The sequence below is a fragment of the Zingiber officinale genome, chromosome 10A, assembly GCF_018446385.1.
Source record: "Zingiber officinale cultivar Zhangliang chromosome 10A, Zo_v1.1, whole genome shotgun sequence".
Classification (NCBI taxonomy): domain Eukaryota; kingdom Viridiplantae; phylum Streptophyta; class Magnoliopsida; order Zingiberales; family Zingiberaceae; genus Zingiber; species Zingiber officinale.
Window position 1 is genome coordinate 92,463,124 of NC_056004.1, and position 144,179 is coordinate 92,607,302.

A 144,179-nucleotide genomic window follows, 5' to 3' on the forward strand; every position below is an offset into this window, starting at 1 on the left:
TATACACTCCAACAATCTCCCACTTATACTAAAAGTCTAAGCTGCCATATCTGTTGTCATACATCTGATTCTCATCCCCTCCACATGCAGATAAAAAGCTTTCGCCGGAAGGGCCTTAGTGAAAGGATCTGCCAGGTTATCTGCTGATGCTACCTTGGCGACGACAACTTCTCCTCGCTTGACGATGTCTCGTATCAGGTGGTACTTGCGCTTTATATGTTTACTTGCCTTATGGGCTCGTGGTTCCTTCGAGTTTGCAACTGCACCGCTATTATCACAATAAATTGTGATGATTTTGGGCAAACCAGGAATCACATCTAAGTCCATTAGAAAGTTCCTGAGCCATACTGCTTCTTTAGCCGCCTCAGAGGCTGCTACATACTCAGCTTCCATGGTTGAGTCTGAAATGCATTTCTACTTAACACTCCTCCATGCAATGGCTCCACCTCCTAAAGTAAACACATAGCCTGATGTAGACTTACTGTTGTCCCTATCTGATTGGAAATCTGAATCCGTGTAACCCACAGGGAGCAAATCGTCTGCTTGGTAAACTAGCATATAATCTCTAGTCCTTCTCAGGTACTTTAATATATGCTTTACCGTAGTCCAATGTCCTTGTCCAGGGTTACTCTGATATCTTCTAACCATGCCCACAGCAAAACAGATATCAGGTCTCGTACATAGCATTGCATACATTAGTCTTCCTACAGCTTAAGCATAAGGAACTGCTTTCATGTCCTCTATCTCCTTTGATGTCTTCGGAGACATCTCTTTAGATAGAGCTACTCCATGCCTAAAAGGTAAGAAACCTTTCTTGGAATCCTGCATGCTAAAACGAGCAAGGATTGTATCTGTATATGAAGTTTGGGACAGACACAACATTCTTTTCTTGCGATCTCTTATAACTTTGATCCCAAGGATGTGTGCACATTCTCCTAAGTCCTTCATATCAAATTGTTTGGACAACCATACCCTTACGTCCGATAATACCTTGACATTGTTGCCAATTAACAAAGTATCATCTACATATAGTACAAGAAATACCACCACGTTTCCGTTACACTTCTTGTATACACAAGACTCATCCGGACACTAAATAAATCCATATGACTGGATTACTTCATTAAACCGGATGTTCCAAGACCTTGAAGCTTGCTTCAGTCCATAAATGGACCGATTGAGCTTGCACACTAGATGCTCTTTGCCTTTTTCAATGAACCCTTCTGGTTGCTTCATATGGATGTTCTCTTCAAGACTTCCATTAAGGAAAGCTGTCTTGACATCCATTTGTCAAATCTCATAATCCATATGAGTAGCAATGGATAAGAGTATCCGGATAGACTTAAGCATGGCTACCGGTGAAAAGGTCTCCTCATAATCGATTCCCTCTTTCTGAGTGTACCTTTTCGCAACAAGCCTAGCTTTTAAGGTTTCTACCTTCCCGTCTGTCCCTCTTTTCCTTTTGTAGATCCACTTGCATCCAACGGCTTTTACACCATCGGGTGGTTCTACAAGCTCCCAAACCTTATTAGAGTACATAGACTCTATTTCAGAATTCATTGCCTTTTACCAAGATGCTGCATCTATATCTTGGAGTGTTTCGTCATATGTTCGGGGATCAGGTTCATGTTTACTCGGGATCAAGTCCGAAGACTCTCCCAAAAACATGAATCTATCAGGCTGCCTTACAACCCTCCCACTATGACGAGGCACTGTCTGTGGTTGTGTATCATGTGTGACACGTGTTGCAGTATCTTGTGGTACTTCATCTTGTACTGTTGGTATTGAAGTAGACGTGTCCTCTCTAAGTTCTTCTAGAACAATTTTACTACTGGGCTTGTGATCCATTATATAGTCTTCTTCTAAAAACTGGGCATTGGTGCTAACAATGACCTTCTGGTCTTTAGGATTATAAAATAAACCGTCTTTCGTTCCTCTGGGATACCCCACAAACATACGAACTTCTGTACGAGATTCTAACTTATCAGCATCTTGTTTCAGCACATGTGTTGGACTACCCCAAATCCTAATATGTCTTAGACTGGGCTTCCGCCCATTCCATAATTCTGTGGGAGTAGAAGATACTGATTTAGAAGGTACTATGTTCAGAATGTACACTGCCGTTTCCAGAGCGTATCCCCAAAACGAATTTGGTAATTCTGAATAACTCATCATCGATCTAACCATTTCCATAAGAGTCATATTCCTTCGTTCTGCCACACCATTCTGTTGGGGTGTACCAGGTGCAGACAGTTGGGATTGAATCCCAGCCTCTGATAAGTAATTCCTAAACTCTCCTAAGAGGTATTCGCCACCATGATCAGACCGTAGTGTCTTGATACTTTTACCTAGTCGTTTCTCCATATCAGCCTTGTACTCTTTGAACTTATCAAATCACTCAGACTTGCGGCGCATTAGGTAAATGTATCCGTATCTTGAATAATCGTCTATAAAAGAGACAAATATTCAAAACCACCTCTTGCCTGGACAGACATAGGATCACACAAATCAGAATGAACCAATTCTAACACTTCTTTGGCTCTATACCCCTTGGCCTTAAAAGGCCTCTTAGTCATTTTACCTTCCAAGCAAGATTCACAAGTTGGAAAATTTTCCAACTCTAATGAACCCAAGAGTCCATCGTCTATAAGCCTCTGAATCCTACTTAAGTTAATATGACCAAGCCTTAGATGCCAAAGATATGCTTGGTTCATTTTCGAAGGTTCTTTTATCTTATTTGAGTTAGAAGATGTGTTATTAATTTCCATATTATGCTTTGTGGGAGAAATTGGATTTAAAGTATACAAATTGCCAACTAATGCACCAGAACAGATAATGACTTTATTTCTCTTAATAACTACATCGTTACTAAAGGAAACTGAATATCCATCCAAAAACAGTTTAGAAACTGAAATTAAATTCTTTCTAAAACTAGGTACATAAAGATAATTTCTTAAAACCAAATTTCTATTCCTATTAAAAGATAAGTAGACATCTCCCACTGCAACAGCCACCACCTTAGTAGCATTGCCCATGTAGATGGTAATCTCTCCTTCAGATAGTCATCGGGTTTCTTGGAACCCCTGCAAAGAATTGCAGACATGATCAGTGGCTCCCGTATTTATACACCAGGTGCTGGTAGATAACAACGCTAAATATATTTCAACAACTAGAGTATGAGATATACCTTTATTGTTCTGTTTCCTATGAGGACAGTCCGCCTTCCAATGTCCAGTCTGCTTGCAAATAAAGCACTTGCCCTTCGGCTTCTTTATTCCAGCTTTTTATCCTGCACCTTGAGGTTTATTCACCTTCTTTGCTGAGCCATTTTATTTCTTCTTCTTCTTGCCTTTCGGCTTAGAAGTAGAACCATTTTCAGCATAGTGAATTTGAGAATGTTGACGAAACAACCCTTCGGCTGCCTGAAGTTCTATCAGAAGTTCCGCCAATGAATACATCCTTTTATTCATATTATAGTTCAGGCGAAAATGCTCAAAACTTCTGGGCAGCGTTTGGAGGATGATATCGACCTGGGTTTCCCCATCAATTTCCCCTCCAAGAACTTGTATTTCGTTTAAGTAAGCCATCATCTTGAGAATATGATCCCTTACGGGAGTCTCCTCAGTCATGGTGGCTGTCATCAGTTTTCTCATTGCCTCTTGCCTAGCAGCCCGATTCTGATGTCTAAAGAGTTCCTTGAGATTGTTCATTATATCATAGGCTGTTGGTAAGTCCTGATGCTGATGTTGCAATACATTTGACATCGAAGCCAAGATGTAACACCGCGCCATCTCATCAGCTTTTACCCATTTACTATGATACTGAATCTCCTCTGTGGTAGAATCATTGCTAGGTGTTTCTGGGCATTCCTCTGACAGTACAAACTTATAGCCCTCAGCAGTAAGAACAATGTCCAAGTTCCTTTTCCAATCTATGTAGTTAGGGCCAGTAAGTCTGTTCTCTTTTAGTATAATGGCCAGTGGGTTGAAAGTCATCCTAAGAATCACAAATAACTTTTGGTCAGAACTCTAAATTTAGAATAATATTGATTCCTCAAACAATACTATTTTAAATTAACCAACACCTCAAAACACCGTGAATTTTGTATGCCACGATAGTGTGGACGTATACAAATTCAACATTTGTAAAAAGAGGATTTTACCCATTAATTTTATTATCTTGTCAACCTAACTTTTTGACAAATAAAATTAATAGTTGGTTTACTTTGGTCACACGAATAATAGCAGTGACTCCGATGGGGAGGATACTATTAGACGTGCCTAAGTGTGTACCATTACTTGACACTAAGTCCATTAATAAGATTGTGCCCCTTCCGATGGGGAAGATCACACGCTCTTAATTAACTTCCTATAGTCATCCTAAGAATGGAAATTTAATCTAGTGATCCACAAACAAGCTCATCCGATATGGAGGAAGGCACTCAGAGCCAACGCGCAAGCTTGTTGCATCACTTATAAACCAGTAATGGAGATCGTGGAATTTATTTAAAAATAAATCTCTCTCCCACTTAGTTATTTAAAGTGAGGAATTTTGACTATGCTAGCCTACTAAACATGCATACTAACAAGCACACACAGTCACAGCATAAAGAGCAATAAATAGAAAAACTAATTTTCAACTATTATGGCTTTTATCTATTGCTGTCCTCCGTGTGTCGCCAACCCTAGCTGCTGCCACCGGGTCTAGTTGTCGCATCCATCTTGCCCCTTGTTCCGCTGCGTCTCTGGTCCTCAAAAAGGTTCCACGCCTTGCAAGATTCGATCCGCGACATAAATAGAATTTTACATTTTTCGATCCTATATTCCTCGAAGGAATGTACATGTGAACTAGATCGAATATAAAATAAAAATTTACATCCATCGATCCTATATTCCATAAACGGAATGTACATGTAACTAGATCAAAAAATAAAATCCAAATAAAACTAAATACAGCTCCTGCTGTATTTTATAATACAATCATGCACACATAATAAATGCCCTTGACATGTCCAAGGGTCCAATCACACACATAATAACTATAAGCCAAAATAGTTGGATCCTGCATCCACAAAGTTAGCACATCCTACTATTAACCTGCCTAAATTATGTATGACATGTGCATAATTAAACTAATACCAAATACACAGAAGCAAAACCTCGCTCTGATACCACTTGTTGGTCGCTACTCGGAAAACCCAAAGGCTCCACTGTACAAAAATTTTGTACGTGATCTGAACCTTTCCTAGCTACCATGTGTTCTTTTAAGCTAAACATGTATCTCCTGCGGAACTTAACACGTTTGATTCCAGGTTTAACTTATATGTTCTTTTAGGTTTAGATTTGGATCTCCTGCGGAACTTAACACGTTTGATCCAAATCACCTAGGTTATAAATTCAATTAAATATTAGTTTCCAAAATTGGCTTCCAGTACTGCATGGCGAGGCACTTGACCTTCTTGGATATGGGAGCAACCACCACCGACTAGACAAAGCCTTTTAAGAAAAGTTAATATTTAATTTCCTTATATAACTCTAGGTTAACCAAAAGGAACAATCAAATCACAAGGAAAAAAGAAAAAGAACACAACATCGAAATTAAATTCAAAAAACAAGAATTGAATGCCTCTTGTATTTGGTATTTATATAAAGAAAAATTAACTAGTATGATGCGGAAATTAAATACTAGTTATACCTCTTCCTTGTATGCTAAAAACCTCGAGATCTTCTGTCGTATCCCTCGCCTCCTCTTGGACGTCATGTGGGCGACGATCCTCCAAGACGAACACCACCCGGAAAGCTTCTCCTCCTGCTCTAGAATTTGGCCACCACCACCACAAAGGAGCAAAATAGAGCAAAGAGAAGAGAGGGAGAGGGGTCGGCCACTTGATGGTCTCCAACAACACAATATCAATTGTTATATTTTTCAAGGCCTCCGCTTCCCCCCTTTTTATATTAGTTTCCCAACGGAAAATTATGGAAAGAGTTTTATAAAAAATTAGACTCATTCCTATTTCCTTTTTTTTTTCTTTTTTCTTTCCTTTTAATTAATCAATCCTAGATTGATTTATTAATTAAACAACTATTTATTGATGTTTAATTATTTGACCGGCCCCTTGCTTGGGCACCAAGCAAGGTGGCCGACCACTTATTAAAAGGGAAAGAAAGAAAAAAAATTTATAAAATTTTAAAAGAAGAAAACTTCTAATAAAATTTTACAAACTCTCTCTTTTTTTCTAATGTAGATATTAAAAGGAAAGTTTTAAAATTTAAAACCAAGTTTTAAAATTTAAAACATCTCTAATAATATTTATTTTTAAAAGAAAGTTTTATAAATTTTACAACTCTCTTTTAAAACCTTGTGGCCTAATTTAAATTAGGAAAATTTAATAAATTTTTAAAATCTCTCTTTTACAAATTGTAAATATCTGAGGAAATTTAAAAATTCAAAAACAACATTCGTAATTTAAATATTGCGGCCGGGCCCCTTGCCCAAGGCATGGGCCGACCATTTCTAGAGAATATGTGGTCGGCCATTGCTTGGCCACCAAGCAATGAACCGGCCCCTTCTTGGACACCAAGATAGGCTTTTCTTTGGATGGACTTGAGGCTTTATTGAGGCTACAACAGGGACCTAGAGGAGAAATTGATTTTGGCCTTCCGATGAGCTTGAGTATCCCGTGCTCGCCCCGAACACACAACTCAAGTTCATCGATAATAACTCATTCCACTAGAGAGTTATTACCGCACTACCGCACCAATCCTAAATTACATTATGGGCTCCTTCTTATCATGAGTGTGTTAGTCTCCCTGTGTTTAAGATTACGAATGTCCACTAATTAAGTGAGTTACTGACAACTCATTTAATTAATATCTAGCTCCAAGAGTAGTACCACTCAACTTTATTGTCATGTTGGAGTAGGTCCACCTGCAGGGTTTAACATGACAATCCTTATGAGCTCCTCTTGGGGACATTCTCAACCTAGATAACTAGGACACAGATTCCTTCTATAATCAACAACACATACTATAAGTAATATCATTTCCCAACTTATCAGACATATTGATTTATCGAGCTAAACCTCACCCTTTGATAAGTCAAAGAAATAAATATTAAATATACATGCTTGTTATTATATTAGGATTAAGAGCACACACTTCCACAATAACTAAGGTCTAGTTCTTTTACTAAGTCAGTACAAAAAGAACTTACCTAAACGATCCTACTCAATACACTTAAAGTGTATCAGTGTAATTTATTAGTCAAGATAAACTAATACTTAATTACACTACGTCTATTCTGATGGTTTGTTCCTTTCCATCTTAGTCGTGAGCAACTGTTTATAATTTATAGAGAACCGACAACATGATCTTCTAAGTGTGACTCCACACTCCATGTTATCTACTATATAAATTAATTGAACAATTACATTTAATAAATAAATGTAAATATTTGACCAATGTGATTCTTTATTTCAAAATAAATGTGTACAAAAGCTAAACTTTTAAGTATACACTCCAACAGCTATGACTTCATCATCCCAGCCAGCTCTGGCTTCCGTTCTTGATCCAAAACTCCCAATTATTTCTCTAGAAGTCCGAACCGTAGCTGATCGAGGGAAGGCCCCGGCCGTTAAAGAGGATACCGATCCGAAGAGGCAATCTACATTGACCGCCCCAGTCAGGCCTTCTCCCCCTCGACCACCTACTTCCTCTCATCCTAGCCCTTCCACTCATCCTGGTCCTATCTCATCTCAGCCTGGCCCCTCTACTTAATCTGGGCCTACATCCCCTCAACATGGCCCTAGCGGGACCACTCCTGACTCATCCCGATCTCGTTATCCCTGTTTCTGTGCTACTCTGCCTTCACAATAGGGATTGCATCACTAGCCTACTGCCCCTACTCTTCTTGTTCTACTACGAGGCCAACTAGCTACTCATTGGGAGGCAACTATAGAGCGAATGCTTACCATCCCACTACCGGCTCAGTTGGACCAATTCTCCGAAGGTGCCACAGCAATAAGTCTTTGCTTTCTTATTGTTCCTTTCTTCTTATCCTGACTTCTTGTTTATATAAATAGGCTTTTTCCCAGTCAATGCTATTGAGTTAGACCTTCTCGTATATATAGCGCCAAAATAAAATCTTAAAGGATCGTGTATCCGATCTAGAGTCTCAACTTTCTGACCTCTCTTCAGTCATTTCCCAACTAAAGAAGAGGTGGAGACCTTGAGAAAGGTAAACGCATCCCAGGCACAGACCCTAGGCCAAGCGCAACTAGAGACTGACCGGCTCTGGGATGACGAGAAGAGACTAGAAGTGTTCCACCAGTCCTCTGAAGCTAAGTACTAAGAGGAGCTGGCTCTCTGTGAGAAGGCACAGTCAGAGCTGGCTCAGCAAATTGCAGCCTTAGAGGACTTCAAGCTCATGCATAAACAAGAGATGAGTTGTCTGACCAAGGAACTTAACTCTAAGGACATGCTCCTCATAGACCATAGAAGGGATCTGGAATCTCAAACTCAGAGCTGGACTCATTATGAGTAGAGTTGTCTCAAACCCGATCGGCATTGTCTCAGTCAGCCTAGGCCTTGGAGACTTACACGGTGAGAGAGAACGAGCGTCGTTTGACTGATCGGGCAGAATACCTGCACTGTCTAGAGTTTGGCTCTCAAGTGGGAGATCGTTTTCTCTGATCGCTGGACTATGGAGCGATAGGAGTAGTCCAACAACTTCAAGAGGGAGGGTACCTGTCATCTGATCCTCCCGATGATTTCTTGGACCATCATCGGATCATTAGAGAAATGTCGGATGATGTTTTTTCTGAATTTCAATGACCTCCTCATCTAGCACCTATATTATCTTGTTTCCTGCTTATGAAGGCTTGCTTTATGGCTCCTTAGTACTTTTCCTAGGGGTTTTCCTATTTTTCTTGGATTAGTTTCACATGTGTAAGTGAGGTATAGTGTGTTAGGTCACCAACCCTAGAACTGTATGTGATAAATCTTTTCGAATCTTTGCCCACCCTGGCTGAGATGACCAACCAGGGCTGATGAGCTTGGTCTGAGGCTTGTAGTAGGATCTATCTAAGCTCTACGTTCGTAACTCGAGGGCTTCCCATGAGGACTTTCGAAACACCTGACTGAAAGCTTAACTTGGGTCGGGTTTAACCAGCCAAGGTTTTGCTCATATGCCAGTAGCTCTCATCTCTGGGCATGAGATCTTTTTAGCAAACAACCACTGTTACAAAGAATCATACTCTCATACATAATAAGGTTGGAGGTAATTAGCACTTCAAGGACGCTCCAAACCTCTACCTTGAGCATCCTCTAGATAATAAGCACAGGACACAAGCTTCTTAATGACCTTATAAGGGTTGTCCCACTGAGGTGTTAACTTATTTACCTCTCCGACCGATCTGATCCTTTTCCATACTAAATCTCCTTCTCCAAAGAAGCAGGGAATCACCTTCTTGTCATAGGTTTGTCGTATCCTTTGCTGGTATGCGTTTAACTGGGCAACCATCCTTTTCCGAGTTTCACTGATTCGATCCAACTCTAGAAGTCACCGCTCAACATTCTCAGGGTCATACAATAACCGCCGATCGAACAAGACTCCAACCTCGACAGGCACGACTGCTTCGTTGTCATAGATGAGATGGAAAGATGTGAGTCTCGTACTTTCTCGCAGGGTTGTACAGTATGCCCAAAGAATGCTCGGGAGATCTTCAACCCAATCGCCACCCACATGATCCAACTTGACCTTTAATTCTCGGATTATCTCCCTGTTGGTGACCTTAGTCTGTCCATTACTTTGTGGGTACACCACGGATGTGAAAGCCTGAGTCATGCCAAATCCTCGGCACCATTCTTGAATCTTGCATCCTTAGAACTGTCGATCATTGTCTGAGACTAACTTGTATGGGATTCTGAATCGGTGCAAGATGTTCTTCCACAAAAACTGGATGACAACTTCCTCCGTTATCCTGGCCATGGCCTCTGCCTTCACGCATTTGGAAAAGTAATCCACCACCGCGAGTAGAAAGTGTTTCCTATCGGAAGCTATAGGAAAAGGTCCTACAATGTTCATACCCTATTAATCGAAGGGGAAAGAGACTATGGAAGTTCTCAAAGTATCTGTCGGCCGATGGGTTAGGTTTTGATGCTTTTGTCAAGAGAGGCAGGTGGTTACGAACTACTGAGCATCCCTTTGCAAGGTAGGCCAAAAATACCAGTCCAGGAGTACTTTGCGAGCTAATGTCCTTCCATCTACATGGTTACCGCAGCGCCCTTGATGCACCTCTTGCAGAACATATTCCTCCTCGTCCAAGCCTAAACATCTAAGTAGGGGTCAGGAGAAGGTCTTCTTGTACAATTGATCCCCTATCAGTGTATACGCATGCGCTCTTTTTATGATAGATCTGGCTTCTTCCGCCTTGGGTAGGTAAGATGCCTTATTGAAGATAGATGATCATTGGCGCTCTCCAGTCAATTGACTCATCCATATTGTTTTGTAGATCGATCTGGACTATCAAGAAGCTCTGGGCTATTGACCTATTCAATACCCAAGTGACCAAAGAGTTGGCCATTTTAGCTAGTTCATCAGTCCTTCCGTTATCTACTCAGGGAATCTTAGTCACTGTGACTTCCTTGAAGCCCTCCTTCATTTTCTCATATGCTTCCTTGTATAATTGTAGTCTCTCACTGTTAACCTCAAAGTTGCTGACTATTTGCTGAGCTACCAGCTGAGAATCTGAGTAAATGACCACCCGAGTGGCTCCGATGTACCGAGCTGCCTGCAATCCTGCTAATAGCGCCTCATACTCTGCCTCATTATTGGCGGCTCTGAAATTTATCCTAACGGCTAATTGCATGATATCTTCCTGAGGGGATATCAGGAGTATCCCTACTCCACTTCCCTGCTGAGTGGATAACCCATCTACATAAACCTTCCAGGTTTCTTCAGAGTCAGGCTGATGGACCTCCGTCAGAAAATCTGCCAGGGCTTGTACCTTAATCGAAATTCTGGGCTAATATTGTATGTCGTATTCTCCTAGCTCGGTAGCCCATTTGAAGTCGACCAGCTACCTCCATGTTAGTAAGAGCTTTCCCCATGGTGTTGTTGGTCAGAACAATGATTGGGTGTGCCAAGAAGTAAGGTCTTAAGCAGCGAGCCATGAGGATCAATCCATAAACCAACTTTTCCAGGGTCGTGTATCGGGACTCGACCCCTTTCAATAAGTGACTGAAGAAATACACTGGCCACTGTACATCATCCTGCTCCTTTATCAACACTGCCCCCATGGCCTAAGAGGTAGCTGACAGATATACCCAGAGCGGCTCTCCAGCAATAGGCTTAAATAGGAAGGGTAAGGTCTCCAGATGTTGTTTTAATTCCTCCAAAGTTTTGCTGCACTCTTTATCCCACTGAAACTTGGTAGCCCGTCTGAGTACCTTGAAGAAAGAGAGCACTCGATCTGTAGATCGAGATATGAATCGAGAGAGCGTCGTAATCCTTCCTACCAGCTTCTGTGCTTCTCTTAGATTCCTGGGTGTCTGCATGTCACGGAAAGCCTGAACCTTCTCCGAGTTGGCTTCGATTCCTCGCTCAATAACGAGATACACCAGGAATTTTCCCCCTCGGGCCCCGAATAAACACTTCAGTGGATTTAACTTTAAGTCATATTGTCGCAGGGTATGACAAGTTTCTTCCACATCAGCTATAAGGCTAGTGGTTGTGGTGGACTTGTTGAGGATGTCATCTACGTAAACTTGCACGTTCCGCCCGATCTGCTTCCGAAAGTTCTTGTCAGTCATTCATTGATACGTAGCTCCTGCGTTGCGTAGACCGAACGACATAACCGTATAGCAGAAAGTGCCATCAGTTGTGATGAAGCTAATCTTCTCTTGATCTTCCAAAGCGAGAGAGATCTGATGATACCCTTGATAGGCATCGAGCATACAGATCCTCTCACAACCCAAAGTAAAATAGTAATGGGTAGCAGTCTTTGGGGCTGGCTCGGTTGAGGTCTCGGAAGTAGATGCAGACCCTCCACTTATTATTAGGTTTGGACACCAGGACAACGTTAGAGAGCCAGGATGGGAACTGTACTTCTTTAACGTGCCCTTCTTTTAAGAGCTGGTCTACTTCAGCTCGGATAATCTTATTTTGTTCGGCCGAGAAGTTTCACTTCTTCAACTTGATTGGTCGAGCATCAGGCAGAAGATGTAGCTTGTGCTCAGCTACCTCGGGCTTGACTCCCGGCAACTCCTCAGGGGACCAAGTGAAGACGTCCCTATTGCATGTCAAGCATTTGACCAGATCTGTTTTGATCTCGATTGGCAGATTGCCTGATATTCTGGTGATGCTTTCTGGTCACTTTGGGTAGAGCTGGACTTCTTCCTAAGGGATGAGCTCCTCTGCTATAGGTAGGGGCTCCTCTTGGATGACGTGGATTCCTCCATCTTGGGTTCTTTAGGCCTTGCGGGCCTCCACTCTTACCATGTCAATGTAACACCTGCGAGAGACCAATTGCTCGCCTCTGACTTCCCTAACCTGGTCTCCTACAGGGAATTTAATCTTTTAATGAAAAGTGGAGACTGTCACTCGGAACTCGTGTAGTGTCGGTCTTCCCAGCATAACATTGTACGAGGATGGTGAATCCACCACTATGAAAGTGCTTCTCCACGTTCTCACTAGGGGCTCGCTACCCAGAGATATGGCTAGCTTAATTTGGCTCATTGGTCTTACCTCATTGTCGGTACCCGTAAAATGAAGTGGACACTGGCTGGAGCTCACTAGCGTCGATTTGCATGTTGTTGAAAGCATTCTTGAACAGAACATTGACAGAGCTCCCGGTATCAACGAAAACTATGGCCACGTGGCTGTTGGCTATGACTACTTTGATTATTAAAGCATCAACATGCAGGAGCTCCAACCCTTCCAAGTGTTACAGTCCAAAATGTAACGCCCGCCCTCCCACTGCTTAAGGAGGAGAGGGGTTACTTACTTACATACGTGCATACATATAAAATCATGACAGCGAAAACAGTTATTTAATTTTTTTTCTCTACACTAATCATCATGCTTATCATACTGAACATTTACTAGTATTCATACATACAACTTAATTAATACCAACTACTTGAAACGTAATTCATGATATCATAAGCATACTAGCATGAACATGAAGAACATAAGTGCATAACTATCCATACTAGTTAAAGTACTATCAAAGCATAAAGATAACATATGGTTCATATGCAAACTTAGAACTTAAAAACATATAGCAGTTTTCTTCCACCGTGCCACTGCCACACACACTCTTGCCCTTCCTGCTGCTCCTCTTAGTTTAGTCATTCCTTTCCTTTTTCTGCAGTACAAGGAAACATAAAAACTATAAGCCCATAGGCTTAGTAAGTCCCTTTCCTACTCACAAAAACCATGATTCATGCATGAACATAAAGTGATAACATGTTCATTTGGTAAATCATAATATAACATGTGAGAGCATAACATAAAGTCATATCATATCATGTGAGAGCATAAACGTAAAGTCATATCATATCATGTGAGAGCGTAAACATAAAGTAGTAACATGATCATATAAGCATCATAGACATATTTCAAGAGCATCTTTAAGAAGCATAAAGAAAAACATATAACATGAACTTGTAGATGCAAGATGTCCTTTTGAAAACATGTATCATGAAATGAGTATATGCAAGATGTCCTTTTGAAAACATATATCATATACATACTTAAACATAATCTTAACATGAGGGCCCAACTTGTACCACATACATACATAAATGTGCGCATCCTTAATAGATCCAAGGTAGCAAATCTTGAACCTACTAGGAACTAGGCCCGTTTCATAGACCATCGACCTAGGGGCACTTAGGAGCCCATTCCTTTTACTAGGCCCGTTTCATAGACCATCGACCTAGGGGCGCTTGTGGAGCCCACCCTAGGTACAAGCCATACAAAGTAAAATAGCATGTCATATCTTATCATATCATAACATATAATGTTCTTGTCATATCATAACATTTCATGTTCTTGTCATATCATGAAGAGTGATCTTGATCCCAACTTAAGGGAAGCATACCTCTGGGTAATTGCATACAACTCTGACATCTTCCATCTTTAGTTCCTCTGCTTGACTTGTATCAACCACATGTGCTAGAAACCCAATGCATCCATTGTCCAACATCTTCCGTGCCTTTAAGGCTGATAAGAATTTTTTAATTTCTTTCCTTGTCTCTCTGATAAATTTGAACGTCGGTTCTGCTTCTGGCCGGAAGACCACTTTTCTCTTACGACACTCTATCGAAGCACCGTACTTGCTTAGGAAATCCGTGCCCAATATAATATCATAATCCTGCATGTCAAGCACTATCAGATCACAGTAGAGTTCTCTGTCTACGATTCTGATGGGCGCGGCTCGTAACATATGAGTAGATGTCATTACTTCTCCCGAAGGCAGGGTCGTTAAGAATTTGCAATCTAAGGCTTGGGGTGGCATGTCTATCTTTCTTGTGAACAGGGTAGAGACGAACGAGTGCGTTGCCCCAGTATCAAATAATACAGTAGCATGCTGACTAAAAATAAATATCTGACCTGTGACAACGGTAGAAGCATTCGCCACATCTTCCTTGGTGAGGGAGAAATTTATGGCATTCGTCGTAACTGGCGGGGCCTCCAATCGCCCTTGACTTATCTGAGGACCTTCTATCGCAGCCTGCATCAGGTGTAGCTGTGGGGGAGCACCTCTGTTCTGGACGTACTGCTGAGGAGGTGTCTGACTCTGGGTAGGACAGTTTCTGGCCATATATTCTTCCAATCCACAGTTGTAGCACTTATTCGTGCCCATACGACATTTTCCCGGATGCTTCTTCCCACATGTGGTACACTGAGGGAACGTAGGTTGCTTGCTTGCTGGACCACCATTAGAGTCATTCCATTGCTTTCTCTTGCCACTGTGGTTTCCTTTCCAGTCAGCTTTGGTGTTTTGAGATTTCTGTCCTCCTGGCAGGGCTTGACTTTTGCCCTCGTTCAGCGCCTTCAAGTAGTGTTCAGTGATCAGGGCACTGCTGATTAACTCTTCAGCAGTCTGCGGTCTATTAACTCCACCGGCCACATTCAGAGCTATCTCGGGTCTGAGCATCTTCAGCATAAGTCTAACCCTTTCTCTTTCTATGCTGACCAACTCTGGGCATAGGCGCGCTAGACGGTTGAATCTCTTCACAGCTTCATTAACTAAGAGGTCACCTTGTCGGAACTCGGTGAACTCGTCGTAGTGCTTGTTCGTCACACGCATGTGGAAGAATTCCTCGAAGAATTCAGTCTCGAATTCCGTTCATCTCATTTGATTTACTTGTCTCTTTGCTTTAACTCGGTCCCACCACATTTTGGCATCGCCCGTAAGACAGAACGATACACACTTGACTTTCTCGTATTCTGGCCAGTCCAATAGCTCCACTATGCTCTCCACAGTCTTAAACCAGGCTTGGGCGTCCCATGGCTCATAGTTACCGGAGAAAGCTTCCGACTTCAGTCTCTGCCACTGAATCAGATACGCCTCCTGACGAACCACTGGAGCTGGGCCTACCGGTGGTACAGGTGCCGGTGGCACTGGTGCAGCCGCAGGTATGACTGGCATCGTATTCTGATTCCCTGGTGGGGTAGCAGGGTTCCCTTACTAATTCATTAGAGTATTTATTATTTGCTGCTGTTCTGTGACCTGACGCTGGAGTTCAGTGACTACATCCATCAGATCAGGTGGAGGTACTGTCTCATCGGTTCTAGTATTGTGTCTTCTAGCCATGCTTATCTTCATGAATGACAACAAGGCTATCATAAGTTATTATTATTCCTAATCAACCATCATGCAAACTTAAACTAAAACTGTAACTTATCATAAATAAAAAAAAATGGAGTAGACATGCATACTTAAATTAAAGCATTCTTTATCATACATAAAAAAAAATAGCGTAGGCATAGAAATTCTTACTTGGAGCGGCAGGATGTAGGCTTGATGTGTGTGTGTAGTGGAAAGGCATACCTGCTCTGATACCAAACTGTAACGCCCGCCCTCCCACTGTTTAAGGAGGTACGGGGTTACTTACTTATATACGTGCATACATATAAAATCATAGCAGCAGAAACAGTTATTTAATTTTTTTCTCTACACTAATCATCATGCTTATCATACTGAACATGTAGACTTACTAGTATTCATGCATACAACTTAATTAATACCAACTACTTGAAACGTAATTCATGATATCATAAGCATACTAGCATGAACATGAAGAACATAAATGCATAACTATCCATACTAGTTAAAGTACTATCAAAGCATAAAGATAACATATGGTTCATATGCAAACTTAGAACTTAAAAACATATAGCAGTTTTCTTCCACCGTGCCACTACCACACACACTCTTGCCCTTCCTGCTGCTCCTCTTAGTTTAGCCATTCCTTTCCTTTTTCTGCAGTACAAGGAAACATAAAAACTATAAGCCCATAGGCTTAGTAAGTCCCTTTCCTACTCACAAAAACCATGATTCATGCATGAACATAAAGTGATAACATGTTCATTTGGTAAATCATAACATAACATGTGAGAGCATAACATAAAGTCATATCATATCATGTGAGAGCATAAACGTAAAGTCATATCATATCATGTGAGAGCGTAAACATAAAGTAGTAACATGATCATATAAGCATCATAAACATATTTCAAGAGCATCTTTAAGAAGCATAAAGAAAAACATATAACATGAACTTGTAGATGCAAGATGTTCTTTTGAAAACATGTATCATGAAATGAGTATATGCAAGATGTCCTTTTGAAAACATATATCATATACATACTTAAACATAATCTCAACATGAGGGCCCGACTTGTACCACATACATACATAAATGCGCGCATCCTAAATAGATCTAAGGTAGCAAATCTTGAACCTACTAGGAACTAGGCCCGTTTCATAGACCATCGACCTAGGGGTACTTAGGAGCTCATCCCTTTTACTAGGCCCGTTTCATAGACCATCGACCTAGGGGCTCTTGTGGAGCCCACCCTTGGTACAAGCCATACAAAGTAAAATAGCATGTCATATCTTGTCATATCATAACATATCATGTTCTTGTCATATCATAACATTTCATGTTCTTGTCATATCATGAAGAGTGATCTTGATCCCAACTTAAGGGAAGCATCTCTTAGGCTTTTTCATCTTACATAAGCCTTGCATAAACATAGCATGATGGCACCAAGTGCACATAACATATAGTATATCATAAAAACATAACATGATAACATGAAGTTTACATTATATAGCATCTCATAAAAACATAACATGATAACATGAAGTGCACATATCAATTAACATGGTGACATAAAAATTCATATCATATCATAAGAGTCAATATCATACATGATTAAGGTTTTTGAAACTTCTTACAAGCCCTAAATCATTATTGGCCGAAACATATAAACATACATCATAGATTTTCAATCAACATGGATACATGAAATCAACTACCTAAGTCTTCATAATCATTAATCATAGCATGTAAGACCTTAGGAACCCTAGGTAGCTTCTTAACCTCATTCTTCTTATCTTGGCCGAAACATGAAGGCATGTTTTAAATTTTCCTTTAATCAATTTAAAGCATGAAACTTTTGCAACCTACATAGCATAGCAAATGAGTCCTTTGGTAACCATAAGTGAGGTTCTAACTCTAATATTCAACCTTGGCTGAAACCTCAAGGTGGTGTTTCTAGGTTTTTCATGCAACATAAGCCATGAAAATTTAACCTAACATTGCATAGGAAATCATACATCATGAGGAAGCATAAAGCAAGTATAGTTTAGGTCTACAACTCTCTCTAAGCCTCTAATTCAACCTTGGCCGAAACCTAAAGGTAAGGTTTCTAGGTTTTCATGCAACATAAGACATGGAAATTCAATCTAACATTGTATAGAAAATCATACATCATGAGGAAGCGTAAAACAAGCATGGTTAGATTTCAAAACCTTGCCCTAGACCTTGTGTTCATCCTTGACCGAAACCTAAGGTAAGACTCTAGGTTTTGTTTATACATCATGTAACATGAAAACTTAACTAACAACATGTAATAGAACATGTATCATGAAGGAGCATAAACAAGCATGTTTAGGTTTCAATACTTTGCTCTAAACCTTATGTTCCATCTTGGCCGAAACCTAAGGTAAGGTTCTAGGTTTTGTTTATACAACAAGTAGCATGAAAACTTAACTAACAACATGTAATAAATCATGTATCATGAAGGAGCATAAACAAGCATGTTTAGGTTTCAACACTTTGTTCTAAACCTTATGTTCCATCTTGGCCGAAACCTAAGGTAAGATTTTAGGTTTTGTTTACACAACATGTAGCATGAAAACTTAACTAACAACATGTAATAAATCATGTATCATGAAGGAGCATAAACAAGCATGTTTAGGTTTCAATACTTTGTTCTAAACCTTATGTTCCATCTTGGCCGAAACTTAAGGTAAGGTTCTAGGTTTTGTTTACACAACATGTAGCCTGAAAACTTAACTAACAACATGTAATAAATCGTGTATCATGAAGGAGCATAAACAAGCATGTTTAGGTTTCCACACTTTGATCTAAACCTTATGTTCCATTTTGGCCGAAACCTCAAGAGTGAGGTTCTAGACTTTTTGTTACAACATGAAGCATAAATTGTAAACTTGACAACCATAAGTGACCACAACTCCTTATCTTAGCCGAAACTTGCAAGGAAATCCCTAAGTTTTTTTTTTTCAACAACCTTTAAACATAAAGCGTACTAAAACTATTGTACTGCAGGTGAGGGGATACTTACATCTCTCGCTTAATTCTCTAAGAGAAGTAACCTTGGTTGTGAAGCTTTTCCTATAGAAAAACTCCTTTTCTTGGTTCGGCAATGGTGAGGAAGAAGGGGCTTGGGTTTCGGTGGAGAGGAGGAGGGAGGAGGAAGAGAAGAAAATGATATTTTCTCTTTCCTTTTCTCCTTTTATTCCAATTGAAAGGAAGAAGGAAAAATGAACTTTTCCTTCCCTTTTCTTTTACTCATCCTAAATGAAGGGAGGAAGTAAAACTCTCTTTTCATTGTAAGAAGAGGAAGGAAACTTGGACTTCTCCTCCTTAGTGAAGAGAGCATTCACTTTCCTTACCTTTAACCATAATTTCCCTCTTTTCATATCAGCACACCCCTGCTGGGGCTACTGGTTATAACATTGAACCACTCACTAAGAGGTCCAAGGTTCAATCCTTGGTCATGCCTCTTTTTGTTTCCTTTTATTATATATATTTTTTTTAAAGAAGAATCCACATGAAACATATTTAATCATGCATAAATTCATGTAAAATTTCTAGGAATCCTATAGGTGTTACAGTCCCCCATACCTCATAAATGTTCATCCTCGAACTTAAAAATAGCTCCGGGTAACTAAGGTGGCCTAGGACTTCCTGCTGAGTGTGTCAGCCACTTTGTTCGTCTTTCCCGGATGGTAGAAGATCTCACAGTCATAGTCCTTGACTAGCTCAAGACATCTACGTTGTCTCATGTTTAGGTCCTTCTGTGTGAAGAAATATTTTAGACTCTGGTGATCTGTATAAATCTTACACTGTGCTCCATATAGATAATGTCTCCATATCTTGAGAGCAAAGACTACGGCTGCTAGCTCTAAATCATGAGTGGGGTAATTTCTTTCATGTTCTTTGAGTTGCCTAGAGGCATAGGCAATGACCTTGCCGTTCTGCATGAGTACGACTCCGAGTCCTAATCTGGAAGCGTCGCTATACATATCGAACCCTTCGTTACCTTCCGGAAGAGTGAGAATTGGAGCACTGGTCAGTCTCCTTTTCAATTCTGTGAAACTCTTCTCGCAATCGTCTGTCCATTCGTACTTCTTATTCTTCCGGGTGAGAGCTGTCATAGGGGCTGCAATTCTAGAGAAACCCTCTACGAACTTCCGGTAATAGCCTGCTAGCCTGAGAAAGCTTCTGATCTCACTGACATTCTTTGGCCTGTTCCAGTTGCTCACAGCTTCAATTTTGATTGGGTCTACCATTACTCCATCTTTAGAGATAACATGACCCAAAAATGATACTCGATCGAGCCAGAGCTCACATTTGGAAAATTTCGCATATAGCTGCTTCTCCTGAAGAATTCGCAAAACTATGTTTAGGTGTTCGGCATGCTCCGCTTGATTTCTCGAATAGATGAGGATATCATCGATGAAGATGATCACAAATTTGTCGAGAAATGCTGAGAATACCCGATTCATCAGGTCCATAAACAAGACAAGAGCATTTGTCACTCCTAAGGGCATAACTACAAACTCAGAGTGTATGTATCTTGTTCGGAAAGTCGTCTTTGGTATATCATCCCTTTCACTTTTACTTGATGATAGCCAGACCTCAGGTTAATCTTAGAGAAGACGGTGGCACCCTTTAACTGGTCAAACAGGTCGTTAATCCGTGGTAGAGGGTACTGGTTCTCGATCGTCACTTTATTTAGCGCTCGGTAGTCTATGCACATTCGCATAGACCCATCATTCTTCTTCACAAACAGTACTGGAGCTCCCCATGGGGAGTGACTAGGGCGGATAAGTCCCTTGTCAAGTAACTCTCGTAGCTATTCCTGAAGTTCCTTCAATTTAGCCGGCGCCATACGGTAAGGTGCTTTAGAGATCGGTTTAGTACCCGGAATCAATTCGATCTCAAATTCGATCTCTCTATCTGGGGCTAACCCTGGTAGTTTGTCGGAAAATACCTCTAGGTAATTGCATACAACTCTGACATCTTCCAGCTTCAGTTCCTCTGCTTGACTTGTATCAACCACATGTGCTAGAAACCCAGTGCATCCATTGTCCAACATCTTTCGTGCCTTTAAGGCTGATAAGAATTTCTTAATTTCTTTCCTTGTCTCTCCGATAAATTTGAACGTCGGTTCTGCTTCTGGCCGGAAGACTACTTTTCTCTTACGGCACTCTATCGAAGCACCGTACTTGCTTAGGAAATCCGTGCCCAATATAATATCATAATCCTGCATGTCAAGCACTATCAGATCACAGTAGAGTTCTCTGTCTGCGATTCTAATGGGCGCGGCTCGCAACATATGAGTAGATGTCATTACTTCTCCCGAAGGCAGGGTCGTTAAGAATTTGCAATCTAAGGCTTGGGGTGGCATGTCTATCTTTCTTGTGAACAGGGTAGAGACGAACGAGTGCGTTGCCCCAGTATCAAATAATACAGTAGCATGTTGACTAAAAATAAATATCTGACCTATGACAACGGTAGAAGCATTCTCCACATCTTCCTTGGTGAGGGAGAAAATTCTGGCATTCGTCGTAATTGGCGGGGCCTCCAATCGCCCTTGACTTATCTGAGGACCTTCTATCGCAGCCTGCATCAGGTGTAGCTGTGGGGGAGCACCTCTGTTCTGGACATACTGCTGAGGAGGTGTATGACTCTGGGTAGGACAGTTTCTGGCCATATGTCCTTCCAATCCACAGTTGTAGCACTTATTCGTGCCCATACGACATTTTCACGGATGCTTCTTCCCACATGTGGTACACTGAGGGAACGTAGGTTGCTTGCTTGCTGGACCACCCTTAGAGTCGTTCAATTGCTTTCTCTTGCCACTGTGGTTTCCTTTCCAGTTGGCTTTGGTGTTTTGAGATTTCTGTCCTCTCGGCTAGGCTTGACTTTTGCCCTCGTTCAGCGCCTTCAAGTAGTGTTCGGTGATCAGGGCACTGCTGATTAACTCTTCGGTAGTCTGCGGTCTATTAACTCTGCCGGCCACATTAAGAGCTATCTCGGGTCTGAGCATCTTTAGCATAAGTCTGACCCTTTCTCTTTCTATGCTGACCAACTCTGGGCATAGGCGCGCTAGACGGTTGAATCTCTTCACAGCTTCATTAACTAAGAGGTCACTTTGTCGGAACTCGGTGAACTCGTCGTAGTGCTTGTTCGTCACACGCATGTGGAAGAATTCCTCGAAGAATTCAGTCTCGAAGTCTATCCATCTCATTTGATTTACTTGTCTCTTTGCTTTAACTCGATCCCACCACATTCTGGCATCGCCCGTAAGACAGAACGATACACACTTGACTTTCTCGTGTTCAGGCCAGTCCAATAGCTCCACTATGCTCTCCACAGTCTTGAACCAGGCTTGGGCATCCCATGGCTCACAGTTACCGGAGAAAGCTTCCGGCTTCAGTCTCTGCCACTGGTGTAGCCGCAGGATGACTGGCATCATATTCTGATTCCCTGGTGGGGTAGCAGGGTTCCCTTGCTGATTCATCAGAGTATTTATTATTTGCTGCTGTTCTGTGACCTGACGCTGGAGTTCAGTGACTACATGCATCAGATCAGGTGGAGGTACTATCTCATCGGTTCTAGTATTGCATCTTCTAGCATGCTTATCTTCATGAATGACAACAAGGCTAGCATAAGTTATTATTATTCCTAATCTACCATCATGCATACTTAAACTAAAATTCTAACTTATCATAAATAAAAAAAATGGAGTAGACATGCATACTTAAATTAAAGCATTCCTTATCATATATATAAAAAATAGCGTAGACATAGAAATTCTTACTTGGAGCGGTAGGATGTAAGCTTGATGTGTGTGTAGTGGAAAGGCAGACCTGCTCTGATACCAAACTGTAACGCCCGCCCTCCCACTGCTTAAGGAGGGACGGGGTTACTTACTTACATACGTGCATACATATAAAATCATGGCAGCGGAAACAGTTATTTAATTTTTTTCTCTACACTAATCATCATGCTTATCATACTGAACATGTAGACTTACTAGTATTCATGCATACAACTTAATTAATACCAACTACTTGAAACGTAATTCATGATATCATAAGCATACTAGCATGAACATGAAGAACATAAGTGCATAACTATCATACTAGTTAAAGTACTATCAAAGCATAAAGATAACATATGGTTCATATGCAAACTTAGAACTTAAAAACATATAGCAGTTTTCTTCCACCGTGCCACTGCCACACACACTCTTGCCCTTCCTGCTGCTCCTCTTAGTTTAGCCATTCCTTTCCTTTTTCTGCAGTACAAGGAAACATAAAAACTATAAGCCCATAGGCTTAGTAAGTCCCTTTCCTACTCACAAAAATCATGATTCATGCATGAACATAAAGTGATAACACGTTCATTTGGTAAATCATAACATAACATGTGAGAGCATAACATAAAGTCATATCATATCATGTGAGAGCATAAACGTAAAGTCATATCATATCATGTGAGAGCGTAAACATAAAGTAGTAACATGATCATATAAGCATCATAGACATATTTCAAGAGCATCTTTAAGAAGCATAAAGAAAAACATATAACATGAACTTGTAGATGCAAGATGTTCTTTTGAAAACATGTATTATGAAATGAGTATATGTAAGATGTTCTTTTGAAAACATATATCATATACATACTTAAACATAATTTCAACATGAGGGTCCGGCTTGTACCACATACATACATAAATGTGCGCATCCTAAATAGATCCAAGGTAGCAAATCTTGAACCTACTAGGAACTAGGCCCGTTTCATAGACCATCGACCTAGGGGCACTTAGGAGCTCATCCCTTTTACTAGGCCCGTTTCATAGACAATCGACCTAGGGGCGCTTGTGGAGCCCACCCTTGGTACAAGCCATACAAAGTAAAATAGCATGTCATATCTTGTCATATCATAACATATCATGTTCTTGTCATATCATAACATTTCATGTTCTTGTCATATCATGAAGAGTGATCTTGATCCCAACTTAAGGGAAGCATCTCTTAGGCTTTGTCATCTTACATAAGCCTTGCATAAACATAGCATGATGGCACCAAGTGCACATAACATATAGTATATCATAAAAACATAACATGATAACATGAAGTGCACATTATATAGCATCTCATAAAAATATAACATGATAACATGAAGTGCACATATCAATTAACATAGTGACATAAAAATTCATATCATATCATAAGAGTCAACATCATACATGATTAAGGTTTTTGAAACTTCTTACAAGCCCTAAATCATGCTTGGCCGAAACATATAAACATACATCATAGATTTTCAATCAACATGGATACATGAAATCAACTACCTAAGTCTTCATAATCATTAATCATAGCATGTAAGACCTTAGGAACCCTAGGTAGCTTCTTAACCTCATTCTTCTTATCTTGGCCGAAATATGAAGGCAAGTTTTAAATTTTCCTTTAATCAATTTAAAGCATGAAACTTTTGCAACCTACATAGCATAGAAAATGAGTCCTTTGGTAACCATAAGTGAGGTTCTAACTCTAATATTCAACCTTGGCCGAAACCTCAAGGTGGTGTTTCTAGGTTTTTCATGCAACATAAGCCATGGAAATTTAACCTAACATTGCATAGGAAATCATACATCATGAGGAAGCATAAAGCAAGTATAGTTTAGGTCTACAACTCTCTCTAAGCCTCTAATTCAACCTTGGCCGAAACCTAAAGGTAAGGTTTCTAGGTTTTCCATGCAACTTAAGACATGGAAATTCAATCTAACATTGTATAGAAAATCATACATCATGAGGAAGCGTAAAACAAGCATGGTTAGATTTCAAAACCTTGCCCTAGACCTTGTGTTCATCCTTGACCGAAACCTAAGGTAAGACTCTAGGTTTTGTTTATACATCATGTAACATGAAAACTTAACTAACAACATGTAATAGATCATGTATCATGAAGGAGCATAAACAAGAATGTTTAGGTTTCAATACTTTGCTCTAAACCTTATGTTCCATCTTGGCCGAGACCTAAGGTATGGTTCTAGGTTTTATTTATACAACATTGATATGGGTTTGGCTTTGTGGGTCTTCAGAGGAGGAAAGAAAAGGAAGAAAAAGTCAAAGAAGGTAGGCCAGTATCGGTCGATACATGCCTGCCGAATGAAAGTAGACCAATATCGGTCGATACATGCCTGCCGAACGAAAATAGGCCAATATTGGTCGATACATGCCTGCCGAACGAAGGTAGGCCAATATCGGTCGATACATGCCTGCCGAACGAAAGTAGGCCAATATCGGTCGATACATGCTTGCCGTATCAAGGTAAGTTAATAACAACCGATGCAAAATCCAAAGCAAAGATAGACCAATATCGGTCAATACATGCCTGCCGAACGAAGGTAGGCCAATATCTGTCGGTACATGCCTATCGAACGAAGGTAGGCCAATATCGATCGATACATGCTTGCCGTATCAAGGTAAGTTAATAACAAACCGATGCACAATCCAAAGCAAAGATTGACCAATATCGGTCGATACATGCCTGCCGAACGAAGGTAGGCCAATATCGGTCAGTACATGCCTGCCGAACGAAGGTAGGCCAATATCGGTCGATACATGCTTGCCGTATCAAGGTAGGCCAATATCGGTCGATACATGCTTGCCGTATCAAGGTAGGCCAATATCGGTCGATACATGCTTGCCATATAAAGGGAAATTAATAATGACCGATGCATACTCTAGAGCAGAGATAGACCAATATCGGCCAAATGGGTTAATGAATACCTCAGAAACATGCTGGATAAAATATTATTTTTTGATACGACAAAGATACAAACAGAAGGCACATGAAGAAGAACCATACGTGAATATATCGAATAGAATAATTCATGATAGAAGATATATATTTTGGCGGGAAATATGCTTTTAGATTGTCTTGCAGGCGCTAAACGACAAAGAAGGTACATCTAGGGTACAAAAAAAATTCCTTAAAAATCATCTTCCCCAAGTACGCAGCTGATGTCATAACGAACTCTAACAAACCGGGGTCCACTTCATGACTACGGAGGTTATATGAAGTGGTATAAAAGGGGGAATCCTCTCCGTTGGCCAGGTAAGTTCACAAGTTCACAAGTTCGCATCCCTAATTTTCTGGCTACTGTTCATCTTCTTCTTCCTTCTTCCACACCGAGAGAGATCACTGACTTGAGCGTCGGAGGGCCTAGCCAAGGATTCCCACCCCGGTCTTAGGTCACTGACGATATTCTTGGTTGGTCTCTTGTGCGCAGGAAACTTTGGAAGCTCCGGATCTGGGTTTTCTTCTGTTGGATTTTCTTCTCGCCATTAGAACTTTGCACCAGGAAGGTATTCTGTGATTCTGTTCTCCCCAATCCGCTTTGGGTTTCTCGGATTGGCATTCAGGCAGGTATTATTCTTCATCGAGGCAGTAGGTTTTTTCCTTCTAGCTCTCCATTTTGTCAAGCTTCTCAGACAGGATCAAATTTGGCGCCGTCTGTGGGAACTTCACCTGATTCTGAGACTATGTGATGGAAGAAGCTGGGAAGTCGAACCTACTTACTATCAGTCGCGAGGATTTGGATCTCCTCATTAATTCTCATGTTCAGAAAGCCCTACAACAACAGCAACAACAACTGCAAACTCATACTGGGGCCACTCTGCCGACGGCCCATCATCCGGCGATATCAACTACTGAGCATCGAAAAGGAAAGGAGGTGGAAGAAGAAGAACCTTTGTATTTTCCTCCAGCTACTATTTCTCCAACCAGGCGTCCACGAGCCTTCCTTCGTACTCCCTTGGATCCAGGGGGTAAGAAGCCTGTGTTCCAAGAGTCCTCTGGTGAGGCGCCGGACAGAGAGAAGCGTAAGATTAAAATGATAACCAGTGATAGTTCACCAGAAAAGGTCATCTCCCCATTCTCACAAAGTGTATTAGATGACCCACTTCCTAAGCGATATCAGAATCTGCAAATTGGAGAATATACCGGAACCTCAGATCCGGAAGATCACTTGTTGAAATTTGAGAATGTAGCTTTGTTGCAACAATTCTCCGAGGGGTGAAATGTCGGATGTTTCTCACTACTCTTGGGGGAGCAGCACAGCGCTGGTTCAAAAGATTACCTGAAAAGTCTATTCGAAAATTTAAAGATTTCAAGAAAGTCTTTCTGCATCATTTCTCCAGTAACAAAAGGTATCATAAAAACCCATGGAGCCTATTTTCAATTAAGCAGGCGTCTAAAGAATCCATCCGGGCATATATTAAAAGGTTCAATCAGGTAGCTATAGATGTACCTAATGCTACTACTGAAATATTAGTAAGTGCCTTCTCTCAGGGTTTAAATTATAATGATTTCTTTAAAGATTTGGTAAGAAATCCTCCTGTTAATTTTGATTCCCTGATTGAACGTGCCACTGAGTTCATTAACGTAGAGGAAGCCCAAGCTGCTCGTCTTCTCCTACTCATGCGAAGGAGAAGGCTCCGACCCCGGTACCTCCACCAAGAGGACCTAGAACCACTCATCCACCTCATCGGCAACCAGATTATCGTCCACAAGCTGTACAGCATGTAGAGATGCAGCCGGAGGTACCAAGGAGATGGTGTACTTATCATAAAACTAGCAGTCATCACTCTGATGACTGTTTTGTTTTAAGAAATAGACGAGCCAATAAAGAGCGCTATCAGAGGCAGAACTATTACCGGCAACAGTACCCCAGGCAGCAAAGTCCGCTCAAACCAGAATATCACCCGGATAGAACCCGGCAAGAAGCAATACCGGTCCCAGCTGGTACTAGCCAAGTATCAGATAAAGCACCTTCTGAAACCACAATGACTCGTCAGGAAGAGAATAGAAACAATGCTGCTCGGGGTAATATTAACATGATTACGGGCGGACCCACTGATGGGGATTCTAACAGAGCCAGAAAAGCACATGCCCGAAGATTGGAGATTCATGCAGTAGGATGCAGCATGGAATGAGCAGCCGGTCCTGAAATAAGTTTTGGGCCCAAAGATCTAGAGGGGGTAGAAATACCTCACGACGACGCATTGATCATCAAAGCTGTGATAGCCAATTATGCCATCACTCGTACCTTCATAGACACTGGCAGCTCAGTTAACATTATATTCAAAAAGGCTTTTGATCAGCTACAAATTGACCCCAATGAACTTCAACCGATTGCAACTCCTCTGTATGGATTCACAGGCAATGAAGTGCAACCTTTGGGTCAAATAAAATTGGCCATTTCTCTAGGAGAGGAACCCCTGATGAGGACTAGGAGATCCTGTTTTATGGTAGTAGATGCTCCATCTTCTTATAATGTGATATTGGGTCGGCCTGCCTTGAATGAGTTCAGGGCGGTTGTTTCTACTTTCTGTCAAAAGATTAAGTTTCCTGTGGAGGATCAGGTTGGAGAAGTACGAGGCGATCAAAAAACAACCCGGAAATGTTACGTAGAAATCATTTGAACTGAGGCCAACACCGCCCGGAAGATTCAAAGAATGGAAGTTAATGTCATTCACGAAAAGCAGCCCGTCCTGGTTTATGAAGAAAAGGAAGAAGTTCAAATCCAGACTGGGCGGCCAGAAGCTACCACCTACGTTGCAGCCGATCTTGATCCTGATCTTAAAGCTGAGTTGGTGCAATGTTTGAAGAAAAATAATGATGTATTTGCCTGGACTCCCAAAGAAGTTTCGGGCATTTCTCCTGCTGTCATGGAACATTCCTTGCATGTCTTTCCGGATGCCCGCCCGGTCATGCAAAGGAAGAGGAGTTTTAGTATGGAGCAAAACCAGATTATCAAGGAAGAAATAACCAAGCTTATGGAGGCTGGATATATTAGAGAAGTGCAATTCCCTAGCTGGTTGGCCAATGTGGTATTAGTCTCTAAACCCGGAAATAAATGGCGAGTGTGCATTGACTTTCGGGATCTCAACAAAGCTTGCCCAAAGGACTATTATCCACTAGCCAGAATCGACCAGCTGGTTGACTCCACTGCCGGATGCGAATATATCTCTATGTTGGATGCGTATCAAGGTTATCATCAAGTCCCCTTGGCCAAAGAAGATCAAGAAAAGGTTAGTTTTATAACTCCTGAAGGCACTTATTGTTATAATGTTATGCCCTTTGGACTAAAAAATACAGGAGCAACCTATCAGAGGCTTATGAATAAGGTCTTTCAGAAGCAGATTGGTAGGAATATGGAAGTGTATGTTGATGATATCTTAATTAAGTCTCTTCAAGCTGATGATCTGTGCAGGGATGTGGAAGAAACTTGCAAGACTTTAAGACAGTATGGGCTCAAATTAAATCCAAGCAAATGCTTGTTTGGCGCGAAAGGAGGAAAATTCCTAGGATATATGGTGTCCGAGAGGGGGATAGAAGCCAACCCGAGCAAAGTCAAGGCACTGCAGAACATGGAGCCACCTCGCAACATGAGGGAAGCGCAGAGATTGACAGGCCGAATCACAGCCTTATCTAGATTTATTTCTAGATCAGCCGATCGTAGTTTCCATTTCTTTAAAATACTCAGAAAGGCTAATAAGTTTCAATGGAATGAAGAATGTGATAAGGCTTTCCAAGAATTGAAAGATTATTTGGCTACCCTCCCTGTATTGGCTAAACCTATAGCAGGAGAAACTCTGTGGGTGTATTTGTCGGCTAATGAAAACGCCGTGGGTTCTGTATTAGTCAGGCAGGAAGGAAAAGAGCAACAACCTGTATATTTTTCTAGTCATTTATTAAAAGGAGTAGAGTGTAGATACACTACACTAGAAAAACTGGCTTATGCTCTAATATTGACTGCTCGGAGGCTGCGCCCATATTTCTTAGCACATGAGATTATTGTCTTAACCAATAGCACTCTCGGACGGGTGTTGCTCAACCCAGAGGCATCAGGACGGTTAGTCAAATGGACAACCGAGCTTGGGGAATATGACATCCAATATCAACCCCGCTCGGCCATCAAGGCACAAGCTCTAGCAGATTTCATCATAGAGGTTCAAGGCCCAGAAGAAGAAGATACCTGGAAAGTTTATGTGGATGGCTCTGCAACTAGACAAGGCAGTGGAATCGGTATTCTTCTTGTATCCCCAAGAGAAGACAGACTTCAACTCTCCATTAGATTAAATTACAGAGCTACCAACAATGAGGCTGAATATGAAGCTCTAATAGCCGGCCTACAAGCTGCTCGGCATGTAGGAGCAGCTCAAGTCCTTATATATTCTGATTCTCAGCTAGCAGCCCAACAATTATCAGGTAATTTTGAAATCAATAATGACAGGCTTAAGTTATATGCCGAGGCATTCGATAAGTTGAAGGCTCAATTTCAAGATGTGAGCATACAAAAAATTCCTCGATCGGAGAATCAAGTGGCAAATGAATTAGCTAAACTAGCCTCTGCTGTAGTGCCATGGAGTCTTGATCGACCAGTGGAACAGACCCTGTTAATTTCCTGTATTGAGAGACAGACTGATATAGAAATTCAGGGTGATTGGCGAGCTCAAATTATATTATATTTACAGCAAGGTCTTCTTCCGAGAGATACAGAACAAGCCAGGGTATTTAAGAAACGAGCTGCTCAATATACTATGGTGGGGGAGCAATTATATAAAAGGGCTTTTTCCAGACCTTTGCTCAAGTGTGTAGGCACAGAAGACACACAATTTATTTTACAGGAGGTGCATCAGGGTTCTTGTGGTAGTCATATAGGAGGGAGATCTTTGGCTCGTAAAATCCTCTTAGCGGGATATTTCTGGCCCACTCTACATGAAGATGCCGCCAAACTGGTAAGAACTTGTATTTCTTGTCAAAAGCATCAGAATATATTACATCACCCTACCCAGTTATTAAGAACCTCTATAGTCTCGTGTCCCTTTGATCAATGGGGTATGGACATAGTAGGTCCATTTCCTATGGCTGCTGCACAGAGGAGGTTCTTGTTGGTAGCTGTGGATTATTTCTCTAAATGGGTGGAAGCAGAACCACTTGCTAGAATTACAGAAGACGCGGTCATTAAATTCTTATGGAAAAATATAATCTACCGGTTTGGCATTCCTCATAAGTTGGTCTCTGATAATGGAAGGCAATTTCAAGGCAATAGAATCCTAGACTGGTGTCAGAGTTATGGGATTACCCAGGCCTTCACCTCTGTAGCTTACCCGCAAAGCAATGGTCAAGCAGAAGTAACTAATAGGGAGATTATTAGAGGACTGAAAACTAAGCTAGATCATGTCGGAGGTAGCTGGGTAGACGAGTTACCCAGTGTTCTCTGGGCATATCGTACTACGCCTCGTGAAGCTACAGGAATCACTCCTTTCCAGTTAGTCTATGGAGGAGAAGCAGTAATCCCCATTGAGGTAGGAGTAGAGTCTGACAGAAGGCAATTGTATGATGAGGATAATAGAGACCGACGACTTATGGAGCTGGACTTGATCGAGGAAATAAGGGATAAAGCTGCTACTCGTCTTATATCATATCGACAGAGGATGAGACAGAATTACAACAAAAGGGTCATTCCCAGATTCTTCCAAGTAGGTGATTTGGTATGGAAACGAGTTAAGCCTGTGGGAGATGTCAGCAAGTTGGCACCGCAATGGGGAGGGCCTTATAAAGTGATAGAAAAGCTCGCGTCAGGCTCATATTATCTCCAGGATGCCGAAGGAAGAATGTTGGAACGCCCTTGGAGCGTTAATCATTTGCAACCCTATCGAGCCTGATTGGATCATATTACTTTAAATATGTTCACAGTTATTGGAATTCCCAGGCGAATTGAGATACTTGCAGTTTATGTACTTTGTTTTTTTGATGAAAGTCAAGCAAGATAAATGTTGACATAGGAAATAAATATGGTTCATGCGAATTGATAAGTATCAGGGGAAGCCTCCTTTCTATTTTTCAAGCAGTAAAATAAGGGGAAATCCTAAAGGCCTATTCAGCTCCCCTCAGGGAATTACAAGCCTACACGAGGTTAGCCCAAGTACTATACTTTCGTATTAAACCAAAGTCGATCGGGAAGATTCTATGAAGTAATCCGGCGGGCCTTCATAGAAAAAACTGGAGACTATAAACCAAGACAGATCAAAGTCGATCGGGAAAATCCTATGAAACAACCCGGATGGGACTTCATAGGAAGACTCGGAGACTATAAACCAAAGTCGATCGGGAAGATTCTATGAAGTAACCCGGCAGGCCTTCATAGAAAAAACCGGAGACTATAAACCAAGACAGATCAAAGTCGATCGGGAAAATCCTATGAAACAACCCGGACGGGACTTCATAGGAAGACTCGGAGACTATAAACCAAAGTCAATCGGGAAGATTCTATGAAGTAACCCGGCGGGCCTTCATAGAAAAAACCGGAGACTATAAACCAAGACAGATCAAAGTCGATCGAGAAAATCTTATGAAGTAACCCGGTCGGACCTTCATAGGAAGACTCGGAGACTATAAACCAAAGTCGATCGGGAAGATTCTATGAAGTAACCCGGCGGGCCTTCATAGAAAAAACCGGAGACTATAAACCAAGACAGATCAAAGTCGATCGGGAAAATCCTATGAAACAACCCGGACGGGACTTCATAGGAAGACTCGGAGACTATAAACCAAAGTCGATCGGGAAGATTCTATGAAGTAACCCGGAGGGCCTTCATAGAAAAAACCGGAGACTATAAACCAAGACAGATCAAAGTCAATCGGGAAAATCCTATGAAACAACCCGGACGGGACTTCATAGGAAGACTCGGATACTATAAACCAAAGTCGATCGGGAAGATTCTATGAAGTAACCCGGCGGGCCTTCATAGAAAAAACCGGAGACTATAAACCAAGACAGATCAAAGTCGATCGGGAAAATCCTATGAAACAACCCGGACGGGACTTCATAGGAAGACTCGGAGACTATAAACCAAAGTCGATCGGGAAGATTCTATGAAGTAACCCGGCGGGCCTTCATAGAAAAAACCGGAGACTATAAACCAAGACAGATCAAAGTCGATCGGGAAAATCCTATGAAACAACCCGGACGGGACTTCATAGGAAGACTCGGAGACTATAAACCAAAGTCGATCGGGAAGATTCTATGAAGTAACCCAGCGGGCCTTCATAGAAAAAACTGGAGACTATAAACCAAGACAGATCAAAGTCGATCGAGAAAATCTTATGAAGTAACCCGGTCGGACCTTCATAGGAAGACTCGGAGACTATAAACCAAAGTCGATCGGGAAGATTCTATGAAGTAACCCAGCGGGCCTTCATAGAAAAAACCGGAGACTATAAACCAAGACAGATCAAAGTCGATCGGGAAAATCCTATGAAGCAACCCGGACGGGACTTCATAGGAAGACTCGGAGACTATAAACCAAAGTCGATCGGGAAAATCCTATGAAGCAACCCGGACGGGACTTCATAGGAAGACTCGGAGACTATAAACCAAAGTCGATCGGGAAAATCCTATGGAGCAACCCGGACGGGCCTTCATAGGAGAAACCGGAGACTATAAACCAATATGAAGCAGAACCATCGGGAAATTATATGAAATATATCAGATGAGTCTTCACAAAAGAGATCAAAGATTCTAAACTAGTGCAAGACATAAATAATCGGAGAATCTCCTGGCCTCGAAGCCTAAGTTCGAGAAGGGATTCCATAGAGGAGCCCAGATATGCGAAAGTGAAAGTCTTTACTCAAAAGTCATCCGGGATATTATATTCAGCCTGAAGATCAATAATTTTATAACGATTCAGTATCTAGTCTCAACTAAGATCATTCATCCTCGGGGAGATACAAAGCATACCGGATGTTACTTAAAGAAGAATCCATCAAGACAAGGCTTAACTTTGAAAGATGAACAAGGGACTTTTTAATAAAATTTATATCCAGCAAGCAATAGCATTCCAAAAGGGGTATTCTCAAACTAGCATGAAGAGGAAGCAAGTAAGTGTTAAAATTTCCTTATATCTTGCAAACACTTAGTTACTCAGTACCAACTGCACCTTTTTTTCTCATTGTCAATTCTTACTTTACAAGTTTTTATGAATACATTCTTTAAACATTCGGGAAAGGGCCTTTCAAATCTGAGGGTAGTTCTTCATTAAGCCTGCGGCGATTTATGAAAGAAAGGGGAGGTTCCCTGGGTAGATATCCACCCTCTTTTAGCTGTTGAAGAACCCCCGACATGGAATGATTTAGCGCACCCACTATCCTGCGAACAAATTCCCGGGCAAATGCTGGCGACTTTAAGTAAGCTTGCCGCCACTCTTCCCATCGGCTCTTTTCCTGCTCCTTATAACGCTGGAAATCAGCTTGCAGTTTTGAGTTTTGTTCTTTTAAAACATCCTTCTCCGATCTTAGCTATTCCAATTCCTTCTGGAGCAGTGATAATTCATTATCTTGAGCTTTCCTCAGCTCTTGTTCCTGTAGAATAGTGAAATCATGAGAAGCCAGGTCCTGAGCTTGGTCAGAAAGACAGGCATTATGAAGCTTCTCTACTTTCTCTAAGATAAGACTTTTCTGAGAAGCATCTAAGAGAGCTTTCTCTTTTAAAGTGATCTCCAATCGAAGACCTGAATGCAGTCTCTCCACCTGTAATTCTAACGTCTTCCTAGCAAGCTCTTTGTCTTTCAACAGTTGTTGACATTCCTCCAATTCTTGCTTCAGGGTTCCCAATTGTTGATTTTGCAAGACCACCTGCTCTTGCAACTGAGCCCTATCACTACTAGAAGATGGCGAGGCAGCCTTCAATGTCTCTAGTTGAGCTTTCAACTTAGTGTTATCATGATCTTTAGCTGTGAGCAGCTGATCGATATGCAGACTTGTAGCTAGAAACTAAATAAAAGGACAATGTAGGTTAAAGATACAGTTACAAAGCTAATAAACACATAACTAGGAATACTTACAGCCACTGCTTGACGACTATGGCGATCCGCTCGATGTGGGAGACTAAGGCCTCACAATTGTTCATAACCTTGTGACCAAGATTCAGCCAATAAACCTTGCAGTTGCAAAGTGCCATAGCCAGGAGGACTAGACGGTTGTCCCAATTGAGAAGGTAAGCCCGCAGCCACTCTAAATAAAGGAGGGGGATGAGAGGAAGCCGGAGATGGAGAAGAAGAGGAGGCAATGTGAGGAAAAGGGACAGTAGAAGCAGGAGGAGCAGAGTGGGAACTAGAGGGAATAGAAGGTAGTAGTGTAGGAGGGGTTGTTACAATTGTGGAAACAATAACGGCTGAAGGGCTGACAATGGGAGAAGATCTCCGGCAAGGTGTTCGTTTTGCTCGAGGCCTATAAGCCAAGGGAGGCAAGGCCAATGTCAAGGATGTAGAAGGAACAAGAGAGATAGCGGCCATCTCAGAGGCAGGAGCAGGAGAAGCTGAAACAATAGAAGAAGAAGAGATAAGCAGACCAGGCCTCATCATTCGAAGAGCAGGATTGGAGATGATATTGGTGGGAGTCATCGGTGCCTTACCTCTTTCAAAAGAAATAGGCGCCGGAACAAGAGGAGTTTGTACAAAAGTACCAAAGAAATCACCAAAGGGAGAATCCTTGGTAAGATTTGGCTTTTTAACTAAAGTAACAAAAGGCTTTTCTTCTTCCTCTTCCATGAGTGCGACACCCTCTGCTTGTCGTTCTTCTTCGGAAAGCAAGCCCAAGGTAGAGGGATTGGGATCAGATTGGCGAGCTAGTAACCATTGTTCTCCAAGATTATTGATAAAGGACTTGGTCATAGCAAAATTCCTGTACATAAAAGTCGGAAGAATAGCATCGGCTGAAAAACAAAGTATAAACATCATTGTTATAGAGATATACTAGTCAGCAAAGGCGAAGTAAAATAATTATACTCACCAAAGAAACTATCCAAAGGAGTGTTAATGTTGCCTATCCCGAAGGGAAACATTAAGCCCTCTTCAATTAGATGTGGCAAACTGAATTTCGCTCCCCGCAGTTTAGGTAAGGCAGAGGCCACAGAGGGATCATTGAGGAGACCTTGAGTGTCAGGAAGCGAGGGCAGATCATGTATCCATTGAATAGGAAACGGAGGTGGAGGGGCGATAGCGGCCAGAAATTCGGCCTCCTTGGCTCGAAGCAATTCTTCTTCCACGCGTATTTCTTCATCAATCAAAGCATCATAGAAACTCTCCACTGTATAGAACAGAGAAATAATTTAGGCAGTTATAAGCAAAAAGAAAGGAACAAGACGTTACCTAAGGAAATGTGAGTATCGGGTTTGACGGGGCTTAAACCAAATAGGTATAGAAGCTCGACCTTCAACCATCGCGGGATCGATAGCCGGTGACCTAATAACTTCTCACAATAAATAGGAAAAGTAGGAAGGAGATGAAACTCTCTAACATCGGGTAAGGGAGGCAAGAAAGATTTCCAAGCATGAGACCAAGGAATAGGTCCCGGAAACTTTAAAAAGAAAAAACGAGATTTCCAGCCTTTAAGAGACGATGGCATATTTCAAAGAGGACCATTTTAGTTCTCGACTGGAATAAGAAGACACCGGGTTCCGAGAGCTTGGGGTAGGAAAACATGAAGAAATTTTGAGGAATGGGAGGAATATCTCGTAGACGAAACAACATATAAGTACCGCATAGATAACGAAATGCATTAGGAGCAAATTGTTGCAAAGGAATATCAAAATATCGACTTATTTCAATTAAGAAAGTGGGAATGGGGAACCTTAAGCCCCCTATCAACTGGTCCCTGAAAAAAGTCACGCAGTTATCAGGGGGATGATGAGGTCGATCATTCGGTGTTGGGAGTATGATTTTATATTCCTTAGGAATTTCATATTGGCGACGGATGGATACTCTAGCATTCTTATCAAAGATAGAAGACATATGGACATACCAAGGAGCAATTGCTTCTTCAGCCATGGGCAAAGGTATGGGCTAGAGCAATAATGGATTACTTACTGAAGACAAGAAAGGGGATCGTCGTGAAACGGTGAGCGCGAGGACTACAGCAACAGGAAGAGAGCTCTAGAGAAGGAAAAAGGAAGGACGAGGTTTAAAGAGGAGACGAAAGGTTTAGGGTTTGAAAAAACGCAAGACGGTCGTCAGATTAGGACGTTGGTAGCTCAGCAGACGCTGAGGATCGCAATAGAAAGGCAAAAGGCCTATGTGACGTGGCGGCCAGCAAAGGTAAGTGTCAGAACATCATAAAAAGAAGAGTAGGTACATCGGATGGGACAAATCGGATCGCGAGGGGATTGGTAATGCTTCGAACATTCTCTCACCCGAGGGAAAGCCAATCACCGATTAGAAAATTTTGAAAGAAGACGTGATCAGCTGGGCCTAATAAAATAGAAAGGACAGAACTTTTTGACCATACCCAGGCTAAAGACAAGAATATTTTAAGAGTAAAAGGTTTAGAAGAGTGATAAATGTTAAGCTATCCGGGCAGAATATAACTTGGTATTTATTGAAAATATTTTTATTAATGAGGGCAATTATGGTTATGTTAGATAAATATTGTGGTTATAATATCAAACTATACTAATAGTTAAGATAACCTTAGCTATGATAAATGATACATAGAATACATGAAGAAATGATGAACACAACACCACATTGTAAATGATAGAGGGATTCAATAAAAGCCTTTGATTAGATACAAAATTTTGTCTTTACACTTAGAATCTGATCAAATACATAGCGTCACATTTCCTCAGGAACAGCAGACCTCAAATAGATAACAAATATTACAAGCATAAGCTCTTAGGGCACTCAAAAAATTTTAGTCCCACTGGATTCAAACTTACCATGGAGCAGAGATAGAAATAGCCCACTTCGTCCGAGCTTGTCAAGGCTCATAAGAGGCAATATTTTGCCCGGGACGAAGAAAGCAACAAAAAACAAAAGCTCAAGGGCAACGAGACTGGGAAACATTGATTCATTCCATCAAGGAAAAGTAAGTGTAGAAACCACTTCCCCTCTCAAGCCGTATGAGCTCAGCTAGTGAAGCAACCAATTTTAGCCCAAGGGTAACATGTGTTGTGCCCTTCACACACCACCCTTGGGTCATTTGGCTGCCCCCCTATAAGTAGTAAAAATTTCGCTGAAGTCTCTTGAGTCCTTCAGGGCACCAGCATCTTTGGATACAAGATATGAACCGCGAAACTTCATCTCTTAAGACGATCCTTTGAACCCCTGAAGTAGCCGGAGAAAAAATCCCAATAAACTCATATATAGATCTCACCTGGTCCAACAAAAGTTGCCACCAAAAAGGAGGATCCACGACCATGGCCTTAGCAACAAAAAGTGGCAAGGAGGAAAAAGAACTGAGAGGGGTTGTGGGTGAAGAGAAGGTTGTAGCCCTATTTAAAGGAGAAAAAGGCTTACAGTATGGCCACACTTAATTTATTAAGATAGTGGTACACAAAATCTGTGAGGTCATTTCAAAATCTGGAGCAGAGTCACGGGTAGGAAAAAACAAGATCATACTTATGTCTAGTCAGTCGTCTACACCTCCTTCGACTAGACTTGAAGGGAAGGCTAGTGATATGGGTTAGGTTTTGTGGGTCTTCAGAGGAGGAAAGAAAAGGAAGAAAAAGTCAAAGAAGGTAGGCCAGTATCGGTCGATACATGCCTGCCGAACGAAAGTAGACTAATATCGGTTGATACATGCCTGCCGAACGAAAGTAGGCCAATATCGGTCGATACATGCCTGCCGAACAAAGGTAGGCCAATATCGGTCGATACATGTCTGCCGAACGAAAGTAGGCCAATATCGGTCGATACATGCTTGCCGTATCAAGGTAAGTTAATAACAACCGATGCACAATCCAAAGCAAAGATAGACCAATATCGGTCAATACATGCCTGCCGAACGAAGGTAGGCCAATATCGGTCGGTACATGCCTGCCGAACGAAGGTAGGCCAATATCGGTCGATACATGCTTGTCGTATCAAGGTAAGTTAATAACAAACCGATGCACAATCCAAAGCAAAGATAGACCAATATCGGTCGATACATGCCTGCCGAACGAAGGTAGGCCAATATCGGTCAGTACATGCCTGCCGAACGAAGGTAGGCCAATATCGGTCGATACATGCTTGCCGTATCAAGGTAGGCCAATATCGGTCGATACATGCTTGCCGTATCAAGGTAGGCCAATATCGGTCGATACATGCTTGCCATATGAAGGGAAATTAATAATGACCGATGCATACTCCAGAGCAGAGATAGACCAATATCGGCCAAAAGGGTTAATGAATACCTCAGAAACATGCTGGATAAAATATTATTTTTTGATACGACAAAGATACAAACAGAAGGCGCATGAAGAAGAACCATACGTGAATATATCGAATAGAATAATTCATGATAGAAGATATATATTTTGGCGGGAAATATGCTTTTAGATTGTCTTGTAGGCGCTAAACGACAAAGAAGGTACATCTGGGGTACACAAAAGATTCCTTAAAAATCATCTTCCCCAAGTACGCAGCTGATGTCATAACGAACTCTAACAAACCAGGGTCCACTTCATGACTACGGAGGTTATATGAAGTGGTATAAAAGGGGGAATCCTCTCCGTTGGCCAGGTAAGTTCACAAGTTCGCATCCCTAATTTTCTGGCTACTGTTCATCTTCTTCTTCCTTCTTCCACACCGAGAGAGATCACTGACTTGAGCATCGGAGGGCCTAGCCAGGGATTCCCACCCCGGTCTTAGGTCACTGACGATATTGTTGGTTGGTCTCTTGTGCGCAGGAAACTTGGGAAGCTCCAGATCTGGGTTTTCTTCTGTTGGATTTTCTTCTCGCCATTAGAACTTTGCACCAAGAAGGTATTCTGTGATTCTGTTCTCCCCAATCCGCTTTGGGTTTCTCGGATTGGTATTCAGGCAGGTATTATTCTTCATCGAGGCAGTAGGTTTTTTCCTTCTAGCTCTCCATTTTGTCAAGCTTCTCAGACAGGATCAAATGATCAAACATGTAGCATGAAAACTTAACTAACAACATGTAATAAATCATGTATCATGAAGGAGCATAAACAAGCATGTTTAGGTTTCAACACTTTGTTCTAAACCTTATGTTCCATCTTGGCCGAAACCTAAGGTAAGGTTCTAGGTTTTATTTACACAACATGTAGCATGAAAACTTAACTAACAACATGTAATAAATCATGTATCATGAAGGAACATAAACAAGCATGTTTAGGTTTCAACACTTTGTTCTAAACCTTATGTTCCATCTTGGTCGAAACCTAAGGTAAGGTTCTAGGTTTTGTTTACACAACATGTAGCATGAAAACTTAACTAACAACATGTAATAAATCATGTATCATGAAGGAGCATAAACAAGCATGTTTAGGTTTCAACACTTTGTTCTAAACCTTATGTTCCATCTTGGCCGAAACCTAAGGTAAGGTTCTAGGTTTTGTTTACACAACATGTAGCATGAAAACTTAACTAACAACATGTAATAAATCATGTATCATGAAGGAGCATAAACAAGCATGTTTAGGTTTCAACACTTTGTTCTAAACCTTATGTTCCATCTTGGCCGAAACCTAAGGTAAGGTTCTAGGTTTTGTTTACACAACATGTAGCATGAAAACTTAACTAACAACATGTAATAAATCATGTATCATGAAGGAGCATAAATAAGCATGTTTAGGTTTCAACACTTTGATCTAAACCTTATGTTCCATTTTGGCTGAAACCTCAAGAGTGAGGTTCTAGACTTTTTGTTACAACATGAAGCATAAATTGTAAACTTGACAACCGTAAGTGACCACAACTCCTTATCTTGGCTGAAACTTGCAAGGAAACCCCTATGTTTTTTTTTCAACAACCTTTAAACATAAAGCATACGAAAACTATTGTACTTCAGGTGAGGGGATACTTACATCTCTCGCTTAATTCTCTAAGAGAAATAACCTTGGTTGTGAAGCTTTTCCTAGAGAGAAACTCCTTTGCTTGGTTCGGCAATCGTGAGGAAGAAGGGGCTTGGGTTTCGGTGGAGAGGAGGAGGGAGGAGGAAGAGAAGAAAATGAAATTTTCTCTTTCCTTTTCTCCTTTTATTCCAAATGAAAGGAAGAAGGAAAAATGAACTTTTCCTTCCCTTTTCTTTTACTCATCCTAAATGAAGGGAGGAAGTAAAACTCTTTTTTCATTGTAAGAAGAGGAAGGAAACTTGGACTTCTCCTCTTTAGTGAAGAGAGGCTTCACTTTTCTTACCTTTAACCATAATTTCCCTCTTTTCATATCAGCACACCCCTGTTGGGGCTATTGGTTATAGCATGGAACCACTCACTAAGAGGTCCAAGGTTCAATCCTTGGTCATGCCTCTTTTTGGTTCTTTTTATTATATATATATATTTTTAAAGAAGAATCCACTTGAAACCTATTTAATCATGCATAAATTCATGTAAAATTTCTAGGGATCCTATGGGTGTTACACGAAACTGATTATGGGTCCAATAACTTGCTCCCGACAACATCTTACAGCATGTATCTCTAGACGACGCTCATGAGATTTCCGAGCCCTAGCGGAATCTCCATCTGTGGGCCCTCCGGAGATCATGCCGATCTCTCGGATGGCCGCATTTTCCCTGTTCTCCTCCTCCGGGGATTCCCCTGGCTCCTTGCTCTAACCTGGCTGTTGGCTTTCCTGACCTGTATTTTCGGGCAAGGATTTACCTAACTGACCTACCACGGTAGGCTGGCTAGCCAGCAACCTCTGAAGCTTAAGCGTAATCTCAGGAGGAGGAAGGCCTAGTTCAGCTGCGCCCTGAGTGTCACGAGTGAACAGGACGCTATCCCTAGTGGCATGGGTGTGGACCGATGGTAAGTGCAATAGTGAGGTCCCCACTGACTGAGTCTTGGAGCTTGGACAGATTCTACTCGTTGAGCCGACCTGGAGTCCTGACCGGGCAGGAATCCTGGTCATGCATCCTTGGAGCAAGGAAAAGGCTGAGTTGGAGGTTGGAGTGGTCTTTTCTCCGACTTGTTGGCAGGAGTAGGCGCCTTGTCTGCTTTCCGCCGAGCCGTCTGGGCCTCTTCTACATTGATGTAGCTGGCGGCCCTCTCCAGCATCTCATCAAAGTTTCTTACTGGCTCCCGAATAAGAGCCTGGAAGAACTCCCCCTCCACCGAGCCGTGGGAGAAGGCACTCATCAATATCTCCGAGGTAGCGGATGGTACGTCCTAGGCTACCTAGTTAAAGCGTTTGATATAACTCCTAAACGGTTCCGCGGATCCCTATTTGAGGGCAAAGAGATAGTGGTCTGTCTTCTGATACTTCCTACTACTAGCAAAATGATGTAAGAAAATGGTATTGAAGTCTTGAAAGCAGGTGATGGACCCATTCGATAGCCCATTGAACCATTTTTGTGCCGAGCTGAACAGAGTGTTTAAGAACACCCAACATTTGATGGCGTCATTGTATTGATGTAGCAGCGTAGCATTACAAAACTTTCGGAGGTGATCCTACGAGTCCTCGCTACCATCATATTCTCCAATAGCTGGGGGCTTGTACCCCTTCGGTATCTTTTCTTCGAGTACCCTTAGAGAGAAAGACACTTACTCTTCAAGTACCTTCCTGGGCTCCTCCCGGAGAACTATGACTTTCCCCTTCTATGAATCTCTAGGCAAGGAGCTCTTGGCCATGGAGGCTTGTGGCTGCTCTTTCTTATTATAACAGTTCGAGCCCTTGTTGTAATAGTCCGGGCATGGCTCCCGATAGAAGGCTTGAGGGAAATTCTCGGGTTGTCTTCTTTTAGATCCCCTATCTGAGACGCGGGTCGGGTCCTTGGAAATTGCAGACATCTTGTGTTAGTGTAAAGTGGTGGTCTGTTTTTCAGAAATCACTCGCCTCTTGGCCTCCTTAAACAGTTCATATTCTCCTATTGTCATGGCGACGTTGATTCTTCCAATATCCTCCATCTTCACGTTCCAGAATAGGCGAAGGAAGTTCCCACAAATGGTACTAAATTAATCCTATCCGAAATCTGAGTCAGACAAAGGTCGGATGAGCTGTTACTGGTGTTGACAGAGAGGCAACTAAGACACCCTTATCATATGTGCCCAAGAGAACAAACCCCCATGTGGCACTGACAGACGGTGGTAACTAAGTCAACGGTACTTGAGATCTGCGTACACTCAAACAAGCACATGAAATGTTAGAGGCCTGAAACCAGGGAAAAAGTCCCCGGAGTAGGCCCTCCGATGCTCAAGTCAGGTACTTTTTTCCCAGAAGAAAGGTGTACGAAGGAAAAAGAACTGTAGAGGACAAATGCAAAAGTGCACACGTACTTGCTTAAGGGAGAGGATCTCCATTTTTATATGACCGTGTGTACCTCTGGCGCCTGACTGATATCAGAAAATGTCGAGTGACAAGACCTGTTGGGTGATGGAATACGCGTGGCACACTCCCATAGATTGGAAGAAGGTTCCAGTCGTAGATGACCGCAGACCATTGGAATATTCCCTGGCATACAACGGTTATTCTCTGATAGACGGTTATGATTCCTTAAACTTGTTGTCACCTAGTGCCTTCTATCCCACCCGGGTTTGACTAGGGGTAGCCCGAGATGATATTTCGGGTATAACACCTGGTTCGAGTCTTGATGAGAAGGACAAGCTGTGACAAGAGCCTCATCTTCCTATTTGGATTGCTAAAGATCCGACCCAGAGTTGGCCTACTGAGAGCATCAGGACTAGATATATAGACCGAACTGAGAAAATCTGACCAGTTGGAGCAGGTCAAGCATTACCTCGGTTGCACATCATGTCTCAGATCTGGGATCCCGATCTGTAAGCACCCGACTGGGAATCCTATGGCTAATGACGTCAGGTGGCCCCACTTCTTCTTTCCCTAACTACTAACTGTCACGTCCCCTTGACTTCTAACTATCACGTCCCCTTAACTTTTGACTGTCACGTCCCCTTAACTTTTGACTGTCACGTCCCCTTAACTTTTGACTGCCACGTCCCCTTGACTTCTAACTGTCACGTCCCCTTGACTTTTGACTGTCACGTTCCCTTGACTTCTGAGTTCCTGACCTTATCAGACCCTCTCATTATATACTGTATCAATACTAAAGATAAATTTAAACTATCAATTCCTACAAAAATCATAATTCTACATTGTTAGAAATCACTATTCATTTTTTTATTTCAAAAATAATTATTTTTATCTAATCCATTATAAATACATATTTTGAATATGAATTTGGCCATCCTACAAGCAATTGTAGGGTCAGGCTATCCATTGAGCTAATGATCAATGGACTAGTTGAATGGTCTTCACGGATATAGTTGAGTTGGTACTTAAATAATATATTGTCATATAGTTGGGTTGAACGAATTGTATTATATAAATTGATGAATCAATTAGATGAATTCACAACTTGATAATTGAGGTAGTGTTTGGTTTAGAGGTTTAGGAATGAGGGAATGGATTCCTTCCCAAACTTTATATTAAGTTGATGGGAATTGAATTAAAATTTTAGAATGAAACCCAAAAACTTAGATATTGATGAAACTCACCTCCTCCCTTAGGTTTTGATGAGAATGAGAATTAAGTTTTGGATGAAAATTCCCTTAATATATTTATTCAATTTTTCTTTCATATCACTTTCTCTCTCCTTGTTCTCTCTCATCATACTTTCTCTCTCCTCATTCTATCATCACGCTTTCTCTCTCATCATATTTTATCTCTCCTCAATCTCTCCCAACATACACTCTCTTTTCTCTTTTTTTCTCATCATACTTTCTCTCTCTTCATTATCCTTGTTAATCATTTTTTTTTATGTTTCTCTCCCATCACACTCTCTTTTCTTATTTTTTGTCATCACACTTTCTTTCTTATCATATATTCTCTCTCATCATACTTTCTCTCCTCATTTTCTCTTATCACACTTTCTCTCTCTTCATTCTCTTCCATCACATTTATCTCTTATCACATTTTCTCTCTCCTCATCTTCTCTCCCATCATGCTCCCTCCCATCATACTCTCTTTGCTCATTTTCTCTCATCACACTTTTCCTCGCTTCATTCTTTCCCATCATATTTTCTCTCTCATCACACTTTTTCTCTCATCATTTTTTCTCATCATATTTTTCTCTCACATTCAACTTTCTCTCACATATGATTTTTTCTCTTATTTTCCTCTAAGGATAAAAAAGAAAATTTTAGTTTATTCCGATAGAAAATATTCAACTAATCAAACATTATTTTTAAGATTGATATCCATGCTCATACTCATTCTCATTCCACAATACTATGATTTTTATTCCCATTCCAATTCCTAGGAAAAAACCAAACACCACTTGAGTGTTTTAAGTGAAAGGAATGAGATTTATTTTATAGGGATGAAAGGCTACTCCTAAGAGGTGATAGGTTTCTTCCAAGAGGTGAAAAGATATGGGATGTGTCTTTTCCCTTAAACTTTTTCATTATGATTAATTAATTTAATTGATTAATATGATTAACTATTTATTTAATCTATTATAAATATTAATTAATCAATTAATTAATATCATAATGATTAATCTTTTAATTAATCAATAAAATTAATTATAATTTCATACCCTCAATGGTTCCACATACTCGAGTTAGCGTTCATCCATAAATCCAACTCGTATGCAAATTTCTGTCCGATCATATTGGACCAACCCTTCATTAGACATTAATTTCTCATTCACTCGAAAAATTGATTTACGATGGTCTACTCGTGAAATAGTCGTCTTATCCCTACTAGTCACCAAACTAATTTTTCAACAATCCCCAACATGAATGAAAATTATTGATAAGTTTCAAGTCTCAAACAAGAGTTTTATCGGAAAACTATTACATCAGGAGAGGTAGCTTGTGACTTTGAGCCTTCCGTAGTATAATACGATCGGATTTACTTAGCTGCCCAATGAACTACGTCTTAAATTGTTCAATCATTGGTGTAAACCAAGACAAACATATCCACATAATAACCCCCTAGGATAAACCCAAAACTTATCAACATAACTTTTATTATCTCCTCAATGTTTAAGCCATTATTATTGAATTGAGGTGAATGTGATATAGTCAATTATTGGAATGTTGTTCTTCCTTGAAAAACATTCCTTGAGCAATATCCTACATTCTCTCCCTCGATCACCATAGATGATCTTGTTTAGTTGATTTTTCCAACCATATTTCTAATGTTTTATAAAACACTTCAAGGGCTTTAATTTTTCTTAAAAGCAAGTCTCCATAACTCCAATCTTCTGTTTCACCGAATTAAAACTGCGGTTGTCTAATCAGGATGATGATCACGATTGCACTTGTTGTAAAAAAGCGAGCTCAATCTAAAAAGTATGCATCACTTGGTCTTCCAATTTCACTCAACTAGAGCTATGATCATCTAATTGAAGTGTTGACCAGAATTGTATTACTCTTAGAGAGATACTTGACTCAAGAAGCATGCATCCTTTGATCTTCCAATCTCATCGAGCCAAAGCTGCGATTGTTTAATTGGAGTGCTGACCAAGATTGTATTACTCTTCAAGAGATACTCGACTCAAGAAGTATGCATCCCTTGGAGTGCTGACCAAGATTGTATTACTCTTCAAGAGATACTCAACTCAAGAATATGCATCCCTTGGTCTTCCAATATTATCGAGCCAAAGTTGTGGTTGTCTGATTGTAGTGTTAACCAAGATTGTATTACTCTTCGAGAGATACACTACTCAAGAAATATATATCCCTTAGTCTTCCAATCTTATTGAGTCATAGTTGTAGTCATTTGATTGGAGTGCTGACCATGATTGCATTTATTCTTTGTGAGACACTTGACTCAATTCTTAGTCACTTGTAACACATGTAATGCAATCCTTCTAACTCATCTATTTTGACCTCCACTTAGGTCTTATTGAGTTAGACTCAAGTCTAGCTTTTTACTAAGTGGACTTGATCTTCTATCTGAAGACCTTTATTAGCCCTCTTTTTGGATAGTTTAAACTGACTATCCTCAACTTTGTGACTTTAGTCAAATGGCTCCTACAAAGCCTTAACCATCATTATACCCATGGTATAATTTTGTTGTCCATCTTTTTAAGGCATGGTTCTCACATAGAAAAATTATATTCTTCCTTACGAGTAACTCTCACATTACTTGAGGTTCACTTTTAGATGCGTTAGGACATCTTTTTATAGTAACCTTAAAAGATACATTTTCTTCAAGTAATACAATGTCTTTTATTGTCATCGCTTAAAGATGATTATGGAGAATTTCTCCAATTTCTATCTAGTAGGAGTGGGACCCATGGTCGTCATAATTGTCAAAATCGTCTTAAGATTGTTGGATATTTTTCTCAACATGTATATGGATCTATGGTGTTGAGATCCAACAGTTGGGCCTGGTTAGTCATCTCGACAATGAGTTGATGGCTCTAACGGAGCTCGGTATGATGATATGGATCTTGTCTCATTTAGATTCTCGACATCCCCTTTCGGTTATCGAAGTACACCTTCGGGTAAGAGACATACCCTTCTTGGTATCATCGCTACCGACCTAATCTCGTCGGTCGTCAAGTTATCCCTTCGAATATGAACATAACCTCTTTGGGTAAACTTATTCCTAAAGATAAGAGTGTTAAGGTCGAGGTGAAGACTAACCCTTCTTTCCTTAAGACGATATTACCTCGCCGAGGTGCTTACGGTTTATTGGCAATCGTCTCCCAAGATACAATGACTTGCGTCTCGAAATAGAAGCACTTCAAATTTCGAGCATTGTCGAACTTTCGAAGCCTTGAAACTCTTAAGAGAGGAGAGAGATAAGAGAACCTAAAAGGAGAATTCACAACTTGAGAATTGAATATTTTGAGTGAAAGGAATAAGATTTGTTTTATAGGGATGAAGGATTACTCCCAAGAGGTGAAGGTTTTTTCCAAGAGATGAAAATATATGAGATGTATCTTTTCTCTTGAACCTTTTCATTATGAATTAATTAATTTAATTAATTACTATGATTAACTATTTACTTCCTCCATTATAAATATTAATTAATCAATTAATTAATATCATAATGATTAATCTTTTAATCAATCAATAAAATTAATTATAAACTCATACCCCTCAATGGTTCTACATATTCAAATTATCGTTTATCTATGAATCTAATTCATATGTGAATTAAATTTTTGTCCGATCATATCGAACTAATTCTTTATTAGATATTAATTTTTTATTCACTCAAAGAAATTAATTTACGAAGGTCTACTCATAAAATAACCTGTCTTATCCCAAACAAATTTTTCAATGAACTGTTTGACTCACGTGTTTCAAAACTTGGATCACCGACAGCTTATTGCTTGCCGACAAGAATGCTAACCAGCTTTGGAGAAGCTAATCCGCGGCATCCTCCTTCACTTAGTCCGACTCAAGAGAAGTTTTGGATCGACTAGAATGTCGGTAGGCTCAAACTTATTCAGATTTACAAGTTTCTTTCAGAATACTTTTCTGGTAAAAGGAAAAAAGTTTCTAAATAGATCAAGTTGCATAAATGATTTGAAACTTCGATTGAAAAAATGGACCCAACTAAACAGCAACTTAGTCAAATTTGTAAATCATGCCGATCCATAAATAATAATTAGAGAATGATGATGAACAAGAAGAGCTCTCAGAGGTTCCTTTCAGGGATCCAACAGCACCAGACACTAAAAGCTTATTCCACTGTACATCTGGATAATATTACAAGGGTGTTGCACATGAAATGTGGCCTACAACTTTCACCACACCGACACCGACAACAAAGCCAGCGAAATATAGCCAGTGTGTTTTTGCTTCCTCTGGTAACTTATGATTCACAGGGTTGTGATATGAAGCTGCGTGTCGAATGCCTTGTGTATCAAAGGAATTGATGAAAATGGATACGAATTTGTCAAAAGTTCACGGTTTCTACAAAATAGCATAAAAAATAGAAGTTTATTACTAATAACCAATCACTGTAATATCAAAGTTGATCAGCGCCATGGGACGAAGATGTTAGGCATATAATGACACTTGAGAAGAACAGTGTTAGTAGTTGAGAGACACGAAACTCACTTTGTCAGCTAATCAACCATCACCAAATGATACTTCTTCGATTTGAGCCTTTGATATAATCACTTTCTTGTAATTCTTTTAAAATCTCCAAATGTCGAACAAAATGACCAGAAAACTTTAGTGAAAAATGCAGTAGAGACTAGATCATACTACTATCAGATGCTCCAGGCTCATCCACTCTGGCAATTATTGGTCCATGGAGACCTGAGGGCCTGCAAACTTGAGAATAGCAAATGCGACAGCCTTTTCAGATGACAGAAACTAATCCCACGATGTCACGGATAATGCAACCCGGAGATCATTGGATGTCCCACCTATGTACATGCGATGCGTCTGGATTTCTTCCATGTTGGATGTAGGAACACCACTAGCATACTGACTGTCTTGTATGTGATCATTAATGGAGAAAATTATTTCTCTTAAGATAGGTTCGTGCCCATTTAGAAGATTCCCCATGCTCAATACTTTTCTCCATGATTGAGTGGCAGTGGCGGGAGGAAACAAACTTGCTACAGCATCTCTTTCATCCATCATTATCAGCTGCTTGGTTTTGAACTCCTAAAACAAGTAAAAGAAAGTCCAAAAATTAGACAATACTCAAAAACAACTCTCTTGCAAAAGAACTTGCTAGGAACGGTAAAAGATGAATTTCATAGTTATGCCTATAGCTATTGACTTCTTTGTCGGCAAGAATCTACAAAAAAAAGATACATTTATCTTAGCCTTTTATCGTCTTCGTGAAGTTGACAGGTTTCACTTACTCCTCCATACTCTACTCACTTCTGGAAAATAGCCTACAGACATTAAAAAATATCTTTTTCTTGCCTCCTAGACTTTTGAGATTCTCCTCGATTTACTTGTCATGCAAGGTTTTGTTAGAGCCTGACCATCTATGGTCAAGCCATGTGACCACCACATGGCAGCGATCTGGAGATCAGTAGTGTGAGGAAAAGAAAAAAATAAATAGAATAACTAAAAATATATTTGTTTGGATCATGGTCAAACTGTACCAACCTTCATGTGGCTTCCACATGGGTGCCACACATCCTAGGCAGTTTGGGTATTAGAGGCAAACCAAAAGGGAAAATAAAATTGAAAAGAAAATTAAGGGAAAAAACAGCATAACTAATTCTAAGGTTTAGCCATTAGACTAGGTATGTCTCAGATGAGGTTTTCTGTTTTTATCTAACTCCCTCTCAACTTGGAGAATACATATCTATTTTGCTAAATTTGCTATACAGAGACATAAATGGAGTAACAATAAGAGTTTTACTAAAAATGTCTATTCTTAGACATAAATGGAGTAACTGCATCGTGAATGAGGTGAATTGACCTCAATGTGTTTAGTGCATTCATGCAAACAAGAGTTTGTTTGGAATGTAGGTTGCTTGATTCTTTCAATATATTGGCTCAAATGATCCTCTTCGTTGCACTTGAGATCAAAATTGAGTGACTTCTTAAGGGTGCTTTGTAAGCTACATTCAACTATTTTATTTTAGATTGTAATTTGTCTTTTTAAGCCAACATATCTAATGCCTTAGTCACCCTACAAGCAACATGTGCTGGAGGTTACACCATATAAACTATATCAAGACAATCATCAAATAGAAAAAAAAAACATCTTTAACATTCATCTGATAGACTCGAGTCACATAGGAGAAAGTCTTTAAAAAGTCCACAACATTGGTCTGTGCATCCTTTGGATTACAATGGTCAATTTGGCATTTAAGGAGATACTTAAATATAAACAATCATTGACAAACACAGGTTCTACAATCTAAGTAGGAGAAGCAAATTCTCATTTTTATCATGATTGAAGGATAAACATCTGCTCATCCATAGCATGTTTCCATTAGGATCCCTAAGTTTGAGAATCTTGATAGATGACAATGACATGACAAACTTGAAAAAAAAAGCATGAGCTTAAATTCTTGAAGGAAACAGAGCTACCAGTAGGTTGCACGGTGGAAACATGCATAGCTTTTCTGAGAAAAAAAATAGTTAAGTAAATTTTAGAGGAAGGTGGATCAGAGATTGGAGGATCTATGGTTAGAGATCGCTAGTGGAGGCCAAGAATTTGATGAAATAACCTTTCTATGCCAATGATAGACCTCTAATGTGGACTTTTATGGTAGAGAGGAATGAGGTTGATTATAGTAGTATAATTTTAAAAGGTGATGATGAAGAGCCAAAGAAATATAATAGTCTATAAGTGTATATTAGTAGACATACTAGATCATAAAACTTGAAGCCTTTGAGCTCAAGAGTATCCAAGAAGATGTCATGAATAGATCTAGGGCTATGTTTGTCAAGTCCAGGTCCAAGAATATAAACAAGCAAAGACCCTTGATACTAAAGGAAATTTGTTTAGGAGAAAGAAATGAGAGAACAGTTTTATCATCGAGCATAGAAGAGACATGATTAATGAGATAACATGAGATTAAAACATCTCCACAATATTGGGCACATGCATATGAAACATGACAATACATGTAATATCAAGTAGGTGGTCACTTTTGCATTTAGTGATACCATTTTATCAAAAGATATATGCACACAGTTTGGTGGATGATGTGTTGTGAAGCATAACATGGTTAATTACAAGTATACAAGGGCATTAATAGTGCATACATGTTGCTAGAAATGAAAACTGTCTTTATTTTGTAACAAAATAAATACACCAAGGACCTCCGAATGAGTTCACAATACATATCACAATGAACAAGGCCAAAGGGAGAAGTATTCTTATGAGTACTAGAGGAAAAGGATATACATAGTGCTTATCAAGCTCACATGCTTCACATTAGAACTTTTCGTGAAGGTGGATAACTATAAACTCTTTTATTTTAGACATACAAATGGCCAAGACGATAATGCCACTAGTATGGGAATATGGGATGATGTTGGTGATAGTACGAACATTGGAATAGAGTTGGTTAGTAGAGTGAATCCTTAACAACAGAGAAAGGTGAGTACAAACATAAGTACAGAACAATTCACAATTACATCATATTAAAGGCACACCTCAATCATGTAGTTGGGAAATCTTGGATTTACCATGGAAATTTTATTAAGAGTGGAGATAGTTGTAACAAAATTGAATGAACTAGATAAGTTCTAGAGTAATGCTTAAAATTGTTCATATTTGGCAAAACTCAGTCACTATTGTGGGTGTATGTCTAGAGTTAGAAGATAATGAAGTTGTGTTTGCTTGTGTATCAACTTGTGTTGTAGGTGGCCTAACTTATTCTTGCAGTGATCTGATGATGGTTGGGTAATTACAGTGGACCCAAGGTGGATATGAGCTATATCCAATTCCACACCCACGACCTCCCAAACCTTGTCTAATAGCATGAGTTCTACTGCCTTATATGAAGATGAGAAAGTTCTGGGTGGAGGGTAATATGAAGTACTCGAGCATAAACATTTGATAGAAATGGTATTTGTAGAATCTGAAAGTAATTGAGTGGATGACTGGAACTTGAAATTCTTCTTGTTAGTGCTTCAGAATGTTAGATTCGAGGAGAAATGATGATGTATAACCAGTTCATCCTACTTGCTTCAGAAACAGCAGAGATTTCTATATTCAATAACTATATTTCTATATTGAATGGATATCTTGTTTTAAATTTATTTATTTTTATATCTGGTTATGCATGAGACATTTTGCCAAGGAGACATATTTCTTTAACAGTTGTTTTAAATGGCATATTCAGGCCTTATTATCTTTATGCAATTGCTCAACGTTATATGGTAAACCTGACAAATAAGGGATGAAGGGAGAGAAACTTAAAGGGATGTTGGCGTCACACACAATAGGAACATCAAACATCATTTGAGTTAAATAACCTAACATATGTTTGGATGTTTGTGATGAGGAAAGCGAGATTGTGGTGCAAGATGGAAGGGGCATTATCTAATAAATATTATATTAAAATTAGGTATTTTATTATCTTACCAGATAGAGTTAAAGTCATGTATTTAAAGCCTATAAACATAGGAAACTCAATCTAAGATTTTCACACAAGACTAGGTATGTCATGCACTGTTTTATCTAATTATCTAACGTGTCTCTTGCACCCTATCCACCATATGATCCACATGACTATAGGTTACTTGTAATTTGATTAACACTCTCATTTGGGTGTAAATTATACGAAATCTGGTAATTTTGACGTCTAGGAAAAAGTTGCTAAAACATGTAAAATATAGGTACAAGATGAGATTATTCCTAAAGTAAAAGCAAGAGATTAAGAAGATACATTAGCCATATTGACTTAATCCTGAGACAAGGGAACATAATGACATGGTACATGTACCATCGAATTTTTGGTCTCTTTCAAATACTCTCATCATATTTGCACCACATGATAGTTAGACACCGACATTTCGAATCCACATCTTTCACCAAGTATAAATTATTTAGAAATAATCGCATTAGACACTTAGATTTGCACCTATTAGAGTCCGAGTAACAGAATGTATGATGATCTATTATCATGTTGAAAAATGAATCAAGAACTCACAACTCCCCAAACTTCTACTAATTACATGAACTGGATCTTGCAAGAAGAGGAAAACCCCAGACCAACTAATTATGGTAAATTAAAACCTAAAACATTGGGAACAACACCCAAAACTCTAAGCATTTAAGCTAATTGACACCTTTTAGAAGGGAAGCACTGCACCCAAATGATGAAAGCAACACTACAACCAAAAACTTAGGAAACAACTCTCAAGGCAGGTTTCAAACCCAAGATCTATATAATATATTGTTTAGAAAATATCAAAATGATTGTTTTAGATCAAAATTAAGAAAATTTTAAGGGGAAAACAATTAAACATGATCTAGACAATTGAAACAATGGATAAAATGTGTTCCAACCAAACTGAGTAGGAAACATGTTATTTTATCATGAAAATAAAGGTAAGCATAAAATGCATTCCAACGAAGTAGAAAGCATGTAATTTTATTAGGAAAGATAAGTACCTGATCATAGCATATGCTCTCTAAACTTTTACCCATTTTAGGTTGGTAAAATGCAAAATAGTCATTGAACACTGCTTCCGAAAGTTGGGGAGCGTCTAGCAACTTACAATGGACTGAAGCTGCAAGGATTAGCAGCTTCTCCATGTGCTCAAATACAAGACAAAGCTGTCTCAAGTTGCCAATCAATTCATCCTTCTCAAGAAGATGATTTGCTGTAAAAAAGAAGGCTTAGAATTGGAAGTTGTATGTGTTCCATTTCGCTAATTCTAAAAGTAGTGTACTTAGAATGGATAACGACCACTACAGTCAAGCAGATGATGTATGGAATTCACCTAATCAAGCTACAAGTCATTGACAACAATGGAGATGTTGAATAATAGTTTCTGAGCCACAATAAAGGAGTTCAAATTGGTCATCCAAACCATTGCATGTAAAAGGACAACTACTGCAGATGTGAACTACTCACATTGGCAGCAAAAAGTTGTCATTAGATTTCAGGATATCAGATCATTTTTATCAAATTTACAAGATATTGAAGACAGACATTAGCAATGAAAGATAATTAATATTTGAACTTAAATTAGGGACCAAATTGCTAGAAAGTCTAAAGTTTACAAGTTGGAAGGTAAGTTTTCCCTTTGAGCTAATACCACATACCTTGAAAATATTTCAAAATTGATGCTATTGTAAGATAAATTTGATCAACTTCTGTTTTCATATGTTTGAAATCACCATATAAAGTCTGGTTCAGAATGTCAGTTGATGCTCTAAAGGCTGTGCAAACCATTTGCTCAAGCAGCTGATGTGGTTTCAAAGTTTCGAGGTAATGGAGTATCTGTACAAAGCATCAAAATTCTTGAATTCATGTTATATAATTACACACTTTTTGTTAGACTTGGATTTATCCATGACAGGGACAACAGACTATAATGGCAATTAAACTCACTAAAAGCATACAGATCATAAGGCGAAAAAAATGCACGCACAATCACATCATAAAAACACGCTGGTGCAACACATACCTAAACATGTGTTAAACTCAGCGCTCCTGGAGCAATTTCATAATCTGGATATCTACTCTATAAATTGACAAAAATATCTACCTTTTATTTTCGAAAGTAAAAGATCTTATCCCACATAGCTACAACAAATATTATGTAGTTTGAACTTTGAGCCTAAGAGAAACATGTAGAATATAAGTCATTTAGGACAAGTACCAGTAGTACAAAGTGCGACAAAAGCTTCTGATAACATCAACATGAAGGTTGACGATTCTAGTATATTACAAGCTTCAAATGTTAAAGCTACAAATTGATACCGTCTATAAGATAGTTTATTCTGATAACATTCTTTAGGACAAGTATCAGCAGTTCAAAGTGCGGCCAAAGCTACTGATAACATCAATATGAAGGTTAACAACTCTAGAATATTATAAGCTTCAAATGTTAACCAAGCTACAAATTGATACCGACTATAAGATAGTTCATTCAGACTTCGAGTATGCCAATTATGAACATTTATCTAAAATTTTAAGCTATTTAGACATGACCTGCATATTCTTGAGAAGGTGCAAAACATATGCAGCAGTTCTGCAAACACATGTACCCCACAAACAATGGCTATAATCTACATTCAATGCATAAATGAGTAACTCAACAACATATTACATGAAACTCAACAATCTAATTTTAGATATTCGATCAGAAGAGCCTAATGGCAGAAAGCTAAAAAGAAAACAAGCACCAATCTGCCTCCCTAGTAAGATTCTTTTCATGAAGGTGCAAATAAAAACAAAACTTTAGCAAGTACTTGATATTCAATAGAATAAGTACCTTTTCTCCTTCTCGAATTGGATCAAGAAGTGGCTTCTGCTCAGAAACAGGTAAAGGTAGGGAAGCATTCCAAATCTGCCGCCATAAATTCCCATGTTCAGACATACGTTGTGAAAGCTTCCCTTGTGGAGGCCAGTGATTTAGTTCACCTGTACGTGCTTCCATTTCATTAACCTCCCAATCACCAGGTGAATGCCACCGGATAAAATCTTCAAACACTGCATCTGGGTTTGCAGCCTTGAATGCTGACATATCTAATCAAGCAACATGAAACATTAAATTCCATGCATGAATTTCTAATTTATACATACTTTCTCTAGGAAGACAAAGTGAGTTAGATAAGAATAGTAGGGAGAGTGGAACAAAAGGAACACCAGAAGGTTTGACTGATTTAAGCTTAACATATTTTGACCTGCACAAATCTATACACAGAGAAATGATTATGAAGCTGACTCAAAAAGGGTGAAAAGAATACATAGCTTCATTGCTGACTCAAAAAGGGTGAAAAGAATACATAGCTTCATTGCTACTGTCCCAAAAAAGAGCCTACCACATTGGATATTAAAGTAGCAAAAGGAAAAAACAACTTATCATCAAAAGTGAATATGACAAATTTGCAACCAATTATCAAATATCAATGAACTATACATTTACTTCATTCCAAACTGAAAAGAATAAACATACAAAGGAACTGAAAATAAATAAAAGAAACTAATTTAGAAATGCAAACTTGAATATCAATAACTAGAAGAAAATTGCTGAACCAAAGAAAAGCTACAGAAATCTTACCAGATGAGAGGATATCTCTTTCCAATTGAGCAGAGAACCTCTGTACACAAGAATTTACACAAAAATTCTCATGCATCAAATGGTGAAGATGTTGATTATTTACAGAATAAATAGGAAACATAAAAAAATGTAAAATAATTTTCTGAAATAAAATGATTCAAATATGTTCTAAATAGAACAACTTGGCATAAGTAGAATTCAAAGAAATAAAACAATATGCTTTTATACCAGAACAGAGATATTTAAACTAAATCGACTCTTGTTTCAGGATGCCTTCTCTCCATATTTAAAGGAAATTAGATTCAGGGAATTTTCCCATCCAGAAACTCTGCAAAATTTTGATGGTTATTATTTTGAAATAAAAATACTAGCCCATCATTCATGGCATCATTTCATATGGCTGGTGGTTAGAATTTCAATTATGTCATGCAGAGAAGGATCGTGGACAGAATTCCAATTAAGTGGTCAAACCAATGGTGATAGGAAAGGATGAATGTAAGTGAAATCATCTAGATATGCAATATTTAAGTCAGTTATGAATGTTGAGATAGCCAAACTAGTATCTTTACTCTATATAAATTGATTACCATATATTAGCGACAATAAAATAAGATAAAATTTATTTAAATAAAGATGATAATATAGTAGGGGATAGAGCCCAATGACGTAGAAGGATCCATACAACCGACTCCACTTAGTGGGATAAGACTTGGTTGTTATTGTTGCTATTGTATATTCTTTGCTTTACCACACTAGGCTTTTCAGACAGAAGGAATAAATATCTCTTGGAACACTGATTAACTTTCAAGATACAATGTTAATCTCAATTTTGGTGCTAGTCTACTCCTAACTTGGAAAGATACTCCATTATTGCTGAATCGACACAAAATATGGGTGAATCCTGACCAAGCAGTGAACCAACATTTTGCATGAATTTGTTTCATTCTTATTGGCATAATCCTGATTCATCAATCAACCACGCTCTTGACTCTATTTAAAATACAGTTCCCTCTGATTGCTTCCATAAAATTATAACATTTACCTCCACACTTTAATATTGTTGTTTATCCTATCAAACTATGGCAAACTTATGATATTTTTCAAGCCTAACTCAATTTTCCACAAGTCTCAGATCTCAAAGATTTCAAAATTAATCTCGTTGAAGTTGCATATAAATCACACTAGCTTTTCAATTTGCAACTGCTTCCAACAAACTTTGCTTATTTTTTCCATGTAGCATAATGATGTAGCTGGCATCTTCAATTTCCTTAGATTTTGCTCTAAATAAACATTTGAAAATTCTCCCATCATGAAGCAATGTAACAACTTCGAAAAGATAGAATTTAAACTTGAAATGTGAAATCACATCAATACTTAGTAATGACTAATGAGTACCATAAATTGATAGCAAAGTTTTAAAAAGTGACCTACATGGCTGCTGCATAGGCATTTGCAGCAATGGACCACATCCCATATATCCAATGCTATATGCAGTTGGACCACACGGCCTATACATACACAATTTGTGCGGCCATATATGCAGCCATTATGAGGACATACAAAGAAATATTAATAATAATAAAAAAATGAAATTGTGGTCATCTTGTGATTGTGAAATACTTTGTAAGCTAAGCTTTTGGTGTGAACTTATGGGTGTTACTTTGAACATTTGTTTCAAGTATATGCATGTTACATATATATGATATATTCTACATTGCTGATTATTATAGTATCATAGGTTGTATTAATTTTATATGGTTACATATACTTTGAATATGGCCTACATGGGATAATAAATAGGAAGTAAAGAGTTTTTAAGGTATCAAAATTAATTAGAATTATTTTGAGCAAATTAAAGATTTGTGTCTTTCCATATTTATTTAATATTCTGATAAAGTTGGGCACTGAATATATGGGAAACAGATATGAGTGGCACCAACTCAACCTTTGAAATGATAAGGGTGTATCTAGGAGTAAACAATAATAATGTTCTAAGTTATAACTGTATTTGTTTATTTGGTTGTGTTAATAGCTCGTTTCTAAATTAGATGGCATCTAGTTGCAATATCAACTCTGCAATGATCATCAAGGTCAGGGTAGAGGAATCGTCTAAGGCACACCTGGTGGACCAGCAAGTTTTGCATAATAAATAAGAACTTTACATACTGTGAGAGAGAGAGAGAGAGAGATGTCAAAGTTAGAAATGGAAACCAAACTTACAAAAGCATCACCTAAAGCTTCAACAGCATGGAGCCTTTCTTCATGCATATCTTCTGTCATAATTGGTGCATCCTAAAATTGAGGACATGGAAAGGACATTTAATACATCAGAAATAAATCTTTGATATGTAGAAATGCACAAAAGAACCAATATGAAAAGATAACCTGTGTGTATGGAGCATGCATCTTTTGGCAAGAGCGCAACAGCATCATTGAACCAACAATACCAGCTGATCCTTTGTGTAGTTGATTTGTTGTTTGTTTATTAGGATATTCTTCTGTGCTAGTAAGCTTTTCAGAAGAACTTGAGGAAGATAATTCTGAATCTTGATGCAGAAAAATTCTCAAATTACTGTAAAACAAAGTTTTAAGTAATTTAAATATGAGGATAATGAACCATAAACAGGTTGTCTTGACCATTACATGAGAATTTTAGAATAGTAGTATCTAAACTCAATAGATGCAAAGATGGGCTAATTGGACCCATCTGTAAATATAGAAGATGCGGTTAGAGAGGGCTACCTAAGAATTTCTCTCTAATCTCAATATGGCATGAGAGTGAGTTTCTTATCTAGGAACAGCCTTACCAATCTCATCTCAGTCGATTGGCTGACATCCCTAGGCACGCAACATTCCATGCTCGAACATCCCCTCATTCTTGATGTAACATCTCTCGACCTTCAAGTGCCTTCATCATGACTGATTAATACGACACCTCTATTGTCGTCCAATCACACTAATAGCAATGGAACCATCGTCGCTTCATCACCCGTAATCCCATCATTAAGGAACTAGATCCCAAGCATTATTAGAATTGTAAGGTTGCCATTGATCAACCATAACCTATCGTCATCTAGATTAGATAATCCCTCAAAAACAATCTTAGAAATGGAATATGAAACTAAAAAAGAAATGAAATTTAGGTAAAAAAAACTCATTTGAGATGTATCAAAAATATGATGTGAAAGACACCTGCGAATACCTTTTTAAGATATATCAAAATCAATGGTGAAGTCCAAATCAGATGCCAAAACAGGAACTCGGAATGGTGTTAGTAAAGTAATAGTCTCTAGGAGCAGCAGCAGTAAGCTCAACTCTTGGCCTCCGACTATAATAAGTTCTTATTGGTGTTGAAATCTCTATAGAGGAGGACTATGAAACAAAAAGTGGAGTTGGAACAAGAAGTTTTGGGGTAAAGTAGGAAGAACATGCATATCAGACTCAAAAGTAGGCAGTGTGTAGAAAAGAACAGAGTATAATCAAAGGTCATATCAATAGAAATAAAGGCACATTGCAACTCAGAAAAGTAGCCTAATGGCCTGTCTTTGTGCAAAAGTAACCAAGAAAGAAGCATTTGATTTTCTAAAAGCCAACTTGTCTACCTAGGGATGAGAAACATAGAAAACATGTATACCTAAAGACAAAAGGTGGAAGTAAATAAAGAAAATTACAACAGAAAAGAATAGTGAAGGGGAATGACTATTAAGAATGGAAGAATTCATGATTTATAAGGTAACAAGCAGTGAAATGGCATCATCCTAGACTTAAATGGAACTCCTACATGCAGTGAGATGGCTCAATTAGATACCTACTTTCCTCTCATAATACCATTTTGTTGAAGTATATGACAAAGAAGATTAATAAATGATACCTTAGCTAGAACTAAAGGATTAAAAATTTTAAGAAAATTACTCAGCATTTTCAGTTCTCAAAGTTTTAATAGCCATTCCAAATTGAATCCTTATCTCAGCATAATAGAAACAAAAAATATAAAAGAGTTAACAATATTCTTTTGATAAAAAAAAGCTTGTTATTCTAGAATAGTCATCAATGATTGAAGGTACTGAGTATTTGAAAACAAAGCTTTGAACAGACATGGCTTGTAGCCTAAATAGCAGTGTACTTTGTAATAAGGTGCAAAGCTCATGCTAAGAGACAATGATTCCTAATTAACAAGATTCAAGTTCAATATTATAAAGATTGGATAGGCTAGGGACCATCTTCTTTAGGTCTCAAATGATATAATCCTCTAGATCCTCGCCCTATACTAGATACTTAGTTCGTCAATTCTTAATGGAAATAAAGTAGCAAATTTTATTGAAAAATTTAGAAAACTAGTGAATTTGCTTGCCTATTGCAAACATAATAAAAATAAAGGTAATTAAACAACCAAAAAAAAAGTAACAAAAGGTGGTGTATGTGTGACCTAGACAAATGTCCTTCTTAAAGTCACTCATCTACTAGGTTGGCATGGAAAGCATAAGATGGTAATGTAAGGTCAAAGAAAAGAGAAATGTTACTAGACTTATGCTCAAAAGCTCTTAAATCTAGAATCGAGGTGTTCTCCACGAACAAGGCTGCTAGAGACTGAGCTAATTAATGCATTTTGAGTAGCTCGCAACTGAAGAAAGGATTTACAATCCTCAATTGATACACCAACAGAAGGGGAACCTTGGTGCAACGGTAAAATTGTTGTCATGTGACCAAAAGGTCACGGGTTCAAATCCTAAAAACAGCCTCTTGCAAAAAACAAGGTAAGGCTGCGTACAATGGATCCTTCCCCGGGACCCCGCATGGCTGGAGCTTCGTGCATCGGGCGGCCCTTTTAATTGATACACCAACAGTGTGTTTGGTATTGAAAGGCTTACTACCAAGAAGGCCAACATGAGCATTTTGCTTAGTCATATCATGATGCAGAGACTGGAGATCCATACTGATTTTTTTGTTCTCATTTTTGGAATAAGTATACAATCTGAAAGCAACTAACCGAAGCACAGATTGGAAGGATCAAATCACAGATCACAAAATTGATATGAAAATTGCAGATTTCATCAGCGCTGTAAACCGATGTCTGGAAATCTGCTATCAAAGAAGCAGTTGAAGGGGCATCTGGAAGAAGAACGTAGGTGAAGGCTGAAAAAGAAACCAATCTGGGTAGATCTGCACTTCAGCAGTACGGTGAACCCAGATCCAGAGAAATCAACTAGAAGCAAACCTGTCAGCAGAAAAAACAAAGTGGAGCTAATATCTGATCAGAAAGTGGATAAGCAGTGGAGAAACTGGAAAACTCTAAGAAGTATACTGTATTCTGGAAGAAGTCAAATCAAAGAAAGAAATTGGAAAACTCGAAAGCTTAGGTAAGCTGTTCTGAAGGACAGGAAGAAATATGTTCTGAAAAATCAGAAGAAAAAATCGAGAAAATTAAGTTTTTAGTCCTGTAACTTACACTTTTTTTAATTTTAGTCCTGTTATGAGTCAATTTACATTTTTAGTCCTGTAACTTGTAATATTTTCCAATTTCAGTCCTTTTTCCTCTAAAATTGAAATTTTTTAACGGAAAATGATGAGTTGTAAATTGAATTTGGGGATTTTGATTTTTTATGACCCATGTGCTTTTTATATTCCAACCACAAACTAGACATTTTTCGTTGAGAATTTTCAATTTTGGAGGAAAAAGGACTGAAATTGGAAAATATTACAAGTTACAGGACTAAGAACGTAAATTAACTCATAACAGGACTAAAATTGAAAAAAAAATGTAAGTTACAGGACTGAAAATGTAATTTTCTCGAAAAAATCAGATCAATTCTGAATAGGCCAAAAACATAAAACCATGAGCGGTGTTGCTGACAGTAGGTCATCTTCCCTATTGTGAGCATCCAGATTCAACAGAGACCAGAAAACCTGCACATGTTGATACTGAAAAATGTAGGAGTACAAGCATTAGGTAAAATATACTGTCTCTAATACGACATGGATAAGATGGTATCAAAGTTGAAAATAATAGCTAAGAGTGTATTCGGTGAGTCAAAGGGACACACCACTAAGTAAGGAATCTTGGTGGTGGAATAAGAAAATATAAAAAAAAATGAAGGAAAAACGAACCGCTTATAAGGAATTATTGTAAGAATGAGGAAAACTAAAAAATATATATATAATAGTCAAGAAAGATACTAAGAAAGTAGTACCTAAAGTGACGAATGAACTTTTGAACAATTATATCAAAAATTGGATACAAAAGCAGAGAAAGAGACATTTATAGAATAACTAAAGTGAGAGAAAGGAAGACAAGAAATCTTATCCAAATAAAATGTATTAAAGATAAATGCAATAGGGTACTACTAGTAAACGATGGAGAAATGAAAGAGCAGTGGAATAAATATTTTTATCAATTTTTTAATAAAGGTTTATGTGACCAACTTAACTTAAGTAATTTAAGTAGGTCAAATGAGTATAGAAATTTAAATTTTTATCGTCGAATTCAAACTTCAGAAGTAGAACAAGCGCACACAATTGGACCAAATGATATTCTGATAGAGATATGGAAGTGTCTAGGAAAAAAAGATATTAAATGACTTACAAAATTATTTAACATGATATTGAAAATTTAAAAAAAAATGCATGATCAATAAAGGGTAAGTACTCTAGTTACCTTATATAAGAACAACGGAGACGTACAAAATTATACAAATTATAAGGTATTAAACTAATGAGTCATACCATGAAACTTTGGAAAAGAGTAATAGAAAAAAGATTAAGGAAACCACGATTATCAAAAGTCAATTTGGGTTCATGCCTGGAAGGTCAACAATAGAAATTATACATCTTTTTAGAAAAATATCAGAACCAAAAACAAGATTTATACATGATTTTCATTGACTTAAAAAAAGTTTATGATAGAGTCCCAAGAGAAATTATATGGAGAATTCTAGAAAGAGAGGTGTTAGCATAACATATATTAAACTAATTAAAGATATGTATGTGGATGTAATGACCAGAGTGAAAACTTCAAACAGAGTAACTAAAACATTTCCAATGAAGATAGGGTTACATCAAGGATCAACTCCAAGTCCCTATCTTTTTACACTAATTATGAAAAAACTCGCTGCACACATTTAAGACACAGTACCGTGGTACATGTTATTTACATATAATATTATTTTGGTAGATGAAATACGTGAAAAGTAAATGCTAAACTAGAATTTTGGTGGGAAATACTAGAAGGGAAAGGTTTTAGGCTTTGCTAGAATAAAGACAAAATAAATGGAATTTAAGTTTAGTAATATTAGACGTAATGAGATAATTGTTAAAATAAAATATGACGAGTCACCTAGAACTAAGAGCTTTAAATATTTAGAATCATTTTTATAAAACGATGAAAGGATTGAGAGAGATATCTTATGTAGAATACAAGTAGGATGGTTGAAAGAGAACGTCGGATGTTTTATGTGATCATAAAGTACCTCTATAACTTAAAGGAAAGTTCTACAAAATCGCAGTTAGACCTGCTATGTTATATGAAGTTGAATGTTGGATTATAACTCGATCACATAAGCAAAAAAGGAAAGTTACCGAGATGAGGATGTTAAGGGGGATGTGTGGACACAAGGATGGACAGAATAAGAAATTAGAGCATTAGAGAGAAACTTGGAGTTGCATCTATTGAGGGAAAACTCTGAGAAACGTTTAAGATGGTACGGGCGTGTACTTATGTTCTAGTTAGGCGATATGAAACTATGACAAATACACACATCAAACGAGGAAGAGGGAAGACCAAAAAAAACTTGGTTAACAATAATAAAATAAGATAAAATTTATTTAAATATAAATAATGATATAGTAGGGGATAGAGCTCAATGGCGTAAAAGGATTCATATAGTCAACCCTACTTAGTGGGATAAGGCTTGGTTGTTGTTGTTGTTAGTATTTTTTGTTTCCTGAGAATCTTGAAGAAGACCTCACTACGTGGGAGTAAACATGCAAAGGAACACCATAACCATGCTGCTAGGAGTGAATGTGACAAAACACAAGGATCTCTACGGCAAAGCTTTTAAGGCAATGCAAGAAAAGGTTATTTGTGGTCAGGGACACCAAAAGAGGAAGAGTGGAAGCCAACAGATCGGACACGAGAAGTTAGGATTCTCTCATGGGAACTAGGAAGGAATAGGGACACATGGCTCTAATACCGTGGTAATTTTCAGGGTAATTGTTATTCTCCAAGATATTTTCTTCTACCTTGATATAGATTGTCAATATTGTTCATTTACATTTATAACCTTCAGATTGGTATATTACAATTGAGCACTATTCTATTTACAATTTACTCCTCAACCACCCCTTCCTTTTTAAGAATAAAAATTATGGTCCTAATACTGAGAGGATATTGTTCCTATTTACTAATTTTACAACTCTGAAGTTGGACTCCAAAAAGAAGGGATCCCATCATAATGAACAATATTGGTTGGTTTTATAAGGTATTAAAGATTCAGCATATCCAGTCGTATCTTCTGATGCAAACAGAAGACTACCATGAGGTAGCCAAGTAATTTTCAATAAGAAGAAAGTGCACATAAAGAATTGGAATGTGCACGTTGGAAATAAATTTTATAAAATTTTGATACTAATTAAAATCGTAGTTTAAAATCTCAAGCCGAGTCAAGGTTTCAATCCCGGAACAGAACGATACAGTTTTGGTATCGTATCATGTAATTTCAATATTTTTAAAATAAAAAATATATTAACTAAAAAAATTTAATCTAAATATTTAAAAATAAAAATATAACAAATAAAATAATTTTTTTTAAATATATATATATACATATATTAATGAGATTATTTTATAAGGCTTTAATTAAACATATTTAACTTATCCCAATCATACTTGAGAGTTGATTAATAATAATATTAATTAAAGCCTAAATTAAAAATCACCTCTGTTCCGCGACAACGGCGGGCCCGCGTGGCCCGCGCGACACGTCCGAACTTGTCACCGAGCCCAGGCTATGCGTTCGAACTCGTCGTCAGACTCGGACAAAGCGTCTAAACTCATCATCGAGCCCGGGCGATGCGTCGCAGCACGCCAGCACCAGAGGCATACTTGTGTCGGTGTCGGTCCGCGGACGGAACGAGATGTCTCACCCATATTAGGTGAAACGGCTCGACATTTTAATCCATAATTAAAATTCAAATCATTGTTACGCCCATGGATATGCATTATGGAGCAAAGTGGGTTTGCATAATACACTTATTTTTCTAATTTCACATCAGTCTTTTCTTGGTTAGAAATTATTTAAAGATTATCAACTTGCATCTGAATGCTAAATGCTCAAGAAATGGTTTATGACAACCAATGTAAAAGCAAGACAATAATAATTGCATCTTACCTATCATTTTCTTCTTTCACAGATTCAGATGGATAAGATGCAACATTTACCTGTATTTCGAGTTCAACGGTACTATAATCCACTCTTAACTGACAAAGAATAAAAAAACCCAGAAAATAGTGGGTAAACCTTTTCATCATTAGTATGGTTCACATTTTCAGTGCTCTCGAAGTCATGGCTGGGGTTCTTCTTCTCAATGCATATTGCAAGCTTGAAAAATATGAAACACAAAAACTGAAATTAGACCATTTTATTAATCAAAAGTTAATCAATATGACTCGTTTATATATTCAATACCAATCAAAATAGGAAAGAATACCACTTTTTACAAAATACAATAATCTCAATACACATCGAATCAAAAGAACTTTTACCAAACTAAAATATAATCATTGATCTCCTACCAAATTAAAAGATATCAAACTTTTTTACACCAAAAATGAATAATTATCAAATCTTAACTCAAAATTATGACTAAAAAATTAATTCTTTTCCATGTTTGCATAGCAATTTCAAATAGTGTTCAATTCCAGTCAACACTTCAGCCCATTGACCAACACAAAAGAACACCCAAGACAATAAGACTTCCTCACTCTACGCACACGACAAGGACAATGATTGAAATGACCACATAAAAGATAAAACACATGCAATGAAAAATGTACGATGCATGGCTAGGTTGCTAGTGCATCTTGTTGGATCTCATGGTAGTTTTGATGTGATCAACCAAGTTGGTTAGGTCCTGCGTTGTATTTGATCCCTGTGTCTGAGTGTGCAGGAGCTTAGGAGCACAGGAAGTCGAGCGGAAGACGCAGCTAGCGAGAAGGACGACACGGGAAGGGAGCCGACGGGCTCGGTGCGTCCGAAGGACGAGAGAGCTGCGGAAGAGTACTCCGGTGGGCGTGAAGAGCGTGCGCGGCGTTCGAGGGACATTAAGCCGGGACGGAAGGCTGCTCGAGGAAGGCCGGGAATTGGGTTCGGGTGAGCCCTATTCCGGTTGGCCGCAATCACCCAAAAGAACGGAGCGAAGGAAGCTGAAGAAATTAAGCTGGAAGCTTGGAGGCGCCCTTGAAGGCGCCCTTGAAGGCGCCTTCAAGCCTGTTGAAGGCGCCTTCAACAGGTCAGTTTTGACCGTTTGCGTGAGCTGGAGGCGCCTTGGACCCTCGGGATAGACTTTCCAGGAGCTATAAAAAGGCCCCTGGAGCTAGGAATTTAATAACAACTCAAGCAATCAATCTGTACTCAATTCCTAGCAACTAAGTGTGCGTTCTAAGTGTAAAAAGGCTTCTCTGCCTACAGTAAAGGAGATTCTGATAGTAGAGCTTTTTCATCGCCCTGGATTAACAACCTCCTTGGTTGTAACCAGGTTAAATTCTATTTCTGTTTCTTTTTCTGTCTCCTTAATTTAGTTGTTATTTTATTGCTGATTTAAATTCTGAGTTGAAATCCGAGGAGGGTATAGTTTGTTTTGTTTTCAGCAATTCACCCCCCTCTTGCCGGTCTCCGCTGCACCAACAAGTGGTATCAGAGCCTGATCACCTCAGAAGGACTAACCGCCTACTGAAGCACTACGATCAAGACGATGGCCGAAGCGAACATCCATCCCCCAAAGTTCGACAGAGACTTCGCCACATGGAATCGCAAAATGGAGGTATTTTTTAAAACGAATTTTGATATTCTTATTACAATGAAATATGGTTTTGCAGCGCTGAAAGACAAAGAAGAAAACACATGGAGCAAGAAGGAGCAAGCCGATTTCGTCGCCAACGGAAAGGCAGAGTTCCACCTGCTCAGTGTGCTGCCGCCGCAAGAAGTAAATCGGATCGGAAGCTACGACTCAGCGAAAGATCTCTGGGAAAAATTCCTGGAGCTACACGAAGGTACTTCCGAAGCGAAGCTAGCGAAGCGCGACATCCTCCGGAACCAGTTAACGAACCTCCGGATGAACCAAGGCGAGAAGGTAGCGCAACTCCAAGCGAGAATCAAGGAGCTCATAACGCAACTAACGAACCTTGGAGAAGAGGTAACCAACCGGGACTCTATCCGGTACGCGCTCAACGCCTTCCCTAGAACTCCAGAGTGGGCTTCCTTAGTAGATGCGTATTACATCTCTAAGGACCTCGAGGTAAGTACTTTAGAACAATTATTTTCCACTTTTGAACTTCACGAATCTCGAGTTTCAGAACCCATCGGAGCAGAGAAGACAAGTCAGTCGACGAATCCGAAGCGACACTACTGGTAAGACGCTTCAATAAGTTTTTTAGTACTAATAAATTTAAATCGCAGAGGCATCATCGAAAAAAGAGGACGGTTCGCTGCTACAACTGCAACGAAGAGGGACACATCAAAGATGACTGCCCAAAACTAAAGAGAAAGGAGAAAGAAAGGGCAAAGCCAAAATACAAGAAACCAGAACCCTCCAAGCACAAGAATCTGAAGACTACTTGGTCAGATTCGTCAACCTCCGAATCGGAAGTCGAAGAATTCTCGGGACTAGCACTGATGGCCAACCATCAGAAAGAAGAAACGTCCAGCTCAGAGATGAGCATCGATGAAGAAGAAAGCAGCAGTGAAGGGGGAGCGTCACCAGACCAGGTAAGTAAGGTACGCAATATAACCCCAACTCAATCTTTCAAATTTATCAAGTCTCTTTCTAAAGAGTTAGATTAATTAGAAAAAGAGAATGCTGAACTAAAGTTGAACTTAGCAAGAGCATGCCTGTTAGAAATGTATGATCATCTAAAATCAGAAAATGAAAATTTTAAATTAGAAATTGAAAAATTGAAAAATGATGCATGCTTAAAGAAATTTCCAAAGTCAAAAATTAGAACTTATGGTAAATTAAATTGGTATATAAGGAAGCATCAAGGTCAACTTAGAAAAATACCAAGAAACTATGTACCCCCTAGATTTTTGAATAATCCTGTAGGAAGGAACCTCTATTGGGTTCCAAAATCTGTGCTTAATTAATTTTTCAAAAATTAAAAGCTTAAAGTGAGAGAATTAAACATTGAAATTCTTTATGGAAGCTTTGTCTAAGGAAGTGGTTGTTGCTCCAATAACCAAGAAGGCCTAGTGCCTCGCCACGACCTGGAAGCTAAAATATTGGAAGAAAATGTTTAATTAACTTTTTTGAAAAAGCATTAAACTAGAATCAAATAATGCTTTAAAAGTTTTTAAATCTTTTTAAATTCTAAAAAGTCAGATTGTGAAAATAAAAAAAAATTTAAAAAAAATTTCATATTGACTTAGAAATTTTTTTTTTTTTTGGAAAAATTCGTTTTGACTTAGAAGATTATTTTTTTTTAATAACTTAGAAATTTTTTTTTAATTCATTTTTAACTTAGAATTTTTTTTAAAATTCTATTCATTTCACTTAACTTAAGTTATTTGTTTCAGATTTTCTTAACCTCATTTTTGCTGTGATCAAAGGGGAAGAGAAAAGTACAAGTTTAGGGGGAGTTAGAAAAAATTTAAAATTTCTGTTATTATTTTTATAAAAAGTGTTGCAATTTTACTAATTGCAAAAATTATGTTTAACTTGTTAGTTTAGTAATTTTTCTTTAAAATTACTGTTTTTTTGTCTATTTTTAACCCTAACTTGAACTTGGGTTGATGCACATCAAAAAGGGGGAGATTGTTGGACCCCATGGTAGTTTTGATGTGATCAACCATGTTGGTTGTGTCTGAGTGTGCAGGAGCTTAGGAGCACAGGAAGTCGAGCGGAAGACGCAGCTAGTGAGAAGGACGGCACAGGAAGGGAGCCGACGGGCTCGGTGCGTCCGAAGGACGAGAGAGCTGCGGAAGAGTACTCCGGTGGGCGTGAAGAGCGTGTGCGACGTTCGAGGGACATTAAGCCGGGACGGAAGGCTGCTCGAGGAAGGCCGGGAATTGGGTTCGGGTGAGCCCTATTCCGGTTGGCCGCAATCACCCAAAAGAACGGAACGAAGGAAGCTGAAGAAACTAAGCTGAAAGCTTGGAGGCGCCCTTGAAGGCGCCTTCAACAGGTCAGTTTTGACCGTTTGCGTGCGGATAAAGTTTTATCCGCTGACCGAGCTGGAGGCGCCTTGAACCTTGTTGGAGGCGCCTTGGACCCTCGGGATAAACTTTCCAGGAGCTATAAAAAGGCCCCTGGAGCTAGGAATTCAACAACAACTCAAGCAATCAATCTGTAATCAATTCCTAGCAACTAAGTGAGCGTTCTAAGTGTAAAAAGGCTTCTCCGCCTACAGTAAAAGAGATTCTGATAGTAGAGCTTTTTCATCGCCCTGGATTAACAACCTCCTTGGTTGTAACCAGGTTAAATTCTGTTTCTGTTTCTTTTTCTGTCTCTTTAATTTAGTTGTTATTTTATTGCTGATTTAAATTCTGAGTTGAAATCCGAGGAGGGTATAGTTTGTTTTTGTTTTCAGCAATTCACCCCCCTCTTGCCGGTCTCCGCTGCATCAACACATCTCTCGTGGCAGCATCATTCATGAACGTCATTTCACAACACAACATCACTTGTGGAAGTCACTTGGTGACACGACAAAACAACTTCAACTTTTACCTGATTCAACATCATCTGATTCAGTGATGGAACAACTCTGAATTGACACAACTTCAGAAAATTTTAAATAATCAAGCACTACAATCATTATGAGAAATCATTAACAAAAGACAGCTTGTACACGAAGCTCCCGTTAATGCTACGTTCATGGAAGAGTTTATTGTACGCAGTCTTACTCTACTTTGCAAGAGGTTATTTCCAAAAGTTGAACTTGTGACCTCCAAGTCACACGACAGCAACTTTACCGTTGCACCAAGGCTCCCCTTTTGGATAGTCTGCAATAATCATTACTTAATGCAAATTCTCACCTAGTATCGGCAAGTGTTTCTCATATCAACTTAGTAAAAATCATAATGGGATGTTAAGTGGTAAATAAAGAAACTAATTCATTAGGCAAGCATTGGATCATTTAATAGTTATATCAATATTTCCACCTTGATCATGCATTAACATATTGCCGATGTGTGATCGTGATGCTTGACACCACTCTCTACCACATAATGGGAGACTCCAAGGGCTCATGTTCATTGGATGAGTTCAACCACACTCATTGATTAGCATTTAATAGATCATAGTGAGATAGTTTTTTGTTGTGAGATGATGTATTTCCTTTCTTGCAGTTGGTAGTTATTATTTTATTATTCATTGCATGTTATATTTTGTTGTTTATGTTTATTATTAATTATAGTATTGCTTGGCTTACTCAATTTTCCCTGATGGCTTTCTTCCTTTGCCACTCTAGGCCACAAGTGGAAGCATTTTAGGTTCAAGTGAATTGAGGTCTGATTATTGCTAGGTGGAGACTTTGAGGAAACTTCACAAAGTCTTTCAAGGATTTTGGGCTTTTCAATTTTATGCTATCTATTATTTGTTGTCTTGGAAATTAGAATTCTTTTATATATTCTGATCCTTCATTTATCATTCATTTGTCATAAGTGTAAAATTGTGTTTAATTTTGCAAGTTGGATTTTTTATGGCTTCTCATTGTGAAAAGTTTTAAAAACAATGTCATGTCTATAGCTGCGGAGACTCACATGGGATATGACAGTGGGAGAAATGATTCATTCCCCAGCTGTCTTGTGAAGTTGCTGAATGTTGATCAGAATGCAGATCAGATATATGTGGCAAGCAGAAAATTCCATGTCAAGTTTCCAATTTCATCTGGATTTGTGTTATCTCCTGTGCTGCTAATGGTCGTGTGTTTGAATGGAAGAAGAAAGAAAATTGACCAGAGTAGTAGTGAATATGAACACTGAACACCAATGTCATGCCAATAAGGATTCCCCTTCTATCTCTAGTGACATAATTCGATAAAAAGTGATGTAACAATAACATCACAATTTTTCAATCTCCAGTAGATATATATGTCATTGTGTAGAAACCATGGTCAAGTGGATAGAGGTAGGATTAAGCCTTGTAATACGTGGATCCATATATAATTCTTCTAAGAACCACCAAAATATTTCACTAATAAAGCCGGGTTATGAATCTCCAAATTGATAACCTTTAAACCTACTTCTTCACACACTAGACGATGTAACATTTGTTCCTAAAGTCATTTCCATGTGTTGAGCCCGAACCCACCACAAGGAAGTTTAGATAATACATCTCTCAAACTTGTTAATTACCAATACTACCTGCCATGGCAAGGAAAGAAAACCTGTGTGCAGCTTGAGCTTTTTGTTCCCATCTTTAATACTAGTGGTTTCCAATAGATAAGGCAATTATTCATATGTCGCAGCAATAATTCTCCAAAAGCACAAACTCTAAGTTTGCTAATTGTGTTATTTAGCATAATTTTTTAGAACTCAATTTAGAGTTACGGTAGCAGTAGACAGATTTTACCCTTTTTACTGTCCTTTTGTATGCCTAGGAGACACTTCCTCATTGGCATGCTTCATGCCTTGCCACATAGCATCATACATGTAAAGGCCAACTAATAATTAAGTGCATGAGGATAACAGAGGAATGACCATCAAAACTTATGAACCTTCAAATAGCTTATTGGAGGTTACCTAAAGTTGACTGCGTGCTTTCTTTTCTCCTTTTGAGAATGCATCAAAAAAAAATCTTAAGCATGCTAAAAGATTAATCTTTGATATAATAGGTAGAGCAAAGTGATGGAAGATGTATTTTGAGGTGATAAAAGATATTAAGTATGTAAATCACTATATGCATTCAAAATTATGCAGCAGGAAGATGGAAGTGTACAATTATCAGTCATGTTAATTGTCAAACTAGGAGCCATACCATTTGCAATTTCTGATGTATAAGACAAGTAGACAAGTCAATGGTGGAACCCTTGGGCATATTTGGCAAAGGTTGTGCCTCATCCCAGCACCAGCAAACTTCACGAACAAATTCAATCCAGAGGGATGCTACAGCTAGATTAACAACAAAGTCATTGTTCAGATTAATGTAAATTTTATAAATATATGATTGAATTCAGAATTTAAATGGAAGTCAAAGGTAAATAAAATTTCTTAGTCCAACAAAGTTCACAAATAAAATCACAAATTTTATATTTTAAGAAGAGGCAGATGAGATCAACTATAGATACAAACCACGTATATTACAACCACCGAACCAAAGTGAATGTAGGCAAAACTGAGTAAACAAGGACTCTAGAGGTGCGCCTTTGATTGCACGGCAGTGTTTATTTTCACATTCCGAAGGCAAGCTTCCATCTGGAGGTAGCACAGAAAACCGAATTTATACAATGAAATAAAGAAATAATAATAAAAATCATTTGAGTCTCGTTCACAATAATTAAAGCATGTTAGAGCAAACCTCAATCATCATTTTTTGAAAACAATTAGTGTAGTTATCTTCTCAATTAGGAAAGTCATAATTCCTTTAGAGAAGGTGCAAGTATTAGCACACATGTCTACATGTTAATCCCATATTTAGAACCCAAATAGATGTAATACCTAGTCTTTTAAAATAAATTGCAATTTTTTAAATTAGGGAACCCTTTTTGAACATCGCCAATTAAAATTCCCAAAACATTTTTTTTCTCTTCTCACCTCACTAGTTCAACAGCCCCTGTCGTGCAACTCAGCCACTATGTCATTCCCAAGATCCAACCTCCTCTATCTCTCTTGTGCTAATGCTGCTCCAATCTCCTCATGAGACTTGGTTAACACTGACAATGTCATCAGTACTCAAGCCAAATGCCACTAACCTTTTTATAGACATTGTCTCCTCCACAAGACCGGAACTAAGGCAATCACCTCCTTCATACAACTTTGCATCCGTAGACAAACAGCTAACAACGCATACCATTATTACTCTAGAAGACCATTTACAAGGATGTGTACTGGACTTTCATGGCAGTTGGGCAGGTCATTTACACCTTGTGAAGTTCGCTTCTAATAATAATTATCACTCATCAATCCAAACCTTTTGAGGTACTTTATAGGAAAGCTAATAGATCCTCAATGCTATGAGATAAAGTTGGTGAGTGGCAACTGTTAGGTTTGCAGTAGGCTTAAAGAGATGCATGGTTACTATAGAGGATCAAACAGAGATGTAGAGAGCCGAGTCATTAGCTGGAGACCATTTTTTCATTCACATATCCCCTAATTGCGGAAATTTGGCCTTAAGAGGAAATTAACTCCCAAGTCTATTGGGTCTTTCAAATCTTAGAGCAAGTTGGTCTAGTAGCCTACACACTTGCTTTGTCGTCTTCTCTGGATGCGATTCATGATGTCTTTCATGTGTCCATGCAAAAAAAGTATGTGTCAAACCCAATTAGCAGTTCTGTTTCATCTGATTCAAGTGATGAGGAGCCTCTAGTTCACATTCTGGACCGTAAGGAGCATCATTGACATAACAAGAAATTATAGCCCATGAAGGTTGGCGGCAACACCATTCATATCAGAAGGCTGCTTGAGAGCAGGAGGAAAAAATTCAAGCCAAGTACTCATACCTTTTTACTTAAGTTAATTAGCTAAATTTATGAACCAAAATTTATGTAAGAAGTTAAGATGCAATAACCTCTTTTTAAAATTAAGGGCCAAAATGCAATTTCACTAGGAGATTTGTTTTGTAATATCACAATTAAAATCCTTTTCTGGGACCCGCATTGATGGGAGCTTCGTGCACCGAACTGCCCTTCATCACAATTAAAATCCATAACTATTTTTCTCTTCCCCCTTCGTGATTAATTGCTTCTTCACAAGATAGCAACTACCATGTATCCTAAGATGGCAGCTAATATGTGATTCATGGTAATTTGTTGCAGGATGAGAACATCAAGAAGAGAAATATCAGTATAAGATTCTTGACACAAACAAATAAGATAACATAGATGACAGCTTAATTATCTATGAGATACCATCATGAAAAATTTCTTTCAAAACACGATCAACAACTGTTGGGGGAGGTATAGTTGAAGACTTTGAACTACCAGATGCGGGATTTTCGACTGTCTAGCATAAAAGAGAATTAAAAAGTGAGGAAGAATAATCTGTGTATTAAATATACCACTGCAACAAGTACAGGACATGGGGACAGTGTAATAAACATAAAAAATAACCTGAAACAAAGTCTTCCAAAAATTGCGCCTCGTATGATTTCTCTAATGCACTTACTAGAAGATGTAATTGCGATGCAAATCCAACAAACTTTCCTGGAGAATCATGTATCCTAGAAGAAGTATCAAATAATGACTTAATTGACAATAAAATGGGAATAAATATGTGGATGGTCAATCACTTTGCCCTAAAAAAAGAAATATCGAATAATGAGTTAATTGGCGATAAAGCAAGAAAGAATAAATGTGGATGATCAATCATTTCGCATGCCAATTTCACAATGAAGGAAACTAAATTAGGGGAAAAAGATGAATAAAGGGTGTAAAGGAACAAAAAGATAATTCTTATAAGTATTACATATGATGATGTCTAAAATGAAATCTTTGAGAAGTTTATAACACAAGAAAATACAAAACAACAAACTGAACTCTTTAGATTTCTCTTTTGGTAAATTATAGCAGAGGAAAGAGCAGAAAATAAATAACCTTGGAAGATGACAAATTTGGGATAAAAGATTAATCAGTGCATTAAAAAGATTATATTATTCCAGAAAGAAAAATTAAACACCCCAAGCAGAGAGAAAGTACTGTCCCAAATAGGTTTAAGTTATAATGAATAACTTCATTGTTTGATGCTTGGCATTTATTGTAATCATCATCATGCAGTGTGTCCTGATTAATTAGGGCTCAATTATATGAATCTTACCCTTGCATTAAGCTCTATGCAAGGTTATAGCATTAATAATATTGAAATCAATTTTAATATACTAATGATAAATTTTGGTACAAGAGTAATGTTTGAAATCTTGTAATGTACTATTTACTATTTAGATTTATCAGGTTCAGCAATGCATCAATAGGCGCACTATACAATTCCGATGGTTTCTCAATGAAATGGAAATGCAAGCACTGTGATACATACTACAAGCTACTCAGAATGCCTACCTATGCCAAGAAAAATAGTGCTTGTATCAAGAAGCAAACAGACACCACCTAATGGGACAAAGCTTGGTGGTGGTGGTTGTTATTGTTGAATCAAGAAGCAAACTGCTTCATACCGGGCAGTATGTACTTCCAATGGCTTATCAATCGTGTATTGGCCATATAGCTTATCAAACAAAATATACTGATTTAAAGTTGCTTGCATACTCCCTCAACCTCTATTCTTCTCTATTCCCCCAATTTCTTTTGTAGTCTTGAAAAATAATAATCATGCATGAATGCTATGAAGTTAGGGCAATTAAATCAATAAACATGCAAACATTGTGTTCATGTATTCAACCGTGGAAGCTGATAAAATTGTAGACAAATTTTTATTCAACTTAATCAAATAATTATTATACAACCCTATTTATAGGCAATACCACATCTAGAAAATAAAGAAAGACAATTTATCAAATCTCCTTAAAACAGTAAGGACTAAACTGGGAATATATATATATATATATATACACACACACTTTTGTTAAACTGCGGACCGTCCTCTGCTGATGTCGTCCCCGGCCGTAGTGTTTTTATTTTTTATTTTTTTGTTGATCCTAAGGACTTTCTAGGAGATCAATTAGCTAATTAACGGTTGTAATTATATAAAAAAGCAATAATATTCTCATGCTAACAGACACCTGAGGTCATCAAATTACTAGAATGCAACTAAAAGTTTTGACAAATTAATTGAGAACCAACATAGAAATAATTCTATTTTTTGGGAATGAAACAATCTTAGAGAAGGGATATGAAAAGTAATATCTATCTATCTATCTATCTATATATAGCTGCCTATATCCTAAGGACTTTCTAGGAGATCAATTAGCTAATTAACGGTTGTAACTATATAAAAAAGCAAAAATATTCTCATGCTAACAGACACCTGAGGTCATCAAATTACTAGAATGAAACAATCTTAGAGAAGGGATATGAAAAGTAATTCAAATTTATTTCAGCAACATTCAAAGGGTGACTAGTGTCAGCCATGCACAGTGCCCAAACTGTACCATTCAAATCAGTAATTGATACTTCAAGATTGAACAATATTTTTAATCTTACTGAGGAGTAAATAGAGGGTAACAATAATTATTTTCTCAATTTTTGAAAGATGAGTGACATACAGGGTGTAGTGTCCATTACCTGATTAATCAAAATTTAACAATATAATTGAATGAATGGATTAATGAGATTGAACTCACTTATTATGATGCTACTAGAATCAAATAAGTGTGCATTCTAAATCTTAGATAGAATGCTTCGAATTCAACCAGCATAGGAATGAGCCAGTACAGTTTGATGTTATCTCAGAAAAATTGCTGAAGTGAACATGCAAACAAAGAAGTCTTACATGTTCGGGGAAATGACAGGATATAGAAGCCACTTTTCTGCATCAAATGAGGATGCATTTTCTAGTTCTGCCATCTCAGGAGAAGTCTCAAATGTCCTACTTGACCAAATTGCGACCAGCTCAAAAGCTGAAACGAACAGGAGGTAATAAGTCATATCATCAAGTGATAAAACTGGGATAAGTGCCACTGTCTCAGAAAAACTGACTAATGCACTGAACCATTAAACCTCAGATTGAAACTGCAAAAAAATGAATAAAATAGATTCGTAACCAACTTCTTTGGGTATGAATCAATTACCAATACAATATATGCTAGGCAACAGAAATCCATCTTAATATGAATCATCTTAACATCAAAGAAATCATTAATTGAAGTTGCAACATAAACAAAATTTCTTGGACCAAGTTTGCAGAACCACAATGTTCAATGTCAATATTCAAAACTAATTACGATCGCATGAAAAAAACGAGGAGTTATGGTCCACCTGTCTGAAATAATCTAGCTGGCACGCTGCATGCAGAAGTTGTGTTTCAGCAGCATTTAATCAGGAAGCAGCCTGTTGAATTTCTTGGGCTGATGTGTAAACTGAAGGAGGAAGGAGGCTTGGGATTTCGGGAGTTAACAAGTTGGAACTTAGCTTCCTGGCTAAAGTACTTTGGCGGATTGAGGTAAAAGAAGATGCTCTTTGGATCAAATGAATCCACCACAAGTATCTATATGAGACGTGCAGATGTGTGGTCCGTGGAAGTATCCCCTTCAGATTCACCATTGTTTAAGAGGTTACTACTAATACGGGACCGAATTTTTTAGGATGCAGGCTCAGCATCTGATGCTGGCTCAGCATCTGATGCTACAGATGTTGGACAAAGACTAGGTGGAGTGGCACAAGCATATGATTTCTTTAGACGTCCCAGTCCAAAGAAGGTATGGACGCGAATGGTGTAGAAAACTTACTTGCAACCTAGTCATGTTGTCACTTGTTGGATGTTGGCCTTGGGGCGTCTTCACACTAAAGACAGGCAGGAGTCTTTCGAGGATAAGCCGTGTGCATTTTGCCGACAAAAAACACGGGAGTATCTATTTTTTGGGTGCCCCCCATTGCTAAGTTATGGAGGAAGGTCTGGCTCCATATACAACAGAAGATATCCTCTTTCAGACGGGTTGTAGAGTGTTTGGGAGATGTTATCATGGGAATAGGGTATTAACGAAGGCTCTGTACTTGACGTTGTCTTCGTTAATACACTATGTATAGAGAGTTAGAAATAAATGTATCTTTGAGGGTGAGCAGTTACGTGTTGAGAGGATATTCAGGAGTATGTGTATACATGTATATAGGTCTTTAGGGATGTTGTAGCGTTTAAAAAAAAAAACTGGTTCACTTAAACAAACCAAGATTTATGTTATTCTTTAATACTAAAGGGTTTAAGTAATTAATATATTAATGGATTAACGAACCCAACCCGATTTGCTAACAACCCGACCCGGCTTCTTTTAAATACAAGTTTTATCTTTCCTCCCCTCACCCTTAAAGTCGTCAGCCTCCCCAAACCCTAGCAACTTTGGAAGAGATAGAGAAAGAACCTCGTCAAAACGCTTAAAGTCGTCTTTCCCTACGTCTCACGAGTAATCTCCCATACGTAAAACACCAAGGCAAGTACTCTATTGTTGATTTGAATTTATTGCACCCTATGAATTTTATTATGATATTTTGATGTATTTTGCACGCTTTAACAAGGTTTTGTTTTTGTTATTTACTACATCATAAGGATCCTATCATTAGGGGTGTCAAAAATGAATCCAATCTGACGACCTAACCCAAGTTAACCCGAAAAAAATAACGTTCGGGTTGAAGATTTTCGGTTTCATTCAGGTTGGAGGGTTTTCGGGTTAAAAATTTTCGGGTCGGGTCGAGTTAGGTTTTAATTGACCTAGAAATTTAGGGTTTAGTGGATTTTTTTGGGTTAAATCAAATTTTATTTTAAAAATAAAGATTTTTATGTATATTAATACCAATGTTAGTATGATAATGATAGAGTATCGAGATAAAAGTGAAGAATTATATGGAAAATAGCAAAAAAAAAAAAAAGTCGTTTTGATTCCAATTTTTGGGTTATTCGGGTCGGGTTCAGGTTCGAGATTAGGAGTTTCGGGTTGAATTCGGGTTCTGTTTGGGTTGGGTTTAAAAAAAGAAAAATTCCAACCTAACCCGAACACGACCCGACCCACCCGAATTGCCACCCTTACCTATCATGTAGTTTTGAAGTTGATTTCCGGATTTGATAGTTTATGGATTTGATTCCCAACCATTATGATGCTTTGATACTGTTTTATCTACTTCTTGACGGGAAATCGGGATGCTGGAATTTTCGGTGGAAGATGGTAGGTCGAAGAGCAGGGAGGAGGAGGATTGGCGACTGGAGATGCTGGGCAGATTTCGTGAGGGAAGAAGGGAGGCTGGGGTTGCTAGGCAGATTTTGTGAAGGGCTGAAGATGCTGGACAGATTTCGTGAAGGAAGAAGGGGGTTGGGATGCTGGGCAGATTTTGTGAGGGGCTGGAGATATTGGGCAGATTTCATGAGGGAAGGAAGGTGGCTGTGCTCGGCAGATTTTGGTGGCTGAGCTGGGCAGATTTCATGAGGAAGGGAGCTGTGCTGAGCAGATTCCGGGGCTGTGCTGGGCAGATTTCGTGAGGAAGGGGATGCTGGGCAGATTTCGTGAGGGAGGAAGGAGGTTGGTCGGGTGAGGGAGGAAGAGGGCTGTTGATTTGGGGCTGTTCTGGTGAGGGAGGTTGTAGCGGGCTGTTTGAGTGAGGAAGGAAGGGGTTAGAGTGGGAGTCGCGAGGTGAGGCTAAGTGTCCAAAAAGGGATGGACAGGAGAGCACAGGGTAGGGTCCTTAAAACAACAGTTTTTAGTTTTATTTACTTTCCGAGTATTCCGTGAACTTTATTATCATAACTGTTAGTAAGATGTGATGCACGAAAGTTTAACCGGTTGTTTTAGCATGTTAAGTAAAATATCTTATTCATTTAGTAATGACTTTCTATGCATGAAAAGTGAAAATGTTTTGTTTAATAATGTGATTTGTATGTATTTATGTGATGGTTATGAGAATCCGACTTAAGAAGGGTCCGGTGAGCCTTACCAAAACATAAGGGTTTGCGAATCTGGCTTAAGAAGGGTTCGGTGAACCTTACCAAAATAGAGGAGTTAGAGAATCCGGCTTAAAAAGGGTCCGGTGAGCCTTACCAAAATAGAGAGATTAGGGAATCCGGCAGAAGAGTCCGGTGAACCTTACCAACCTAGTACTATGATAAACGTTTGGTCAAACAATCAGAGGTTAAAGTATAAAAGAGCTACACTTGATAATTTGAATTCTTATAATTTACAAATCTTACAAGTAAAATAAAAGATAATGAAGGTTAAAAATTGAATGTTAATTTAGGGCAGTTTAGAGGTTCATGAAACTGAAGTCAGAGGTTATTCTCCGTTGATATTTAATATGGTAATTTATCAAATATTTCTCTTAAATGTGAATAGATGTTATTTATATAAAGATTGAACTTACTGTGTCTTTAAACTCACTAGATCCATATGGTGCAGGTAATGAGGAAATGGAAGGACTTGGTGGATGAGCCTTCTTGTACCTGGCAAGGCACACCCGATGGCTTCTTTTATTAGTCTACTTTTCTACTTGTATTAGGATGTTGGGTCCTTTAGTCGGAGTTGAGTTATCTGTTTTGATAATCGGTTGAGTTCATCTCACTAGTTAGTTGCATTCTCTGATCTTTTGAAAATTTTATTCACTATTATGATGTTCAGACTCAAATTTATTTTGGTTTCAAGTTTAACCAGTTTGTAATACATTATCAGTTGGAGTTGTTTTATTTAATTTGAGTTTCTTTAATGTTAGTACTGCGAGGTTCGTGAAATATATATATATAAAGGTCTAGGATGTTTCATTTGGTATAAGAGTGGTTGTTCTTATAAGGGATGTATCTACTACCAGGTGTGAAACCCATGAACCCAAGCCCCAAGTCTATAACTTTAAAGTTAATTTTTTTTTTTCTTATTTTATTGCTTACACTTAGGAATTTAATAATTTAACTGATATGCCCTTAAAAAAATAAAAAATATAATAATAAGTAAATAAATACATGCGGATTATATGCTTGTTTTCAACCATGAATAGAGATGCCACCGAGATAGTACGTGTGGAGGAATAGGAGGAATGGAGAGGGGCATAAGGAGGCACCACCATCGCTTGAGACACCTCCTCCTCCACCCTCTCCACCCCCGAACGCTGGCACTCGTATGCTAGAAGGTATGGTGCGATTATTAGAGCAGCACAAAGCTACTTGCGGGGTTTGACCGGGAGCGATTTATAAGCGCTTTTGAAGGAAAGATCTCAAGGATTTCTCTAGCACTAATCACCCATTCGCGGCGAAGGGATGGATTAGATTTTTAGAGGTAATATTCAAGTTTATGGATATGACAGATGTAAACAGTGTGCGTTGCACTACCTATTTGCTGAAGGAGGATGCCTCTTTGTGGTAGAAAGGAGCAAAGAAGCCAGTCGACCTGAATACCTTGCCTTGGGAGGGGTTCAAGAAGATATTCTACGAGAAGTACTTCACAGCAGATGTGCGGGCGCGAGTAAAGAGAGAGTTCATGGGCCTCCGACAGGGAGATCTATCCAGTGCTGATTACGTCCAGAAATTCGACAGGGGGTGTCACGTTGTGCCTTTAATCGCCAATGATGCTGAGGAAAAACTGAGACACTTCTTGGACCGATTGCGGCCTACTATTTGTCGCGACGTCCTGATGGCAAACCCGACGGAGTACTCTGCTGCTATTACCAGGGCCTTCCGAGTAGAGCAAGCACTCAAGGATATCGATTTTGAGATGCAGAGAAAGAGGTAGTATCCACCGCGACAGCAGCAGAACAAGAAGTCATTTGTAAGACCGCAAAGGCCTCAAGGACAACAGAAACAGCAACCTTTAAAGGCAGATGTCCCGAAATCAAATGGCAAACCCTTGTGCAAGGAGTGCAACCGTCATCATTTGGCAAGTGCATGTGGGGATCAGGTAAGTGCTTCAAATGTGGGGAAGACGGGCACAAAGCTACTGGATGCCCGAAGCTGCGGCAACCCGCGACTGGTCGGGTTTTTGCAATGTATACCGAGCAAGCAGAGCTCGATACTACACTTATCACAGGTATTTCAATTAAATCCAGTACTTTATATTACCATATTATTTGAAGTGCTAAGTTCAAATACAAGGATTATCATCAAGGTAAACTCGGATTGATGAGTGGTTAGGTTGTATATTCCAAAATTTTAGAATTATTAGAGAGTAAGATTTGGAACTTATAATGGCTTAGGAGCAAATTTTATTGATTTGCATGTACCAAATTAGGCTCACAATTTGAAAGGTGCATGTACCAAATTAGGCTCACAATTTGAAAGGGGATTTTCAGGAATGTGATATAGTAGGTTAAGAACTTTTGTGTGGGATATGATGGTATTGTTGTCACATGTAGGATAATTATAGCGCGTGTAGCCACTTATACCTTGCTAGATTCTAGAGCTACACACTCGTTTATATCTGAATCCTTTATAAAGCAGTTGGAAATCTTACCAGGGCCAATACAGAAGCCAACTTTGGGTTCCTAATGTTGATTCTCTTAGAGTTGAAGTGTTGACCGAGGCGCATAACTCTCCTTATTCTATACACCCAGGGAGTACCAAGATGTATAAGGACTTGCAACTACTGTATTGGTGGTCAGGTATGAAAAGGGATATCGCACGTTTTGTAACAGAAAGCCTGACTTGTCAACAAGTGAAGGCGAAACATCAGAGACCAGCCGGGATGCTTAGACCACTTCATATTCCCAAGTGGAAGTGGGAGAACATTACAATATATTTTATTGTGGGTTTACCAAAGACAGTAAGAGGCTTCAATGTTATTTGGATAATCGTTGATCGTCTCACTAAGTCAACACATTTTCTACGAGTAAAGACGACTTTCACTATAGGGCAGTATGCGGAGCTGTACATTCGAGCACGGAATCCCAGTCTCTATAGTGTCTGACAGAGACCCGAGGTTTACTTCATCCTTCTAGAAGAGTCTACATGCTACTATGGGAACAAAGTTATCGTTCAGTACAACTTTTCATCCTTAAACAGATGGACAATCAAACAAGGTGATACGGATTTTATTGGACTTACTACGAGCTTGTGTGATTGACTTCCCGAGGAGTTGGGAACATAAGCTGCCTTTGGTCGAGTTTACCTATAATAACAGTTATCAGTCGTCTATAGGAATGGCTCCTTATGAGACACTCTATGAAAGGAAATGTCAATCACCTATTCATTAGGATGAAGTCAGAGAAAGAATTGAGATTGGGCATGAAATATTCGGCATGCTGCAGATTTAGTAGTTAAAATCCGAGATAGGATGAAGACTGTGCAAAGCCAACAGAAGAGTTATGCTGACAAAAAAAGAAGAGATCTCGAGTTCGTGGTTGGTGACCACGTCTTGTGAAAATAACACCCTTGAAGGGCATTATGCGGTTTGGGATGAAGGGCAGGCTCAGTCCTAGATCCATTGGACCCTTTGAGATACTAAACATAGTGAGAACAGTGGCATACATAGTGGTCTTACCGCCGAATATTGTAGGGGTGCACAATGTGTTCCACGTATCGCTGAGGAAATACATGTCAAATCTTTCGTACGTCCTGAACTATGAGCCATTGCAACTTACACCATATCTAGCCTACGAGGAGAAGCCGGTGCAAATTTTAGACAGACAGGAGAGGAAGCTGCGGAGGAGGACGATCAAGATAGTCAAAGTAAAATGGTTGAATCACTCTGACAAGGAGACTACTTGGGAGATCGAGTCAGAGATGAGGAATCTAATTAATGTATTAATAGGTTAACGAACCTGACCCGATTGCTAGCAACCCGAATCGGCTTATTCTTTTAAATACAAGTTTTATTCCCCCCCCCCCCTTTCACCCTTGAAGCCATCGGTCTTCCCACACCCCATCCAAACCCTAGCAACTTTGGAAGAGATAGAGGAAGAACCTCGTTGAAACGCTTAAGGTCGCCTTTTCCTACGTCTTGCGGGTGATCTCCCATACGTAAAACACCAAGGCAAATTCTCTTTTGTTGATTTTGAATTTACTGCACCCTATGGATTTATTATGATATTTTGATGTATTTGGCACGTTTTAACAAGGTATTGTTTTAGTTATTTACTGCATCATAAGGATCCTATTATGAAGATTTGAAGTTGATTTCCGGATTTGATAGTTTATGGATTTGGTTTCAAACCATTACGAACACTGGAATTTTTGGTGGAAGAGGGCTAGTCGAAGAGCAAGGAAGAGGACCGGCGGCCGGAGATGCTAGGCAGATTTCGTGAGGGAAGAAGGGGGCTGGGGATGCTGGGCAGATTTTGTGAAGGGCGGGAGATGCTAGACAGATTTCGTGAAGGAAGGCGCTGGGAATGCTAGGCAGATTTTGTGAGGGGCTGGAGTTACTGGGCAGATTTCATGAGGGAAGGAAGGGGCTGTGCTGGGCAGATTTCGAGGGCTGTGCTGGGCAGATTTTGTGAGGAAGGAAGGGGCTGCACTGGGCAGATTTTGGGGGCTGTGCTGGGCAGATTTCGTGAGGGAGGAAGGGGTTGAGCTGGGCAGATTTCGTGAGGGAGAAAAGAGGTTGGTCGGGTGAGGGAGGAAGAGGGCTATTGATTTGGGGTTGTTATGGTGAGGGAGGTTGTAGTGGGTTGTTTGGGTGAGGAAGTAAGGGGTCAAAGTGGGAGTCGCAAGGTGCGGTTTTGCGTCCGAAAAGGGATGGATGGGAGAGCACGGGGGCAGGGTCCTTAAAACAACAGTTTTATTTTTATTTACTTTCCGTGTATTAGCACCGTGAACTTTATTATCATAACTGTTAGTAAGGTGTGATGCACGAAAGTTTAACCGATTGTTTTAGCATGTTAAGTGAACTATCTTATCCATTTGGTAATTACTTTCTATGCATGAAAAGTGAAAATGTTTTGTTTAATAATATGATTTGTATGTATTTATGTGATGGGTTTGAGAATCCGGCTTAAGAAGGGTATGGTGAACCTTACCAAAACATAGGAATTTTGGGAATTTGGCTTAAGAAGGGTCTGGTGAACCTTACTAGAATAAAGGGGTTAGGAATCCGGCTTAAGAAAAGTCCGAAGAACTTACCAAAATAGAGGGGTTAGGAAATCCGGCTTAAGAAGAGTCCGATGAACCCTTACCAACCTAGTATTAGGATAAACATTTAGCCAAACGATCAGAGGTTAAGGTATAAAGGAGCTACTTGATGATCTGAATTCTTATAATTTACGAATCTTACAAGTAAAATAAAAGATAACGAAGGTTAAAAACTGAATGTTAATTTAGGATAGTTTGTAGGTTCATGAAACTGAAGTTAGAGAAGATATTTAACATGGTAATTTATCAAATAATTCTCTTAAATGCGAATAGATGCTATTTATATAAAGGTTGAACTTGTTGTGTCTTTAGACTTACTAGATCCACATGGTTTTGGTAATGAGGAGACGGAAAGACTTAGCGGATGAGCCTTCTTGTACCTGGCAAGGCACACCCGAGGGCCTTTTATTAGTCTACTTTTCTACTTGCATTAAGATGTTGGGTCCTCTAGTCAGAGTTGAGTTATCTGTCGGTTGAGTTTATCTCACTAGTTAATTGCACTCTCTGTTCTATTGAGGATTTTATTCACTATTATGATGTTCAAACTCAAATTTATTTTGGTTTCAAGTTTAACCAGTTTGTAATGCATTATTAGTTGGAGTTCTTTTATTTAATTTGAGTTTCTTTAATGTTAGTACTGCGAGGTTCGTGAAACATATATATATATATATATATATATAGGTCTAGGATGTTTCAGGTGTACTTTGATGTGATGTTGCATCCATCATAAATAGCCACTATAGACCATTTCTTGTACTCTTGAAATATGATATGAAAAATATATATATAATGAAAACTAATTACAAGGCAAAAAAATATCCACATGTGTGACTTAGGTATATGCTTTTTGCATCAGCAACTTTCTTTACCCACATCCCAATAACCAACCTCACCAAAAGTTGAAATAAGTAGTACACACACACGTGTGTGTATTACCCTATTATCATTTTACAATTAATTGCCTAAACATGAAATGATTACCAATACATCCTAATCCATTAACAATTAGGTCCTCAACATTTTGCCTCATGCTAGCTTAAAAGTATTATAAAATCACAACTTGTTACAAAATTATAAAACCTCTCAAAATCGTAGTTGGCAATCTGCTAATTAATCATAGGAATCAACAGAGTGATGATCTCCTTAAACTGAACCTTCATCTTCTCCCTGATAAAGTCGCATGCAACCTCTATATGTTTTGTGTTGTCCTCTCATGAAATACTAAATCGAAAGCAATGTGCATACAAGCTTGATTATCGTAATATAGGTTCGCATTGAGTAGCAGCACTACCCAATTTGGTTGACAATTGCTCAAGCAAGATAAACTCATATGTAGATAGAAACACAATTTAGCGACTACAGTTTAATTATTTTCCTCTTCCAAGATACTAGATCGCCTTCTAAAAGAACACATAATAATCTTGTGTTTGATGTAGAACTCCTATCTCAGAAACAGTTTGCCTAATATGCCTATGCAAGTGTCGGTGGTTGTCTTAAATACCAACCCTACAAATAGGAGTTGCCTAGCTCATGGAAGCTTCATGGACCAATCGAAAGTCTTGTTCTCATCTTGTGAAGCCATGCTGGTGTGTCGCCTAGCCCTCATCCCACCACCTTAAGGAAGTTTGTCGTTTGTTGCCATTGTCTCAAACCCCACAAGAGCTTCAAGGAAACCTCATGCATTGTCCTCATCCATGCAGAAACCTTTTGCAATAGTTGGCGTCCTCACATAAAGTTTTGTATCATCGCGATAGGTTTCATCATCTCATACATGGAGCCTCCAGAAATTAAGTAAATTCTAGTTTGATTCATGGAAATCTTTTATTTTCCATTTCATTTGCTAATAACTTAGAAATTAAAAACAAATATTTATCATTAACTTTCTAACACCACCAAATTAATCATTCATTAATTTTACTATCAACTAGTCTTATGAGCTATTATCTCCATATGCAATACCTGGTAGCTTTACTATGCTCACTAACAAGATAATTTTTTCTTTTTGTTTCCTTTCCTTTTTTTTCTTCTTTTTTTGCATTACTAACCATATATAGAAACCTTTTACCTCTTATAGTTCCTTCTTTTTTCTGCAAAATAACAATCCAACATGTGTAGCAAATACCTTTTTCTCAGCTAACTTTAATGAAGATAATAAAAAAACATGTGAATCATCATTAACAAAAAGTATACCTATGAAAGAATAGACTTTGTTTCTCTGTTTCTGTGTGTTTATACTGACATACCACACAAGAATGATAATTCCAAGTTTTAAGTGTTAGCACCTAATCATAAGAATCTCAGGATGTCAAGCTGCATATGCTGAAGTTAAATCACTGGAATTGTAAAATAATTTTATTTGCAAATTTGAAGTTATGAAATGTGCTGTCTCGGCTAAGGTGTATGTAATTAAAATGTACCTGTTACTGGATCCTCTGCGGAATACCATTCTGTCCAAGGACAGTCATCATCCCATTGGGTTTTAATGTGTTTCAGAATATCAGTATCTCCAGCTGATTCTTTATCTTCAGGATCAATACTATCAAATTCATCATCAGACTCAAATGGAGGAGTTCTATATGTGAGCTTCATTGCAAACTGAACATTGAAGAATCTTGCCGAAAAATCCACAGGATATAAGGCCTCCAAAAGCAATTAGAATATGTAAGAACCAAGAGAAGTTTAGCAGGTATGGATAAGTTATTACATAGCATATTTATGTTATCTCATATCATGAAATAGTTTGATAATCAAAATAGGCAGTATTATTTGTATATATTAGTTAATATATCTGTCAATTAGCTAGCTGTCAATTAACCTAATTATAGTTTCCTAAGATAGATTCTTTCTTAATATAGATTCCTAGTTTGTATATAAATGCCTCACTCTTCAATAAAGAAGATATATCCTTTTTATCTCAAATAACAGGTAGGATTATTGACCACAAGAAATGGTAAAACAACAGCAAAAGGCAACAAAAAGGTTCTTTCTAAGAAAACAATGTGGTATGTTAACTATGATAGATCTAATAATAGTCCACTAACATAGATAAACTTGAATCCTTGCTAAGTATCGAATATGAAATTTTAAAAGGATTTGTGGCGATGCGATCAGCAACAGCTATATCATACTAGTCATTCTTTTCCTCCTTTGGTTTAGCCAAAGGGAACAATTGCAAAAAAGAAATAGAAATGAGAAAAGTACAGGAATGACTTGCAACAAAAGACCATGAAATGTAGCAGACATCAATAGACTAGTTTCCAGCAAGAAGACATCTTCCATCAAAAGGTAAGAGAAAAAAAAATCACAAAAGAATTCCAAATTCAATCATGTAGTAAACAAATAGTTAGGCATACCACACAGCTAATTAGAGGGTTCTGCTTTTTCTTAAGAAAGAACAATGGCAAAATGTAGTAACCACTGAGGGATGTAAGCTCACTTTTTTCTGAGGAAATTCTTTTTGTCACTTTGTTTTGCCAAAGTTTACCTCCACTACAATTCATTGTCTTCATTACCCGTTCATATGATATTGGATTTAGCTGTTTTTTAAATGTCAAGGAGATTCCTAAACTATCATACTACAAAAATGGGCAAAATAATATTTTGAATTTCATCTCCTTCCTGCTCTTTCCTCTTCCACTTCATGAACTTGAACTCCTCTCGTGTCTTCTTCCTCTTCCTTTTGGTGAGCTTCTCTTAAAACTTTCTTCCTCTTCATCTCCATGAAACTACTTCCATCTTTTTTCTCTTCCATTCCCCCACTTTCATCTTCTCCTTAACCTCCATGAACTCTCCATTTTCTTCCTCTTCCTGTCTACGAGCTCCTCTTCCGTCTTTTTCTTTTTTGTTTCATAGGACACCTCTAACTCCGCCCGGTGAATATCTCATCATGGTTAGTCCCAAACCCAAATAAAAATTAAGGAGGAGGGTTACATTAAGTTGTCAACCAATACTAAAACATAGGCAAATATTATGTATGGATCCATCAAACTTCCATGGACATCTTTTCCTCCTTCCTCTTCCTCACATCTTATCCTATGAGAGCTTAGATAGGTCCCCTCGGGACAATCTAGTGGCTAGCACGTGAGGAACTGCTAACTTAAGGTCTGGAGTTTGAATCTCGGCATAGCCGAGGTAGATGTCTCCCTCATGCGTCAGTCACTATTTCAAGGACTATCAGTCACCCATGATTTAGCTCCTCCGTGTTGGCCCTGTGGTAGGTTGACGGGGGTACTGGGGGCGAGTGCAGTTGCCTTTTGCCAACTATGAGAGCTTAGATAACCCTTCATCCACTTCAAGCTCTTGAATTCATGCATGAAACCCTCCCTTGAAGACTCAATGGAATCATATGCTTCATGAACAAAACTCTCCCATCATCAGTGGTGCCACATTGTTGTTTGCAGTGTTGGTCATATCATTGCATATCCTAAAGTTGGTAGAAATCTCCAAGTAAATAGATGAAAGGGGAAAAGACTACAAATTCATAGGGGTATTTTGTTTATGTGAATAAAAGAGGAAACAGATGATTCTCTTAGGTGGTGAGGGATCAGCGTGCCAAGTGACGTGAACATCAATTAAGGAGGCAATGTGAGATTGCATTATCGATGACACAGATGGGTAACCCACAATTAATAAAAAAACAAATTAGAACTGCAGTGACTCACAAATTTTGAGACAAATAACTCATAAAGGCCCTCCAAATGCATGAGCCTTATTGGGACCTGACTGCCAATCCTATCAGAATCAAACCTTCTGGTGAATATAAGGCCTAGATTTTGGATTCCCACATATGCTTTTCGAGAAGGATCATGCACCGGAACAAATGCAGGCCAATTGCTGCATATGAAAACTATAAACTATTAGTAAGACTTGCTTGGTCTTTCCATGGACTAAATGAACATACAAAAGCATCAACCTTCCATAACAGTATGTCTTACCAAGTTTCTTTAAGGTATAGCTCATCCACAGAATTTACAGTAGAATGATTGGATTTCATGTCACTTATAAATTATACGCTGCTGCAGCTATATCAAATTAAACTAATGAACTAGTTATTTGGATATGCACAACAATTTTGTCATTGGATTATGAACTAGTTATTTACCCAGAGTACATAAATTTATCACAATTTGTAATGTTTTTTAATAAACACTAAATCACTAACAGCATAGTTGTCATAAAATGTCTTGAAGAAACAGCAGGAAACATATATAAAATATCTGATGAAAGATATAAAATAAAATGTCCATGTAAATCTTTTGCCAAAAAAACAAGTGCACTATCTGTGCAATACCACCTCTCACATCCTACTTCACTTTTTCCTACAAATATTGTATTTCTGTTATCCTACAATATTATATTTCTCTTACAATTGCAAAATACAGTGTTCAAGGAAGCAGTAAGTACAAAAACAAGGACATACCAAAGAAAAAAAACAAGAGATAGCTGGCAGAAGAAAACTTGATTAGACAACTCACCTGCCACAATTTGTCAACGCAACGGCAACAGAACTTAATAATTTTGTAGATTCAGGTACATCAAGAACTACCCCACTAGCACTTACAGGCGCAACAACCTGGTTGTGAAAGTAAAACATACATTAACAGTTACAAACAAAAAAATTACAGTTGTTAACTAGTTATATTGACACTGAGCACAACAACATCAGAGGTGACTTCTTCTAAAACAATAATAAGAATAATTTTGTCAACCTTCAGTAGTAGATTCATGAGGAACTAGGAGAGCAATGGGTAAAAGAAAGGAAGATTTTTTTGAATCCCCAAATTGGAGATTGGCATATATAACAATTCATCCTTTACATGATGTGGATCCTCTCACATAGTCCTACTTTCAAACACTCTATTGGTATGCCTGAGAATATTTTTAAGACAATTCAAATTTTGTTATTGAGTTAACGCTAAAATTTACTGAAAGCCATGTTGTATATATATAGGCATTCTATGGGAATGGAACACAGAAAATAAAAATGAAGAATGTATAATATCTTCAATTATCTCAAATTTGCCAAAACAAAGAGATACAAGATATCAATTGAAGTTGAAAATGCTAAAATATTAATGTCAAGAACCAATTTGTGAATATGTAAATATATGAGGATGCAAGTGTAAATAGTATTAGTCTGAGTGAACAATTTGATGCTTACCCCATTATTAACATGATATCAACTAAGTAAGATGATTGATGGATAATACTTTAACTAGAGAGGAAAATTTGAATGATACTAGAGAAATACCCTTTAGCATTGTTGCTTCTTAGCACATGAATGGAGATTCAATATTATATGGTCAAGTGCCCACAAACTAAGCAAATGAATACATAAGGAAATGATACCATAATAAAGGAATAGAGAGCAATACAAGGAGAACAAAGGTAGAGAAATAAGAGATATTCTCTATATACAAGAATTCCTACGATTAACAGAGATGTTCCAAGAAATATTCTAGGAGATATAGCAGGAAATAAAATGTTTCAAGTGAAGACATATAATTGCCAAAAGTACAAGAATCTTCCCAGCATATGACAAAAGCTCTCCTCATCTTGCCCTATGGCAAGTAGGAACTTGGAAGTAGTAAATTCTGAATTAAAAGAAAAAAAAAATTAAGAAACTTCAGTTACTCTAATAATCTTATTTGCAAATTCAACAACAAATGGCTCCGCAACATAATGCTTTGTTAACATTAAGTATTGTTTGACCTAATGTTTATGATTCAGCCTGTAATAATGGCATTCTAGAATAACCCAAGTAAGCTGTCCTCTATTTCCAAATGGCTGTCCTTTTATACAGAACCACTGAAGGCTATTATTTGACTGACTGTTTCTGATCTCCACTAAGCAAAGTCATAAGTTTCAACCAATATACATGATGTTTTATTAATGAGGATATGTCAATTTAGAAATATCTTTGACTGGCATACCAGATCTGCATATCATCCATTTTGCACCTAAGGTAGTTTCATGCAGCAAAATAGGGTGTGCCATGTGAACTGTAGCATCACCCCATTCCATTGTTAATGGTCATTGATTAATGCTAGCAGAAAAATGTACTAATTTCATGGATAATCTACCAAGCAAGTTCTAAGCATAAATGGAAGTCAAAAACATACCAGAAAATCAGACACACCAAAAGACAACTGCAAATCATGCAAATTATCATCCCAATCTGCAGCTTTGCCTGTTATAATTTGAATTTAAGGGACAAGAGCAGTCTCATGTACTACGAGAAAAGAAAGAACTATACTTCAATATTCATTTACCATTATTAGAGACACCAAAGTAATGCTCAATGCGGTAAAATTTTGTACTATACTTTATCTCAGATTTGACCTTGAACAAATTTCCCCATGAACCTAATTGTTCTGCACCTTTATCCTGAAAAGAATAAAGTAATCCTTAGATAGGGCACATGTGTCATATGTATTCTATTGGCACATAGCCTAGGTAACACTAATTCCTAACTACAAGTGGAACAAGGAACACCCAGTGTTGTCAATCATACACAAGTTAAGATCCACTCTTGCATCACATTGAAGAACAAATGGTCCCAGATCTAAGATATTAACTTCAAGTGCTGCTTCTATGCCACATTTAAAATTATGATACTATAATGTAAGTAGTTGGATGTACCTGGACATTCATATTTGCATACTGAATATCCCATTTAGAAGTATGGAAGCTTGCCAATACATACCAAAAAAGGTGAACTATAATGCTCTTAGTGTGTTAAACTGCTAATGCGTAATTAACATAGGCATGGCTGAATTGTACAGCTTAAAGATGCAATATTGAACAAAATTAAACAATTCCATTAAAAGTGCATAGGCAGAGTGCTGCAAAGTGCACATCAAAGTATTGCAATTTGACAAAGCCATATAAGAAAACCAAAATTTGAAATTAAAATTATATAAAAAAAAAGGTTAACGGTACTAGAAACAACCAAAATATATAGTAAGATTGTAAGAGTTATAAATTTGGTTAGCGAAACATGTCTTTTAGAAGTGGCATCCCTAAATATTGTTTCTTCAATTAGAGATCGGAGGAGTGAAGGACCTCCCAAGTTATGGCCTTAGATAATAAACAAAAGGAATAAATTCATTGACTAGCAATGAAAAACTATTGGTGTTATCACAGGATTTTAGGAGACTACTAGTTTGGATTCTGATGTTAATTGAATTAGCTTTTTCACAAATCATTGTTTAGATTATTTAAAGATATGGAATAATTATCAAAGATTTCCTTGTGCATTAGTCAATAAATTATAATTATTTTTGAAACAATTATAAAAACATGAGATGCCAACTATGAATAATTCAGAAGAAAAAAATATGTTGTAACTAAAAATTTGGAAGACGTGATGAACTTAGTGTTGGAGCAATCTCAATGGTCCGTAGGACCATGTGTTTTGGTGTTTGGGCAAAGGGTTTAAGTTAGGATTACCCTCGTTATTTGATATGTGTATGTGAGTGTGCAGGTTTGCAGGATACACATGTGACTCAGGTTGACGGCTTCGGGTCCGGTGAAGGATGGAACATCCGAGGGACCGTGGACAAGGCAGCAAGGACAATGGCCGAGGGAAGCGACTTCGAGGCATACGCGAAGGATGGCATTGGGGACAAGCCGCAGGCTTGGATGCATCCGAGGGACGAGAGCCAAAGGAAGTAGGCTTGAAGGCAAAAGGTCAAGGCTGCAAAGAAGGGTCAAATGAGTCGTGAGGGTACGAGTGCATGAGAGATTGTACTCGGAGTAAAATCCTAGTTTTAGGGTTTTACTGTAGCGACACTATAGTAGTTACTGTAGCAGTACTGTAGCGTTATTGTAGCAGTCGACTGGTGCATGGACCAGTCGACCAGAGGCGGATGTACTGGGGGGGCGGCGTCGGTGGTCGCCCCCCCTTGTCGGCGGAGCAGAAAAAAAAAAATCGGGCGTCGGCGGTAAAAAACTCTTCACAGTGACGAGAAGAAATCGCAGTCGCAGGCTCACCGAAGAGACGAACAGTGCATTTTGTTAATTGTAAACCACGTGTCCTTTTATATAGCCACGTGTTCACATTGACGCGTGTTCAAAGGTTTACCTTTTTATATGTGTGAACGCGTTGCTTTTTATATGCGTTCAATATGTGTGAATGCGTTCAAAGGTTTAGGTTTTTTATATGTGTGAACACACTTTCAAAGGTTTATATGTGTGAACACACTTTCAAAAGTTTCCTCGATTTTTTTTGTTTGACACGTTTTCATTCCATATTTATTTTTTATACTTTTATTTATCTCTGCTCGATTTTTGTTTTGTTTCAGCCGCCGCTCACAAAACTTTTACGGCTTTACCTTGTAATCTTGACATCTCGCCCTTTGTTTCTTCTGTCTCTCCAAGCACCGACCAAAGCAGCAAAACGGTAAAGTCCTGCGCCCAAAGGTTATTTTTCCCTCTCTTCCGATTGCTGATCAAAGCGGTAAAGATTCGGCCTTCAACCTTCATCCTTCAAGTAAGTAGATTTTATTTTATTTTATTTTATTTTATTTCTTTAATAATTGTTTGATTATTTTTTGATTGCAATGTATGATACAAGTAATAATTTAAAATTTTAATTGTTTAAATGTTTAGTTGTTTTTTATATTTGATTGTTGGATAATTAAAAATTTAGATTTTGTATATTTAATGATTGGATAATTTGTAATTTAGTTTTTTATAAACTCTGAATATGTAATTAGTTTTTTTATTAGCGGTTAGTTAATTGTAATTTGTGAATATTGATAATTTATGCTAAATTAATTTTATTTTTTTAAAAGAATTGTGTCGATGAATGATGTTAAATAATTTAATTGTGTTATTGTTAAATTGTTCACATTACTTTATGTTGACAATTTTTTCCCATACATTATAATTTGTAGAAAATGTTGAAATATTTTGCAAAGAGGCCTAGGAGTTCAATTGAATCGTCTAGTGTTCCGAATGAAGAGTCTACTCCTGCACCACAACCACCACCACCTCCTCCGCAAATTTTATTTGAAAATATTGAAAATCTGAGTAGTGAAGTAGAAATTGTTGTTGATCCTGGTTTACGAAAATTGATTGAAGAGTATGATGTTGGTGCTAGAGATCGTATTCGAAAAGAATATGTTGCTATGGGCCCTTGTCAACCTCGAGGCCATAATTTTCCAAGAAAAAAAATGGGTAAAGACAATAGATGTTTCAGAGAGGTTTGGTTTAAAGACCGTGATTGGTTGGAGTATAGTGTTTCAAAGATGCAGCCTTTTGTTTGTGGTGTTATCTTTTTAGACCTAGTAATATAGGGTTTGGAGGAGATGATGTGTTTACGAGATCTGGTTTTATTAATTGGAAAAAAGCAATTGAAAATTTTAATGAGCATGTAGGTGGAGTTGGTAGTGCGCACAATGAGGCAAGAATACAGTTTGAGGGTTTCAAGAATCAAAGACAAAGTGTGGAGTATTAATTTTCATCAGGGAAACATGAGCTTGAAGTTGCTTATCGCAAACGCTTGACTTCCATTTTAAAAGTAATTCGATTTTTGTTGTTACAAGGATTGCCTTTTCGGGGACATGATGAGTCTTCGACATCATCCAATAGAGGCAATTTTTTAGAATTGCTCAAATGGTATAGCTCAGAGTGTCCAGAAGTTGCGGCAGTTGTTGGAATGAATGCACCTGGAAATAATCAAATGATTGCCCCAAAAATTCAAAAGCAATTGGTGAATGCTTGTGCAGTTGAGACCACAAATGCTATTCTAGCTGATATTGGAGATAGGTGGTTCACTTTACTACTTGATGAGGCTCGTGACTGTTCAGTGAAAGAGCAAATGGCAGTTGTTATTAGATATGTGAACAAACATGGAGAGGTGATTGAACGATTTATGGCTGTAGTTCATGTTGCAACAACTACAGCTGCTTGTTTGAAGGAGGCAATTGACTCTTTATTTGCTAAATATGGTTTGTCAGTGGCGAGATTGAAGGGTCAAGGATATGATGGTGCTTCAAATATGTCTGGGGAATTTAATGGCTTAAAGTCACTGATAATGAAAGAAAATCCGTATGCATTGTATGTTCATTGTTTTGCTCATCAACTCCAGCTAGTGGTTGTAGCTGTTGCTCAAGCAAATCAATATGTTTGTGATTTCATGTGGATTGTTGGTTCGATTGTAAACACATCTACATCATCTTGCAAAAGGGCCGACAAACTTCGACAACTTGAACATGACAGAAAAGTTAAACTTCTTGAAAGAGGAGAGATTAGTTCTGGTAGAGGACTAAACCAAGAAACTAGTCTAGCTAGACCTGGAGATACACGATGGGGGTCTCATCATTCAACTTTATGTCGTATTGAACAAATGTGGCCATCTGTTATAGAGGTTCTTCAAAATTTGATTGATGATGGTGATCGTTCTTCTAAGGGTTTAAGTAGAACTTTGGTTGAGAGAATGGAGAGGTATGAATTTGTGTTTATTCTACTATTGATGAAACGTATATTGGCAATCACAAATCATTTGTCAACCGTTCTACAAGAGAAAGATCAAAATATTGTGAATGCGATGCGTTTGATCAATAATGTGAAATCCAAATTGCAAAAGTTGAGAGATTCTGGATGGGATATTTTACTTGAGGATGTGAAGAAGTTTTGTAACACTCATTCCATTGAAATAATTAATATGACAGATAACATCAACAGTCGTAGTCGTTTGAAGAGAAATGGAAAAAATGTTAATTTTTATCACTACTTCCATGTTGAAATCTTTTGTGAGGTAACTTCTTAATTCTTTTTTTATTTACCGTCAATTAAATTCTTTTAAACAGTAACATATTTATTAATTTTTACTTTTGTTGTTTGATTTTTAAATTGTAGGTTATCGATATTATTCTACAAGAGATGGATAGTCGTTTCTCTGAAACAACTACAGATTTGTTGATTTATATGTCATGCCTTGATCCTAGGAACTCGTTCTATAGATTTGATGTACAGAAGTTAGTGCGTCTAGCTTATTTTTATGAGGATGATTTTTCTTGGAATGAGCGTATGTTGGTTGAACAAGAGCTTGAAACATATATTGATGACGTTAGATCAGATGAACGATTTGAAGGCATTTCAGATTTGGGAGCTCTTGCAAAGAAAATGATTGAAACAATGAAGAACCGTGTATTTCCTTTGGTTTATCGGATGATTGAGCTAGCCTTACTTCTTCCAGTTGCTACTGCAACCGTTGAAAGAGTGTTTTCGGCAATGAATATTGTCAAAACAGATTTGCGAAATAGGATTGGAGATGAATGGATGAATTATAGTTTGGTAGTCTATATCGAGAAAGATGTTTTTAATACAGTCGACAATGAGCCAATTTTACAACGTTTTCAGAACATGGAATCTCAAAGAATGCAATTGTCACGTATTTGTTAGTAGACTGCTTTAATATTTTAATATTATTGTACGAGTTTCTTTTCATAATATTGTACCTTTTTCTCTTGTATGCAAGTTATTTAAAAAATATTTTTTAATTACATAGAAGTTATTAACCGTTCAAAAAAAAATCGCCGCGCTCAGAACGCGGCCGCCCCTCCATGATTGAATTCCTAGATCCGCCACTGCAGTCGACTGATGCACTGTAACAGAGAGCCATTGAGAGAGTCGTTGGGCTGGCACCAGTCGACTGGTGCATGGACCAGTCGACTGGTAACAGGCAAAACAGGTTGCTGATTTGTTCCAAGCTCTATAAGAAGGAACTTGGTATGGCCGGCCAAGGTGACGAAATTAGACTTGGTTAAGGTCTAATTAGTAGTCTACAAGTGCTCAAGAGTTTCCCTTGTGTCCAAGAGATCTTGGTGAGTTTGTGGTGAGGTTTCTCCACCCACAAGGAGGTTGAGCTAGCCGGAGTTTGCCGGGGACTAATCCACTGACGGATTGAGGGATCGTCCACCTTACGGACACGCCGTGGAGTAGGAGCAAGTTATCTCCGAACCATGTAAACAAACGTGTTAGCGGTTTGCATTTCCATTCTTGTATTTGGTGTTTAGCTTTCTATTTGTGTTCGTTTGTATTCCGCTGCGCTAACATCGTAGGAAGCAAGGATTTGGGGGCACCGTCCATTCAACCCCCCTTCTAGCCGGCCGCAAGATCCTCCAATACTTAGCAATGAAATAGAGCCAAGATAACAATTAGGCAATATATGGTTATAGATAAGCATTCAACTACAAAATAGTTAAGATGATAAGTAGAATAGTAGACAAAAGAAATTATGTCCAACCCATTTTCTTTAGTTATCAGTTTTGCTGAATTTAGTGAAAACTGTCTAAAACCATATATCTATAAATTAATTCAAGTATATAGCTTTCCTATTCAATTCCTCCTTGTGACATTTAAATATCCTATTTGAGCTTCCTATGCCAACTTCAACTATGTTTATATTATGCCCCCAGGGCAATGGTGCAATGATTAGGCCCTTCAACGGATAACCAAGGGATTTAAGGTTCAAATCTCAATTGCGGCGTAGTGTAGGGGATTCAATCCTATGAGAAGCCAGCCTAAAAATGTTAGCCGTCTAGATGGGCTTGTCGAACGGCTGTGAATAGCCTTCACAGCTTATACAGAATTATCAAACAGTTGTGAATAGTTTTCATAGCTTGTATAGAATAAATAGTTATGTCGAATTGTCGAATTGTGACAGTTTGAACAGCTATGAACAGTTATCACTGTGAGCACAAAGTAGGACATCAAGGGATATAGTTAGAAAGATATTAACAATCTTCACAGCTTATACAGAATTGTCGAACAATTGTGAATAGCTTTCACAGCTTGTATAGAATAAATAGTTGTGTCGAATTGTCGAACCGTGACGGTTTGAACCGCTATGAACATTAATCACTGTGAGCACAAAGTAGGAAATCAAGGGATATAGTTAGAAAGATATTAATTTCCTATATACATAATAATTAGTTTCCTATTCGCTATTAGTTTCCTATTCTCTCTTCTATTATAATTTTGTATATAATGTGTGTTCCCATTCTGAATGTAAAATAATTTGGAGAATCAATTCTTTCTACATGGTATCGGAGCATTAATCCTTCATTGATAATTCTCTGCTTCTGCATTTCTTTATCATGGCCAATTCTGCATTTCTGCATTTCCTAGGCGGATTCAACAATGTAGAAATTGAGAAACTTCGAGGATTGTTGAGTTCTCTTGATAAACCGTCTAGCGCGTGCTTTTTGACTCTCTTAGGTATCTCCTCAGTCCCTTTTTATATGAATACCTCAAATAGTTTTTTTGATAACTTATGGATAATAGACTATGGTGCCACAGATCACATAACTCCTAATTCTCAAAACTTTCACACTTAAAACACCAGCCCAAGTAATAGAAAAATTATAATAGCCAATGAAACTTTAGCTACTGTTGCTGGTTTTGGAAATATTCACCTTACCCATAGCCTTATCCTTAAAAACGTCCTCCATGTACCAAAAATGTCTGCCAACCTTGTTTTCGTTCAAAAATTAACTACTAAACTTCAGTGTCATGCCATTTTTTCCCCTTCTTATTGTGTTTTTCAAGATCAAGACTCGGGAAGGAGGATTGGACTTGCTAAGGAACATAGTGGCCTTTACTACCTTGAATCCACTAAGAAGAATAATTTGCCTTTGTCCTTTCACAGTTCTTCCAATAAAGATAACATTTGGTTGTATCACAAACGTCTTGATCATCCCTCTTTTAGAGTTTTAAGGGCTTGTTTCCTCATCTTTTTCAAGGATGGGATGTTTCTGAATCTCATATGCAAATTGGCAAAACATTCTGTGTACCATTTCCTATTAGCAATAAAAAAGTTCTACTCCCTTTCATTTAATTCATAGTGACATATGGGGTCCTTCTAATATTCCCAATGTTTTTGGGACTCGATGGTTTGTCTCCTTAAGGAAATCAAGAGATTTAGTTAGAAAGATATTAATTTCCTATGTACAGAATAATTAATTTCCTATTCGCTATTAGTTTCTTATTCTCTCTTCTATTGTAATTTTGTATATAATGGATATTCTCATTCTGAATATAAAAACGCTTCCTTATACTCTGCTGACCAGTGAGAAACGTCTGTGAGACCAGGCCGATTACCCCAAGATTAATCGATTCGAAGAACTAGATAGTTGGTGCCAACTAAAAAAAAACTATGTTCATATTATATTTCCAAATTAACACTACAGATTTCCTAAAAAGAAACATAGCATGGTGCTAGCGTGACAGCTGTTTCAATAATCAACCTCAAAAATCAAAATTTGTTTTTAACATGTTTTCACATATCTTCCGTGGGTAGTTGGGATTCCTAATATTTCTCTAGATTCCAGGAAGTACTACATCCTACAAAATTGCCAGTAACAAATTATGAAAAAGGTAAAATACCATACCACCAAATTCTTATGGCCATCAAGCATCCATGCACGGCAAATGGCTTCTATTTCAGATATAAACCTTGTTAAAAAGAAAACAGTAAAGATCAATCAATATGGAAATCAAGGAAAAAATCAATCAAAGGAATCAACTCATTATCAAGGTTGGCTAGTGGAAATAAGTTGGCCCTAACCACCATGGAAGGGATCAATGCATGTTTCCATCACACCTACACAAAATGGTACCTTTCCCACGAAGATGCGAGCGTAAAATCATCGAAACCCTCAAGCTGCCAAGAAAAGCATATCACACATGACATGTCATCCAATGGAATATTAAATGATAAACAAAGAAGATTTAGCACAAAGTTAGTTTATTCCAAGCACCATAAAGAATCACATTTTCCAACTCAGTCACACCAGGAGTTAGTCAAATGAATTGGAAATCCAGAACAGTGTCAGGATTGAGAACTTTGCAGTTCACTTTAGTACCTCATGGCTCATGCCATTGATTTGCCAAAAATACACATGAAATTTTGACTAGTACAGTCCAGTATGTCAACCAACAGTTTCAGACTGATAACATTATATGGTCATACTGAACTATACACGTCTTGTACTACTTGGTAGTATGGCATCAATCGATCAATATATCTCTGTAACTGGTGCGCTTTTTTGGGTAGAAATAACAAAGAATATAGTGAAGGATAACAGACAACTTGATAGGAAAAAGATTTCTATATACAATATGTGTAGTCAGATTTTTTTCAGGTGAAAGGAAATATTTCCTCCCAACGAGGTTTCTCTTGTGTGAGGAAAAATATATATACTCCCTGGAAAATGCACAAAGCAAGTGATGATCAATGTACCAAAAGATTGGAAGGCTCGGCTCAAGCAGAGAAATATTGTTAGAAACTTGTGCCATTTCTCCTAGAAAATTGGAGAAAAGAGGGGAGGAAAGTATGATCAACTAGAGGAAACCTCCAATAGCCAAAGGATTTTTATTCATGAGCTTGCTTAGTGCCAAAAGGACTTTCGTACCTCTGTTGTCATGACTTGTCAAATTTTGAACAACACCTCTTCTGCTTTATCACACTGTGGTGAGCTAAAACGACTAAAAAGACCATCTACAACCCTACCCATGATAAAGGTTCATAGCATAACTCAAACAATTCGTACCATCAAATGGCTCCTCCTTCAAGGCTTATAAAAGTTATCTCAACCTTGGAGGCATGCGGCCTGAAATGAAGGAGAAATAACTTTCAACACTCAAAGTCCATATGGTAGCTTCTCCAATAAGGAATTCTATATAATATTTTGCTATAAAGGATCTTCCTACCATCATGTTAAAACTCATCGAGCATAATTGTTTTAACAACCTAACGCAACCCTCCTCCTTTATCCGGGCTTGAGACCGGCCATGACCGGTCGTCATGGGCGGAGAAACTATGGCAAATATTCAATGAATAGATCCATTAAACTATTGTGCTAATGCTAGGTTGTTCCCCGAAAGGAACACGTTGCAGGGTCCAACTGTAACGTCTCGACAAGGACCACTACATCTTCAGAACTCGGGTGTAGTGCTAAATATGCAAGAGTTCGCGTTACAGGTCCGACTGTAATGTCTCAGTAAGGACCGCTACATCTCCATAAGAACTTGGGTGTAGTATTAAATAGACAAGAATTCTCACACCATAGGTTGGATAAGAATAAATATGATAGGAAAACTAATAATCTAAGATTTGGAATATAGAAACTCTCACTGGTAAATCAATGGAGGTAGTAGATATGATGATTAGAAAAAGAATTAGTATGTTGTGTGTACAAGAAACAAAATGGATAGGCGAGAAGACAAAGATGATAGAAAACTCGGATTTTAAGTTATGGTTTGCTTAGAAGCACAGGCGAGCATAACTCGAAGTACTACTAAGCCTTAAGCCTTTCAGTAAGAGTGTGTAAGAGTGTATTGTAACTTCATCCATAAAAAAAAAAAAAAATTCCTGGGTTCAAGTACCCATCGGGTCTAGACTCAGGTTTTCCTCTTGTTTAAACCACATTTCCATTTTTGGTATCAGAGCCTGTTTGATGGAATTTCTTGGCTAAAAACTTTCAGGATATTCTGGTGGAGTAGCTTCAAGAGGTATGGTCTATTTAATAACACATTAGCACATATTTTTCATACTATTTTCTAGATAAATTCAAGTTACGTCCAAGCCCCATATGGAGCCATAGAAGGTCTCAGTAGGATCATAAAAGGGGCAGGAAGCCCGATAATGGGTCTGAAAAAGAATTTTATGGTAAGCTTGAGGGGTAAGGAATTTCTTGAAATTTATTTAGTAAAATATGTCTGAAAGATTTGAGCAATCTATTAAAAATTGGTACCAAAACTCGAGAACTACGAAGCTAGAATATCTTGATCTTGAAACCAAAGAATCTTTAAAGGGTATTTCTAATAATATTGGAGTAATCTACGACAGGCTTTTATTACATTCCAAAGTTTCGATATCTGAATACAGATCTCTGCTTGATATAATAAAACAAAATCAGTTGGAAATCATAAAAATTTCTCAGGAGCAGAAGAAGATCCAGGAAGCTATTCTGCAACTTCAGAAAGAAGTACTGCTACAAAAACCTTTTACAAAAAAGGACGTGAAGGAATTACTCACAGAAATAACTCAGATTAAAGAAGTTGTACAAGAGATCAAAAGGCAAGTCTCATGACCTTTCCCTCCTCATCAAAAACTAAAGACTATGATGATGCTCTAAACAACACAGAAGAGATAAGTTCACCTGCAGCCGGTTTTGTTATAGTGAAAGACGCAACAAATAAAGACATCAACAGGCAAAACAATACTATAATAGACTTGCTTGTTAAAATTAACCTAAAGCTTGACCAGCTATTGCAGAAGCCTATTTCCAATAATACTGAGCAGGTTACAAGCCTTGTTAAGCAGCTGGAAGGGCTAACCTTGGGAAAGACAAGAGCAACAAAGAAGGAACCTTTTTACGTATATCAGGACCCCTTGAAGATATACAAAAAAGAGAAAGAAAAGTTAAATGGCAGCAAGGAATAGACCGGTAATTTCTGAACGATCTATTACTGAAACAACTGAACCTGTAACATCAACACAGGAAGATCAAATACGGAGTTACAGAAGAATGGCAAGACCCCGATATGAAGCACAACGAAGGCTAAGTAACTCAAGGGGAACAAGGACTCTGGAAGGCCAGTTAAACCCAGAAGCAGAACTGGAGTTATCTCAGAGGCAACGAGCCTCGTTGGTACCAGCTGAAACCTTGTATTCAACAAACTGGTCTGAACCAAGACACAGAGTATATCAACACTATTCGGAAACCAGAGTATTAGTTACTGGAGGGCAACAGAATCTTCCCCTAATTAACCAGGAAAGTTATACAAGACTGCGGCAGGAAGGTATGCAATTAATCCACCTTTGATTAGTTATGATTCGAATACATGCCTTACACCGCAGGAATGCTGGAGTAAATGCTCTTGTAGTCCTTCGGGATACAAGATGGAGGGATGACAGGTCTATCATCGGTACCATGGAAGTTGATCTTTCAGGAGGTACGCAATTAATCTATATAGCCCCAAATATGTTAATCAGCATAGAAGATTTCTACCATCATATTGAATTAGCCATCCAAACACATGGTTATGAAGAATGGAATTCTGCGGAATCAAACTTATTAATTACCAGGGGACTTATTGGTAGACTAACTAATACAAGTTATGCTGGTTTTAGATACAATGTACAGAATGTGGCAGATTATTTAGCCAGCACAGGAATACATGCCGTGGCAGCATCTCCCAGAACAATTACTGAGTTACAAGGGATGAGATGGATTTTACAACCACCTGCTAACTCACAAATTAGAAATCCACAAGAGGTAAGAACCTCAACTTTAATGGATGGTTCAATTGCATTAGCATTCCAGGGATATAAAGCAGCCCAAAAATCGGAAGCAAGGAGAATGAGTAATTTTGATACTGAAAGAATTGATAACGAGGGAGAAGAAGAATTCGCTGGGGTATTCATTGATAATGGAAACAGATGGGAAGAATTAGGACAGCCAGATACTAATCCCAGATTGGGTACTCTGGGAGAATCCAGTGGAAGGTATAATTTTTATGTTAATTATGTTGCACCTCCTCCCGCTCCTTTTATTCCTCCTACTAGGCCGTGCTGGGATGATGATGATGATAATAATGAAGAAAAGGATGATGAAGCTGTTTTTCCTAGTATTTGGGAAGATACGCTTTGGGAGGATGATCCATATTTTGACTTGGAAGATTTACCAGTACCACCAGAAGAAGAAGATCTAGAGGAAGATGACGAGGAACGAGAAGCTTATTTTCTTGGGTTAGAAAATTTAGAAAATGATTACCCAATTACTTCTCCTACCTCTGTTTTACAGGAAGAACATCCAAATACTCAGTGGGATGATAATGATGAGGAAGCTGACACTTATTGGCAAAATATTGTGGAACAAGTAGAACAAGTAGAGGGACAATGGGCAGAAGAACAAAATACAGTGAATGGAATTCAGGATCTTTCTATTCAGGAGGATACAACTTCACAGGAAGGTAATGAACCTAATGATTGGTTACCTTATGCAGGTCATAATAATGAAGCAGCTCATATGGGCTCCGACTCTATATTGGAGCAGTTGGAATCAATGGAGTATCCAATATTAAGAAGTATGGTGGAGCAGGCTACTAATGAAAATGTATTGGCAAGCAGTAGCGCTATATCCAGATATAATCCCCCACAAGAACCTTTGATGGGGCAGGTAAATTATCCACCAGCACAGATTAGCAGCAGAATTGACCAAGTGGAGGCACCAGTAATTAATGGCAAATTCAAACCACGGGGATTCAATCACCAGCCATGGACTCTTCCATCGGCACAAACCAATGATGGTGCAATACTAGTTTTACCAGAAGATATTGATCAGTACTCTGAGGTAATTTCTCGTTGGGAATCAATAATGAATACTTAGTGAATCAGAAAACATGGCTAGATAATAGCCAAAAGGTCCAATTTATTGAAAATCTCTTAGGAGAAAATGAGAAAAAGATGTGGATACAATGGCGTATGGCATACGCCACAGAGTATGAAGCTCTGATTCAGATGGCCGGTGAAACGCAGAATATACTCTCTGCAATCAGAAGGTCATTTCTACTAGAGGACCCATATCAGGGTTCAACAGTAGAACAGGACCAGGCCTACATTGATATAGGACGATTAACATGCCACAGTATGAAGGATATATTTCATTATTTGAATGATTATAAAATCTTGGCTGCGAAATCAGGACGTATGTTTATTAGTACTGAACTGTCTGACAAATTATTCAGAAAAATGCCACCTATTATAGGTAATGAAGTTGAAGCAGCATTCAAAGCCAAGTATCCAGCAAATCAGGTTGGTGTAATTCCACGTATACATTTTACTTATCAATACTTGGCAGAAATCTGTAAAAAGGCAGCAATCCAGAAGAGTGTGAAGGATCTAGCTTTCTGCAACAAAATTCCTATACCGGGATACTATAACAAACAAAAGAAGTTTGGGTTGAGAAAAGCTAAAACCTATAAAGGTAAGCCCTATGATTCTCATGTGCGGGATTTTAAGAAAAAGAAAGTTGATCAGCAAAAGAAGTGTAAATGTTTTATTTGTGGAGAACCAGGACACTTTGCCCGTGACTGTAAGAAACAAACCGGCAATATTGCTAGGGCATCAATCTTAGATCAACTAGATTTACCCTCTGACTATGATGTTATTTCTGTTGATCTTAATGAAGCAGATTCAGATGCAATATGTTCATTCTCTGAAGGAGAAGCTGGTCCAAGTTATATTAATTTGGTCCTAGATGATACACCATGGATACAAGATACTATATATATGCTGGGCGCAGAAAACTGTGGATGGCGAAGCCAGGTATTCGTAGGAGAAAAAATGAAAAACTGTCAGCACCAGTGGGAAGAAAATCAAATAATCACTGATAGCAAGTATCTCTGTTGTACATTATGCAAACTGGTAACTACTGATACCATGAGAATACATTGCTTAATTTGTAAAATGATAGTATGCCCAGCATGCGGACCTTTCTATCTCAACAAAACTCTGAAGCTCAAGAAGACTGAAGTTATACCTCCTTATCATAAGGAAGAAAAGGTAATCCAGGAACTTTTGGATTATACAACTTACTTACGAAATATTGTTGACAGGACACCAGTCATTCGACAAGAAAATATACAATTTCTAAAAGTAAGGAGGTTAACTAGTACTGCTAAATTACCTGTTCGGCGCACTATAGGAGCAGCGGGATATGATATATTCTTGGATGAAGAGATTCATGTACTTCCACACCAGCAATGTCTAGCCAAAACAGACATTAGCTTGGAATTCTCTGAAGGGTATTACGCTCGTATTGCACCACGATCAGGTGCGGCTTTTCGACTGAATTACGAAATCAATGCAGGTGTCATTGATTCAGATTTCCGGGGAGAGGTATGCATATTTATTCATAATTTTTCTACCTTTACCTTATCCCTTGCACATGGGAGTTCTATAGCTCAATTGATCTTTGAAAAAATCATGACACCTCTGGTACTAGAGGTAAATGAACTTGAAGAAATAGAACGGGGAATCGGTTCTTTTGGGTCAACTGACAAGCATGATCCTGAATCTAGTCATGACCCTGAACCTAGTTAGGAGTTGGTTTTCTCGGCCTCCAAAAGATCACTAATTAATCGATTATATAATATGGAGGTTATTCTACAAATACCAGGAGTAAGCAATACCAAAATTCAGGCAATTCTGGATACAGGGGCAACAACCTGCTGTATATGTAAAAATGCGATGCCAAAAGAAGCTTTTGAAGAGATTAATTATAAGGTCTTATTCTCTGGTATAAATTCTCAACAAGAGTCTTCGAAAAAGCTGAAGAATGGATACATAACTATTGGTATTCATAAGTTCAGAATCCCCTTTACATATCAGCTGGAAATGAACTTGAAAGATGGTATTCAAATGCTTATCGGGTGTAATTTTATTAAATCCATGGCAGGAGGCCTTAGGATTGAAGGAACTGAGGTAACATTTTACAAAGAGATTACTACAATCAATACATCACCCGAAGTCTTTATTTCTGCTAAAGCCATACCTGAACTGGAATTAAATGAAGATGAATACCTGAATATTTATGAGGAATGTGTACCACAGCACGCTATGATGAATATTGATTTTAAATCTCGATATTTCCCTACATTTCAAAGACTCAAGGAAGCAGGTTATATTGGGGATGATCCACTCAAATACTGGTCAAAAAATAAGGTATTTTGTACCTTAGAAATTATTAATCCTGATTTAACAATACAGGACAAGCCTTTAAAGCATATTACTCCAGCAATGGAGTCATCATTTAAATTTCATATTGATGTTTTACTCAAATTAAAGGTTATTCGTCCTAGCACTAGTAGACATAGAACCATGGCTTTCATTGTTCAATCAGGAACAACTATTGATCCAGTAACAGGACGAGAGAAAAAAGGAAAGGAGTGTCTGGTTTTCAATTATAAGTCCTTAAATCTTTGCCTGGGATTCTCTGCCTGGATCAGTATTCTCTGCCTGGGATTAATCTTATTTTGAAAAAGATCGGTAATAGTAAAATCTTTTCAAAATTTGATTTAAAATCTGGATTTCATCAAGTAATGATGGAAGAAAAGTCAATACCATGGACGGCGTTTTTAGTCCCACAAGGATTATATGAATGGCTTGTAATGTCATTTGGTCTGAAAAATGCACCAGCTATTTTTCAGAGGAAGATGGATGAATGTTTTAGAGGTTGTGAAGACTTTTTAGTGGTCTATATTGATGATATTTTAATTTTTTCTGAAACTGAGGAACAACATTGCACCCATCTGAATAAGCTGATCAATATTTGCCAAAAGGAAGGGTTAATTCTTTCTCCTACAAAGATGAAGGTGGCACAACCTGAGATAGAATTTTTGGGAGTCATTATTGGTAATCGAAAGATCAGGCTACAAGAGCACATTATTAAAAAAATCATTGATTTTGATGAAAAATCCCTAATAACCTTAAAGGGGTTACGGTCTTTCTTAGGGATTCTAAACTATGACAGATCACACATCCCAAACTTAAGCAAGATCCTTGGGCCACTTTACTCAAAAACATCACCACATGGAGATAGACGATTCAAAGCTGCAGATTGGAAAATAATAAGAGAGATTAAGTCCCTTGTACAAACTCTTCCCGATCTTGAATTACCCCCTGAACATGCTTATATAATTATTGAAACAGATGGAAGCATGGAGGGATGGGGAGGGGTTTGTAAGTGGAAAATGGCGAAATATGATTCTCGAAGGACAGAAAAGGTATGCGCTTATTCTAGTGGTAAATTTGTCGTAATCAAATCCACTATTGATGCAGAGATACACGCATGCATGGAGGCTCTGTCTGCTATGAAGATCCACTATCTAGACAAGAAAGAGATAACTTTGAGGACTGATTGCCACGCTATTATCAAATTCTTCAATAAATCAGCAAGCAATAAGCCCTCGCGTGTCAGATGGATAGCCTTCACTGATTATATTACAGGAACCGGGGTCAATATTGAATTTGAACATATTGAAGGAGCCAATAATGAATTGGCGGATGTCTTATCAAGAATAGTTCATCACGTTGCAGACAAAGTGACTTTACCAAAGCACCAACTTCAATTATTGAGTCAAGATGCTAATGACAGCACTAAAGATATTCTGGGAAGGACAATCAAAACCCTGTTTTCAAAAGCTTTACTGGTTGATAAAGGGAATTGAGCCTCGGGGAGCCGTTCCTTTTAAAAGATGGAATCTTTATAATAGAGTCTATCATGTCTGTAATGGAGTCTGTCTTGTAAAAAGGTTTGTAATGGCCGACAAAGGCCAATAATGGGGCAAAAAGATAGAAAAGATGATTAAGAGATAAGATTCGAAGGCAACTTTGATCTTATCCCTTAGATTCATTTCTTCTATAAATAGCACCCTCGTTTGCTTAGAAGCACAGGCGAGCATAACTCGAAGTCCTACTAAGCCTTAAGCCTTTCAGTAAGAGTGTGTAAGAGTGTTTTATAACTTCATCCATAAAAAAAAAAAAATTCCTGGGTTCAAGTACCCATCGGGTCTAGACTCAGGTTTTCCTCTTGTTTAAACCACGTTAAACAAGAGGAAAACCTGAGTCTAGACGTGGTTTAAACAAGAGGAAAACCTAAGTCTAGACGTGGTTTAGGGTTTGTTAAAGTAAACATTCATCCATCAAAAGTCTTCACAACCTCTAAAACATTCATCCATCAAGTAAAGCAAGAAATGGAGTGGGTATTATTGTAAATAGTTTGTTAAAGGATGAAGTTGTAGGAATAGTTAGAAAAGGGGATGGAATTATAACCCTTAAGATAATAGTAGCGAGAGAAACTATGAACATAATTAGCGTATATGCACCACAAATAAGATTAAATGAAGCTACCAAATCAAGATTTTAGAAGGATTTACATGAAATATTATAAAATATTCCACCAAATGAAATAATTTTAATGGGAGGTGATTGAAATGGGCATGTCGGAGTGAAAAATGAGGAATATGAGAGGGTACATGGGAGTTATGAGTTTGGAACGAGAAATGAGGAGGAGAAAACTATATTAGATTTTGCGATAGCATATGATCTTATGTTAGCTAATACATTTTTTAAGAAAAGAAAAGAACACTTAGTCACATTCAAAAGTGGGAATAATAAATCGCAAATTGACTTTCTTATGGTTAGGAAGAAGGATGGAAAGATTTGTAAAGTTTGCAAAGTCATCCCTGAAAAAAGCTTAACTACCCAACATAAGTTAGTAGTGTTGAATATACGCCTCAAACATAATATCAATAGAAAGAAAATATATATGATTCTTAGAATTAAGTGATGAAAGTCAAAGGATAGAAAGCAAAATATATTTAAGGAGAAGGTAGAAGTACAAGTATTAGGTGAAATATACGATGACTCTAATACAACATGGGACAAGATGGTATCAAAGTTGAAAATAGTAGTTAAGAGTGTACTCGGTGAGTTAAAACGGCATGCACCATTAAGTAAGGAATCTTAGTAGTGGAATGAGAAAGTACAAGAGAAAGTGAAGGAAAAACGATTAGCTTATAAGGAATTATATATTTATAAGAACGAGGAAAACTTAAAAAATATACAATAGCCAAGAAAGAAGCTAAGAAAATAATGAGTGAAGCAAAAAATAAAACTTTTGAACGATTATATCAAAAATTGAATACAAACGAAGGGGAAAGAGATATTTATAGAATAGCTAAAGTGAGAGAAAGGAAAACAAAAGATCTTAGCCAAATAAAATGTATTAAAGATGAAAGTAATAGGTATTAGTAAACGATGGAGAAATAAAAGAGCAGTGGAAGAGATATTTTCATCAACTTTTTAATGAAGGTTTAGGTGACCAACTTAACTTAGGTAATTTAAGTAGGTCAAATGAGCATAGAAATTTTAATTTTTATCGTAGAATTCAGATTTTAGAAGTAAAACAAACTTTAAATAAGATGCACAATGAAAAAGCCGTTGGACCAGATGATATTCCGATAGAGGTATAGAAGTGCCTAGGGAAACAAGGTTTTGAATGACTTACAAAATTATTTAACATGATATTTAAAATGAAAACAATGTGTCTGATCAATGGAGAATAAGTACTCTAATTCCCTTATATAAAAACAAGGGAGACGTACAAAATTGTGCAAACTATAGGGGTATTAAACTAATGAGTCATACTATGAAACTTTGGAAAAAGTAATAGAAAAAAGATTAAGGAAGGAGACCACAGTGACTGAAAATCAATTTGGGTTCATGCTGGAAGGTCGACAACAGAAGCTATACATCTTCTTAGACAATTAATTAAAAATTATCGGGAGCAAAAATAAGATCTACACATGGTATTCATTGACTTAGAAAAAGCTTATGATAGAGTCCCAAGAGAAATTATATAGAGAATTCAAGAAAAGAGAAGTGTTAGCGTAACATATATTGACCTAATTAAGGATATGTACGAGGATGTAACGACAAGAGTAAAGACTTTAGGCGGAGTAACTGAAGTATTTCCAATAAAGATAGGGTTACATCAAAGATCAGTTCTAAGTCCCTATCTTTTTACACTAATTATGGGTGAACTCACTGCGCACATTCAAGACACAGTACCGTGGTGCATGTTATTAGCAAATGATATTATTTTGATAGATGAAACACGTAAAGGAGTAAATGCTAAACTAGAATCTTAGCGAGAAACACTAGAAGGGAAAGGTTTTAAGCTTAGTAGATTAAAAACAGAATATATAAAATTTAAGTTTAACAATATTAGAAGCAATGAGACTATTGTTAAGATAGGCGAGGATGAGTTGCCCGGAACCGAGAGATTTAAATATTTAGGATCATTTTTGCAAAACGATGGAGGGATTGAGAGAGATGTCTTACATAGAATACAAGCAGGATGGGTGAAATGGAGAGGAGCATCGAGTGTTTTGTATGACCGTAAAGTACCTCTTAAACTTAAAGGTAAGTTATATAAAACCGCAATTAGACCTGCTAGGTTATATGGAGCTGAATGTTGGGCTATGACTCGAGCACATGAGCAGAAGATGAGAGTTGCAGAGATGAGAATGTTAAGGTGGATGTGTGGGCATACGAGGATGGACAAAATAAGAAATGAGAGCATTAGAGAGAAAGTCGGAGTTACATCTATTGAAGAAAAACTTCAAGAGACACGTTTAAGATGGTATGGACATGTACTTAGACGACCAATAAATGCTCCAGTTAGGCAATGTGAAACTATGATAAACATGCATATCAAACGAGGAAAAGGAAGACCAAAAAAGACTTGGTTAGCCACAATAAAACACGAGAAAATTTATTTATATATAGATGATAATATCGTAGGAAATAGAGCTCAACGGCGTAAAAGGATTCATACAGCCGACCCCATCTAGTGGGAAAAAGTTTGGTTGTTGTTGTTGTATAATTGTTTTAACAATATCTTGTTTTGTTCTTCAAATAAAAATAAATAAATAAATAAATACGGCAATTCTAAAGGACGTTTGCCTAAAAAAAATTGCAACTTTATTAGGGAGATTATAACCTAAGGTGTTGACGTCTCTGATGCTAGTAAAGTATATGGGAGGGGCTATGGAACGGCAATGATAATCATTGGGGATGCTAGCAGTGGAGTAATTTGTGTAAGAAAGATTTGGCATAAGAGGCATATCGCATAGGGGGATGGTGGTGGTGGTGGTGGTGGTGAAGAGGATGATTTGTGATTTAAGGATAATTGGTGGTCTTGAGGGACAGTAGCTCCAATACCAAGTTGATAGGAACTAGAAAATCAGAGAAAAAAGGGAAGGAAAAGGATGATCACTTTAAGATATCAAACCCCAATAGCTAAAGGCTTTTTATTTATAAATCTTGTTTGATGCCAAAAGACTACATGATGTTAACCTATAGTCATCTAAGAAATGCCTTATAGCAATAAAATAACTAACCTACAGATAAATTAAGGAATAACTTGTTCTTAAGAATAAAGGTTGTCGTGATGAAATAACTTATTCTAAGTGAATAGAGGAAGATAATTCTAAATTGACGTATTAATTTGAATAAAATCTCCTTTTAGGGCAGTAACAAATATGCTTTCACGGCCCAGGACCAAGTTCCAGGCCCCTGAACAGATCATTCCCCACGAATCAACGCCATTCTTCACAAACTCACAAGCAGATTGTCACGACACAGGTCATCAAGCAAACCAAATCAGCAGAAAAGGCCTCATTCTTAATACAACACCCTTACCATCTAGAGATTGAATTATTCACACAAAAAATGAAGTCTTTTTGGTAGAATTAAGTTACCTGCATCAGAAACCAAAGGAAAACAGAATGCTCAACCAAATAAAAGGAGGACTAAAACAGAATCCTAATGAAATACAACAAATCAATAGAACGGTCGAGCCAGAATAAAGGAGTTGAAGCAAGTTTATTGAGATCGCGGGACCTAACGTAAATGGTAGAAATAGGAGATGAAAAGAAAGATACCTCTTCAGTAAGTTCTTCTTCCTCTTCGTTCTCCTCCTCCTCCTCCTCCTCCTCCTCTTCGACTACTCTTTTCTGCTTCGCATTGCTTGGAGACGCCATGGGCGAAGGCTTACGTCCGACGACTACGAGCTGCAAAAACAGAATGGGCAGGAACAAAAACGGAGACGGCTATAGCTGTTATAAAAGGCAAGCCCTTCTCAATCAGGCGGATCGGGTCGGCTATTGTGGATCATGCTAATTATGTGCCCGTTCTCCAAAATATAATACGTATAAATTTTATATCATTTAAATTTATTTAATAAAGTAATTAAATTATTATTTAAATTTATTTGAATATGATTCAAATTTAATTTTAATTTAATTTATTTAAATATTATCAAATATTTAATTTAGATTTATTTAATTAATTAATTAAATTGATATAATAAACATTTTTTTTCATTTATGTGTGCTTGTGCCCTTCTTTATTCATCGTTCCATAAATACATTGAGCTCCAAAGAATGAGCGTCCTCCCTCCCTTCCTAGTTCATTCCACCTCTTGATATAATCGTTATCGTTACACACTCTCTTTTCTACAAACATAGTCCTCACGCACTCTCTTGTAGCCTCCTCCTCACAATTACACAAATGGATGTCATCACCTCCTCTGGCACATCTATCTAAGTGTAAATCCTTGTCCCTCTCTTTATCAAGACCAGATCTCCTGGTCCCAAAAAAAAAGTAGATCAGGAGATGGTTCACTCCCAATTACGATTAGATCATGATCATGATATGACGACAATTGGTTGCAATTCTTTTCTGGATTCATCGTCCTCGCTAGGTTATAGTTTGGGTTAGAGTGAGTGGCCGGAGGCCGCCCGGAGGTCGCCGAAAGTGAGCAAGTGTCCAAGTTGTCGGACGCTGAGCAGGAGGCGGCCTTCGGCCAACCTTCGGCCGCCCGTTCCGACTCAAACTATAAGTTGTTGGGGACAATGAACCTAGGGAGGAATCACAACCAATTACGACCGGATCACAGTTACGATCCGCCCACAATTGGGAGTGGTCCATTTCCTGGTCGACTTTTTTGTAGACTAGGAGATCTGCTCCCCTCTTTATCCTCACCAATCTTATCCCTCTATCTATCCTCCCCCTCCTTGTGTTCTTAATATAGAAACGATTTCAATCTGTAATATGTACTTTTCTTCTTGTTTTTTCTCATTCCTTTTGATCTTTTTTTTCTTGCCAATGTTGTCCCTCTCTTTATCTCCCCTCCTTGAATCCCTAATGGAGAAACGATCGTTCCCTCAGGATAGTCTAGTGACTAGTACATGAGGTACTGCCACTATGAGGTATGAGATTCGAATCTTGGCATAGCCGAGGTAAATGTCTCCCTCATGCATTAGTCACTATTCCAAAAGTTAGTAGTCATCCGTGATTTACCTCCTCCGTGTTGGTCCTAGGATGGACTGGCGAGGTGTTGAGAGCGAGCGAATCATCTTTTGCCACCTAATGGAGAAACGATCTCAATCTGCAATATGTCCTTTTCTTCTTTTTCTCACAATTATTTCTTATCCCTAAGGAGAATCGCATCCTTCAACTTATCTCCCTTTCTTTAGGATGTAGATAATGAAAGTTAGTAGTGACTTGGATGCAAGGCCGACTCTAGATTTTAAAAGGTTCGATGCAAAATAAAAATTAAAAAAACAGTTGATTCTGTCCAAAAATCATATAGATGATAATCTGAGGATGTGACTGTTGTGTTGACTGGATGTAGACTCCGCTCCGCTCTGCAGCACAAAAAATGTTAGTGTTGGGCCAAGGAAGGGGTTCCCGACATTGGCCCTCTGACGCTCAAGTCAGTCACCATAAAACGGAAAAAAATGGAGCAACAGTAGACACGGGCGTGAATAGTGAATAGTGAATAATGCATGCCCTCGCCGGTGTATGAACCCCCCTTTATATAGTGCCCTGGTGGGCGAAGTGCACTCTTCTCAAGGCATGGGTTTGTTCTCTAATTAGTCGTGGGTATGTTCTCTAACTAATCATGGGCACATTCTCCAACTGATTATGGGCACGTTCTCCAACTAGTCATGAGCACGTTCTCCAATTTATCCTATGAAAAGACTTGTCAAGAAAGTGCCTCTGACACTATACCTTAACAGGACATACATATCCCTGACAAAACAGTAGAAGTTTCTATCGTATGATCATCATGTTGACAATGTCTCGTGTCAACAGCACTATCTCCCAAAAAGATATCCCGAAATATGTTAGTGATCTCCTTGATCGGCCGAGCGAGGTAACCGATTAGCTGGGACTTTGCCGATTAGTCAACCTCTACTATTCTTCCATGGAATGGCTGGGTATAGTAGTTTGTTATCACCCGACAGGATCAACGCTCTGGTCGTCCCAATGGTCCTATGCTTCGTGACGACTGCCTCAGCTTGGACCAGCCCTTTGTCGATTGGAAGCTTTTCGCCCAATCGACCACCGCAGTAGAGTTCCACTCGACCTCTTTTGGTGAGCCCGTTGGTCCTCTAACCTTGACTTTGACTTTCACGTCGGCTGCTATCTCCATCCTTGACCCATATTTAGTGGGCCCCTCTTTATCACAGCATCACAAACTTCCCCTCAAGTCTAGTCAAAGGAGACTACAAGTCCAACTGACTGGACGAGTGCATCGGGTGACCTCCTCTAATCGGACACTCTCTTTGCTTTAGATGTCGGTCGACTCATATCTTCTAATCGTTGTTCGACTTTTTATTTTATTAACTTGATCCTAAGTGTCGTTCGAATATTCTGAGCATCGAAGTTCTATCGTCGACTTAGAGATCTAATTCGTCGATCGGTCATTCCTCTCTTAATCCCAAGCTCCTCATAAGCCAAGTGGTGGATCAGTCGCTCAGCTATATCATAGTAAGATATATGTGCCGATTGGGATCGTTGATGCCAACAATTAGCGAATTTTTCCATTTCTCTGTGCTTTCCTGGATGAACGCCCTTTCATAGCGACTGCTGTCATCTAAATTTCTAGAAAACTATGAAAATCTTTGAGCATTATGGTCGAGCACGTGCCCATGTTTTTTAATTAAACCTCATTAATGCTCTCCTGTAGCTGACTACCACGAGCCTCATCTTATGTCGCTGCATGTTTGATGTGATAGGCAGATATTCGCTAGCGATGTGACAAATGCCTTTTCAAATTCCACAGCTAGATTTCATCCTAGTTTTGTGCAACCCTTGATCGGACGATTTTGGGTGATTGACCGTGAGGTTTATAAACCTTCATTTGCTCGTCATCATCTTCGCCTTGCGCTTTCATCTTCGAGCACCCTCTTTATCTTCACCAGTGATTTTTCTCAATAAGGTCCTCTTTCTTTTCTTTGTTGAATCCATGCTTCGCTTCTTTTCAATTTCTTTGCTTTCAATGGCTAGTTCTTCACAACTTCCTATGCCCGTCCTCGGGCTCTGGTATACTTCCACCGAGTCCAGATTTAATGAGGATGAGATAGGCTAGATGAAATTCATATACCATTTTCCATCTAATTATCAAATTGTCATTCCCTCCGCTTATGACCGGCCACACGAACTACCAGTCGGCTTCCTGTCTTTCTTTAAGGACCAATTTTGTGTAGGTCTTCGGTTTCCCATTCATCCCTTCTTTTCCGTTGTCTATAAATATTTTCACATCTCCCTACATCAATTACTACCAAACTCCTTTAAGTTGTTGTGTGGGGTAGTAGTTTTGTTCTGCCTACACGGTATTCCCTTGATGCCTCGAGTCTTTCATTACTTTTATTACACTAAACTGTCCGAGCCAGGGACCTTCTTGTTTCAAGCCCGAGTGAGCTCAATCTTTTTTGACAAAATGTCATCCTCCAATAAGCATTGGAGGAAATACTATTGTTTTTGTTCATTTTCCTGGGCAGCCCGACTTCCCGACCGGCTGGTAGATAAAAGTGATGATGCCTCCGTCGCTCAGGAGATACCGAAGCCGATCGAACTATCCCCAAGTAGCGTCTAGTTTGGTCGGTCAGAAGTATCACATCCATCGGTTGTTGTTGGAGGGCGTCTTGTATATGTTCGGTCTGAGCTTGATCCGAACACGACTGTCGTCTAGCTAAGTATGCTCTTTCTTCTCCTCATCTTTGAATCTAACTAATTTTTCTTCCTTTTTTATAGTCTGAATCATACTGAGTGCGCGTCTAGCTAACAAGAGCAGGCTTGCGGATGTAGAGATCAATGCGATGGGCATGGTCGAGTTGGAGAGTCGTGACCTAGTGCCGGTCAGCCATTCAGACAATTCGCTTGGTGAAGCTGAAAAGACACATGCGCCGGCTAGAGAGGGTGGAGCGAGTCAGACAGCTAGCGGAGCCATGACCGCTACAATTGAACTACCCCCCAAATAGCCTTCCATGTTGTCGATTATGGTGGCCTCAAAGTCAGCTACTTCCGAAGAGCCTATGATACGATGCAAAAGGCACCGCGGGGAAGCTTCCTCCCGCTCTGCCATTTTCACCCTACAAACTCCCGCTCGTAGAACTAGAAGACTGGACCCCTCCAATAATCAAGAAGGTGCAACTAAACTACAAAGCAATTATCAACACCATTCGGTGCGGCCTAACGATGGAAGAACTAAATCGAGTCGGGCCCTACAAAAATGCTAAAGAACTCTAGGACCATCTGATGAACTGCACAAAGGAATCGATGAATCTAAGGTAAACAAAAGAGATTTATTATTAAATAATTTATTTAATATTAAAATATTTCTCAGAGAGAAGGCTATGCAATTATACGCTCGACTGAAAGATATTCTCAACGGCCTACATCTAATTGGACACAATATAGAGAATCGCAACACGATAAGGTACACATTAAACGTCTTTCCGAGAAATACTTTGTGGGCATCAATAGTAAATGCATATAAAGTTTCAAGGGGTCTTTTAATTCTTAAATTAGATGAACTATTTTATGAATTAGAATTACATGAACAGTCTGTTGGTGCGGGAAGCATCCGACGATCGAACTTGAGTTTCGATAATAACAAATAGTTCTAAGTTAATATTATTTGTGGTCTAACATGTTTGAATGAGTTTGCAGGAAAGTCCTAAGTGTACTTAGGTAAAAGTCCTACCTACGATTAGGCAGGTGGAAAATCCTAGGGGCGGTAACCCTAGGTCCTAGGGGGTGGTAACCCTAGGCAGAAAGTCTTGGTGGGTCGAGAGCTTTGGGCAAAATCGTAGGGGGTGGTAACCCTAGGTTGAAATCCTAGTGTCGCGAACCAGGTGGAAGACTGGACGGGTCGTGGAGTGGGCGTCCAGCATGAAGACTGAAAGCTTCGGACGCTGAGCAAAAGTCCAGTTGGTCTGGAGGATCAATTGGCAACATGTAAACTCTCCTGAGTGGAGTAGGTGATGACGCATTCCCCGGTGAGGGAACAATAGGCGTCGGTTCGACCTAGGGTTTCCAGATGAAAATCCAAAGTCAGAATCGGACAGTCCGGTAACTATCAAAATTACCTTCATTTGTCTTATTTTATTGTGATAACTCTATTTTGCATGGTATACTTTATTTGTAGACTAACATACTTTGCAGGACATAAAGTCAACAAGAAAGCATCAGACGAACAATCCCGGGGCGCCCTCTATGGAGCTTGGAGGCGCCTCGGGTCACGTGGTTGACAACCCCTCAGCAAAGCACAAGGGCACCCTCCATAGATCTTGGGGTGCCCTAGACGTTGGATGGAGGGCTCCCTTCATGGAGGTTGAGGGCGCCCTGGATGCTGATGGAGGGTGCTCTCCATGGAGCTTGGAGGCACCCTCAGGAGGATAAGCAGTGATAAGGCCGGGTTTATCCACACGTAGCTGACTCGAGGATTGGAGGCACCCTCAATGAGGTTGAGGGTGCCCTGAACAGGCTATATATGCCTGGTTCGACCAGCAGCAAGGACAACAACTGAAAATGCAATCTTTCTTCTGTGTGCTGCTCAAAGGACGATCCGATAAAGCTGCAACTCGACTCCGACGACCAGAAGCTTCAAGTTTATTAATTCCTTATTTGTCGGTATAAGTTTCTTATTTATATTGTACTTCAAATTGTAACTTCCGAATTAATAGTGATTGCCCTAAGTAAACGCTCAACGAGCGTGGGCATTGGATTAGGAGTCGCCACAGGCTCCGAACCAAGTAAAATCCTGGGCATTTGTGTTTGTATTTTATTATTCCGCTGCGTATTAATCAAAAGTTTTCCGAAACGAACGTGAAAGCCACAAGCGCTATTCACCCCCTCCTCTAGCGCTTTTGATCTTACAATTGGTATCAGAGTGAGGTTGCTCTGAATTGGTACAACTACCGTTCGAGTATTTTTTTTCGTCACTTTTCCGTTCGTTTTTAGTAAAAATAAAACTTTACGCCTTTCATTTTTTTCCTCCAAATTTTTTGAAAAATTTATTCTCAAATTTTCACCATTAGTTAGAATTAGTGAAATATTACATTTAATAAAATTTGTCACAATATTTTTTTTATAATATTTTATTTTTTTTCTCTAAATTAGTGAATTGTCATTTTTATTTTCCTCTCGCACTACTAATCCAAGACCAAGTCTTGGAATATTTGTCATTATTTTTTGTGTGCGAGATTCCTTGTTAATGACCCACCAAGAAGGCTACAACACCTCTCGCCCGCCTCTCTTCTCCAGCGAAGACTTTAGCTATTGGAAGGGTCGAATAGAGTACCATCTGAAGACTTAGGTGGAAATGTAGATAATTATCCATACTGGATTCACATTTCCCACCGAAGATGGGGTCCTCGTCCCCTACGACAAATGGGATGCACCAACCCGTAAGAAGATTGAAGCTGATGTAAAAGCAACCTGCACTCTTCAATGTGGCTTAACCAAAGAAGAGCTGAACCGAGTCGGCCCGTTCTCAAGTGCGAAAGAACTGTGGGAAAAACTGATTGAGCTACACGAGGGCACTTCTAACACTAAGACAACGTGGTCCGAGTCATCAGAAGAGTCAGACGAAGAAGAACACGAGCAGTCAAGCTTTGTTGCTCTACCAACACAAGCATACATTGCCAAAATCGAGTCCGAGTTCAATACCGAGAGTGAATCGAAAACCGAGTCCGAGAGAAGCCACGGATCCGTATCCATTTTCAGAAGGGCCAAATAACATTGTAAGCTCTCTAATTTCTGGTACTAACGTAGATGAATTACAAAATCTAGTTTCATACTTGTTAAAAGAGTTGGTCAAATCCAACGTCCAGGTTAGGTCACTCCAAAAAGATATAGCAGCCCTTAAGGAAGTAACTAACTCGAGTTCTTTGATTGAGCATGAGAATTCTAATTTAAAAACTCAAGTCAAAGAACTCAAGGACTCATTAGAACAGTTCACTTTGGGTTCCAAGAACCTTGACCTAATTCTTGAAACACAGAGGATCGTATACAACCGAACTGGACTTGGATTCAAGGTCAAACAAAGATTTAGATTATACTTATCATTAGTAAATCGATCAAATAGAAAAGTAGTCCAATCATGGGTCCCCAAGTCTAACTTGATTAATCAAGTTGGACTTAGCCAATATTGGATCCCTAAGGATCAAATTCATTACCTTGATAGACCTTATCGAGGCTATGATCCAAGGGGAGTCACTAGAAAGACTATTTTTATTAATACATAGATTTGTTTGATGATTACTTTTATTGCTTTTATTATATATGCTTAGACTAGGCTAGATAAAGACCTAGACTTGATTTACAATTGACTAGTTAGACCTTGGAGTTACTATAAGGAAATTAATTATTCAATTTCTTTGAAAGACTTTGTCTAGAAGTGGTGGATGATCTCATACCTAAGAAGGCCTAGTATCTCGCCACAGCCTGGAAGCCAATCATCGAAATAAATATTTAATTAACTAACTGTAAAACCTTAGTCTAATTGAAATGTAAACCAATCCTTAGATTGCAATCTAAATTTAAGATAAAATTAACCATCTCACTATAACTCATAAGGTCCCCTGATTGACAATTTAGAAAAAAAGTGAGGTGGACTTAGGATTAATTTAGCCAACTTAATAAATTTAGCTTACTTAAACTAATTCAACTTAATAAATTTAACTCAACTTAATAAACTTAACTTAATTAATTTCTAAATTATTAATTAATTTCTAAATTCTTAATTAGTTTCAACATTCTTAATTAATTTCAAAATTCTTAATTAATTTCTAAATTCTTAAGTAATTTCAAAATTCTTAATTAATTTCAAAATCATAATTAATTTTCAAAATATTCTCAAATGATAAGCTTAATTAATTTTAAAACCTTAATTAATTTCTAAATTATAATTAATTTCAAAAGTTTAATTAATTATAAAATTTTAATTAATTATAAAACTTTAACTAATTACAAAACTTTAATTAACTTCAAAACTTTAATTTCAAAAATTTAAGTAATTAACTTTTATATCTAATTAAGTTTCAAATATCAATTAACTTTCAAATTTAATTAATTTTCAAAGTGTTAATGTTAATTAATTTTCAAAGTATAATTAACCTTCAAAATCTTAATTATTTCTAAATGTTAATTAATCCTTAAATTTTAAATTTACACTTATATTTTAAAATTCGAAATTCAAACTCATTCAAAAGTCAAACTTAATTTTTTAAATCCCAATTTCAATATTTCTAAAATTCAAATTCTAAGTCAAACATAAATATTCTTCAAAATTTAATATTTTGAAATATAGATCAAACTTAAATATTTTTCAAAATACATCAAACTTAAATATTTTCAAAATTTAATATTTTTGAAATCAAAATTTAAAGTCAAATTTAAATTCAAAATTCTCTAAATTTAAGTTCAAATATAAACATTTTCAATATCTTTAAATATTTATAAACTTAAAATTAAGTTGAAAATTAACTTAAATTTATCTCACACAAATTCATAAGTTGAACATGTTTGATAACTTAGAAAGGGTGAGATGAAAAATTAGGATAATAAATAATTACTTCTATTTTAAACTTGTATTTTTACTTTAAATTTTCATGCCTAGATTCTAAGACACCCTAAAATATTGACGGGCATTAATAAAAGGGAGTAAAAGAAAGATTTTTCAAATTAAGTCAAGTTCATGTTTTTAAAAGTATTTTTCAAATAAAAGTTTTTCTAAACTTTACTTAAAATTATTTTTAATAAAACTTGGTTATTTTTAAACTTGGTGTTATTTTTCGCGTTTAAACAAATTATTATTCAACTTAGTATTTATTCAAAATTAAAATTATTTTTTAATGGTGAATCAAATTTTTGAATTAAAATTATTATTAAGCTTAATGTTAAATTAAAATTAGTTTTTAAGCTGAGTGTTTTTATCAAAAGTTTTCACTAAGTACTTGACTAAGCTAAAACTTTTGTGAGAATCTTTATTTAAGTTGAGTACTTTTAAAGCTAAGTGTTTAATCAACTTCTTTTAAAGCTTGTACTTTCCTACGTTTAAAATCTTTTAAAGCTAAGTTATTTTCAATATTTAGTCTCTTTCAAATTTTTGCCTCTTCCTACAAAACTATGTTTAAGTAGCAGCTACCTTGGGGAGTTAAATATTTGCTGTCTTTCCACTTTTTTTCCCTTTTTTAAGTAATATTTTTGATATATGATAAAGGGGGAGAGGAAAGTGAAAGTTAAGTAAATAAGTGATTAAGGGGGAGATACAAACAAGTCGCATTTATATTTCTTGATACAAACAAGTTGCATTTATATTTCTTGCATTGTTAATATTCAGTTTGGGTATGGTAGAGCTTCGTCTATAGTTTTGAGTTCAATTTTAAAGATAAGGGCTATCTGACTTAGGTTTTTATAAGATGACCTAGTTCAAACTCCTAGGGTTGGGCCACCCAAAATTTGGTCAGATGGGTGATTGGTACTTGTTCTTGATGGTCTTATATTAGGGTTGGGTTCAAGTTGCATTTATATTTCTTGCACTTACATGTTTTTTCACTTGATTACACTTAAATCTTGATTTTATGCTTGTAAGCATTTATACTACTTTCATATTTTACTTAAATTTTACTTAACTTTGAATTTTATTGCCATAATAAAAAAGGGAGAGATTGTTGGTGTGGAAAGTATCTGACGATCGAACATGAGTTTTGATAATAACAAAGGGTTCAAAGTTAAAGTTATTTGTGATTCAACATGTTTGAATGAGTTTGCAGGAAAGTCCTAAGTGTAGTTAGGCAAAAGTCCTAGTTGTGGTTAGGCAGGTGGAAAACCCTAGGGGACAGTAACCCTAGGTCCTAGGGGGTGGTAATCGTAGGCGAAAAGTCTTGGCGAGTTGAGAGCTTCGGGCAAAATCCTAGGGGATGATAACCCTAAGTTGAAATCCTAGTGTCGCGAACCAGGTGGAAGACTGGACGGGTCATGGAGCGGGTGTCCAGCATGAAGACTGGAAGCTTCAAATGTTGAGCAAAAGTCCAGTTGGTTTAGAAGATCAACTGACAACAGGTAAACGCTCCTGAGTGTAGTAGGTGAGGACGCGCTCCCCAGTGAGGGAACAATAGGTGTCGGTTCGACCTAGGGTTTCCAGATGAAAATCTGAAGTCAGAATCGGACAGTCTGATGACTGTCAAAATTACCTTCATTTATCTTATTTTATTGTGCTAACTTTGTTTTGCAGGGTATACTTTATTTGTAGACTGACATACCTTGTAGGACGTAAAGTGAACAAGAAAGCCTCGGATGAACAGTCCCGGGGTGCCCTCTATAGAGCTTGGAGGCGCCTCGAGTCACGTGGTCGACAACCCCTCAGCAAAGCACGAGGGCGCCCTCCATGGAGCTTGGAGGCGCCCTGGACATTGGATGGAGGGTGACCTTCATGGAGGTTGAGGGCGCCTTGGATGCTGATGGAGGGTGCCCTCCATGGAGCTTGGAGGCACCCTCAGGAGGATAAGCAGCGACGAAGCAGGGCTTATCCACGTGCAGCTGACCCAGGGATTGGAGGAGCCCTCAACAGGCTATATATGTCTGGTTCGACCAGCAGCAAGGACAACAACTGAAGACACAATCTTTCTTTCATGTGTTGCTCAAAGGATAATCTAATAAAGTTGCAACTCGACTCCGACGACCAGAAGCTTCAAGTTTATTAATTCCTTGTTTGTCAGTATAAGTTTCTTATTTATATTGTACTTCAAATTGTAACTTCTGAATTGATAGTGATTGCTCGAAGTAAACACTCAACGAGCGTGAGCCTTAGAGTAGGAGTCGCCACAGGCTCCGAACCAAGTAAAACTCTTGGCGTTTGTGTTTGTGTTTTATTATTCCGCTGCGTATTACTCAAAAGTTTTCCGAAACGAACGTGAAAGCCACGAGCGCTATTCACCTCCCTAGTGCTTTCGATCCTACACAGTTTAATTTGAGTCAAGACAAGAAAGGAATTACTTTGTATATAGGATCAAGCAAAGAAACCAAGGCCAGAGTCACGAAGGAACCAGAAAGTGAGTCTAACTCAAACTCAACCAATGAAGAGGAGCTGGTCAACATGGTTCGAAAACTACTGACAAGGAAGAAATTCAAAAGGAGTACCAAGAAGACACCAATCAACCAGATACAAAATAAATCAGAAATGATTTGTTATGGATGCAATAAGAAAGAGCATCTCAAAATGGAATGCCCTAATCGGAAAGAGGAAAATCCAAAATCAACAAGAAGAAAGAAAGCCCTCAAAGCGACGTGAGATGAGTCATCCTCAGAAGAGTCCAATGCGGAAGAACCGAAGCACTCAAACCATCTTGCCCTTATTGCAAGAAATGAAGATTATGAGTCTGAGGAAGAGTATGAGTCTGAGACCGACACCAAGTTTAAGAGAAACCACGGATCCGTATCCATTTTCGAAGGTCTCAATATAGTAACATTTTATTCCAAGTCGAATTTTCTTAAAGCAGTTAAATGTCTATTTAAAAAATTAACAAAAATTGAAAAATAAATAACTTACTAATTAAGGAAATTGATCACCTTAAGGAGCAAGTTAACTTGAGTAACTCGACTAACCAAGTACAGGTTAGAACTTCAACTCAAATTGCAAAACTTGAGGAAGAAAATTTTAAATTCAAAATTCAAGTCGAACAACTCAAGAAAACATTGAAAAAGTTCGAGCTGGGATCCAAGTGTCTAAATATGATACTTGAATCACAATGAGCCGTGTACAACAAATCGGGACTTGAACAAAACCAACAAACCGTATCTATCTCTAGTTAGTCAAAATGTTAGAAATCAAGTCCAAGCTTGGACCCCTAAAAAATATTTAACTAAACCAATCAAACCAAACTAATATTTGATCCCTAAAAGTCAAATTCATTACTTAGATAGACCATATCTAAGATATGATTCAGGGGGAGCAAATAGAAAGAGTGTTCAACCAACTTGATTAACCTACTTTGCATACTTAGTGTAAGGTCTCACGAGCATTAATTAAGAAAATTTATTTATAAAATAAATAAAGGTCTCACAAGACTTAATTAAGGGATTTATTTACTAAATTTTATACTAATTTTAGGGATTTTGCGGGATTTTAAATGAACTATTATGACACATTTTAAGGGGATAAAACTATTAAATTTGATGAAAGCATACGATACCTAATTAAGTTGGGAGTTAATTGATATTGATTACCCTAAGGATGCGTTTGGTTCGTGGTTATTCTTGATAACCTTGGTTATCCATCCAAGGTTATGAACAAAAACCTTGTTTGATTTAGATATTTGATGATTCCCAAGTAATGTTACATGCCCGACACGTCAGCAAAAGGGTCATGCAGCCCGGAATCGGAAACTCTAAAAAAACTAAGGTTTTTCTTGATTCCGGGGTTAACGAATTTTTTTACCAAAAATACCCTCCGATAAGAAAAAATATGAAAAAAAGAGAAAAAATATTTAAAAATGTAAAAAAATGTTTTAAAAAATTAAATTTTTTTTTTAAAAAAATAAATAATTTTAAAAAATAAAAAAATAAAAATTTTAAAAATAAAAAAGTAAAAAATTTTAAAATGTTAAAAAATTTTAAAAAAATAAAAAAAAGTATAAAATTTTAAAATTTTTTAAAAAATGTAAAAAAAATTTAAATTTTTTTAAAAAATTTAAAAATAAAAAAACTAAAAATAAAATAAATAACTAAAAATAAAAATTTTAAAAATGTAAAAAAATAAAAATATAAAAAATAAAAAAACACATAAAAAAGTAAAAAAATATACCAGGAAAAGAAAAGTAAAAAAACATTAAAAAATAAATAATAATAATAATAATAATAATAATAAAATTATGTATAGTTGGTTTTGTAACTGAGGATAATACGGTAAAATATTAAACTAGGGTATTCATTAAAATCTTCAAACAAACAAGTTTTTGTTACATTACCTAAGTTGAACCAAACAACATTTGGTTATGTTTTATTCCCTATATTCTTGGTTATGTGATTACCTGTTAATCACATAACCAAGATTATATATGATGACTTGAACCAAACACACCCTAGGTTAGGAAAGCTAAAAGTATAAAACACACAAATTTCCACCGATTCTTCTTTCGGGGGACTCACGGTGCTTCCTCAAAGCCTCTGTTTGGATGGGGTGAGGTAAGGTTCATTAATGGAAGGGGATGGAAGGGGAAGGGAGAGAAAGGAAAGGAAAGTAATATATTTATCTTACCATTGTTTGGAAGGGAGGGAAAGTTTATGTGAGAGGAAAGAGATTGAATGAAAGTTAAATATACAAATTTACAAAAATATCCTCTTATTTTTTTAATAAATCTGCATGTGAAAAAATAAATAAGGATATAATTGTAATAATTTCTCCTTACCCTTCCTTACACCCCAATTTGGGGTGTAAGGAATTTCGCTTATTCACGAGCATGCAAGAGGAGACTTTACCCTTCTCTCCCCTTCCCCTTCATAACTCACTCTCTCCCAAAAAGGGTAAAAATTCATTTTACCCATGTTTACCATTCCCTCCCTTTTACTCACCTCCTCCCAAACAGAGGGAAAATTGCAGTTTCCCTTCTTCATCTCCACCCCCGCCGTTTCAGATCGAGCTCTCCACCGAGCTCTGAGATCCGGCCGAGCATCACACCACGCTGGCGATTTCAGGAAGGGGGCAATGCGATCGGTCGATGAGACCTCCGACTACTTCATCAGCGATGCAACATTGGTTGAGGGCTTCTAGAGGCAGCACAAGTCAAGGGCTCTCGGAGACGACGCGAGGAAGGGCAAAGCAAGGGGAAAGGCAAGTACTTATTCTTATGGTTGAGCGAGATCTATAAGGTATGGGGTAGGAATGTAGAAGTTGTGAAATGTTCATCTATGTGCTTGGATCGGTGGTATGTTTTTCGATTGGTTCTTCCCTGTAGAGTTGTGTTCGGTCTGATGTTCCGTTGATGTTTTTGCTTGATTCGTAGTGCTTCTGGATTTGTTTTGCCAGTGTATTCTGTTTTGATGGAGTTTCCTCTCGTGGTCCTTCTGGTGTTCGATGGGCTGTGATCGGGTATGGATGTGATTTCTTCTGTGTTGTCAAGGTTTCGAGTTTTCAGCGTGACACCTGTTTGTCTAATTGCATGACTTGATAAGATTTAAAAGTTTTATCTAGTTGAAATTGTAGCCAGTAATCCACGTCGTAGTTTGTCCAAGTAATCCACGTCGTAGTTTGTCCTAGTTTTAGGCTTATTGATTTATTTTTAGATCCTATTAAATAGGAGATATGGTTTGAGGGATTCTACTGTAATAAGCCTATTTATAGGCTCTGTTTCTGTTCGTAGAAATATATATTCACAAGAGCTTTCAGTTTCGTTTCCTCTTAACTTGTTAACAGTGGTATCAGAGCGAAGTTGTCCCCCTTCACTTTCCTCCCTTGTTCTGTTCTCTGTCCAAACCCTCCCTCGTAGCTGTTGAAGCCACAAATCTCGCTGCCGTAGCAGATTTCCTCCGGGTGCATGCAGTGCCGAAGACATAAGTAACTCAAAAGAACGACGGAGAAGGCAGGAGGTGACAGTGGGGACAGATCCGGCCAAGAAATTGTGAATCGAAAGAGCGTCGAAGGCCGAATTCGAGGGAGATTAGAAGTTTAAATAGTATTTGGACTTCGAGGGAGGTGACAGTGGTGACTTGTTATATTGTTCCTATTTTGTGTGATAAATTGTTTATTTTGTGTGATAAATTGTTTTCTTCAATGGCATCCGAAAACAATTTTGTGCAACCAGCGATTCCACGCTTTGATGGTCACTATGACCATTGGAGCATGTTAATGGAGAACTTCTTGAGATCCAAGGAGTATTGGCAGGTTGTTGAATCTGGAGTAGCAGAGCCAGCAGTTGGAGAAATGCTGTCGAGTGCACAAAAATCAGAGTTAGATGCGTTGAAGCTCAAGGATCTTAAGGCAAAGAACTATTTTTTCCAAGCCATAGATCGAGCAACCTTGGAGACAATTCTTAGCAAAGAAACATCCAAGGATATTTGGGATTGCATGAAGAAGAAGTATCAAGGAAATGCCAAGGCTAAGAGGGTGCAGCTTCAAAGTCTTCGGACAGAATTTGAGACTTTACGCATGAAGTCTGCGGAATCTGTTTCAGATTTCTTTGCAAGAACCATGGCAATTGCCAACAAGATGAGGATATATGGTGAAAAAATGCAAGATGTCACCATTGTTGAAAAGATTCTTCGATCAATGACACCAAAATTTAATTTTGTTGTCTGTTCAATAGAAGAGTCAAAAGATATTGATGAACTTACAATTGATGAGTTGCAGAGTTCCTTGTTGGTTCATGAACAGAAGCTCAACCAGCAAGACAAAGAGGAGCAAGCATTGAAAGTTTCAACAGAAAATCAGTCAACACAAAGAGGAGATAAAAGGCAAGGAAGAGGAAAATTTAAAGGACGAGGAAGTAATTATCGTGATAGCCAACAACAACGTCACCAGCACCAAGAAAATCAATCTCGTGGAAGAGGAAGAGGAGGTAATCATTCAACAACTTATAAACATAAGTCCAATATTGAATGCTATAGATGTCATAAGTATGGTCATTATCAGTCAGAATGTCGTACTAATCTGAATAAACAAGATGAAGAAAGATCTAACTTTGTTGAAAAGGAAGAAGAAGTCTCTCTTCTAATGGTGTGCCAGGTAAATGAAGAAACCCAACAAAATATGTGGTATCTAGATACTGGCTGCAGCAATCACATGTGTGGAGATAAGACGGCATTTTCTGAACTGGATGAATCATTTCGCAACACAGTCAAATTTGGTGATAACTCTACAGTTTCTGTCATGGGAAAAGGAATGGTAACTATCCAAACCAAAAGAAATTCTTCTCATACAATATCTAATGTTCTGTTTGTCCCAGATCTAACGACCAATCTCCTTAGTATTGGTCAGTTGCAAGAAAAAGGGTATGAGATCTCTATTAAAGATGGAGTATGCCAAATTCACGATGCAAAGATAGGTTTAATTGCTCAAGTTAACATGACAGAAAATCGCATGTTCCCTCTTTACTTGAACAATATCACTTATCCATGTTTTTCAGCAAAGGTGAATGATGTTTCATGGCTATGGCATTTTCGTTATGGCCATCTAAACTTTAGTGGACTGAAGACTTTGCAGCAGAAACATATGGTAACTGGACTTCCTCAAATTATTGCTCCTTCTGAAGTTTGTGAAGAATGTGTTGTTAGCAAACAACATAGAAACAATTTTCCAAAAGGGAAATCATGGAGAGCAAAGAAAGCTTTGGAGTTGGTGCATTCCGACTTGTGTGGCCCAATTAATCCACACTCTAATGGAGGTAAGAGATATATAATCACCTTCATTGATGATTTGAGTCGAAAAACTTGGGTATATTTTTTGCAAGAAAAATCTGAAGCATTTGCAGCTTTTAAGAGCTATAAAGCGCTAGTTGAGAAAGAAACAGGCAATCCAATCAAAGTTCTACGCACTGATCGTGGTGGAGAATATCTCTCACAAGAATTTTCAAATTTTTGTGAAAATCATGGAATCAAAAGACAACTAACTGCGGCTTATACTCCTCAACAGAATGGCGTTTGTGAGCGGAAAAACCGTACTATTTTGAATATGGTGAGAAGTCTTTTGGCAAAATGCGGCATTTCAAAAGCTTTTTGGCCTGAAGCAGTCAACTGGAGTATCCATATATTAAACAGAAGTCCTACACTTGCAGTTCAGAATATGACACCAGAAGAAGCATGGAGCAATCAAAAACCAAAGGTAGATTATCTCAGAATTTTTGGATGTATTGCTTATGCTCATATTCCAGATCAGAAGAGGATCAAACTTGATGACAAGGGAGAAAAATGTATATTTCTTGGTGTTAGTGATCAATCAAAAGCTTATAAGCTTTATAATCCTATCACCAAGAAAATTATTATCAGCCGAGATGTGGTTTTTGAAGAAGGAAAATTTTGGCAATGGAACAACAACTCTACTGAAGAACTAATACCTACGAGCTTTGATGGTGTTGATGAAGAACGACAATCAACAACAGAAAATAATCAACAACTTTCATCAGATGAAGTAGATGCTCCAAGCTTGCCAACAATAGTAGAAAGTGAAGAACTACCTCGACGCACTAGAAGAAGACCTGCTTGGATGGCAGATTACGAGGTAACTGGAATTGGTCAATCTGATGATCCACTTACATATTTTGCCCTGTTTTCCGATTGTGACCCTACAGTCTTTGAAGAAGCTGTCAAGGAATCAAAATGGCGAAAGGCCATGGATGAAGAAATTAAAGCTATTGAACGGAACAATACATGGGAGTTAACCGATCTTCCAAAAGGGCATAAAACAATTGGGGTCAAGTGGATATACAAGACCAAATTGAAAGAAAATGGTGAAATTGACAAGTACAAGGCACGCTTAGTTGCAAAAGGCTACAAGCAAGAATTTGGAGTTGATTACAAAGAAGTGTTTGCACCAGTTGCAAGACTTGACACAATTAGATTGGTGATAGCATTGGCAGCACAACGATCTTGGTCTATCTTCCAATTGGATGTTAAATCAGCATTCCTGCATGGTGATCTTCAAGAAAAGGTATTTATTGATCAACCACCTGGTTATATAAAATCTGGATTTGAAAATAAAGTTTATAGACTCAAGAAGGCATTATATGGACTAAAACAAGCTCCACGTGCTTGGTATAGTCGTATAGATGCATATTTTTCAGAGGAAGGGTTTAAAAAATGTCCATATGAGCATACACTTTTTACAAAGATTGAAAATGGAAGAAAAATGCTCATAGTCTGCTTATATGTGGATGATCTTATTTTTACAGGAAATGATAGTGACATGATTACAAAATTTAAAAGATCTATGATGCTTGAATTTGATATGTCTGATCTTGGGAAGATGCATTATTTTTTGGGCATTAGAATAGTTCAATCAGCAACTGGAATTTTTATTTCCCAAAAAAAGTATGCTCAAGAAATTTTGGACAGGTTTCAAATGGAAAATTGCAACTCTGTTAACACTCCTGCTGAAGTAGGATTGAAGCTTGTTCGAAATCCTGAAGGAAGGAAGGTTGACAGCACACTTTATAAGCAAATTATTGGGAATTTGATGTATTTAACAGCTACAAGACCTGATATTATGCATGCTGTAAGTCTTATCAGCAGATACATGGAATGCCCAAAGGAGATACATCTTCAAGCCGCCAAAAGAATTTTTAGATACTTGAAAGGAACCATTGAATATGGTTTGTTCTACAAGAAAAATGAAAAATCAGATTTAATTGGTTTTACTGACAGTGATTATGCAGGTGATCTCGATGATAGAAAAAGTACCTCGGGATATATTTTCATGATGAGTTCAGCAGCTATTTCATGGTGTTCAAAGAAGCAACCAATTGTGACGTTATCCACAACAGAAGCAGAATTTGTAGCTGCAACAGTTTGTGCTTCTCAAGCAATTTGGCTAAAGAAAATACTTGCAGAGTTATATTTCAAGCAAGAAGGTGCTCTTAAAATCTATTGTGATAATAGTTCAGCCATTAAACTCTCTAAAAATCCCGTCATGCATGGAAGAAGCAAGCACATAGATGTGAGGTTTCATTTTTTGAGGGACTTGACGAAGGATGGAGTAATTGAGTTTTTCTTTTGCACAAGTGAAGATCAAATTGCTGATATTATGACCAAGCCATTGAAGTTATCTACATTTCAAAAGCTAAGGAGGCTGATTGGAGTATGCGCATTTGATAAATCCTAAACTGAATGTTTTTTAAACTTTCAGTTTAAGGGAGGGTGATAAGATTTAAAAGTTTTATCTAGTTGAAATTGTAGCCAGTAATCCACGTCGTAGTTTGTCCAAGTAATCCACGTCGTAGTTTGTCCTAGTTTTAGGCTTATTGATTTATTTTTAGATCCTATTAAATAGGAGATATGGTTTGAGGGATTCTACTGTAATAAGCCTATTTATAGGCTCTGTTTCTGTTCGTAGAAATATATATTCACAAGAGCTTTCAGTTTCGTTTCCTCTTAACTTGTTAACATGACTAAGATGCCAATTGGTGGAATGAGTTGTGTTTTGAGCTTCTTGTGAAGTTCTAGTTTCGGTTTGAAGTTCCCGTGATATTCTTGATTCGATTAAGGTATTGGGTAATGTTCTTGGTTCGGTGATGGAGTTTTTGAATCAAATTTGTGATGGTTCCGGCTGTATGCAATGGTGTCTGTTCCTTTTGTTGCACGACTTGGGTTCGTTTGAGTTCTTGTTACTACTGGAGTCTTGGTTTTTGGACGGCAAAGCTCGGATTTTCTTGTGGTATTGAAATCATTGATCGGATTAGATTTGGAGCAATGATGTCGTACTAGAGTTTCATTGTTTGGTTTCTCGTTTACCTGTGGACTGTGTTGAGAAATTTGGATTCAAATCGACGTGTCCGGCATTTTGTTCTGAATCGCTGGATTTCTGGAGAATGTGAGAAATTGATTTATTGTGCTTTGCGTCACGTTCTGCATTACTGCATTGCTATGGATTTTTTTTTAGGAGTCAACTCGATGTGTACTTATTCGTTGATTGCTGTAGTTTGAGGTTAGATTTAAGCAAGAATACAATATGGATCTCGATCTAGGTGTTGGCGTTGGACTTGTTTAGTTCTTTTGGATAGATAGCTGAATGATATTTAGGCTTGAGGTGTACTGGTTATTTTTGTGATGGCTTTAAAATTTCCTTCTCTATGGATGGATTTACTGGATTTTGGTTCAATTCCAAGGTATGCTTACTTCTTACTGATGTTAGTGGAATTTTGTAAGGATTTGGTCCGGTTTTCCTCTAGCAATTATGATATTGTTGTGAGATCTTGGTAGTGAATAGGGTATCGTGGGTTCTATGGGATTCAAGCTTTCCGTATTAGTACAATTCCTGTGATTTGTTCTCTATTTTGCTATGCACATTTTCGGTTCCCGTTTACTCATAGTCTGATGTTAAGCATGATTTTGGATTCGGATTGGTTCTTGTGAATTGATATGTGTACGAAATGAATGAAATGTGCTATCGGTGTAGGTATAATGTGAATAGATTTCATTTTATTGTGCAACTAATTGGATGAGTATGAGCATATGTGGTGATAGTACGGGTTTGGTGACCTGAGATGAGTTCCGGGGAGGGCCTTTCCAACATGACTGATACTGTAAATTGTGACTGATACTGTAATTTATTGTTAGCTACGACTATATGACTGCATGTTCTCTAGGAGGTACCTCTAGGGTCATGGGACTGTTGACTGACTCTTATAGTGATTACCGGATATGTGACATATTCACCCTATTAGCTACGTAGGATCATTTGTGTATGGTATATCTTCCTTTGCTATATCGTAATTGAGTACGCTTCTTTTATTGGCTTCTAGTTGCTATTTCTAATACTTTATGGATGCCCTTCTATTCATACTAGATTGTGCTTGCTGGGGCGTAGACTCATGATGTCTACTTTACAGGTGAAAATGATTCTTAGGATTTGACGGAAGGCCCTCGGACGGAGTAGACGAGGAGGCGGGATGGACACATGGTATTGTCCGACCGTCTAGGAGTATAGAGCATACTGGTTTCATCGCGAGAGATTTTTCTTCATCATTTGTAAGAGGGATGATTGGGGATTTTTGTTCTTATTCATTAAAGTCTCGTTTGCTACAGTAATTTATATTGAGTAAGGAAGTTTCCCATAATGGGGTGATACTATGGTTATCCATATAGCAGTTGACAAGAGAGTAGATTTATAAAAATAAAAAACTTGAGGGATAATTTGGGGATGTTTCACTTAGGATTAGGTTTACTTTTTGCTTAGTTTAGAATGGTTAGTTAAAAAGGTTTACCAAATCTTAATAATATAGTATCAGAATGGATTGAGATGATAGTACGTCAAGGAAGCTTTGTCAAAGGCAACATTTAGGATAAATCTTGTGTATTCTACCTGATGCACTAGACTTAGTGATATGGCCGAAGTACCCCAGTCAAATATGGGCTAGTTAGACTAAAACTTAGTATTAAGTTTTTGGGTAAAACTATTTTAGAAAGTATTCAGCAAGTGGTCCACCGTTGATACAAAAGAAGGTCATATGCTTCGCCAATGAACTGAAAACTTATTTTCAGGAAACTTACTTGATTAACCAAAACCTAAGTCTGAATCTAACATGGGTTAGACAACCTTTTTAATAGGTTTAATAAAACTGGATTGAAGTTAACATAATATCATAAGTTATTAAAATTTATTAAAACTTAATCTTAAATTAAAACGTAACTTAAATAATAAATTAATTAATTCAAACCTAAAATTAATTTAAACTTAACTTAAAATTAAATTTGAAAAATAATTAAAACTTAAATCCAAATTCAACTTTAAAAAATATAATGAAAACCTAATTTAATTAATTAAAAATAAATTAATCTAACTTAGAATTATTTAAAATAAAACTCAAACTTAATTAAAATTATTAACTTAAAAATTTAAATTAAAACTATTAACTTATAAAATTAAATTAAAACTATTAACTTAAAGTTAAACTAAAATTATTAACTTAAATTAAACTAAAATTATTAACTTAATTAAAATTTTAAATCTAAAATTATTAATTTAAACCTAACCTCAAAATTAATTAAAATTTAAATTTTATTAAAAATTTAATCAAAACAAACTAACATAATTAAAATTTAACTTTAAAACCTAACTAAAACTTAATTAAATCTAAAAGCAATATAACTAAAACTAAACTTAAATTAATTTTAAATTAAAATTTTAAAATCTAAATTTATTAAAACTTACTTAACAACTATCTTAAATTAAAACATAACTTAATAAACTTAACCATTAAAATTAAAATATAAATTTCATTTAAACTTAGACTTAAATTTAAAAAAACTTAATCTTAAATTTTAAAAATTAAAACTTAACTATAATCTAAATTAGTTAAACTTAACTTTAATTTAAACTTAAATTATAATTAAATCAACATTATTCTAATAAACAACTTAAAATAAGACTAAATCTTAAATTTTAAACTAAAACTTGATAACTAAACTTAAAACTTCATTAATCAAACTATGGTTTAACTCCTACGTTATGTGTAGGAATCCAAAGCTCTGGACAAATGAATTTTGGACAGCGGCTGCTCTAGACATATGATTAGGGATCAACACAAATTCACCAATATTGAATTAAAAAACCTAGGATCAGTTACCTTTGAAAACAACAGTAAACTAAATGTAATTAGTACAGGTAAAATTCAATTACAATCAAATATATTAATTAAAAAAGTATTATTTGTCGAACATTTTCATTATAATTTGTTTAGTATAAATCAATTATACGATTCTGGATTTAAAGTCAAATTTTTATCTCCTGAATCTCTAATCAGTTACACTGAATCAACTAATATATTGCCGAAAGAATTTAGAGATAAAAATATTTACTTAATAAATCTGCCAATAATCTCACCCAAGTGTTTTTAACACAAAATAAAGAAACATGGTTGTGACATAGGAGATTAGCTAACACCCATGTTAGGAATTTAATAAAATTAAATAAAAATGGTTTAGATAGAGGTTTACCAAACTTAGGAACCCCTATAATAAAATATTATGTAACCCTTGTCAACAAGGAAAATAAATTAAATCAACTCATAAATTAACTAATCAAAATAGAATTAATAAAATACTTGAATTATTACATTTAGATTTATTCAACTCTTATGGAGTAAAATCACTAAATGGAAATCTTTACAGCTTAGTTGTAATAGATGACTACTCCAAATACACTTGGGTTAAATTCTTAGCTCATAAATATGAAACTTTTGAAATATTTAGTAATTTCTGCAAACAAATAAAAAAAAGAAATAAAAATTAAGAAAATTAGAAGTGATAATGGAGGAGAATTTAAGAATCAAAATTTTATAAACTTTTGTTTAGAAATTGGTTATCATCATGAGTTTTCATGCCCCAAGACTCCACAACAAAATGGTCTAGTAGAACATAAAAATAAAACCTTATAAGAAGCTACAAGAATAATGTTAAATAAATATAATTTACCTAAATATTTTTGGGCCGAAGCTATTAATACAGTTTATTATGTCCAAAATAGAATTATAATCAACAAATTTCTAAATAAAATATCTTATGAAATTTATTTTAATAAAATTTCAAACATAAAATACTTTAAAGTATTTGGATGTAATGTACATATTTTAAACCTTAAAGATCACTTAGAAAAATTCACCTCAAAACTCAACAAGGAATTTTTCTTGGATATTCATCTATAAGTAGATTATAGAGTTTATAATAAATCCTCTTTAAAAATTGAAGAAACTGCTAATGCAATTTTTGATGAAAATGTTAATAATAACATAATTAATCTTGGAAAAACTAATAATCAATACAGTTCCACAAATCAAGAAGAAGAAGAATAATTAACACAAAACAAACAAACTATAAAAACTAACCCACGAACAATAAGACCAAACCCTAATCATCCAATTGAACAAATCATAGGTAATCCTGAATTAAGGGTTCAAACCAGATCAGCCTTTAGAAACTTAAGTCAAATAACACTAATATCAAAAATTGAACCTAAAACCATAAATGATGCATTGATTGAGCCCAACTGGGTAATTGCAATGCAAGAAGAGTTAGGTCAATTTGAAAGAAATTAGATTTGGGATCTAGTACCTCCACCAAAAGGTAAGCTAATTATTAACATAAGTGGGTATTTAGGAATAAGTTAGATGATCAAGGAGAAATCATAAAGAATAAAGCTCAACTAGTTGTCAAAGGGTTTAGTCAAGTTGAAAGACTCGATTATAATGAGCCTTATGCCCCAGTAGCTAGACTTGAATCAATTAGGATGTTGCTAGCCTATGCAATATACAAATGATTCAAATTATATTAAATGGATATCAAATCTGTATTTCTAAATGGGCAAATTAAAGAAGAAGTCTATATAAGCTAAAAAAAGACACTATACGGATTAAAACAAGCACCTAGAGCTTGGTATGAGAGACTGTTTAGCTTTCTAAATTCAAAAGGATTTAAAAAAGGTCAAATTGACTCTACACTTTTAATAAAAACCCTTAAGTCTAACATTTTCATAGGCCAGATTGATGTAGATGACATAGTTGTTTGGGTCAACCAACTCAAAATTCTTAAAAGAATTTATAACTTTAATGGAAAATGAATTTAAAATGAGTTTAGTTAGAGAATTAAATTATTTTCTAGGACTACAAATTAAATAAATTAAAGAAGGAAACTACATACATCAAACTAAATACATAAAAGAACTACTTAGAAAGTTTGGTATGGAGAACTTAAAAGAACTAAAAACACCTATGACAAGTAACATTAATCTAAATAGTGACCCAAATGGTAAATCAGTTGACTTAAAATATTATAGAAGTATGATAAGTAGTTTAGTATACTTAATTGCAAGCAGACCTGACATGTTATTTGCAATAAGTATGTGTGCTCGTTATCAAACATGCGCAAAAGAGTCCCATTTATGTTATGTTAAAAGAATAATTAAATATCTAAAAGGAACTATTAATATAGAAATGTGGTATCCTTGAACATCACATTTTGAATTACTTGGCTATTCTAATTCAGATTATGCCTGTTGTAAGTTAGATAGAAAGAGTACAAGTGGAGGTTGTCAATTACTAGGATCTTCTTTAGTTAGCTGGTTTAGTAAAAGCAACATTGTGTTGCCTTATCTACTACTGAAGCCGAATATATAGTAATGGGCGAATGTGCAACTCAATTGTTATGGATGCCCCATACTATAAAAGATTTTAATCTAGATTATAAAAATGTAATAACCAACATTGATAATATAAGTTCTATAAATCTAACTAAAAATCCAGTACATCACTCTAGAACTAAACACATAGAAGTTAAACTTCATTTCGTTAGGGATCATGTCTCTAAAGGAAATATTGAACTTAACTATATTGAATCAAAATCTAACCTAGTTGACATATTTACCAAACCTTTGTCTAAAACTGAATTTAGTAACTTAAGAAAACAATTAAGAATGCGTTTTATAGAATAGTGTTCTTAATCTCTTAAGACATTTTAGAAAAATATTACTTAGTAGTTTTTCAAAATTATTTTTAAAATTCCCCTTTCAAAATTTGTTTTCAAAACCGATTTTAAAATATTTTATCTTTTTGGAGTAGTCTAAGCTTTACCATAGAATTGCATGTTCCTATAGTTTTAGCAGCCAGTATCTCACAAGCACAGTAGGATACCTTGCTTATGTATTTTGAAACATAGAACAATGTGGGATGCTTAGGACTTAGCCTAAGATTATTGATGCTTATGTCAGCACATCACTATAAATCTGAGCTTTAAACAAAATACATTGATCAATTTGAGTAATCTAGCTAGTAACAAATTAGTTAGAATCAAAATCTCAAATTGACCAACCTGAATCAGCAGTTGTTATTTTGTGGTAGTCAGCTAAGTATGAAGGTTGGACATTTCAACATAAGAATATTTTTATAGTTTCTAAAAATCATACTTAGACTTTTAGGTAATTATCAATTTTAGGAGGAGCTTCAAACTTAATTTGTCCTTATCCATTTTTTTTTTAAAATTTAACAAATTTTCTTTCCAAAATTTAAATTTTTAAATAATTTTTTTACCTTTTTCAAATTTTCAAATTTATTCTCCGCCTTTATTATTTTTTTTTAAAAAATTGTCCATTAACACTATTTTCAAAATTAAATTTATCCTTTCAAAATATTTTTCACATTTATCTTTTTCATATTTATCCCTATCAAAATTTTCATTTTTTCAGAACTTTTTAATATTTCTCAAAGGGTTTTCTTTAGAGAATTCCAAAATTTTACACTTATTTATCTCAAATATTTTCTTGTTTTAAAAAAACTTGAATTTTTTACTTATGCTTTTAAACTTCTTCAAACCTTATCTTTCGAAAACTTTCAAAGATTTTTAATTCACTTATCTTTTGGAAATTTCAATTTCAAATTTTTAGCTAAACTCCACTTGTTATGTTTCACACTTATTTATGTGTTCCCCCTATTTTTGATGTGTGTCAAAGGGATAGAGATAGTAAATTCAGGGGGAGTTAGGGAGAGTTAAAATAAAATGTTTATTTACTTATATGTTTGCATATATTAACTTAACTGTGAACCTTGGTTGCCAAACATTAAAAAGGGAGAGATTGTTGGTGCAGGGTGCACTAGAATCGAACCTGAGTTTTGATTTTATCAAAGGTTCAAGTTAAGTTTTGTTGTGATCTAACAAGTTGACTGAGTGTACAGGTTGTTTACACAACCTAGGAAAAGTCTTAACAGATCGTGGAAGCTAGGCAGAAAGTCCAAGTGGGTCGAGAGGATCCGACACTTGACAAGAAAGCTCGATAGATCTGGAGGATTGTAGATCGAAGGGAAGTCCTGGTGTGTTGATCTGATACTAAGCAGTAAAGTCCAAATAGGTCCAGAGGACCAATGTTTGGTAGGTAGGTTGAGGTAAGCAACTGGAGGGAGCGACAATGGGGTCGTGTTCTTGAAAGGAACAAACCCTAATTCGCAGATCCAACTAAAGAAACTGGGAAGATTTTCAAGTTGAGATCAAGATAGTGTTATTGTCTATTACTACTCATACTGTCCTAACCTTTGTTTTGTAGGGAATTGTCTAACTCTGTTTTATAGGGAGTGACTTGATCGGTCGACTGAACACAGAGATTGGTCGACTAAACAAGGCTAACTCAGACCAGAGACTAGTTTAGACCAAAGCAAAGCAGAGTCCGATCAAAGCTTGATCGGTCGACCGAACCTTGGTGATGTGTCATAGATCAGATCGATCAGAAGCAAAGATGGAAGCCTGATTGATCGGTCGACCGAACTAGGGGATCGGTCGACTGAACAATCATGACATTAAATGCTCATTAATGAAGAATCTTGACAAACGGGGAAAGTTCACCATTCAATCGACCGAACAAGGTGATCGGTCGACCGAACCATTAAATGTTATCAATGCCAGAAGATCGTATCTCAATAAAGAAGGAAGGGAGCAGGTTTAGTCGACTGAACCTGAGGATCGGTCAATCGAACGGTAATAATTCTTATAAAAGTGGAGCTCGAGGTCTGAGGCTGAATATCTGTTTCCTATTGATCCGTGTACAAAGCTGCTGTTTGTGCTTCATCTTCATAGGCAAGTTACTGCTCCAAGAAGTGCTGACAAGCTGCATCCTTATTCTTCTGTCCTAGGCTCTGAACCAAGTAACCGAAACGTGTATTTCATTTTCCGCTGCATTGCTCTTGTTTTTTTACTTTATGAAAAGAAAGAGTTTTTAATGTGTGATATTCACCCCCCTATCGCTTTCTATCGATCCTTCATTGAGGACCTGGATATCAAGAATAAGGAGGCTCAAGTCTTGGCTCAAAATCTTAAGGACGTTGAGGCCACCCTAAGTGCCGAGCAGGAGAGTCGATTGGCAGAGCAAGCTGCGGTGAAGGCCCAGCTCACCACCAAGGATGCTAACTTGGAATTATTGAAGGTCGAGCAGGAGGCATCCTGATCGGCCTTATAAATTTATGAAGATGCAAAGCCTCGTCGATTTGAAGTCCTCAAGCAGAATTATCTTTGCCTAAACCCCTTCAATGACCGATTGACGAACCGAGCACTCAGCCTCTTCAACTTTGAAATTGATGGGACTCTTGACCAGTTGAAGGACGGCGGTTATCTTCCATCTGCACTGACCAACAAGGTGATCGACCGGGAGAAGCTGATCTAGTCACTGTTGGATGACGTGCTGGATTACCTCGAGTGACCCCCCCATATTTGCTCCGCAGGCCTCTTTTTGTAATGTCTCCCGATGTTTTGTAAAAATCTTCTAAGTGTCAATGCATGATTGTTCGTTGCGCACATCTTTGTTCTATTAATTTTTACAAGCATTCTTTCATGCATCATCATTCGATATTTCTTCACATTGTTAGGTTTTACCATTGGTAAGTGATGCATCACTGTTCGACTACGGAGAGGCTTTGTACCACTTAGTGTTTCATGAAATTTTTCTAAGTATAACTCCCCGCTTTCTCGATCGTCATTGTAGCTACTCTCAGAGACTTCCGCGTGCTCATTCCAGCATAAGCTGAATGACTATATCACAATGATGCATCCCTGCTTTGGTCACTACTCGACCTGTTAACTTTACTTTATAGCTTTAGGAAGCCACTCAGCTTGATTCATTGCCGACTTAGTTTTAGAGTCGTCGCTTAATTGTTATTCCTCGTAGACTCGAGTTTATAGCCACCGCTCGACTATTAATGCATGGATTTGAATTTATAGCCGCTGCTCAGCTGTTGAAGGCATAGACGAGGATTTATAGTCACCGCTCGACTGTTGATAAAAATAAGGGTTTAAAGTCGCAGTTCAATTATTGATGAAGATAAGGGTTTATAGTCATCGCTCGACCGTTACCGAAGATAAGGGTTTATAGTTGTCGCTCGACTGTTGACAAAGACAAGGGTTTATAGTCGTTGCTTGACTGTTGACGAAGACTAAGGTTTATAGTCGACACTCGACTATTGACATAGACTAGGGTTTATAGTCGTCACTCGACTGTTGACGTAGACTAAGGTTCATAGTCGTTGCTCGACTGCTGATGAAGATAAGGGTTTATAGTCGCCGCTCGACTTTTAACTTGACCATCGATGTAAGAGTCTGGAACACTTGGGATTTTTATTCATTGTCTTTCTACATTCACAAGACACACTTATATAAGTATATCTGGATTTAACCACGCACCACTCACCCAGTCCTATAGGGCTGGAGATGGTTCACGTTCCAGGGCCACTCGAGCTTTCTGCTGTCTTCGTCCTACATGTAGTAGGTTCACGAGCAGAACTTCTAGACGACTTTAAAAGGTCCTCCTCAGGGAGCCTCCAGCTTGGTGATATTGCCGACCGACTTTATTCCTTTTCACACTAGGTCGTCGACCTAGAATGATCTTAGGATCACCCTTCGGTTGTAGTTTTGCTTCATTCATTGCTTATATGCCATTAGCCTGACGACGACCTTATCCCGCACTTCATCCATCAAGTTGAGCTCCATGAGTCTCCGCTCGATGTTCCCCTCGTCATAAATCTTCACCCGATCGAACTCTACTTTGACTTCCACTGGAACCACCGCTTCTCCTCCGTACACCAGATGAAATGGTGTGACGTCAGTCGCCTCTCTTGGTGTGGTGTGATGGGCCCACAAGACGCTGGGGAGTTCATCGACCTATCTGCCCCTAGCGTGATCGAGCTGAGCCCGTAACCCTCTAAGGATCTCCCGGTTGGTGACTTCCGCTTGGCCATTGCTTTGGGGGTAGACCATCGAGGTGAAAGCCTACACAATACCATAGCCTTCGCACCACTCCCTGAGACTCTCTCTTACAAACTGTCGTCCGTTGTCCGAGACAAGCCAGCGAGGGATGCCGAACCGGCACAAGATACTCTGCCATATAAACTTGATGACCATGTGTTCGGTTATCTTGTCTAGTGGCTCAGCTTCCACCCACTTTGAAAAATAATCTACGGCGACCAATAGAAATCTGCCTGATCGGTCGCCATTGGAAATAGTCCAA

General features: G+C 37.8%; 1 protein-coding gene across 3 annotated transcripts; it reads right to left on the reverse strand.

Annotated features, from left to right (window-relative positions):
- Nucleotides 1–48,348: 48,348 nt before the first annotated feature.
- On the reverse strand, nt 48,349–114,235 carry LOC122026442 (rab3 GTPase-activating protein catalytic subunit-like). Of its 3 annotated transcripts, none has more exons than XM_042585186.1 (24): nt 114,088–114,235; nt 101,190–101,233; nt 100,962–101,025; nt 92,832–92,946; nt 92,682–92,749; nt 91,035–91,132; nt 90,222–90,393; nt 87,978–88,200; nt 77,311–77,437; nt 74,982–75,091; nt 74,781–74,870; nt 73,006–73,128; nt 72,692–72,825; nt 66,022–66,102; nt 65,893–65,942; nt 58,895–59,081; nt 58,730–58,801; nt 55,870–55,974; nt 55,721–55,795; nt 54,546–54,723; nt 53,889–54,100; nt 49,213–49,456; nt 48,899–49,117; nt 48,349–48,751 (listed from the first exon to the last, which is right to left on the reverse strand). In XM_042585186.1, the coding sequence occupies exons 1-23, from the start codon at nt 114,184–114,186 to the stop codon at nt 49,038–49,040; spliced, it is 2,751 nt and encodes a 916-aa protein (XP_042441120.1). In that variant the 5' UTR covers nt 114,187–114,235; the 3' UTR covers nt 48,349–48,751; nt 48,899–49,037. The 3 variants fall into 3 exon arrangements, with proteins under 3 accessions (XP_042441120.1, XP_042441118.1, XP_042441119.1); XM_042585184.1 differs by adding an exon at nt 56,510–56,549 and having other exon boundaries at nt 55,721–55,974; XM_042585185.1 differs by lacking the exon at nt 74,781–74,870 and adding an exon at nt 56,510–56,549 and having other exon boundaries at nt 55,721–55,974.
- Between the last annotated feature and the right edge of the window lie 29,944 nt (nt 114,236–144,179).

What these genes read in the sequence shown, in the direction of transcription:
- LOC122026442 (XM_042585184.1), bottom strand. Translation starts at nt 114,186, where the DNA reads ATGGCGTCTCCAAGCAATGCGAAGCAGAAAAGAGTAGTCGAAGAGGAG. An exon ending in CGGTGGTTGTAATATACGTG is followed by an intron (nt 72,826 to 73,005) that starts GTTTGTATCTAT and finishes TTGTTAATCTAG; the next exon opens with CTGTAGCATCCCTCTGGATT. An exon ending in ACCATACTAATGATGAAAAG is followed by an intron (nt 65,943 to 66,021) that starts GTTTACCCACTA and finishes CTCGAAATACAG; the next exon opens with GTAAATGTTGCATCTTATCC.